The sequence below is a fragment of the Candoia aspera genome, chromosome 2 (genome assembly GCF_035149785.1).
Source record: "Candoia aspera isolate rCanAsp1 chromosome 2, rCanAsp1.hap2, whole genome shotgun sequence".
Classification (NCBI taxonomy): domain Eukaryota; kingdom Metazoa; phylum Chordata; class Lepidosauria; order Squamata; family Boidae; genus Candoia; species Candoia aspera.
This window is the reverse complement of record NC_086154.1, coordinates 132,382,469-132,501,419: the sequence shown is the minus strand read 5'-3', so window position 1 is coordinate 132,501,419 and position 118,951 is coordinate 132,382,469. Positions and strand designations below refer to the sequence as shown.

At 42.1% G+C, this 118,951-nt stretch overlaps 3 protein-coding genes, 1 long non-coding RNA gene and 2 other non-coding genes across 8 annotated transcripts; 1 reads left to right on the top strand and 5 right to left on the bottom strand.

Annotated features, from left to right (window-relative positions):
• Positions 1 to 9,236: 9,236 nt before the first annotated feature.
• BAZ2A (bromodomain adjacent to zinc finger domain 2A) lies at positions 9,237 to 76,290 on the bottom strand. 3 transcript variants are annotated; one of them, XM_063293646.1, is made up of 29 exons: positions 76,174 to 76,290; positions 43,935 to 44,072; positions 41,135 to 41,677; positions 40,208 to 40,372; positions 34,779 to 35,000; positions 33,288 to 33,485; positions 33,130 to 33,190; positions 32,897 to 33,005; positions 31,839 to 31,940; positions 31,130 to 31,340; positions 29,401 to 29,462; positions 28,651 to 28,731; positions 28,320 to 28,562; positions 26,906 to 27,160; positions 24,714 to 24,928; positions 23,818 to 23,892; positions 23,368 to 23,533; positions 22,829 to 22,888; positions 22,497 to 22,641; positions 21,284 to 21,864; positions 19,195 to 19,420; positions 18,487 to 18,642; positions 18,237 to 18,400; positions 17,155 to 17,438; positions 14,671 to 14,803; positions 14,147 to 14,293; positions 13,635 to 13,882; positions 13,274 to 13,417; positions 9,237 to 12,534 (listed from the first exon to the last, which is right to left on the bottom strand). In XM_063293646.1, the coding sequence occupies exons 2-29, from the start codon at positions 44,068 to 44,070 to the stop codon at positions 12,366 to 12,368; spliced, it is 5,301 nt and encodes a 1,766-aa protein (XP_063149716.1). In that variant the 5' UTR covers positions 44,071 to 44,072; positions 76,174 to 76,290; the 3' UTR covers positions 9,237 to 12,365. The 3 variants fall into 3 exon arrangements, with proteins under 3 accessions (XP_063149716.1, XP_063149717.1, XP_063149718.1); XM_063293647.1 differs by having other exon boundaries at positions 21,284 to 21,861; XM_063293648.1 differs by lacking the exon at positions 76,174 to 76,290 and adding an exon at positions 60,124 to 60,255.
• Positions 76,291 to 76,331: 41 nt separating this feature from the next.
• LOC134490539 (uncharacterized) lies at positions 76,332 to 77,568 on the top strand. Its single transcript, XR_010067218.1, has 2 exons — positions 76,332 to 76,422; positions 76,669 to 77,568. It is a non-coding gene; the product is annotated as an uncharacterized LOC134490539 (long non-coding RNA).
• Positions 77,569 to 94,994: 17,426 nt separating this feature from the next.
• ATP5F1B (ATP synthase F1 subunit beta) lies at positions 94,995 to 102,327 on the bottom strand. Its single transcript, XM_063293643.1, has 10 exons — positions 102,166 to 102,327; positions 100,117 to 100,299; positions 99,352 to 99,526; positions 98,756 to 98,877; positions 98,312 to 98,496; positions 97,678 to 97,836; positions 97,305 to 97,427; positions 96,847 to 97,059; positions 96,402 to 96,603; positions 94,995 to 95,219 (listed from the first exon to the last, which is right to left on the bottom strand). The coding sequence occupies exons 1-10, from the start codon at positions 102,296 to 102,298 to the stop codon at positions 95,122 to 95,124; spliced, it is 1,593 nt and encodes a 530-aa protein (XP_063149713.1). The 5' UTR covers positions 102,299 to 102,327; the 3' UTR covers positions 94,995 to 95,121.
• Positions 98,561 to 98,632, bottom strand: LOC134492660 (small nucleolar RNA SNORD59). The gene has a single exon (XR_010067515.1). It is a non-coding gene; the product is annotated as a small nucleolar RNA SNORD59 (small nucleolar RNA).
• On the bottom strand, positions 99,999 to 100,070 carry LOC134492659 (small nucleolar RNA SNORD59). The gene has a single exon (XR_010067514.1). It is a non-coding gene; the product is annotated as a small nucleolar RNA SNORD59 (small nucleolar RNA).
• A 1,978-nt stretch (positions 102,328 to 104,305) lies between the features above and the next one.
• On the bottom strand, positions 104,306 to 110,548 carry ATG101 (autophagy related 101). The gene is made up of 3 exons (XM_063293639.1): positions 110,282 to 110,548; positions 107,449 to 107,708; positions 104,306 to 105,474 (listed from the first exon to the last, which is right to left on the bottom strand). The coding sequence occupies exons 1-3, from the start codon at positions 110,373 to 110,375 to the stop codon at positions 105,070 to 105,072; spliced, it is 759 nt and encodes a 252-aa protein (XP_063149709.1). The 5' UTR covers positions 110,376 to 110,548; the 3' UTR covers positions 104,306 to 105,069.
• Between the last annotated feature and the right edge of the window lie 8,403 nt (positions 110,549 to 118,951).

The window sequence follows — 118,951 nt, the reverse complement described above, 5'->3', positions numbered from 1 at the left end:
ACAACTCAGCAAGATTTAGTTATGATTAAGAGAGCAATCCTTACTAAGAAGGAAATCTGAATGAATTCAGGAAATTGACTGTTAAGTAACAGCCCTGCTGAAACCTCAGATGCCCACATGCTCAGCGACTGGGCAAATGTTCAGGGGGGCTGGGGATGTGGGTGTGCAGATCTGCCCTCAATATTTCTGTCCCATCTCTAGTGCAACACTAATTTGACCCTCATTGAACTGGGGGATGCTCTTCTGTGCGCAGGAACGTATGTCTGCATCGAAAGCCGCCAACTGCTATGTAAAAATAGCTGCCAGATCAAGTGCTGCTTTGAAACGGAGAGTTCCTCCTTTCAACGTACTTTTCCTGATCTGGGCATCTGGCATTCAGCTGCTGCTGTGTACCTAGCATATCCTAAGCAAGTTCCAATCCAGAAAGAACATGGAACTTTCCTCAGTGTGTTGCAAACAGGCTACTTTCGTTGATTGTCCCATTGGCAGCATTTGTCCCAGTCCAGGGCATACAATTTGTGTATTAAAAAAACACAACTCTGTATCTCACGATGATGTGCAATGGATCTATAAATCTCTGTGGGGCAGGGGGGCAACACATGTGTGGCCTAGTCTATGCATATCCTGCTCACATAATCTTGAACCCATAGGATAGAGCATCGCAGCAGACCAGTTTGTCCAAACTGCAGTATTCATTTCAAAAGGAAGACAAATGGCCCCAAGACTTCCTGCCTTATTATCCAGCCCACTTCCCGCCCCCCCGAACTCTGAAAGTAGGTTCTTCCAAAGCGTTTATGGGTCTTCCTCTTTTAGAACCAGAGATTGGGCTGGCTCACGGTCAGTCATCTTGAATATGGAACAGGAGATGGCATTTGGCAGAACTAAAGTACAGGATATTGATTGGGGGGGGGTTGCAGGGAGGAATTTATCCAACTGATAGTTCTGTTTCTCAGGCGCTAGGCAGCCTGTGAGGATGAAGATGGCGCTGAACTATGAATAAAAATGGTCTCAGCCTTGTCTGCTAAACTGTGTCTCCCTGGGAATCCAAGTGGCCGTTCAGCATATTAGAAACAAAAGTAGACCTGAATCTACAGCAGAATTGCCTTCTAAGGTCCAGAGGTTCTTGTCTAAGGACACTGAGCCTGCTGTAGCAATGGTAAAAGGAGGTTGAGACCGAGCAGCAATGGCTGGTGTGTGGTGTGCACGCAGAGGTAGAGACTGCTAAGGTAAGACTGTAGAAAGGCTGAGAACAAAAAGCGTTTGGAGGAAGTCTGCTGTGTGTAAGGCTGAAGAAGAGCCAAAACTAGGGATAGGTGTATGTAAGAGTGAATGTAAGCTGGTAGAAGCCATGGGTACAGTCCAAACCACATGCTTTGCCCCTGCCAAGATTCCTTTTAAGCCTCAGCTCTCTTTTCATTCCTCTTCCCACACCCCTGCCTCGCAACCCTTTCATCCAAACTAGATATTAGGTTTGTGCAATGCTCTGGGTCTGGCTCCAGACAAGTCCTTTGGAGTGCACCAGTGCACAGACATAGCATCTATCTGCAACTCTTTAAAGCAGATGTGTTTTTATCCAGGAACCCCTGGCAGGTGTAGAGGGCAAGCATGTTATCCCAGGAAAAGATGCAGGGATTTAAAGAGTTGTGGACAGGTGCTCTTTGCACGCTCAGGTGCTCCAAAGCACCACGCAGCCTTACTGGACCTGTGCTTTGGGGCAGTAACCTTACTGTCCATTCCATAAACAGAAGCATGGTGGTGATGAGGCATGCTAGGCTCTTCTTGCACCCTCAGTTGGCTGCAGAGGGCACCTTGGATGGCAGTCTTCCTGCTCCATCCTCACCTCACTGGTGTCAGCTCAAAACTCACAGGAAGGTACCAGCTTCCTGACAGAGACCGCAAGTCAATCTGCAACTACAACTCAGCCCCCTGCCTGCAGGATAGGAAGATCCCTGTTACGATGCTTTGCTCTCTATAACCATCCCTTGCTTAACCCAGGATATGGAAGCCTGCATGCTTTGTGCAGGGACCAAACACAAGCAGCTGGGACCCTTGGAGCCCACACCTCTGAGCTGCTGTTTTTTTTATCGTGTGCCTTGATTTCCCCTGTCCCATTCTGACAGTGGGGGAAACCAGTCCCTGCACTTTATAAATGTCCAGTAGTTCAGCCTTTCTCTTCATCAGTTTCCAAGGAAAGGATGCTGTAGTCTTGTCCTTCCTTTCAACCTGGCTGCTGCTCCTTGTCCCAGCTCCTCCTAACCAGCCTTTCCCCACCACCACCACCCCACCACCCTGGAGGAGAAAGCAGCTGGCTGCCTCCAAGACCTAGTAGATGAGCCTCACATCTTTCATCCAGTGCTGATGTTTTGGAAAGCAAGCACCCTCATCCTGAACTCCCTCGCTGTACCATGAAACCCATTCTCCGTGGAAGTTGTTGGTGCTACCTGGGGGGTGGGGAGGCTGGGGAGAGAGAGGAAACCCAGTTCAGAACTTCCCTTCATTTTTATGCTCATCAATTCCAGTTTTTTGTCATTCTTAGCTACACATCTACCTCACTTGCAGTTCATTTGTATACCCAGAACCGGCAAACTGCACCTTCTCCAAGGGATACGTTCCCCACCTCATCCTTAAAAGAGAAAACCCTCTAGGCTCCTCTGCTTTTCTGAAGGGGGAGAGAGAAGAAAAATGTTGGTTTTAATGAAAGATTACCCCTGTGTTGCTGCTAATTAATACAGTTTATGTTAAATGTACTCGTTTTGCTTTGCTTTTCTAATTTTCCTTGTAAAATGTATTACTTTATTTAAAATGGAGCAGAAATGTTTTATCCCAAGGAAGCGAAGCATTTTTGCGGCTTAATTGTGAGAACCCAATGGGACAAGACCAGGAAGTTGCTTCCCCCCCTCCCCCCCCCCCCAGCTTTCTGGCACAGGCCTTGAGTTCCAGTGTTTTTTGGGGCTTCACTGCTTGCACTGGAGGCGATAAAAGGAGATCCCAGACTGACCATGGGCACCATCAGTTTTGTTTTGTTTTGTTTTTCAAAGGGAATGGTGATTACTATTTTCTTGCTAAAGCAAGACATTATCCAATTTGGGAACTAGCAAGGTATAGAAGAGGCTACTGTGTACTGTTCTCAGATTCTGTGTCCTCCTAAGAGTTTTAGCTAAATACAATACTCACAAGGGTTTGGTTTCAGTAACAGAAAGGGAAATCCTTGCCCCAAGTTACACCACACTTTCTAAACCAACAACACCCATTTCTATTGAGGAAAGCACCGGGAGCTAGAAAGAATGCAGACAACAGAAATCAAACCAGCCAGACCCTACTAACAAAACAAGCGGAAAGGCCACACATTTGAGCGAGGGCTTTCATAATCTGTAAAAATTGTACAAGGTGAGGAACAAATAATATGGCTTTTGGGGGGATAAGGGTGGGTAGGGATGTATTTAGTGCTACTGTACTGTTAAAACTTTTCCAAAGATCAGGCTCTGGTTCGTAGTAAAGTAGACATGCAGCTGGCTTCTTGGTTTGGCCCAGGATGCTGTTCTAGACCCCACCAAAAAGGATTACATGTTTGATACAAACATGCTGCCAATAAGAGCTGTGTAATGGCAGCCCATATAACCTGGGGAGCCTCTGTCCCTGAGAAATGTCAGCTTGTCACCCCCAAAACAAGCATACAAGCCAGCACAATCAGCAGAGATAATGGGGTTCAACCATTCCAAATAGACTTGTGGTTAACCAGGAATTGCACCAAGCCAGTCATCTTCCAGGACTCTTGGTGCTGTGATCTCCTGCTTCCATTTTTCCAGCACGCGTGGTTTTCTAGAGGCAGTCCCGTTAGCAGCTGTTTCTGGGACAGGCCAAAGGTAGGACAGAACAGGCAATGTTTTTTCTTCCAAACTTACCATGCGGGTGATGGATCTGAAACAGTTTGTGTGACTAAAAGAAAGAGTAATGAAATCAGAACAGCCCCCTCCCATTTTCTGACTAATGCTGTGGAATAAATTTGTATGGTTGTAGACTATTTAGTGTTCTTCCATAGTCTTCCCATCCCTAGCAGGAAGGGCCTGTGTGGATAAGCTTAAACTAGGATCTCTGATTCAATGCAACAAGGTTCAACCTACCCTGTCTTGAACAAATCTCTGGCTTGTCTGCACTTTCCTTTGGAGCAATATGCCCTTAACCTGAGGGTAGTGATGGTTGCACTGATGCCTTGCCCTATAGCAAATTGCCCTTAAAACAAATAGCAATAGGCATCCACCCTAAGCAACGTCCTTCTCATGCTGGATCAAGGCTACAAGAAGCTACAGGCTATTTCATGTGCTTCAGTGTATCTGTACTTTTTCATGACTTGGGAACAAGTTACCTAAATGTTTGCTTTTTTAAAAAAAACATGTCATGGATGTAAAAATGTATTTTGTTAAAACACATTTGGCAGTCGCCCAATTGAGGATGGAGCCTCATTTGCCTTTATCCCATTTCTTACTCAAGACCTTCAGAACTCCATTTTGAAGGTACTGGAATTCTCAAAGGCTTCCATTTGCCACAAACATGAAGAAAGTTCCTGCCCATCTCTCCATTCATTGTACTGACTAGTTTTATTTATATACTTAGGACTATTTGTACAGGTTTTCTTAATTGAGAAGTTTCTATTGTTTTATATCTTCCATGCTACATACCCCCAGGCCTGTTTCTCTCTCTCTCTCAACCCTGTACAACTGCCCCCTCTGTGAAGCTCTGACTGGTCTCATTTTGAACAAATTTTTGTTTTGAAATAAAAGATGGAAAAAAAAGCACCATGCCTTGATTGTTTCAAGATTCACTTTTAAGAGGGAATTTGCACCTGATGATCATCAAGATGTTTTAGTGGGATACTGGCCATTTGCAAATACTAGAGCAATTATCAAGATTTAATATGAATTATTTGTTAACAGCAGCTTCAGACTATGTTCGAGAAAATCCTTTTGCATCTGTGGAAGCTTGTCAGGAGCTTTCTGGGAACTGAAGAACAGGCCAGCTTCTGCCACAGCTTGTTCACTGCTGTGCTTCCATCTGGGCAGCCACGGAGTTACAGGAATAGCTAGCTAATTCTCCAGGCTAGAAAGCAGGAGACTGTGAGTTCTAGTCCTGCCTCAGGCACAAAGCCAGCTGGTGACCTTGGGCCAGTCCCTCTCTCGAGTCCTGGGAAGGAGGCAAGGGCAAACCACTTCGAAAATCTTGCCAAGAAAACTGCAGGGACTTGTCCAAGCAGTTGCCAGGAGTCAACACAGACTTGAAGGTGCACACACATGTACATTGTATTCACAAGGAAGCTGTACTTTTATGTGGCCAAGAAAAAAAGGCAGTGGTCCTTTGTAACTCAAGCTAGGCTGGATGATGCAAGACCAGTGCAAAAGGATGCAGGCTACCAAATGGGGCTCAGGGCCACCCTTTCTTTAAGTCAGGAGGCTAGCAAAAGCAGCCCGTTGCAGCAGAAGAGGTCTGAAGCAAAGAGCCAAAGGCAGGAGCTCACAGACCTGAGGAACTCTTCCCTCTGCTTGTGACCATCCCCAAGCTCAAAATTCCCATTCACTAGTAACACAAAATGTCACTGCTGCAGAGTAGACCATCGCTGTGTGAGAAATTAATTTCCAGCCAAATCAAAGCTTTATTAATGTAGTCTTCTTTATCTCAGAGCTATGAAAATCTAAGTGTGTCAAATTGTTTATGGTGTGGAGAACATGGAGAAGAAAACCTCATTATAGGAACATCTCAGGTGCTCAAGTTGTTCACTCGCGGTTCCAGGCCAAATGGAGGTAATTTGCCCAAGGCGAATTATAGACGTGGCTGTGCAGAGGAGTGTGGTAACTGCTACTTTCTTTTAAGGGGAAAGAAGAGCTATATTCTTGGAGCTCTTTTAGCAGCTATCAACTCTCTATTCAAAGTTAGCAGGCCATTAAGTATTCGCTGTGGGCTTCTAGTACAGAAGGTCTCTTCCTCTCACACCCTGCTGGCAACCCCCAAAGGTTTATTAGCCATTACTGGACATAAAACGGGACGGGGAGCTTGATCTGGGAGGGCTTTTCCTTATGACAAAAATAAGCCACTAACACTTTGTGGTGAAAATACCTTTCCCAGAGTAGAAGTGTGACAAAGTATGACCTTGGGGTAGGAAGAGTGTCTGGACTGCTCCACCTATGCCCTCTTCCCCTGATTAGAGGCAGAAATGATTAAATAACAGCAACAATGTTTAAAATGGTATACCTTGTAATAGGTTGCATAATCCAGCTATTCTTTGCCCTGAAAGGGCAGCTACTACAGGTAAAGGAAAATGGCCCACCAAAATTGAACATTATTTTGACAGAGAGAACTTTTGTCTTAGCAGAAGTTGATTAGGTTGGGGGAAGTCTGATAACAAAAAGAGGTGTTCTGGAGTAGCACTTCTCCCATACACAGGGCAAGGTTTCCACTTTTGGATCTGCTGGATTAGAAGCCAGGAGACGGTGAGTTCTAGTCCTGGCTGAGGCACGAAGCCAGTTGGGTGGCCTTGGCCAGTCCCTCTCTCTCAGCCCTGGGAAGCAGGCAAGAGCAAACAACTTCCACAAACATTTGTTCCTGCAATCACCGGTCAGGGGTTGACTTAATCGATTGTAATAATGGACACCATTTAAAAAAAACAAAAAATCCCAAAACGATGTACTTGCACCCTGAAAGCTGATCCACCAGCTGGGAAACAGTTGTGAGAAAAGGGCAATATTTGGCCATTTTAGTTTGACAAACATGATAAAAGCGTTTTTTAAACACCCTGTCCATTAAGTGGAATCCTTATGAGAATAAAAGGGCAAAAACAATAGCTAAAGATAGAGCCAGTGTCAGGTTCCAGCCCTGAACCTTTCCAACAATGGTTTTAGACTCCACCGATGTCCTATTTCAGACAGCTTTGCTTGTGACCTGCCTGGTGCTGGTTCTGCATGAAGAAGGCACCTGCATGGAACTCTTAAGTTCTACCTCAAGTCGTCGCTTATGGGAGCAGCAACGTACTTGTGAGAGCACGTCCACAAACACACAACTTGGGATTTTGCAAAGGTAGTGAGCTGTGTGCAGCCACTGGAAACACAGAGAACTTGGGATATGCTGCCGCTTTCGCCAATCTCAAAACTGCAGGTTTTATTTTGGGGGTGGGGAGGGGGCTTATTTCTAGCACCTATGACTGGCCACGAAAGATGAAGACAAAGTCTAATGAAATCAGAGAATCCAGAACAGGACTGGTTTTAAATGCTTAAAGAGAAAACTGTTTCTCTGCCTCTGAATTAAAGCTTACCTACACTTTACCTTCATACTCTTCCTCCTAGTCTTTTAAAGCAGTAGCAGTATACTAGTAGTAAATAGTGGCAACTGATCCCCAAACATTTAAAATTAGCAGAAGTTGCTCTTTAGACTGTTTTGTTCCAGTCACCTACAACATTATAATGAAGCGAAGGAAGGTTTAGGCTGCAGTTCTGATTGAGAGCAGGTGGGGAACTGCAGGCCCTGACATTGCCTCTAGACAGACTACTGAAAAAGGGCACAAATGTAGAAAATGAGAATTGTGATTCTTTACCCATTCATGCCACGATATGCAGAAGAAATGTGCTCCAAAGCCTAAGCCCTAAAATAGGATTAGGCTATGAAAAATGTTTTAAAATAGCTCTTGAACTCAAAACTTTCAGAATGCTTGTAGTCCATTTTGAATTCAAAACAATTCAAATTGAAACATTTGACACATCACTGATTCACACTTAGTGGCAGAGAAGCCTTTGCCCACCCCTCCCAAAACCAGGGAAAAAATGAAAAATCCTGAACCTGTCCTCATTCATCTATTCCGTATCCTTGCCTGCCCGCTGCACTCCACCCCCCCACCCAAAAAAACTGAGAGAGGTCCCTGCCCATGCCTGATTTGGGCAGCAAAATGTATTTAACCCAACCGATGCTTGCTAATCGCCAGTGTGCCTGGGAAGCTTCTTCATGACAAGCACACTGTAGGTATATTTCCCTCATCCACTGCTCAAAGAGGAGGAGGTGGAAGATCCGGCTGATCTTCTTTTCCACTCAAAGGCAGGAGAGAGAGAAGAAAAAACAGGTTACCTGCAAAGACTGAGCTTCTTTTGAGATGCACGAGCAAAAGACTAGTTTGAAACCAAAAACATTTCCTAGAATGAATTTTCGACTTTCTCTGGCCACTGAGATTTCACCAGGCATGGGCTATGAATGTATGTATCAAGCATTTGCTTCAGCATTAACAACTAAAACCTTTAACAAAAAAAAAATGCTGAAGCCTCGCCAGGACTGAAAACACACCCACTTGGCCCGGCTGTCTTTTTACAGGCACCAGGGCATGTTGTACAAGAGCAGAGGAGGAGAGGGACCAAGAGAATGCACCCCAGCAGGGACAATCACAGCGTCTGAAGCTCCTATGAGAAAAGACAACATTCTCAGGCATTTTCTTCTCTATCAAACATGGGTTGTTTTTGTTTATTCTTTGAAACTTGACAAGCACTCTAACATCTGTACTTGTGGAAACATCACAAGGGAACAAACAAGAATTCTAGACTTTTTTCTTCCTTTTAAACCTTATTAAAAATGAGGTTGGTCCTAAAAATATAGAAAGAAATCAATTTAAATTCACAAAAAACTGTACATTATCAAAAATTCACTAAAACAAACACATTTGGTTATTCATATAAAAAGTTTGATTTCCCCCCTCCCTTTCCTGCTGTTCAGAACATCTCACAGGATGATGGGTTGGTTGGTTCCTTTCCGATACCAAATTAAGATGAAAGGGGAAGAAAAAGCCAGTGGTTGAATGATAAGGCCGATTCTAGCTGCAATTGTTAAATTAAATTCAAAAATCCATGTAACTTTCAAAAAACAAGGTTTTATAAACTGATTGAAAAGACCTTATCCCTTAATGAAGATCAAGATTAGGTCAAACCTGGATTCATTCTTTTAGGAGTGTGAGGCTTTGAATCTAAAAATCTAATGTTTCTATAGCAAAAAAACCCAAACCCAAAACCACAAAACTCTAAGCTAAAAACCAGAAATTAACACTTCCAAACTCTAGAGTTCTCTCATGACCAAAAAACAAAACAAAACAAAACAAAACCCCCCCAAATGATCCAGAAAAAATATTACTAAAAAACCCACCAAAAGAAGTTTTGTTACAGCACGTTTAGATAAAATATAAATATTTATGCATAATATAAAGTCAGTTTCAAATAGACTTCAGCTCTACCTCTTTATTTTAAAAGCCAAAAAACAAAAATCCCCAAATTTAAAATAAAATAAAGATTGAGGTTATTTGATATAAAAAGGCTACGTTTTGTTGAAAACAACTGAGAAAGGAAGTGAGGCTGGGGTGGAGGAAGCACAGTAAGGGAGGTTTCCATCTCCAGGTTCTATCACCTGTGGTTACATTTTACTTACATCAGTGCTCTTGCAATTGGATTGGTTGACGCGGAGAGAGGAGAAAATACGCACACACGCGTGCACACACACACAGACACGCCCCCATGTCACTTCAGTGTAGCACAGGTGGATATCAGGGAGGAAAGCCATCTCCTGATAGGGCCCTGCCAGCCACGTATCTGCCCCAAGCGATACCCGTAATTATAATGGTTTGAGGAGCCAGGCTGGATATGAAAGCAGCAAGGGAGCGAAGGTTCCAGGGGGTGGCTTTCTGCGCCTCGGATCCACCAAAAGTGGCGGGAGAAAAATGGAAGAACCAGGTTGCTGCCTCTGAACAGTCCCATATACTGTATGGAGGGTGCACCAGAATAGGGGTTGCGGAATCACCATTTGAGAGCAGAAGCCAGCAAAGGACCAAAGAGCAGCCCCCTCGTCGTAGTGTGGCTGGCTATGAGATTCCCCAAGCCAGCAGCTCTTGGACAGAGCCCAGGCCAGCAGAACAGGTGCTCTGGCAACCGGTTCTCAGCAACGGTGTGAGGTGGGAGTTCCTGGATCATGTTCTGTCTTGGAATACAGGTTGCAAACAAGCATCAATGTGCCATCAAGGAATGACTGAGAGAGAGCTGCTATGCTGAGGCTGAAAAAGTTGGCCAATTTATCTTATCTTTTGCTTAATAAAAGTTCTCAGGGACACTTCTTGATTTTTCTTTAAAGCATCAACCAGCCAACTGGTGTATGCACCGGCATGCATGTGTGTATACACACACACACACACACACACACAGGCAGGTAAAGAGATGGAGCCTTTGTTGTGACCACTATCCATTTCTGGCTTCAGTAACAGACAAACAAGGGAGGGAATGACTTAAGAGGAGATTGGTTTCAACCACTACTTGAATCTGGCAAGCATCTAGCACCGGACACCCAGATGCACAGGAGCAAATGACAAACTGGTAGAAATGATATGCAGGAAAACTATTATGGTTAAATAAATCAAAAGTTTGCTTCCTCCTCTTAAAACATTCAACTAAGTTCAAATATAGAGTAGGTTAAAATATTCACGTGTGTTATGTGTATAAATTAAATACTATATAGAAAATGTAGACCAAAATGAAAGGAAACACGTATAAACAGGTCTGGATCTTTAAACTAGAGTCAGCTGTGGATATTACAGAAAGGTCTCTGGCTTAGCACTAGCTCCTCTATTTCAAAACGTTTGTGCCTCCTGTGTAAAGGTAGGAAGCAATAACTTGTATCCCGCATCATGAGATACAAAGATTTCTACTTTGCCTTCACTTGCCTCTAACATCCAAAGCTGCATTTAGACTGAATCGCACCAGCCTTGATAATCAAAGGAGGCTGCACTTTAGATCCCATGTATTAAAACACGGTCAGGAAATAACCTAACATGGAAGAGAAACAGTGACAATCCTCCATCATCTTGTTGAGGTCCAGATAGCTACTGAAGAATGAAAGGACTGTATTCCTTCCATTATAATGGAGACAATCCCACATCTTTCTCAGGAGGGAAGCAACCTTACAATAGATTATGGGAGTCACAGGCCAAGGCAGGAAACAAACAACCCTTCCACACATTCACAAAGATGTCAGATCAAGCTTTGTGGATGGTAGCTATCCCTGAGGAATAACACTGGGGCAGAATTGGATGGGGAGGGCTTCAAATAAGGCTGAGATCTCCTGTTATGACCTCCAGAAGCACTGGCATCAAGCATCCAAAAGCCAGTTTCCCCAAAGATGCAGACTGAAGCAGCCCAGTCTTTCAAGCCCGTGTACTTGGCCCTCATAGCCCAGTGAGTCATTCCAGCATATTACTCACTATCGGAGGGAAAATAAACTGTATGACCATTAGACAGAGGAACCTCCTCCAAGATACCATAGTGATTTCATTAACTGCCCCTGTGGAGAGATCAGGAGGAAGGGGGGAGTGAAAAGATTAGTCCAACTTTATCATTGTTTGCATGCCTTGAGAAAAAATATGATCCGGGCGACATTGCCTGCTTAATGGATAACTGCTCTGGATTATTCCCATTTTGTTCCGTTTTCTTAGAAATAAAATTTGGACTAACTCAGCTCTGACCAAGTGTGGGTAAATGTGACAGTTGATGGAAATTAATCTAACCAGGGAATATAACCCCACCCACCCCTGACTTTTCATACAGAGGCTTGTATTTGGACACCTCTCCACTGGAGGAGGACTTCTTGATTAAATGAAGGATGCCTGGCTAGAAGGATTGAGAACTTTCCAAGGGAGTGCACCTCGCATCCACAGGGGCAGAGCCCCTCAACATCCTTTCCCAATGCGCACACCAACTCTAAACTCTACTCTTGGGTTTTGAAAAGGAAATCTGGCTAGAAAAAAAAAAGCTGGCCACAGAAACGAAGGCTCTTTTGAAAGGGGAAAGCTGGGATGAGGCAGAGTTGGGAGGGGCAAAGGGAAGAGAAGCAGCATGTTTTAGTTTCATCAAGGTTGTCGTTCCCAGAGGCAGGAGTGATCTGCTGTTATACATTTCAATGAGAATCTAAAAAGGAGGAAAACTTAAATGTCCACATTACTGGCCATTAATGCATGGTACTGACACTGCACAGAAAAAAAGTGTTCTTACACATTCACTAAGAACTATTGCTATTATTAAATAGCCCCAGCTAAGGTGGGGATGTGGGTGGTTGTTTTTTTTTTTCCATTTTGAAAAAAGGAGAGAGAGATATATTTTATTTGGCTTATACAGTCAGAGTTTGTGTTGCTTGGAGTGAAGAGAATCAAGGCGTGATGTTAAATGCCAATCCAAGTCCAGTCATTGTGAAGGGGAAAAAATTAAATCAGCAGGTAGCAAGATGAGCTCCAGAAGAGACAAGTGTGCAGCCCAGGGTAAAAGGGGAGGCACTTTCCCCTTTGGCTCCTCGCACTTCTCCCCACTCTGCCAGCTTCATGGGTTTGTCTCACGTTTTCCCTGATAAAATTCCTCCCACCGGCTCTCAAAAAACTGGCGCATGGCCAGCCCTGCCTTGCCCACCTCCGACTCATCTTCATTAAAGGTCCGGCAGTTGTCGAACACCAGGGCGGCATCAGCAGCAAACTCCTCACAACGGCTGTATCTGCAGATCACAGAAAGCAGAGGCTGGAGTGAAAGTACAGCATTGAGACACACAGTACCTATATACAGAGAATCTTTTTCAATAGCTCCACCCTCCTCTTTTCATTTCTTCTCACAACTGCTGCCAATTTTGGGGCATGTCTTTCTAACACCGAGTTTAAAGTAGGCCATATATAATCATGTTCTTGCAATTCTTCAAAACCACCCCAGCCTCATATGCCTGTCTTCAAACAGGCACCCGAACGTTCTCTCCACAGCATCACCTCTTTCCAGAAGATCTGAAGTGGGCAGCTAACCCTCCCGCTCCCAAACCAGGAGGAATGAAAATCCCTGCCTCATCCTTACAGACAGCACCCCCAGCCACTTGGCATCATCTCATCTCCCCAGGCCAGCCCTCCATCCTCCAACAGTTACCCACCCCGAAATGGACAGGAAGCACAAGTCTTCTTTGGAGGAACCGCAGCCAATCATTTTCTAGGAATAAGCGAGCCAACCAGGTGGAATACTGCATGGGATCCCAGAAGGCACGCCCAAGCTCCAACCAGAACAAAACTATCACTTTATGATACATTCTCCTTACAGTCCCCTTGTGTAAACCAAAATAGTCAGTTACTGAATGGTCTCTTACTGTTAGCTGTACCTACTGGTAGAGAAAGAGAGGGAAGGAAAAGGCATGTCCCTTGGCTCTTCCAAATGCCTTGCGCTGGCTCAGTTATTTACGGGTCTGGCCCTGTACTCACCCGCCACGCAGCAGCCGGGCCCTCATGGTGGCAAAGTCCATGGGGCTCTTGATGATCTTCCGATAGCCAGGCACTAGCCGGGGGTTAACAGGCTCCAAGAAAGGCCAGGCAGCTTCGTGTGATTCCATCTCCATCAAGATGATCCTGACAAAGCAGAGCCAACACTGAGGGGCACTGAAGTGAAAAGTTCTGGCCAGAAGGGAGGAGTGTTATCTACCCTCTTTGAGCAGAGAAAATCTCTCTTTCCCCTATTAAATTCTGCCTATGCATACCAGAGCCCGTTCCTACATTTTCCCGCTCTCTCTGGGAAATGTCCCTTAAACGTCTCCCTGACCCTGCCTTGCAGAGGACAAACACCTACTCGCAGAAGGTCAGGTCAGCGCACTGGCCTCGGGTAGACACTCTTCTTCGTTTGGAGGGAGAGAGGCCTTCACCTGAGAATCGGGGGGATGTATTTGCCAGGATACTATGCTGTTGGGAGGTGGCAGCAGCAGCTGCCCGAGATCGAGGGCTGAGCTCTTCCTTCCCCGCAAAAGTCCCCAAAGTACCACTTTTCCGCTTCTTGCCCCGTCGTGGAGAGCCATACTCATCCTGATATTCCCCTTGCATCTGCATCATGAAAAAGTTGGGGAAGGGAGTGGGAGGAGAGAAACTACCATCAAGACCTGGACTAGGAATCTGTTTCAGCAGAGTTAATATGATCTGCTAGGAAGCATACCAGTGTCCTGACAGGTGAGCACCCCACCCCACCCCACCCCTTCTCCCCTAGAACACCAAGGCACTCAGTGGGAGCAAAAGAAATCCCCACCAAACCAGAAGTTAAAATCAGGCACTCAGGGAAAAGACAAAATATGTCTTATATGGAGGCAGCACCTGAGCGATGCAGAGAGAGCAGAACCAATCACCATCTGGCACCTCCGTCATCTTGGGACGATGGCAATAGAGATGGCAGCCACGATCACAGCTATCACATAGCAGCAGATTCTCATCATCATCCCCTTTTCGGCACACAAGGCAAGTCTGGAAAGCAGAGAAGACAAAAGTGGATAACCCCAAATCTCTTCAGGAGGTGAATACCATGCTCTAAGAGGATTTCCTATTCTCTTTCCCCAAAGTTGAGGTCCTTCTAGATAAAATTCATCCAGGCCAAATCTTTGCTTTAGACACACCTCCTCCGAACAGAGATACCATCCCATAGATCCAACAACTTTTCTCCCCCTTCCTGTTAGTATTGGCTTAGCCACGCACATGCCTAAAACCAAGCCAGAAGAAGAATCACTAACACTCTTTCCTGCACCAAGCATTTCACAGGTTACTTAACTGGCTCTAATATCTCCTTTAGACTTGCTTATGTTTCCTATCCTAACACCTCTCTCAGCCCAATGCCCCTTCCTCACCGCTCTGACAACTGATTTCTCCCATGCTATAGAGCGCTCCAGTTGGTAGATGCACAAAGAAACTTGGGCTGCGCTATGGCATCTTTCCAAAGTTTGGCGCCACATTCGCATCCGTGGTGTGATTTCATACGTACTGCAGAAGAAAAATAATTGTTAGATGAGGGAAATCAATTGCAATCAGCAGAATATATGATGAGTGAAGTGACATCAAAGAACCATCTTTGTGCAAAGTCAAAACTAGGAGATATACATCTTAATATTCACTTGTGTAGTAGACAGACACATGATAATTGGATTCAAGTTGCTAGAGGTTCAAATGGGCTGGAAGTCAGATGACCAAGAACGACAGAGACCTACAGCATGTCCTAGAAGTATAAATAATGGCACTTAGGAGCTTGGTACCAGGATGCCAATGAACCCAGTAGATGAAGTGGCAGTGGCAACCAAAGGGCTCAGGCCTCTTATGCTGTTAGAGGATTGGAAACCCCTGATGATGCCAACATCTAACTGGGTCCTGAGGAAACTGTGCTCAGAATCTGAACAGTAAGAATAACCAGATGAGAGGAGACGAACGAACCATTTTCTTCTGGACAGTCTTTGACTAAACTGTCTGCTTTGACCAAACTGTCTGCTCTCTGGAATAGAAACCCCCTGGAGATCTGTACAGCTCCCACCCCGCAGCTGTTCCACAAGTCTCTGGCTCTGCTCCCAGGCCTGAGAGTAAGGTGGCTGTCAAACCTCTGCTGGTTTTCTTTTGATGCACTGGGTTTTGTTCTGCACAGACATGTCTTTTTTCTTTTAGTGTTTTCTAGTTTTGGAGATGTAGGCTACCTAGAACTACTGGGAATAAGGTGGCCTCTAACCTAAATAACTAAATAATAAATAACCATCATAAAAAGCACCAAGCTGTAAGGTAACTTTATTGGGTGTGCTGAGTAAAACCTTGTCAGTGTGTGCCCAAATCAACAAAATGGTTTTCTCTAAAGCACCAAAGGCAACTGAAGTTGCTCCGTCAGTTCATTCATTTATACAGCTAAACGTTTTCAGAAGGGGCCCCCTAGATGCCACAACGTCCAAGGCAAGAGGAAGCCAAACGGGGGAAAGAAAATGGTTACACTGACATTTAGAGCAAGACCTAACAGGAAGCAAGGAGATTCAGCTACATCTCCAAAACAAGAATACTGCTGCTGCTAAGGTTGAGGAGGCACCAAGCAGGAAAACGAGGCTGTAATCCGAGGACAAGGCCGGCTCCCGTCAGGACTTGGCTCAGCTTCAGAGAGTTCCAAAAGCTCGGAGAGAGCGTGACTTCTGCTGCTTGAGGGCCACACTCCAAAAATGGGGGGCCTGAAGCTGTGGGGACTTAGGGAGTTGAGTTTTTAAGGAGCTAAACGGGAACCTTAAGCCTCTGCAAGGCTCAAAGCACCATTTTTTGCCTCTTAAATCTCCCCCCGGCGCCCCAGATGGTGAAAGAGGCCAAACCTTTTGGCCCCAGTATTCCTAGAAGGTCTCCCAGGGCTACTGAAAGGATGCTGGTGGGCTGCCCACGGCCGGAGCACGGTTTTTATAATCCTGCTCTGTCCGGACGCAGGATAGCGTGTGATCCACAGACCACGAAGGACCTCTAGATCAGAGCCCACCTTTTCCGGCCACTTAAAACCCCTTTACTTTACTTTTGGTTTCCCAAATCGTCCGCAATGCCTTAGCTCGTGTACGTGTGTCCTTTTAGTAAATGCTAGCCATTTGATGGACGCTGACACTTCCTGGCAAGTTTAAAATGTCATCAAATCAAATGCTACAGTCTACCGAATTACTTAACTGCAAGCATTATTCTCATACATTCAGCAGAAAGGCTCCGTTGTTCTCACCTGGTGCTACATACACTATATAAAGAGGCCTCAAAAACACAGAGCAAGAAAAACCTCCCTGCAGCTCGATGTCACCAAACTTTAGGTCTTTGTTCTTTTTAACCCAGAGAGACACACGCAAGACAATGAAGGTCTCAGATCTCACCACTCCACCTTCCTGTCTTTTTCATTTTTCTTCTTTTTATCCCCCTTTTTCCCCCTCTATGAGTTTGGAGATTGTAGGCCAAATGCTGCTTTTCTTTTTTGCAACAACGTTTTTGTGGCAAGAGTGTGTTGATAAGGGGAGGGCAAGCAAGCGTCAGAGGATGGATGGCAAACCACCTTAATTGGTTCAACCTCAGTAAACCAGGTTTTGTGCCCCTCTGTGGATTAACAGCAGTTTTGTCTTATCACATCCTACTACAGTCTTAAAACTGGCAACCGGCCTGGAAATCGATCAGATCATTTCTTTTCTAAAAAGTTCACATCCATGCTGTCTACAGAGATGTAAAAAAAACCCAGTCATCTGACTTCGGGATTCCTACGCCACTGCTTTATAACAACCAGGGATGTGACTCTGGTTCTTAGAATCATGGACACAAATTTGCCAATTCAGCCATCAATAAAAGAAGGCACTCACATTTCTGTGGTACTCTGCTCCAGGGAACTGGGGTTACTCAGCAAAGCTTTTTCTACTACCACCTCATGTGGGGGCCAGAGAGGTTCTCTGAGGTATCTCCGTTCCAGGTTCTGCTCCAGGTCTGCAAGACGGAGCACTGCAAGATCCAGAGGGTGGCTAGATTCACGCTGCAGGACAGGCCCCTCCCGCCTATTTTTTACAGTGATGTCTTCCAGGAGCTCTAGTTCATGTTCACAGTACTGCAAGTCTTTCCTAACAGAATCAGGATCTGGGCTCGTCCAGCCCTAGAGGAAAGGCAAAAGATCAAAACCAAAATGAAAAATGAAAAAAACTATTAAGAAGAAATGATTACAGCACACACTGTGAACTCTCAGAAGCAATTCGGAGCGTTTCTCCAAATAATGATTCAAACCAGTCCTTGCAACTACTCTCTGGTGTTTCAGACTATGCTGTTCCTCTCTGTCACTGCCCTTGGAAAGTTTCACTTCAAATAGTGATGATACTCATGGAGCAGAAGTTCAGAGTAAGATTTAGAAGGAGTTCCGGTATTTTAGAATGAAGAACACTTCCAAAATAAAGTCTACCTACCTAAACAAGAAAGCCTAAATTAGGATTACAGGGAAGCAGTGTTCATGCAACTGTAATTTGCCAGGGAAAGGTAATTACACCCAAAATACTTGCAGTCTAAAATCAACTAGTATTTTGCAGATTTATATAGCTGCACAGATACTAGTTCAGTGCACCAAGTCAAAGCCCACTGCAGAATCAAATGCCAACCTTCCTGACCCCAGCAAGCCAGCAGCCACTGAAGAAGAACAGTCTGCAACTGTCTATCAGGAGATTAACATCAGTAAGTTAAGAATGAAAATGTTGTTATATCCTATCTTGCTGTTTTAGATGGCCTAGATTATTTCTCTTAATATACTAGTCCGCTGTCTTCTAATCCTCAAAACTTAACTACATTTAGCATTTAATGATTACTTTCAGGTTGACCTTTGGGATCTAAGCCTCCTTCAACACACTGGTCAAAGTGCATACAATTATCAGCAGGAAGGCAGTCTCCATGGAATCTTGGCACTTACTCGGATCTGCAGATCAGCCATGAGCACCCGCTGCTCAAGCTCCTCCACCCACTGAAGCACTGACAGGTCTGTCTCAAAGGCACACTCAGACATGGACCATTGCACCAGGGCTTCTGGAGAGATAAGGTGGCTGGCAACCTCAGAATGAATCTGGAAGATGGGGTCTAGGTCGGAAGGGAATAAAAGTCAGTCAAAAAGATTAGACTTGTGCTAACGTAGGCACTGGCCCATGGAATGGGCCACTTCTTACCATTGGCAGCTCGGGCACACACATCCCGCAGGAAATCCTTGTGCTTGATAAGGTGCTTATGCAGGGCCTTTTCCCGGATGCCTCGTGGGTGTAGTACCTCCACCACAGCTTCCAGCTCCTCTGGATCCTGCAACCACCACCAGCCACTCTGCATCTCTGCGAGGGAGGAACAGAACAAATTCAGAGCCTGGAGCCTCCCCCCAAACACCAACTCCAATAGAAGAGCATATGTGCAGCTCAGGGTTGAACTGTGGAGTCCTTGGTACTCTGAGCTTGGTTTGCTTGCCGACGTTTCATTGCTCGACTAGGTAACATCATCAGTGCACACTGTTGATGTTACCTGGTCAGGTAATGTAACGTCGGCAAGCAAACCACCAAGCTCAGAGAGCACCAAGGACTCTACCACCAATTCCATCGAGCTGCTTGACGTCATGGCATATCCAGTCCAACCACAATTGAGCATACTGCCAAAATGTATACATATATATATATATTAAAAAGTGTGCTCCCCCTATCACCAAAAAGTTGCTTGTCCCTTAGTTGCAGAACGGGATACAACTTAGTTGTGGATCACCTGCTGATAATACTGAACACATTATGCAAGACATAAAACATTATTTCCTTTTGCTCTCTCTCTCTCTCTCTCTCTCATGCCCTCACAGAATCCACTACATGGACCAGGAACTCCAGATGTGTTTTGTCTCTTACCAGGAGGTATAGGCTGTGCTGTCAGCTGAGTCAAGTATTTCTGCTCAATCTGTTTGAAAAGCTTAGTGGGGGGGCGCCCCCGTCGCCTTGGCTGCCCTGAAGATTCAAGGGCCTTCTTGGAGATATCCTTGGCTCTGGAGCACGCGCTGTGGACCCTGGAGCTGGAATGCAGTGGAGTAGAGGACAGTGGTGGCAACACTGGGCTAGAGGTGGAGTAGCCATTCAGCTGTGGGAGGGAAAATTCAAAAAGCACTTGCATTGAACACTGCCACAAGAAGCACAACAATGCTTACAAAGTGGTATGGGAATTCAGGGAAAAAGCTCAGCTAGTGACCTCCATTAATGGGCCTCAATTTATACTCCTCCCACTGGAGATCAACACCAGGGAGGCACTGTTGAAAGACAAATGTTACTAAAACAAGAAAAGACATTATTTCAGATGGGGCAATGAGACCTGCAAGTGATGTTAAGTGGTGGCATCTCCAGCATGGCAGCTACCCAAATGACTAGGTGACTACCAGATCCTCGTTGTCTCCTGCTGCGTTCTTTCCCCTCCAGTAAGTGGGGAACCACTTCTCTGTTGATTCAAACAGATGGGAAAAGAAGCACAACTGCCAAAGAGTAGTAGGCCGAATGAGGCAAAGGAACCTTATCTAAGGCTCTGCCTAAGGAATCTTAGATAACTGGATCCAAGATCGAGGATGAGCTTCTTCCATCCTTCAAATATTCTTTCGCGGCAACCAGTCAATTTACTTAAATAGTACGATACAGAGAGGAGCATTTCAAGCATGTGGGTGGCTCACCACAGTCCCACAGCAGCCATTTTCAAACAATCACAGCATTAGAGAATTGAGAGAGAGCTAAGAGGACACCGAGCCCAACCCCTTGATCAATACAGGATCCTCTCTAGAGCATCTCTGACAGATAACCATCTAGCCCCTGTCTGAAGACCTCTGGAGAAAGAGCACTCACCACTTCACGTAGCAGCCTGTTCCCCTGGCTGACAGCTCACAGATTTCTTTCTCCTGATATTAGTCTGAACCTCCATCCGTGTAATTTTAACCCACTGGTCTTACCCTCTGGGGCAACAGAAAATAAGTCCTCTCCTTCTTCTGTTTAACAGTCCTTCAGATATTTTAAGACTGCTATCATCTCTCCCCCTCAATTATCTTGTCTGTAGGCTAAACATAGCCAGATCCTTTAAAGGTTCTCATAGGGCTTGGTTTCCAGGCCCTTTGCCATAAGGCAGCTCTCCTCTGAATTTGTTACTGTCCTTGTTGACCTGTGGTGTGCAGGACTGGACTCGGTACTCCACATGGGATCTGACCAAGGCAGAGTAGAACAACTATCTTCTGTTATCTGGACTCTCTGGTTCTGTTCATGTACCCCAAGATAGCGTTTGCCTTTTTAGCAGCTGCATCACACTGCTGGCTTATGTTCAACTTGTGGTCAACAAAGACACTCAGATCTCATTCACATGTATTACTGCCAAGCCAAGGCTCCCCCATCCTCTATTTGTGCCTTACATTTTTCCTACTCAATTTGTTCTTCTGACATCCTTTTTAAAAGCCAAATGTCTTCTTTGTTCCTCCGGTTCTATTTACATACTGATAAACAGAGTTGTGGGCAAGAGTTTCCTTCGTAATGCTGAATCTAAATCTCCCCAGTTCAAATTCTAATTGGTTGCTTCTCTGTGTCCATAGAGAATTACGCTATTCTCTATGAACATATCAAAAAGTTGTTTCCTTTTGATACCATATGCATCTGAATACAATGGAAGCCACTTTCTCATCAGTGGAGTTAGTGTTGTTTTCCAGAAACAAAACAGCTAAATCAGAAATAAAAATCCTCTCCCTGTCCTGACCCTGCATAGTCAAAAGCCACAGCTTTCATAAGGAAATGGACCTTACATGGTACGAATACATGATCTCTAAATCCAGAAAGAGGCAAGCCTTTGCCTCAGAAATAAGTAAGGCTTTATATCCAATTCCTTTACCTCCAAAGTAACAATTTCCTACTGCTGATTCATGCCAGGTTAAAAGTGGAGCTTGCATTTCCTAGTCAGGAGAAGCCTCTAGACAGCACTCACCTGCCGAGCTGAGGTCTTTGACTGGTCCCTGGTAGCTGGCTTGCAGAGCTGTGAAGTTCGAGAGGATTGCTCAGTGGAAGGAGCAAGTGAAGAGTCATTACATGGTGTCCTAGGCAGCAGATTGAACCAGGCCACTTGTGTTTCTGAGATACTTTCATCATCTGCTGTAGAGTCTGGCAGATCATCTGGGGGTAACTGATCCCCTTTGCCAGGGCTACTGTCTGGGGTGAGCACAGAGCTGTTAAACAATGAAGAGGCCTGCTGTGTCTGGCTGAGCCAAGATAGAAAGGCTGACTGACTGAGGTCATGCTGAGACTGGCCCAGGGACACGGGATCTTCCAAAAACCCATTGACAGACAAGGGTGTGGGCTCTGGCAACTTGGATTCCAGGTGCTCTGGTGGCGACATGCCTACATTGCCTCTCCATGGCCAACTCCATGATCTTGAAGTTGTGCAGTTCATATAATCAGGATCTGAGGGTGTGCCAGTGTTCTCTTTTTTGATTGACAGGGCTTCATGTTCTTCCTCTTTCAGAGCCTCTCCCTTTTCAAATGAATTCTTGGACACTGGGAGGGAGGCTGCTTAGGGAATAGCAAAACAGAGAAAGGTGGGTAAATTTCACCACTAGAGGGTGCTCAAACCTATTGAAGTGAAAGAAGCAACAGAATCTAGATGTCCCAGTGAAGCAACCACCAACAGTATCTATGCCACTGAAAGTACCCCCAGTCTCCAGGTACCACATTCATGTTGCAGGGTAGATACCAGAGGGTGATCTAGAAGGAAAGAAATGAGGCTAACAAAATATTAAGTACCCTCTTCTTCCCATCACAAAGCACCCTCTCACAAATCTGTTTTTGACTGAGGGCACATTGGTCTAATTGTATATACAACCAAAGTCCAGAGGGCAATTTGGTTCACAGATACTGTATTTCAGTGGTGGAGTTATTAAGGAAGGCATTGTAACACACTATTCTTTATTTCCTATTCTTTTGTCCTAAATGACAGACTGACTTGTTACACTTCTTTAAATTTGTCCTATTAGTTCTTATTTATTGCCAATGCAGCAATCCTGCTCCTTGTGGTCCCAGTAACGAAGGTGTATTGTATACTGAAAGACACCACTGAGAAACCAAATGAGGAGATCCAGAGAAACCTTTATTTCTTTATAAGCAAAGAAAGACCCACCCAGACCCGCCTTCTATGATCTGCATACCTTCTGAGGCTTCACAGCCTTCTATAAAGATCCCACCTAGATGGGGCAGGACCCAATACCGCCGTCGATACCGATCTTGCCCCAGTGATGATGCCCGTAACAACTGTGAGGAATGGAGCAGCTTCTTGCGAAAGAACATCTGGCGCTGCAGGAAAAATGAGAACACCAAGAGTGTAAAAAGGAAGGGTCATTGTGTTAAACTCCAATTACCAGAGAAAAGAGTGACACGTTTCCATCTATCACCTTCGTGAGAAGCCCAAGCATCCATTTCTACATCTAGCAGAAATTTCAGCTCTTCTCTTCTATTCATTTTTTCAACGACAAGCATTTACCTTGGAAAGCTTTTCAATTTGCCTCTCTAGCTCTGGCACACTGGAAATCAGACTCTCATTCTGTGGAAGGAGGAGACAAGTTAGAACCAGATTCCTGACTACCTCCCCAAACAAGTTTTGTTTTGGAAACACTGCACCTCCCAAATGTGAAACACCAACCCTTTTGCTTCTCTTTGGAGTTGGAGTGCTTCCCATTAAAAGTCCAAGAGGGAAGTATGACACCTGTAATTGTTGATGGATGTAACTCTTTAGGAAAATGCAAATTCCACTTAAAGACAAAGACGACGCAGAAAACCCCTCTAAGAACTTTAGAAAAGAACGTTATGGTGCTAACAACAGAACTCCTCAAACATCCTTGCTTAAAAAAAATGGAACAATAATTTTCATACCAGAAGTTGCAACATAAATGTAGGGTTCCAGTTATTCACTATTTGCCGTATTAAGAGACTAACCCAGTTCCATCCAAACCTGTCACTCATTACTGGAGCAAAGATTCAGGAGCACGCCATACTCGTTGACTTAGTTGTGCCAAAACCTACTTCAGGATCTCTCCGGGTTTTGCATGCTCTTCTTCTTTCCTCTTCTTCTATCTCTTTGTCCTCATTCTCCTCGAGGATGCGGGAGCTCCGTCGCCACTGTCCTTCCTCCAAACCGGTGATTTCTGATTCGGGACGCCCAGTCTTCTTAGCTAGGGCAATCTTTAATCTTCAATGCAACAACAGGAAGTGTAAAAAAAAGGGAACAGGGACGTATTGCCTTATTGTAAGATTCTTAGGTGACCTGAATAGTAAAGGGGAAGAACTAGAGAAAATGTTGTTATTCCTAAATCCCCTGGTAAATCAAAAGTGGTGGAATATAAATCAAGAAAAACTGCAAGAGTCCTATGATCACAGTAAGATTCAATCTACTGTGATTTTCCTCTTATAGTCACAGCATTCTCATAGACAGAATACTTCTACAGAAGGTCAAAATTAATTCCAGATACATACCTGCGTAATTTTCCCTCAATGATCCATTTATTTCTCCTATGGTTGGACATGCTCTCTAGAGTCTTGTCAATCTCACTGCCGGATTTAAAACAAAGCACATGTTAGGGGAGTGGGGAGAACACACATGGCAGAAAAATGACACTCCCTTCTTACCAACATCTGCGTGTAATGATCATTTCAAAAGACATCTGAACGTACAATCTGGTTTACAAGCAAGGAAATTCACCACTCCTTCCTTTAGAACAGATACCCCCAGCTTACACAGGAGTAACATGTTTTGGACCCTGTTCCCACCCCCTCTTCATCAATACTTTACCATTCTTTCCTAAGCTTGGGTATCAGGGGCAGCAATTCTACACTGGGAATACATTCTCTACCTGCCTCAAAAAAAGGCACTGCAAGTACCCTTGTAGGTTCTTCTGTGGACCGAGGCTGTATCCTGACGTACGGCAGCCAGGATTCTTATGGCTAGTACATATGTCTAAACATGAGATTGAAAAGCTGATGCCAAGGGCCACGTGTGCATGCCTCCTACCGCCCCCCACCCCCTGCAGTCTTGGAGTGTGGCCACCATGGAGATTTCTGTTGTTAACAAATTGTAATGTTTTAACCTAAGGTAAGATGGGAATTGTTACATTCAGGTATTGCAAGCCGGTGCTAGAGTCACACTCCAAAGCTGCCTTGGGAGATTGGATCCGAGGGGTTGCCCTGCCCTGCTTGGTTCCCTTGCATGCTTTCCTCTTCCATCTCATTCTAACAACAGAATTTTGAGACTTACACCCTATTCAGTCACATACCAATGTTAAAAGTTCAATGCCACACGTAAGATGACATCTAAATTACACCTCGCTATGAGAGATACAACTGCAGAAATCCCCTAACCTGGCACCACTTACTTGATGATTAGGGTGCTGCTGTTGAGCTCATTCACCAAGAAGGCTAGAATGGCAGCCTTTTTATCTGGGGGCAGCGCTTGGAAGGGTTTCGTTCTCAAGCTGTCACACAGGCTTTCATCCCCCCCATAGGCTATGAGGAAGCAGCGGAGGACCTCGGACACGGTGTCACGGTTCAGGCTTATTTCACTGAGTTTTTCACCTAGGATCTTCAAAGTCTGGCAAGCAAAAGCAAAAAGAATCTGATTTTCTTGTGAACACATGCATATTCCAATTCTCCCTATCAACAGCAGATAGAAATGAAGGACACTGAGTAAAAAGTGTTAAAAATAGTTATGGCTACTGTCATCTTTGCTGAGGAAGCAGGTTTTTGTGTGATAACCAAACAAGCTTTTAAAAATTCTGCAATCCATGTAACTTGTACTAGATTCCATTTTCTGCCATATTTGTAAAGTTAGGCAATGGTGAAAAGGGGGAAAAAAAGAGGTATTTAACCTGGATTTGGTGAACTCTGCAGCTACGTCATACTTTGTAGTGCAAAGTCTAGTATAGGATAAACAGAGTCCAACAGTCTGAAAATGCCAACTTTCACTTAAAAAAACAAAATCTAAAACCAACTGTTTTGGCTGCAGAGGCAGTTGGGAAAATATGTTGACTGCAGCTGGTAAAACCTCAAAGCCAGTGGTGGGGGTGAAATAAATTTCCAAGTGGTCGTAAAGGGAGTTGTATGTGCTGCATAGTTTCTCACTAAGTTGCTAGAAACATATCAAAAGTAAAATGGGCAAACAGTTATCCTCTGCACTATTCCTCTTCACAGCAGAAATGTTACTCTATCGCTTTTCTCTGCCGCTTTTAGCAGTGCCACAGCTCATCGTGGCAGACAAAATAGCTGTGATCAGATTAATAAGAAGGAATACAAAAACAACTTCCAGCACAGGCAGTCAAGCCTCCTGTTCCAGAATTCCCCTCATAAAGGCATCCATGTTTCACTCTGCAGCTTTGAAAACTAAAAACAGGTCCAGAAAACCTGACGGATGTCTCAGGAGTTCCCCTTGCAACAGAACTGAACCCATAAAGCAAGCCAGGCTCCCTGCAACTTTCTAGCTTCCCTTTATTGTAATCCAGAATTTACATTCCAAGCATATGCTCTCCACCATGAAAGGCAAAAGAGTCTGACAACTGTTTGAACACCAGCCAGGGACTTTTTAACACCAACACCTAAAACATGCCTTTTTTCTCTGTGTGTTGAACATTTTTTTAATTTTCTGCCCAAACCTGCCTATTGTGTTAGCTGGAAAAGGAAGCTTGAAACTCTGGGCTGCTGATAAGAAGAAAAACAGCACAATTGCTTGCCACACCTCCGCAGCCCTTTGTTAGCTCATTTCTTTAGTATGGCACCTACCAAGTATGTCTGTACGCCCACTAAGCTGTAGCTTAATAGTGGTTTACTGAACACACCACAGCTAGCTGGGTTCACATGTTATGCTGAACCATAAACCGTGCAAAGCCAGGTCATCCAATTCTGTCTTTTGTTATTAGCTTAGTCTGCCATAAAAACCAAATTATCAACACAAAAATATTCCCTGGACAGAGTGGGCTGCACTTATTTTGTAGGGCTGTGCAGCATTTTGGATTTGAAGAAAAAAAATGCTTTGGAGTGTGCAGAGGCACTCAGGGAGCAGCTGTAAGTCACTACATCTGTTCATGGGATTGTCTGGCTGCCCTCCACTGCCACAGCACAGATTGAGAAAAGGCCACTCAGTTCAAGGGCCTGGGCTATAATGGTGCTGCTATGTGCTCCAAAGCACTTTATTTTTGAAATAAAGCCTCAGCCAACCCTGTATGCATGCCGCATTTCCGCACTAGGGCAAGAACCACGAGGTGCAGCTTTCTCGCGCTCTTGGCTTGCCCTTAGTTCTAACTTTTAGGGCTTTGTATCTGCTTGGAGATCTGGCTGTAGTACTCTTAAGGCCTAAGGACTGGCTACACAAGATGCTCAGCACTTGAGTTATAGCTTCAGTTCCTTGCACAGTTCACTGCCCTGCCTGATGACAAATGAGTTTACATGATAAATAAAATTAGTTTTGCAGGATTATGCAAAATAAGAAAACTATGCAATGTGATTCCATTTTTCTTGATAAGGAATTTGGATTGCCTGAGGGCAGGGCATGCTGACAACACATACACAGTCCTACCTGACAGCATGAGGGAAGGCCAGGATCACACAACACCACTTTCACCAGCTTTACCAGGAGATCCAGCACTTCACCCAAACTATCTCCTACATTGAAGAGGCCTTCTTGGAGGGTACTCAAACTGGGAACTTCCCGGGCTACATCGAAGCCCAGCACCTTGCCATAGTTATGTAGGAATTCCACAATGGCTAAGCAATCTGAGAAGGCTTGGCTGGGCAAAACCAATCCAGGAATGCGAGAAAATTCTGGCAGGGGCTAGAGAAGATGGGGAAAAGGCAAAAATATTAATACAGCACAAAAGGGAAAGATGTGGCACAATACTCAGACTGTGCTATAAACCGACATAAGCGGTAATTCTGATTACTAGTTCCAGTGAGGTGGAGCTCAAGAGTATGTATATTCCTAATAACACCTGGAAGAATCAGAAATGCCATTCAGTGCCATCAGTCCAGATTCCTTCGTTCAGCAACATGCGTGAGAAGGATGCAAGCACTTAACAGTAGAAAGAGAGCCTACACAAGTTTATGCCATAGATGTATGATTTATAGCACAAGTATGAAACTTGGTGTGGAAAACCGGCATCTTGGAGTCTCTGGAGCTGGGTAGGATATAAAAGTAAGCAAACAAGTAAGACCAGCAAATAAATCCTGAGAATCTTGGAGGCCATTACATTGTATGATGAAGTCTGGACTGAAATCCTGCCTTCCCCCAACCCCAGACATTTTTTGGGTAATGCTAAGCAGAAAATGCTTAGAAGTAAAATGTGCTGTTATTCTCACTGAAGTCTCAATGAGAACTTTCATCCCAGTACTAGCTGACATGACATATTATCCTATGTGCATTGCACATTTTTTCCCACATAGTATCTGGGAAAATGTATTTGTGTCCTACGGTTGTGGCACCGTATACCATTAGCTGCTGTATGGAGAAGCCGATGACACCGTCAAAATTCCTAAGCTCCCTTAAATGCTAGAGGCAAAGGTGGGAGATGAATATGCAGCTGCAATTTAGTCATAACCCTCCAGTTTATGGAACAGGCAGTTATGTACAACTTCAGAAACACGGAAGGAGATGGTCAGGGCTCTATTATAGAAGGAGCTTCAACAATTAGTGCAGGTTAATCTTTCTATTACTATTTTTCTCCATTTTTCCTATACTCCCAAAACATTACATGTTTTCTAAGAACTGGAATCTTGACATAGACTACAAAATGCATTCGCAAATACTCTAAAGATTTAAAAAGTAAATCAAAAGAAGAAATATAATTATACGCGACACATTGACGAAGCATTCACATTCTTCTGGTGCAGGAATCCCTATGAACCTTCTTTACTGAAGAAGATCCCTTTGAAACAGAAGAATGAAACAGGGGCCAGGCCCCACAACAGGAATCTGGCCAAGCAGTTCACCATACCTGGTGGTCTCCTAAACACATATCCTCAGTGGGCTTTTTCATTTCCTCCAAAATCATCTGCTGCCGCTGCCGTTCTTCCTGACGGCGCTGAGCAAGGAGATTCTTATCAACCTTCCGGGGAACCTTCCCTGATGGTACCACTTTCTTTTCCTTGGGCTTCCCTTTTTCCTTCAGCTTCACTTTCTCCTTTGGCTTCTCTGGCTTGCTCTTTTCTGGCTTGCTCTTCTCCTTCTTGGCTTGGGGCTGGGGTGGAGAAGGTAACTCATTAGGCGTTATTCACAACCTGGCAACTGTCCTTCTCTTCAAGGAGCCCCTCAAAATCAGTATCTACCTTAGGCTTCTTTTTTGTTTCCTTAGCCTTGGCCTCCTTGGGCTTCAGTGGCTTGGTTTCCTGCTTCTGCTTATTTTGTACCTAGAGAGAAAAGCAAGCATGCAGAGAACAGGGAAAAAAACCAAGGAAAAAGCAATTGCTCCATTTTTACATACAACAGTGGTTCCCCAGACTTCTACAGCATGTATTCATCCATCAGATTTTGCCTGTCTCGCATTCTAACCGATGTTGTAAACCCCCAACATTCTGCTAACCAAGACAGGATTTACTTCACATTGCTTAGATTCACCAGGAAGTGAATTGCAGGATTTAGCATTTTAAGTACTTTGGTTTTAACAAATATCTCCTTCCTTTCCTCACAGCTGTAGAGAAACATTTGTAGAAATACTTGGGAATTCCTTCCTTCCTAATGTCCAAATTCAGGCAATTTGGGCTCTCAATTCTTTTGTACTATTCTAATCCTTTCATTACAACTGTTACCCCGTTACCCCCAATGCCTCATTCTTTTAAAATATGAAACATGTGAACATACATTCCAGTTTTGGATTTTCTGCTGTACAACATGGACTGTTTGTCAGACCTCTGCATATCTGCAGCCTTACTGGTAACCAAGAAAGAAGGTCTTACAATACTATCCCCAACCTGCCAGACCTCTGAATTCAGGAGCTGCCTTTTCTATCTCAAAAGCTGCCTACAGGGATGGCCCATCCTCCTTAAGCAGAATGCACAGCTTTTTCCTACTCTGTTTACCTTTTGTCTCATTTTCTTCTTGATCTTGGTCATCTTCAGCTTATCTTCATCACTCAGAACCTCTGGAAATACAAAAAAGGAGAATGAGATTAAACTAGCTCTACATTTGGTGTCTAACAATACCTTCATTCTTTATAGGAAGGTATCAGTTCTCCAAAAGACATTGGTGACATGGGCCGAAAGAAATATTCTCAGCATGAACGCAATACAATCTCTTTTGATAGCTAAAGTTTTGTTCCTTTCTCAAAGTTTAACTGTTTCAGCCATTTAACAAGCTTTCATGATCATGATAAATCTCTTTAATATATGCTCTATTATGAGGAATGAAGTATGCAAGAATATAAATAATCTAAGAGCACAAAATACTGAGCAAACTTCTCACAGGCCTGGCAGCAAATATGAATCTGGATGCTGCCCAGTTCCACACCTACTGCATAATCTTTTAGTATTGCTTAATAATAATAAAAAAAGTAATACCTCTTTTTGCTAGGAACCTCTCTGTGGATTATAAGGTCAGATCAAGTGCATAGACGAGATATAATGTACATATATAACACTGAGGATTTTAGCTCATTGTATAGTGAATAAAAAATTCTCCCTACTTGCCTCCATCTCTTATATATTCTGCACAGTGGCTTCACCACATGAAACTGGCAGCAAGCCCAAAGAGTCATAATTAAATCATTGTGGATAGATTGTTCTCCCCAACGACACCCAGGCAGAGCTGTACCTTTATTAGGAAGCATTCAGCATTCTTGATAGTGAGAGCATGTTACTGCTTATAATAATTACGGAGGCTGAGACACCCTGGATGCTTCAAGAGATATTGGGATGGCTTATCAGCTGGGTTACAAGTTTCTTGCAACTAAAGCAGAGGTAGGCTATCTCTAGCCCCAGGACAGCATGTGGCCTCTGAGCCCCTTCTGTGTGGCATCAGAACATCCTCTGCCCATATTTGCTGAATACCAGTAACATAGTTGCACACCATTTTGAGTCAGGAAGCACATGGAAATTGTAGTGTTAAACCCAAACAGGCTTAAATTAGTTTAAGAAATAAAGAACCCACACAAAACAAAATCTAGCCCAACCCAATTTGCATCACTGCCCCATCTACTATGGCCCTAAGGCTACCAAAAAATATTAACTGTGACCTGATTTAAAGCCACTTACAATAAGATAGGACTGATGGCGCCCATTTGTGTACTCCACAAGGATTCTATTTATATGTCTGATCCTAAATCTTTCAGCTTTTTAAATAACAAAACAAAACAAAATCCTAGCCCTCACTGCAGTGGAAGCATAAAGGAGAGCCAGGAAGAAGACGGTACCTGCAAGTATTTCCAGCTCTGAAAGGCACAGCTCTTATTTTCTGTGTAGCTACCTGCCCCTCCCCTCACATTCTTCAGTCATGTTCTCTTACCTATATATTCTTACTGCCCCTTGCTTATCCGTTCCTCTCTTCCTGCTGCCACACCGCTCCTTGACAAGAAATTCCAAATTTTGCAAAAACTCACACATCAGTTTCCAGAAAAGGCATGCAAATGAAAAATAAGCAGATTTGCATGCATCTTGTTGATTTGCATTATTTTTGAGAGCAAAAGTTGAATTTTCTTGCTGCACATAATGAACAGCCTTTTCTCCAGATACTGACAAACAACCACTGCCACAAACCAGAAATGTTTTCTTGTGAAAGCTACAAGCATGCAAAAAGGGCTGGTCCAGCTGGTACCTTGGGCTTCCAGCTTCTTCAAAATTCTGACATCCGTTTTGCTCAGCAGGTCAGGCACTTTCACTTTGGGAGGTCGGCCCCGTCCACGTTTCACCTTGGGCATTTCCTTAGCCTTGGCTTTCTCAGTATTCCGTGGGCGGCCACGCTTACCCGTGATGGCCTGGATACGCGAAGGGATTTCCTCGTGTGTCAATTTTACCCACTGCAGGCCCTGTGAAATGAAGAAAAGGAAGGATGCTGCAGATATTTTAGCCTACGCAGGTCAAGATCCCTTGTGCTGGCCATACTGGCTATCGCTTGATGGGAACTGAAGTCTACAATATCTGGAGGGCACAGGGCAGATCATCAGAATCCACAGAAACAAATCCTTCCATACACACCCATAACAGATACTTTTGTCTAGAAGTCAAAAACAGGTTTGGGGGAGGAGGGAGAGTAGACTAACAGTGTGCTGCAAAGTCACAGTTTACTAAGCTGTTATGCCACATACTTGGCTTCAAGAGATAGCTCTTCATGAGAATGTCCTCCCTCACTTAAAATATTGATACTAGGGCCCGTGTAGTTGCTCTGTTGTAAAACTTTGTTTGCACTTGGCCCCATGAGTGGATGCTGCGTTTTGCCAGCATAATCCTGGCAGAAGGACGGATGCTAAAAAATCAGAATATGCCAGTGACACCCGGCAAATGCCTACTCTTGCAGCAATACCTACCTCAGATGTATCTCGCTCTTCAAAGAAATCTCCCACTGGCATTCGGGGACTGAAGCTGAAGTGTTCACGGCGGACGCTCTGCCCAACATTTCTGCTCAGGTACTGGTAGGAGAATAAACCACCAAAATGAACATCAGTCAAGATCTTATATAGCACTTAGTTTCTTGTTAAGATGGAGGCTCTCTCTGAGGTGAACATGATATCGTTGGACCTACTGAAATACTCTGAATCAGTATCCAGAGAAGCATGAAAGCTAAACATGCATGCTGGATATCACCCGTTATAACTGATTAACAATCTTACATTATTCTTGGTGTCTTACAGGAAGAATTCAAAGAGGGCAAAGCAAATCTTATTCCTAGACCAATGCTCCAGGAAGGAACTACATTCATCTTCTGACAGAGATTATGATGAAGGCAGTTACATGATTAAAAAAAAAGGCAGAGGATGCTACAAGTTAGGTTTAAGTGTAATTGGAGTTTACAGTGGGGGAATGGAGGAGCCTTGGATAACAGGAGGCCACAGTCTGAAACCAAGGATCAAAGAAAAATAATAAAATGAATAGTGCTGAATCTTATACTATTTTGCTCTTAAGCAGAGCTTTCTATACTGCAAAAGTTCATTAACTGTTACTCCACATATCAGTCTGATGACAAGTGTATTATTCCTCAGGTCTAACTGGGAAATAAAAATCTTGTTAAAGGTGCCAGGTCAGGGAAGAAGTATCTGTAGGTGTACTTATTTGTCTCCTTTCTACGGTACTAGAGTTGCCTTTAGTTTTATCACTAAAACTAGAGACATGGTTATTACAGAAAGTGATCAAATGACTGAGGATCCATGGCAAGTAAGGCAATATGATAGAATGTCTCTTTGCTTTGGTAAAAGTGAAGAAAGGGGAACTTTGTCAGGGCCGGAAAAAAGCAACGTTACTCTCAGCAGACTAAATAAATGTTCAATAATCATTTTAAAACTGTGCTGCAGAATAGCACATAAAATGGAGAAGTCGCTAACAAAAAAAATCAGTCACCACTGCTTCCTGTCTAAGAAACTTTTTTTACCTTGATCACCTCTGGAAACTGCTTCATTCTCTTGCCACAGGGTCCATAGTACCAGGTTTCTCCCTGCCATCGGTTGCTCCCTTTCTTGATGCGCACCTCCCTTCGCCACCTGAGTACAAGAGTAACCTATCAAAGACTAGAAACCTGCATCCTCATTCAGCAGCATTACTTGCTATGCATGGACTAGCACCAAAAGCAAAATTCCTTCCTGCCAGGAAAATGGGACTACCTACCCGTGCTTCAAGGGGTAGTGCACCTCTTCTACTGTGGCTATTCTCCTTCTTGGAACATCACCTGATCAGAACAAATACCCATTACCAGTGCAATCAACTAAATTACCTTTAAAGGCAGCCAAAGTAATTTAGAGGCACGAAGAAAAGAGTTTACTTACTTTTGGCAGACACATTTAGGGCTGAAGCTTCTTTACTATCCCTGTCTATTGTGGATGTAGGATTGCCTGGAAAACTGCTCTTGACCGACTCTTCCAAAGAGGCATTTAGAGATTCTGGTTCAAGGGGTGCCTGTGAATCAAGAAACTCTGTGCCCTCTTGCCCTACTTCACTCACACCTGTCAGCTCCAGGCTGCTTTCTATAGCAAAAGAGAAGAGACAGATAAATAGAAAGGCGGAGAGGAGTGAACACATTTTAGGAAACTGAAAATAGTTCACTGAGCACTGAGGGAAGCAAGTCATGCCTTACTTCTACTGCTTTTCTAGTCACTTAGTGGAACACTACAAGCTGTTAAAAGCATGCATGCATGCATGCGTGTGTGTGTGTGTGTGTGTGTGTGTGTATAAGATTATAAGTAAAGGTAAAGGTTTCCCTTGACGTAAAGTCCAGTCGTGTCCGACTCTAGGGGCGGTGCTCATCTCCGTTTCAAAGCCTTGGAGCCGGCGTTGTCCATAGGACACTTCCGGGTCATGTGGCCAGCATGACTCATGGAACGCCGTTACCTTCCCGCCGAAGCGGTACCAATTAATCTACTCACATTTGCATGTTTTCGAACTGCTTGGTGTGCAGAAGCTGGGACGAGCAACGGGAGCTCACCCCGCCGCGCGGTTTCGAACCGCCGACCTTCCGATCGACAGCTCAGCGGTTTAACCCGCAGCGCCACCGCGTCTCTTTTATATAAGATTATATATATATATATATATATATATATATATATATATATATATATATATATATAAAAAATTATTGTAAACTGCCCAGAGTCCCTTTTTTGAGGGAGATGGGCGGTGACGAAATTTGAAATATACTATACTATACTATAAATCCCAAGTACTTAGCCTTATCATTTGGGATCTCTTTCAAGAATTTAAACCTTCACATGAGAATTACAATTATTATGTGAACAACATAGTCCTTCATAACTACTCAGGATTAATACACAGTATTCTATTCTACTCTACTCTAAATACTTTTAGAAGGATTGTCTACACTATCTAAAAAACATAAACTTCCAGCTGCATAAAATAGCTAATGAGGATTCAGTTAAACAATTGTATATGGTACTGCAATATATACCTTTCCAAAATTCTATAAAATTAAATTTGATTTCTCTCCTTTCTGATTAATTTAATCTGCAACCATACCAAAAGTTCATAATCAATCTGCACATCTTTTGCCAAGTTCTTTCTCAGTTATAGAGTTAAAATATTTTTCTCTGTCCCCAACATTTGCAAAATAATTGAGCCTGCCCTTCTCCAGATCTATGCAATTCTTTTATCGTTACTCAGAAGTGTGTACCTCTGGATCCCACAACTCCTTCTGCAAGCACTAAGCAAAAACTACTGTATTTGAAGACAGAGAACTGCTTGAAGAGGACAATCTTCACTAGCCACCAAACAGAGCAATTTCTTTATGCATGGGTCTTGCTCACCTTGCAAAACTGACCCTCCAAGAACAGGAGGCAAACTGGCACTTCCAAAAAGAGAGGTATCAGGCTGACTGTCATCTGCCAATAGGCTGAAGGAGTCAGAGGGGTTGAGAGAGGGGCTGCCAGGACAATCCAGGGCAGAAATGTCAGGAGGGTCCTCCAGTGGAGATTTGCCACTCACAAGTTCAGATGTATCCATTTCATACAGATCTCCGGTCCCTGGGTCTACAAACCATAAATTTGTAAAGTTCTTACCGCTATCCAACCTAGCAATTTTATCCTAACAATATGTCTTTGGATCTCTATCAATAGTTTAAATACTAAATATAAATTGTGCTCTTTACATTTCGCTGTACAATTAGACTGGTCCTTAGAAATGCTGTATTAAAGAAAGAATTTAAGGATATTTTAAAGAAATATCTTTGCTGTTTTAAAGAAAACAGACTGCAGCTTGCCCAAGACTACTCAGGGCTTAGCATCCTAACCATTTGTTACAATGGCTTCCAAATCCCAGCCATTGTACATCTTTTAAAAATCAATTTTAGGAAAGAAAAAAAGTTAGAGCCAGATAGAATAGTATGGAAGTTAGCCTGTTAATAGCAACATTGAGATGAAGTATTCACATTTACGTCTACCTCACTGTACTACAAGACATGTAAGCAGAGAGCAGAGTGGTTAAGATGCTGGACTAGGATCTAGGAGACCGGGAGTTCTAGTCCCGCCTCAGGCATGAAAGCCGGCTGAGTGACCTTGGGCCAGTCCCTCTCTCAGCCCAGCCCACCTCACAGGGTTGTTGTTGTGGGGAAAATAGAAAGCGGGAATATTATGTATGCCATCTTGAACTGAACAAAATAAAGGTAGGATATAAATCTAATAATGAATAAGCAGAATGTACTGCACGGGTGTCCACCTTTTCTAATCTACCTGAAGGAAAAGGCATACAAGTTGTTGGGTTGGAAGCCATATATCCACATACCCATTGATATACACACGCCCTTTTACTCACTCACTCAAAACACCAACACTCAAAACATTTCTTTCTCCCTTGTTCCTGTCCCCCTTTCTCCCATTGATCCCATGCAGATCACATGCAGCAAAACAAACAAACAAACAAACAGTAATTTAGTCCATACCAGTCACTTGATTAGGTAATCATGTTAATCAGAGAGATGGCCAGCAGGGAGGCTAGCTTCATGAATCTAATCAACTCACTTTTTATAGCTGAATATCATATGTAGGCCTTTGGCCACCAATTTAAAGCAATATGGATAGTTCCTCAGGCACCTATTGAATTAGCAGGTACATGAAACATGTGCTGTAGGGCTGAAATCAGAATTTCTCAGCTCAAGTGGCTTTGGCCATATGTATAAGGAAATCTTACATTAATTTAAAAATCAACACACCAGTTAGGTTTTTTTTCCCCAGTCCTTGGAGGAATTCTACAGAAAATATATATTGTAAGTTTACAATTTGGCTTACACATGAAAAGTTCTAAAAAAGACGAGAAGTAACTCTGTTTTCAAATTTGTAAATTGTGTATGAGAGAACAAATATGTTTTTAAACTTCTGATTTTTACAAGGCTATTGTTTGTAACGGAAGTAGATAAAGGAGTAATATTAAAAGCTGAAATATTTTGATTATCTCCAAAATGATATCAAGCAAGACTTTTGGGGAAGAAACAGCGAACTGAAGATGGCTCCACTGAGAGGGAAAGGGATGACTGCAGCGGAATGAAGGGCCGGCGAGTGGACCAGCTCTTTGAGATTCTTCTTCAGGATTCTTCTCCAGACAAGGAGGACTTGGGATCACCCACAAGTGCTCCAGACAGTTGCTCCTCATGAGGAGACCACAAGACAGTGGTCTCTGGTGGGTTTAGAGCTCTGGGAGACGAGGGAACGCCATCTTCGCCCAAACCGCGGTCGATGCCTTATGGACACAGGGTTCCCATATTTCCTTTTCTAACCACTTTTGGAGATTGCTTGTTAACTGCTTTTCAGCATTAGGAACCTTTGGAATGACAAGTTGTACAGCACTGGGTGAGTTTCCTTCAGTCCTTAGTGAAAGAAGTTTTAAATACAAGTTTAAAGACTTAAAAATATATATTTTGGAATAAACAGCAAAAGCGTGATTAGAACGTTGATTCTGGAAATTTAGAAACAGACTAAAGGTCCAGATGGATTTGAAGTAAGATTTTGAAATTAATTGTAAGAATCCTTCCCATGGGAAAATGCTGCTGTTCTGAATTCCTAAAATGATGATAGGATGGGACTTTGAAGGTTGGACCCTAGGGGGAACCAGAAGGAACTAAAGATTACAATTAAAGAACACTTACATTTGACTTACAAAATACTTCAACATTTTATGTATTAAGGATATTTGTGAACAATGAACCCAGAAGTTACTTTTAAGAGTGTCTGCCGTTATTGATAGACTGTCTTTAAAGAAGTTATGGAAGAGGAACAAGTTTTACCAGACAAGACTGAGACTGATCTGAAAGTGGATTTAAAAATGATAGGCTACAAGAATGATATAGAAAAAGATGCTACACTTGATATATAAATGAAACCGGCTGATATCTTAATAATATTAAATGGGACATACAAATAACAAACCGAAAGAGTGACCTGGATAACTTTCCCACATTGGATTTACAAAAGAGACTTACTAAAAGTTTTGAAGAATTTTGTGAGAAGGACCAAAGAAAAAAATGAAAAGAAATCAAGTTCTAGGACATTATTTGAAAGGATTAAAGATCGAGATTGTTAAAAGGAAAGAATTTAAAGCTCGTTTATTTAATCAAGGTTAAAACAGATATGTTATCTCTGGTAACCCTTAATGGACTTTTGCTGATCAGGACTGAATGATGAGATTTTAAGGATTTGTTTATGGCTAAGAGATGGGATATGGGAAAAAGAGATCATTTGTTGTATTTTAAGAGAAGGCGATAAGTATTAAAATTGTTTATACTTGTTGTGATGAAGGGGGAAGTCTCTCACACACACACACACACCCACACACACACATCCATCTTTTTGCACTTTTTCTTTTTTCTCTTTGTTCTTTTGACTCTATTAGTTTGTGTTAGTTTTTAAATTCTTTGTAAAACTTTTAATAACATTTATTTTATTTTCCTTACTATATTATTTTTTCTTTTTCTATTTTTCTTTGTATTTTTTTCTGCACTTTTTTTCTTTTCTTTTTCTTAGTTTGTATTAGTTCTTATCCTTTCAATTGCAATGTTCAATAAAATTATTATAAAAAGACAAAAGAGGGTTAGGGAGAGAGTTCAAACAATTATTTGGCCCTAATAGGTTTTTATAACAGATAAACTGTTTTAGCAGTTACTGGGAAAGAGATGGTTAGGATAGTGATTTTAATATGAGACAACACATGGTCACTGAAGTTTAGTGAGAAAAAGATGTAATGTTACAGCATACAGCAAATTTATATTTTATATATTTAAATTTTAAATATTTTTCTATATTTTATATTTCATGTTTATATTTTTATGATGTATTTGTTTTTATGTTTTTAATCTCTTGTTAATTTAAGTAAATTGTAAACCGTCCAGAGTCGCTTGCGAGATGGGCAGTGCAGAAATATGAGAAATAAATATGTTTACAGATCAGTGAAAGTAATTTTAGATTTTAGCCCAAAATGTATTTGCAGGTAATGAATGTATAAATACCAATCTTCTCAAGTTAGGAAAGAAAAACATAGCTAATAAATTCAGGTCAATTAAGGTAAAAGATATTTGATACAACAAGAGTGTATGTTGTGACTTCCCACATAGTTTTGCTTTCTTAAAGCTTGTCATGGTTCATAGATTATGCTGGTAATAATTTGATATAATTCATAGCATTACTGTCTATGTCTCAAACTTAAAATTTGGTGTTGGAGAAAAATAGTGCTTTTGAGAAGGAAGGATCATACAAACAGGAGTAACCAAACTATGTTTGGTTATACAATTGACTCTGCTTTTTCCTAGAATAGTGAAAGCATCAATAGGAACCATAGGCAAAACATTGGCTTAGAAAGGATGCATTACTAGAATTACAGTTAAGAAGTACAGGGCAAATCTGAGAGCATCCTGGCCCAGTAATCAGGACTCAGTATCAGAACTGAGGTCTGTTCTTTCACTCAAATCCATTCCTGGTTTCTCCCCCAAAGTTTGTTTCTGAACCCTGTTTTTTCAAGGAGGGAAGGGAGGTTTTGCTGTGTTAATTGGAAGTAAAAAAAAATCTTCGGTTGCGTTAATGAGTCACCTCTAATCCATGTGTTAAAACAATCTTTTTTCAGCCTTATGTGGAAGCCTGGAAAATTAAAAACATAACGCACTCACATTTTTGTGCATTCCAAAGCCCACTTCTGAATTGTTCTCAAAGCATGCAAAGCCTTAGTAATTCATGTAAATCAGTTATAGATTTACTAGTATGTCCTGATCTTCCCTACCCTGGTTTAGCAAGTCAAAAGGCAAGTTACTTAAAAGCAACTAGTGGAACTGGAGATTGTTTAGACATAAACTGTGGGCAGAAATCAGAACTATCTGTTCATCTTTTCTGTTCAGAATTTAGCTAGCTGCCTCCATCATGGTATCGCTCTCTTCCATGTTTATAATTAAATAAAACTGGGTTTTGAATCCATATGCATTGAACCAAGCCCCTGACATTATACAAAACGTAACTGAACAACAGATTCATGAAGGGGACCGTGCCTCTACTGCTAGTCAGCAGAATGTTTGCTTAAGCCTCTAGCCATGAATAGCAATAAGATAGGAAAGAGCAAACTAACTGGGTTGAAGGGGGGTTGTTTGTTTATTGTTTTGTATTTTGCTATCTAGGCCTCAATGTAAGTGTTTACATTTCCAAGAATAAAGCTGCTGGAGAAGCTGCACATCAATGACAATAGCGGTAGACATTTATATGGTAGCTGTGTCTAGGCGAGGTAAGGTTTTCTTTATTATCATTATTTATAAGGCTTTAAAAGAAACTTTGTCAACAGAACAGTTTCCACAAAGGTAGCCATGTTAATCATTTACAGCCATGTTAAAGTCACCAGGGTATTTTAGTCGCGCATCCTAAAGTTAATCCAGTTTACCACTGGATAACCTTTTACATCTCACAGCCCACTTCCCACCAGCAAAGTCCATGGAGTACTGCACTATTGGCAAAACATGAAATACCCCAATCTCTGCAAAAGAGCTCTTGCAGCCTGAATAGTAAAGGGAGGGAAATTTCAGCAAGCACAGCTTGTATAACGAACTACTTTTGCTGTACTTTTCTCATTTACTTAAGTACTTAAGATGTGGCAAACTTATATTTTTTCATATTTTTTTCCTCTGTAAGGACATCATATCTACGATTTGGAGAAAACCATCAGGTCAAGTCATACAGATACAAAAATGCGAAGATGCAAAATTCCACCCATTTACCTCTGTCTAGTGATTCAAAAGGCTCCAAAGAGTCTTCCAGAGGAGGAGGGATCCGAGAAGCATCTTCAAGGCAACTAGCCCCAGCATCGGGTTCCAAGACAGAGGCCTCTTGGCTAAGAGGCTCAACAACCGGAGAAGAACCATTGTAGCCACATATTTTCAACTCTACAGGGAATATTATTATTAAAAATGTCACACTGAACTTTCTAAATCATGTTTTTAGAAGTTATCTTTCACTTTAGGTCTTGACAAAGCCTTAAGAATAAGCAGAATCTCACAGCAAACACATTTAAATAGCACATTAGGCTAATCAAAGCACTTTTCATTCTTATCTCAGTAATTCCAACCCTATGGCTTTATCTGCCTGGAAAAGATATTTTATCATTATTCTACGGATACCATTCATGTCCATAGTACTTAACCAAACAACGTGAACAAAACTAGCAGATCCCTGTTCCAAGCAGTCTTCACAGTAACCTGCAATACAGATTTAAAAGAAGGCCACCATCCTTGGTAAACCTGAAAACCATGTAACCCAGCCAAACTAGGAGCATGTCAGGAAAAGCAACGTATTACAGTAATCGGACCATTGGTAGTCTGTAAGTAGGGCAAAGAAATGAGCATTGGGGTTAATATTGTGGAAAGACAATATGCCAGGATGGATATGCTACTACTACACTCCAGTGAAGGAGACACAGTCATTTATTTCTAGAAATATGCATAGAGAAATAACTAGGAACTGAAGAAGTTGACAGCTTAATAGTAAGCAAGACTTGTACAGTACCTACTCTTCCAGCCTAAGGTGGAATTAAGAAGGTAAGCTATCGTTGCCTTATGACAAATCCACATTTCAGCATGTCCTGAAATAAATATATTTCAACGGTAAGCCTTCTGAATAAAAATTCTGAGAACTATTTGTGATTATACCTGGCTGTGCATTCTCCAGCTCCATACTGCCCAACAATCTGGTGCCGTTTTCTGAAACTGTAGATGGTGGTTCTTTCACAGCCTCTTCGTTGCTTGGTTCATCCTGCTGTGGTGAGAAGTCCTGATTCCCTGAAGCAAGCATGGGAGAAGGCTGAGATGATGTGTAGAAGCTTGATGGGCCATTTTGTAGGATCTCAAAGTTCTGATCATCAGGGAATGAGTCGTAGAGCTCTGCTGAATCAAAATTTAATCCCATGGTCCCTGGGGTACCATTGGCCCAGAACTCTTGTCCACCATTTCCCCTCAGACTGGTGGTATGTCCAGGTGAGTTCTGCCGATTGTTCTCAAGGGTACCATTCAATGGATATTGGGAGAACAGTGGACCATCTTTGAGGTTGTTGCCATTGCCAGATGGATACTGGGAGTAATTCCAGAGATAGTCATATGGGTGATGGAGGTGAGAGTTGTTTGAGGATCGGGTCCCTGAAGTACTAGTGTGAGATACAGTAGATAAGCCATTAACATTCATGTCTCCATTTAAACCTGCCATGAGGAAAAGAAGAAAGAACAGAACAAATACTAGGAACAGTGACTGAGAGAAAGATTATCTTCATCTTTTAGGCCTGTCTTCTTTTTCAAATTAGAAACAGCAAAATGAGATAAGACACAATAAAGTTGAATAGTCTGCTCCACTGATACAAGACAGTGTTCCCACACATTTTCCAAAACCACATAGTTTTCTGGCCAACTCCATCCTTCTGTTTCTTCCACTACAGAGTTGCTTGAAGACATAAAAAATGCATGGATGCAATTGCCTTCTCATTCTCTTTCTTTTTACACTGCATTTTGAACCAAGAGTCACATCCATATTCCATGCACTTCTTCTGGCTCAATTCAGTTTCTGCTATAGGTATGCTTATTTATGCGATATACACCACAACAGGGAAAAAGCTTTCCCACCCCTATCACATAAGTGACAGTCAGAAAAGGTATTTTATCCTACTTTTATCTTGCACTAAAGTGTTAGGGGTGGAAGGTGTTACTGACAAAGAACTATAACATAACAAAGGATGTAGGCAAAGAGGAGAGTGATAAAGGCAAAGAGAAGGAAAAAAATGATTCTAAAATAATTTGGAAGGGGAAGAATAAACACATAGTTTTTATGTCACCTTCCAATTTCTAAAGGTTTGTCACATTCTATGTTATGTTTTGAGGATAACTATGAATAAGTCATTAATAAATATTTATTTATTAAGTGTCCTGCTGAATGTAGCCACACAGTATTGCTTCAGTATGGGAAAAGCTATGATCAAATTGTTCCTTCTTATGTTCTACCATTTTTTTCCTTGACAATTCATCCATAATCAGAATGGCTTCAAGGATTGGACTGATTTTTATAGTACTAGCATTATTGGGAGGACTTGAAAAATTATAAAGCTTATTAAATGAGGGGGGAAAGTCAAAATAAACAGGAGCTAAAAAGATGTTGCTAACTAAGTTGGAAAGGAAGAGCTTTGAGGAATGCCCAATTGACTCAAAGTTTGGCTCTGTCGTTAAAAATTAATGCCATTATCACCACCACACATTTATACCTATTGTAAGGTAATATGATGTTAAAGAGCCACACTCTAAACTGGCCAAACTTCTGTATAGAACTCCATGTTAATGGTAGGTGAGGTTAACCTAAGAGGGGGAGCATTTTCTCTCTAATGTACTTACTCTTTTCTCTCTGACAAATGCTCTCTTTAGCTCAGCCTTTCTCAACCTTTTAACCCTGGAGGAACCCTTGAAATATTTTTCAGGCCTCGGGGAACCCCTGCACATTCAGACTCAAATATAGGCCAGAAGTTACAAAATTATTATATTTGTTTCATACGTAGGCCTGTATGTGCGCGTTAGCAGTGTTCTTAAACTAAAAATAAAGAATGAAACTTACCTCTTTAATGTGAAGTTACCTGAATTTGAAATAATTTTTTAAATAAATCATGATCTCCCAGGACCTTTTGTGGGACCCTAGGGTTCCACGGAACTCTGGTTGAGAAACCCTGCTCTAGCTATTTTTCTATTCCCTTCCTCATGAAATAGATTAGGATAGACAGAGGTTTAAATTAGTTGTTTGAAGAAGGCTTTTAAATTTAGACTGATTGGTACAGGTTACCTACCCCTATTACAGAAAGAACTGCAAAATGTTGCATTCTTGTATACCGAGAACCTGTTATAGGTTTCACTTCTGATTAAAACGCTGCACGTCTAACCCACTTTTTAAAATAGTTTGGTACTGTTTACCTTCTAGCAACAAGGCAAAAAGATAGCAGCAGCATTTCCAAACCTCTCAGAACAAGGTGGTGAAATTTAACATGTGGTGAAGGAAAAGTACATTTCATTAACAATTCTAGGATTCCATTCCCAGCAAGCAGATTACCTTTAGATATTTATATTTTCAAAATAATGTAAAAAAAAAAATCTTATGATCAGATCTAGACCCTTTTCTCCCCTAGCGATCAAAAGGAAAGCTCAGATTTTTTGCGTCAATTCTGCTACCTCCATGGATGTAAGAATGCACAAAATCTTTCTTATTACTGAGTTATCCATCTCTATTAAGACCTCCTGAGACTCTACGAACCCCACATTTCACTGCCAAGTAATAATTCTACACATAGAGGAACATAAAGATCAGAATCAGAACCATGCACCAGAAAGGGAAGGGTTGGTAGCATTAGCCACAGGACCATGTACAATCAAGGCTCATGTCTATAATTAATATCACAACAGCAGTCCAGGTCCACGGGTCCTCACTCACTTTTGCTTTGCTGGGGGAAGTTCATAGGAGATCCATTTGTGTAGACATTATCCCCTGAGGAAGGAGCAGGTTTCAGTCCTGAGGCAGCAGGTGAAGAGGGAAGGCCAGTGAAATTAAAATGGTTGTTTGCCTCCATTTCTAAAACAAAAAGGTATTCAACAAAGAGTTAAAGGCAATACAGAGATGCATCCTAGTATCCTATGTCAGTATACTACACATACCACCCAGCTGGTGGATGTGAACAACAGTATGTTGGTTTACATGGTAAATTAGAGATTAGAAACCCTAGCTTGCATAGAACAACAGGGGCATGCCTGAAGTAAAACTGGGCTTTGGTAGTACTTTTGGCATATTTGCCCAAGTCTGCCGAAACTGACTGATACTGTACTTAAGAGTTAGCACACAATGCAGTATGCGGCACTGGTAACCTAATGTACACATCCTCTATCTTACTAAAAAACATTAGGTTGAAATCCCGATTGACAAAAACATGGACAGGAGAAGTCAGTATCTACGGGCCTGTCTGGGTGATGGAACACCTGGAATGAGTTTTAGGTAAGTTTTCTCTTCTTGTTTCAGGCCTTTAATATCTTTGGCTTATTATTTCTTACTGCTGTTCTGTGCTCTGAACAATGTTGCTTATCCCTGAAAGGGTATATATTTATGTACTATACGTACAAAGACACAGCTCTTCACAGGTAGGGCTGTATTTCCTTACATCATTTAAGTCACTCATTGGCCAAAAGCAACAGAAACATTACAATTATTCTATATAATTCTTTGTTCAAAATATTTCACAAACCCGTTCCCTAATCTTGCGGGAAATAAACCTGTAGTACCCATCAGCACCATTATTTTTATATTGTTGAAGGACAGAGGAAGAAAAGACTTGTCCCACAAGGGGGTCAGGGCAAAGATATATTTGAATATTTTAATGCTGATTTATTCTCAAATGCCAATGCTAATGTGTAATGCAAATAACTCCTAAGCAAGTTCTCTGAATATGACACTTGGGGACCAAACTTCTCTTTAAAATTGGTAAGAAACGATATTGCTAGATGGTTGAGATGGAGAGCTGCACCTATAGAATTCATCCCCTTTCACTATCTTACTGTATAGGCTGATTGATGTCTCTTTCTAAGCCTCACGTACCAGCATGAGACGACAAAATACGTAAAAAGTCCATACTGGATGACACAAGCTTTACCAAGCCTTCACCACTCCCATCTAGCGAATTACTTCTATTCCCAAGGGAAAGCAGATGAACTTTCACTGCAGCTCTAGGGGAAAAATCATATCCTGTTACTTAAAATACTTTCAATAGTTTCACTTTTCGGAGAAGCCAGATAAAGATGTAACAGAAGGCATCATCTCTTTTATATGTCCACTGGATCATGTCTCACGCATGCAGTTCTATTTGACTGATGTAGGATCTTTTTCCTCCTATATTTTAAGGGGAAAATGCTCAAGGAAGACTTCAACTAGTAAAGAAAGCAACACATGGCTGCAGTCCACTCTGACAATACAGGTAGTCCTTGGCTTGTGTCCATCCATTCAGTGACCGTTTGAGGTTACAGCAGCACTGAAAAAATGGGACTTATTACCAGTCCTCTAAGTTCCAGCCATTGCAGCATCCCCACGGTCATGTGATTGCAATCCAGCCACTCAGGTGCCCGGCTCACGATTACAATGTTGCAGCGAGCCACGTCACATGGTCACCATTTGCGACCTTCCCTGCTGGCTTCTCACAAGCAAAGTCACTGGGGAAGCTGGCAGGGAAGGTTGCAAGTCACCCCAGTGAGTTGGAGCCTGCTACAGATCCCAGGGACCTCATAGCATCCCCACCTCCGAAACTCCATAGCATGTGCCTGCCCTCCAGGTATCTGCCGGCCTTCCCAGGGCCTCTGCTGTCCCTCCTCTACTCCCTAGCGCTCCCCTGTGCTCCTTACCTGGGACGCCCACTTCTTCCTGCATTAACGACCCATGTGTCCTGGGGTTACAAGGGCAACCGGGCTGCTGGGATTGCAGCTCCTAAGTAATGTGGTCACATGACATTGTGCTTTACAACCTCATCACTTAGTGACAACAATCTCGGTCCCAGCTGCCATCGTAACCCAAGAACTACCTGTATATACATGCTTCATATTAGGTTTTAATAAATAAAGAATTATAATAGTCACATTTTACATTGAATTGAAACAGAAACTTTGATTAAGAAGTTTTATCACATACATTCAAAGCTGGGAACAAAATTCACACACAGACACAGTTCAGTTCACTGTATGCATTTTAAATCTTAAATCTTTAAATAATAATGCAATTAAAAAGTCTTGATCTGGTTTCTTGTTTCGAAAGACCTGCCTTCTCCTTGTTACAAAGGTGAAAAGTATCAGTCCCTCTTTACTTTCCATTTTCTCTCTCACACAACTTGCTGTCAAAGAATATGAGGCCAGTATTGGCTAATGTACAGGTAGTCCTCACTTACTGACCACAATTGGGACCAGCAACTCTGTTGCTAAGTGCCATGGTCACTAAGCGAAAAATCACATGACCACACCAGACTCACGTCATTTGCTTCCATTGTTAAGCTAATCACCGTGGCTGTTAGGCAAGACATCACATGACCACGACTTGCGATTTCACTTCCACGTTCTCTATTAATTCTGTTTCTTGGAAGCCGGTTATGAAGCTGGCAAATGGTGATCACATGACCACAGGACGCTGCAACCGTCGTAAATGCACGCCAGTTGCAAAGTGCCCAAATGGTGAACATGTGATCACAAGATGCTGTGACCACCATAAATGTGAGGATTGGTCGCAAAGCTGTTTTTTTTCCCTAACCGTCAGAACCACAAACAAGTTGCTAAACAAGACAGTTGGTAAGCAAGGACTACCTGTATCTGTAAAGTTAACTGTCAAGAACTAATTCTTTTTACATTACTATTTTGCGAGACAAAATAAACTATAACAAAAAATCAATAATGATACAGAATTAGAAAGAAAAACAGTTAAGAAATCCATTTTTTTTAAAGGGGGGAATACATACACACATGTAAACCTGAGGATAAATACAAACATTTTCAGTATTATTAAAACTGTTTTTGTACACATAATGATAATCTATTAGGAAATCTGAGTTACCAAATTTTACTGAATTTGTCTTTTATTCTAGAATTTTTTTGGCCAAGGCAATATCCCATACTTGTAAATACCACTGATCCAACGAAAGATGTATTTTAGTTTTTGTAGCAAGATTATTATATGACCAAAGATGGAAAGACTCTGAGATACCCACAATGGAAGAATGGTTGGTGAAGATGACAGAATTTGCTAAGATGGCAAAATTGACTTGTTTGATTAGAGAAAAGACAATAATTACATTTGTCAGTGACTGGAAACCCTTTATGGACTTTTTGCTAAAAATGGAAAAAAATGAATTTGTGATTTATGGATTTGATGATTAGAAGGGGTAAAATATGGAAAAAAGAGAGCCATGATATAACCTTAAAAAGAGATGATAAAATATATGGTAAATGCATTTATAACTGCTGTAAAGAAGATTAGAAGCCACTTCTTTAACTCAAAGAAAATGAACCTTTTCTTTCATTTCTTTTCTATTTACTTATCACTTTTCTTTTACTTTATTTTCTTTTTTCTTTAAATTTATATCGCTTTTACTTTGTAAAAAACTTCAATATTAAAAAAGAAAGATGTATTTTAATTTTCTAACATTTTATAATATCAATACATGTAGCTACTGAATCAATTTCTTTTAATGGGCTGACATTTGTATTAGGTAATAGACAAAGTAAACCAGCCTCAGAATTCATATAAAAGATTGTGGGTGATTTCCTTCAAAGATTAATTCTCAAGAACTTCAAGAATTTTAGTAATAAAATTTTTGCCTTGTCCTATGGCACAATAAGGATGGTTTATTGGAAAATCTCACTTCCTCTTCCTTAAAGAAGCACAGCTAGGAAAGGGCTATCCGCAGCTCCTTTAGACCTTAGTTCTGTCTGTATGATAATTCTATGAGGGTTTCCATGGTTTGTTTGGGTTTTTTACAGGACGGCTGTCTGATTAGCTGCTCCTAGAAGTAGACATTCAGCAAGCTCTAAACAAGCCACAAATAGCTACTGTATTCTCTAGGATCTGATAAGTACTTTGGGTATGTTTCCCAATACAGTGTAAGCTATTTTTATAGATTATAGATCATCTAGCCATGCTTAATGAGTTGAGAGTTACTGAAAAGGCTAGATAGTCCCAGAAAGCAAGACCAAACACAATCAGAAACAATGCATTTGGTGAGGGCCACAGCTATATTCTGAATTTAACAGCAACTTTAGAGCATGTTCTTCTACATATGTACTTCATTTAGGACATGTTCTTAATTCATTTTAGAATCTGAATAATCAAACTGTGGAAAAGAAACAAGTGGAATAAAAAGCAAATCGGAGTCCCATTTCTTGGTTGATTATTCAAATAACCTGAGAGTCCACTTTACCCTTCCTAAAGATAATTTTTTCAGGAAGCAGCTTTCAGTGGGTAGTGCTCTCAAGTATGAAGAGTATAATTAGAAAAAAGCTTGTGATGAATCATGGGAATATCTGCACATTTTCTAACTTGTAAAGAATGCACTCGATACTTCACAAATGTATCAGAAATATTCATAAATAACATATGCACAGAAGCCAAGATTATATATGTTAGTATTAGTTTACAATAACATGTTAATCAAAACAGTGTTTCTTCTCCTGAATCCTGCAGTGCACATAAGAGAATATACTTAATGTATTATTTTCTGATTTTATTAAAAGTATTTATACATTGCAGTTCTGTCACTAATACCTCTAAAGCACTGTTCTACAAAAATCAAAACAAATCAAGGAAGAACAAAAAATTACTCATTTTAAATTCTTTAGAGACAGTTAAAGACACTGCAGCAGGATACTTTTACTAGAAGTTTAAAATTCAGTAAGATGGAGCTGACTGAAATTTGGCAGAAATTCAGAAGTCTGAAAGTTAAAGGTTTAGCCACCACCAACCTAGCCTTGTCAAAGGACATCGTCCTATGAAGAATAATATAGTTTATGGCCTGATTAAGATTCAAATAGGAGAAAATGATCATTCAGATAACCAGATTATAAATTATTTAAGGTTGTAATGATAACATCCCCAAAAATATATCTGTTTTTACTAAAACCAGCTCTATTCCTAGCCATAAATTGTATTTGGGTCAGCAGATATGTACAAATGGTATATACATTGGAAAAATGCTGTTTATATTAATACTGTTGGTGCTTCAGGAAGCTGGGTTGACTTCTGGTGGGGACATGGCAGACTGAAAAGCTGTGCCTGTGAGCTCCATGGGCAGAACTGGCATCATGGCAGTTTTTTTCAGGCTCAGGCTGGTTTCTCCTGAAGCCCAGGAGCGTTTTTCCGGATCAAAGAAAAAGCTCAGAATTGACCCATTTGTCCTCTGGATGGCGAGTTGCAGCCAGGAGATCGTAAACAGCATTTGCGATCAACGGGTAAGACTTCCCTGGGCGGCTGGGACATCACCATTACCAAGCCATGCTACAGCCTTAAAGGGACATTAAGTCCAGCCACCCCATTTATTTATTTTTTTAAAGTATTTGTACCCTAAGAGAGGCTTTCTACATTAAGGAGAAACAATCTCTCTTGGTGCTTATTGTTATTTTTATGATTAATTTAAAAAAAAATTTTTTTTTAAGCTTTGGATTTTGGTTTCCATCCAGTACTAAGGAGGGCTGAAAGTATATTATCATCTCCCTGTTACTATTTTTCTGCTAATTTTGAAGATTTTAGCATTTTTCCTACACGTTGAATCTGGCTTTCTGAACTTTTACTTTCCTGCCGCTACTTTCTCTGGGGAACTGTCTGTTATCTTAACTCAGTTTGGAAATTTTCCGTTACCTTTCATTTTTGCCAGTTAAGTATCCAGGGGGCGCCATAATTTACTGCGTCAGACGTGGAGAATCTTAACCAGGCTCTCTCTGACTTCCGTGGAGACATGAAAGCAGATATTAAGATTATTTCTGATTCCTGCCAAGTTATTATGCAAGACACTCAGAGCATTGTGGAAAATATGTGGTCTAAAAGGTGCCATCAGGTTGGGGATGTTGTGGACGAAACTGAAGAATCTAACAGGGATGGAAATGTCTCTTCTAAGAGTGAGATTGGGGCTTCTGCTGAAATGCCCGATGAAATTAACAATGCTGAATAGTTGCAAGAGGTGTGAAATTGACTTTCTGATGGAATGTTATGGAAAACAAGGGGTTATTATGTATGGGAGGTTTTTAGAAGAGAAGTCTATGTTTGTGAGGGGAGCAACTGGGCTGTTTGATATTTTTTTTTAAGAAAATAGCTCTGTGTTTATTACAGGGATATGTAAACATTTTGGTCTATTTTGAAGTGGGTGGAGGGACTAAAAATATTTATCTGGATGGTCTTTTGGCTTTGGATGATTTTAGTTATCGTTAATGATTGAGATTAAGATTAAGGTTTTTTTAAAAAAAATTAATATTAATTCATGTTTCTTGTATTATCAATTATAATGGCTGATAATTTACATGCTTTTTTATTTTTGATCTTCATTATAGTAGACAGGAATGTATAGAATAGTAGTCGGAAGGGAATAATTAAGTAATTTTATTTTGGGGGCGGTTGATTAGATGATTTATACTTTTACTTCTTTAATATAAGGGGAGGGAGCAATGGTATTTAGTGATTTTTATAATGTGCTAGGGGGTGGACTTGTAGAAATAATGTGATTTTGGTGTAATATAGAGTAAGGGATTGATTATGGAAAATTGCTGTATATATCTTTGATGTTTAAAGTCGGAAGTCACTTCTTTTTGTAATCTATTTTTAAAAAATTCTCTTGTGTTTTCACACTTTTTTAGTTCTTTTTCTTTTTTGTAGTTTTTTTGTTTTTCTGTATCTTTTATCTTTTTCTGAAATTTAATAAAATTCTTTTTAAAAAAAGAACCTGGGTTCTTAATGCTGTGAGTTAAAAGGCATTTTGCAGCTATTCCAACGTTTTCTCCTTACAGGAGGAAAATTAATATTTTGTATTAAGGAAAAAAGATGAAAAAAGCAGTGGGAAAATGCAAGAAGACTGCAGTTGCCTCAACATCCCTAGGAATGGGGCAGGACACATGCTGAAAAAAAGTCTAAAACAGAAACACCTAATCAGAATCATCCTGGGGAGGTTCTATCTATGTAGACACTAAGAGTTGACACTGACTTGGTGGCACATAATCAATGAATGAGAAACAAGTCCCTTTTTTCTACATACAAAAAGTGGCAGATAAAATAAAGTTTAAATGATATGTGCAATATTAGTGCTGCACAGGATATGATTTCAGCTTTCAGATACAATTCCTTACATATATTGCCTTAATTACTCTTCTTTGCTGCTCTATTTACAAGCTATTTGTTAGAAAACAATGGTTTCACTCTATCTATGTGGTCGCACAGAGTTGAAAACAACTTGATGGCTCATCATCATCATCATCATCATCACCATCACCATATATTGGAAAGCCAGTATTTTTTAAAGAAACTGTCAGGGGCTGTTCTGGGGAGAGGGCATTCCTTAATGTGGGGGTCATCATAGAGAAGCCCCTACTTCTGACTTTTACCTCCTAATGTCACAGTGATTACCAGCAGAATTAACAGCAATTTCTCTCAGGATATTCTTACTGGATAGGTTGATTCTAGCAGCAGAAAGTGATACCACAGCACTAAGCTATGTAACTTTTATGATTCTCACAATCATTCTCTGTAATCTAGCAAATCATTTGTTAAAAGGCAGCCATGGGTGTCTTTCCTCTCCTGTTGTTTGCAACTCAACTTCTTTTTTTCAAGATAACAACAGTCAAATTCCCCAATGGAGCAGCTGAAAGCATCACATGAACTATTTTAATCATAAGCCCAGGATGCTAACAGAAAATGTAAGTATTGCTTGCTTGGTATGCAGATCTAATGGGCACCAAGATTACCTTAAGAGACAGCAGACAGGTTCCAGGCAGACAGTGGCCCCAGATGATTTCCACACACCGAGCATAAACTGGTTAGATATATGTTGGTGGCCATCGCTGGGAATGAACCAATACTAATTTGGAGGAAGCCACTGGACAGAACCAGGCAGACTGAAAGTTCAGAGACAGAGCAAAAAGGCCCTCATGACTGCAAGCTAGAAAGTAATATTGGGTTCCAATGCTGGCAAAACACATTTCTGCCATGTGTGGTTCAAAGGCAGACTATTCCATATTGTTTAACTTGCTTCAAGAATTTTAGGAGTAATAATAGGTGTTCAGTACACCACATTTCCCCCAAGACAGAGGAAACAGCAGCTATGGCCATCTGTTGTGGAAAAATTTATACCTCACCTTTTAATGTTCTTAAATGAAAGCTCTTGTACCACAAGGATGCTGTTGCCAGCAATAATGGAAACAGAATAAATATACTGTGACCCAAATATATCAAAATAAAAGAACAAAACAAAAGAATGTGGGGAGAAAGGCCCAAGTATTCTAGATTAAAATGATAAAGAAGATTCTTCTTGTTGCTGTATGATGACTGAAAACTATAGAAAAACATGGGATTCTCTCTTTAGGTATGTGCATTTCCTCTGGCAGGCAGGGTTCACACCCAATTCTAGAAGGTACCGAAAATCATCTGCACATAGAACATGAAAAAAAACAGTACTTTTAAGTGCCCTTACCCACAGGCACAATCTTATGAGTATTTCATACACTCATAAGTATATGAAGGAGGGAAAGTGATAAATGATTGAAAAGGGGGGAAAAAAACTTAAAGGGAAAAAACAAAACACGTACAGCATTTTAGAATATATTTTTTCTTGCCAACATGAAGTCAATTCATGTGACTGACCTGTTCAAAATAAATATTCCTTCACTAATACAATAAATCTTGCATCAAGGAGCTTTTTTCTGACAAACACACCCTTCTATTCCTGCAATGTCATGCCAAGCTCTACCACCTAAACTAGGAAGCTTCCGTAACTGCAAAGAAAAAGGGAAAAAGGCAGCAACTAGAAAGTACAGAGGAAATATCCTTCCCCATATCCCACACTCTCTGTCAGAAATCCTCCAAGATTCTATTAAGGGCATCCTATGCCACTTACTGTTTCCCCTTCAAAAAGCAATGGATCATATCCTGACAGTGTCCTGAGCCATAACATTGCTGTGAATATCTCTTTAAGGGCCAGGGTATCAGGAGGAAAAGCAACTGCTGCTCCAGCACAGAGACAAGCTGGGCTGGAACTGAGATGAAGGGAGGTGCTAGGAAAGCACTGTAATTAAAGGGGAAGGCAGAATGGCTTGCTAGGAAAAAAGCCAAGCAAAATGGTTGAATTAATTGTAGTCAACACAGGAAAAAAAGAGTTTAAAGAGGAGGGGTGTGGTTTGAACAGAAACCATATATACAATCAGATAATACTGAGCAGCTGATTAAGTCAAAGAGGCTTCATTTATCTCGAGACTATATTTCTTTTATGACACCCATAACAGTACATGTTTAAATATACAAGAAGAATAGTAGTAAAAGCTTGATAGTCTAGAGGGCTAAGGGATAACAACATATTTCTTTCACACAACACTTAACCCAGGTACAATTCTTTCCTTGTATAGAGCAATGGCATTTGCAAGTAACTTAGATGAGGCATAGTCTTGTCTAGTCATAGCTTTTTTCCACTCTTGATTACTCTTTAACAAATGAATTATGGAGTTTCATAAGAGGAATTGTGCCCAAAAGCTGGAGATTTCTTGACTTAAGTAGTCTGAATTTATTCTAAAGTGCTCAGTTCTGCTGGAAAATCCTACCCTCAGATTCACCTTGAAATGTTCTGCTTTCCTGTTCTACCAAAATTAGCATCTTCTTTAAAAAATGCATCACAGATTGCTCCTTGCTCCTGTTTGGAAGGCCCTGAAGACGTGGGCCTGGGGACCCCAGGCTGCTTCAGAGCCAATCAAGTGACTGGTATAAGTGCGCAGGGGAGGGTGTCTATTGTGTTTTTACGGTTTTTAATTCTGTAAGCCGCCCAGAGTCACCATGTGAGAGTTGGGTGGCCTTATAAATCTGTTAAATAAATAAATAAATAAAATGTTAATTTAGAACTACATTTTAAAGGACCTGTTTGGCCTTGCAAAAACCTAATGATCTTACCAGAGAACTAAAGCTATGAAATGCCCATCAATTCCATCTCTAACAAGTATTTGACATCAGGTTTCTACCCAGAAAATGTATGATGGACAATATTTTATTGAAGTTTTCCTTTTATGAAAAATGAGGAAGATCTCAGATATGTAGCAGGAAATCAGAACTTTCTAAAAAGTAATAATCAGCTATGGGCAATGCAAGGCAATTCATCACTAATGCAACATCCAGGATGAAAAAGTACAAAAAGAACATAAATTTTTTTAGACAGCAACTGTTCTCAGCCGCTATGAACTACTAAGTTCTTTATCTATTTAACTGGATCCTTTAAAAAAAATTCTCAAAAAGAACGTATTTTTTTGTTGACTAAATGGACCAAGGAGCAAGATTTTGAGCCCTATCTTTTTACTTTCCAAGGTTTGGGAAAGAATTTCCCAACTTGGGGGGTGCAGGAGGCTGTTCAACTCATGCAAGTTCAAAAGCTTAAGGCATCTAGTTTGTTTTTATTTTTCAGAAGTTTGAAGAAGAAACATGAGGATCCACTCTTTTAGATCTGATGCTAACCAATAGGGAAGAGCACACAGAAAAGGTAAAAAGCAGCGAAAACTTTGAGAGGAAGTAACCATGTCATCTTGGGGTTCAGAAAGACAAATTGGAATCATATATGCACATTTAGTCAATTTCAACAAGCTTAGAAAAGTACTAAATAGGATTTCATGGATAGAAGTCCTCAGGTGAAAAGGAGTGCAGGATGGTTGGGAACTTCTCAAAAAATAAAATATTGAAAGTACAGTCACACACCAATCTAATGAGTACTGTAAAAAAGATGGGAAATGGAAGGTGGGTGTAATAAGGAAGGTGTAGATCAGACAAAGATGGTGGGGAGAGGGGGAAGAACTATCTTAGAAGTCAGTATCAAGATTCATCTTGACGAGCTGAAACAGTAAGTAGAAGCCAGTAAGATGAACTTCAACAGGGACAAATGCAAAATCCTACATTGGATAGGAAAAATCAGAGGCATCAGTATAGGATGGCAGGGAACACCCATCTTGGTGGACTGCAAACTGAACATGAGCCAACAGTGTAATGCAGTTGCAAAAACACCAAATGCAATTCTAGGTTGCATCAACAGTTGGTCAGACTGTATCTAGAATATTGTGTTCAAATTTTAGGAAGAACACTGACAAACTGGAATATATCAAGAAGAGAACAACTAAAATAAGAGGATGCTTGGAAGGTAAACATATGAGAAACAGGTGGTATGTTTAGCCTGGAAAAACTACAAGACACAATAGTCATCTTCAATTATAAGAAGGCCTCTCATGTAGAAGACTGGACAGAATTGTTCGAAGTTCTTCAAGAAGACAAGAAACAATGGATCTAAATTACAAGGAAGGAGATTTTCATCAGACCTCAGGAAAAATTTCCTAACTGTAAGATCGTACAACAGTGGAAGAGATTGGAGATGGTGGATTCTTCTCCACTGGAGGTGTTTAAACAGAGGTTGCATGGCTACCAGTCAAGGATGCTGGAGCGCTGAATTCCTGCACTAGATAGGACAAAGGTTGGCAACCTTCTTCTGCATGGGAGCCAGAGGCCATGCTGCTCCCACTGTCATTTCTTCCTCTTCCTCACACTTGCTCTAACCAACACCAGGTGGGGGACTTGTTGCGCCACCAAGGCAGCTGGTGACACGGTCACCAAAATGGCCGTCTGAGGTGGTGAGCTCTCACAAGAGCAGCCAAATTGATAGCTGCTCTTTCTCTCTTTCTTGTGGGCCAGGGGGATGTATTTCTTTCTGGGACTATGAGCCAGCTGACTTCAGGTGGCGGCCACATCCGCCCATGAGCCATAGGTTGCCAACCCCTGGGACAGGGGATTGATGAGTAAGATAAATTCCAACTCGGATTATGATTTGAACTTCCTGCCCAAAATCACACCACTAAGCTACAAAAAAGGGGGTTAGATCACATGGGTCCTTCCATCTCTACTCCAAAATATGGGTTCAATTTAATTTTCAAGAAATGAAAAATAAGGAATCAAGGAGTTTCTTTCACTATAGCACATATAATTTGCCACTGTTAACAAAATAACCCTGTAAGTTTTTGCCTCACAAAACCAATTTCCAAGGCTTGGTGAAAACAAGTAACCACAAATGGTCTGCTAACAAGTATCTAGAAGAAAGCTGCTTATTCTAGGCCAGTATTTTCTCAACCAGTAGCATGCATACAATTGATGATAAACGGAAGTAATACAACTCCTTTCTGCAAGACTGTAATAAGCCAGGCAAGTGGCAAAGGAAAAAGAACTAAGCATCCTGGCCAACCCAAACTGAGAAGTTTGGGCTTAGGAGCCAAAACAAAGTAAAATAAAATAATTTTGTGCTGGCACTCATTTGGATTTTGGCTAGAGCTAAAGGAAGACTATTCCAACAGTAGCAACATTGCTTCTGTTAGCTCTCACTCATTAGTGCACAGTTATGATAGTACCATCAGCAGTATTACTGAATTTTTCACATCAAAACTTAAACATGTATATTTATGCTGGTCTATGACTATAATAAAGATTTGATTTGGTTAAACATGTATATATCCTTCTCAAGAAAGCAGGCTTTTTGTTTCTATCATGCTGGGACTCAGATTGATACAATGATTGGTGGGTTTTAAGATTCAAAAGAGTGAAACCCATTATGTCAGACGATTTATGACATGAAGAACTGTCCTATGTACAGGTGGTCCTTGCTTGGTCACAGTTGGGACTGGCGAGTCCGTTGGAAAGTGCTACGGTCACTAAGCAAAAAAATCACATGATTGCAACTGACTTACAACATCACTTCCCATCTGGTTGTTAAACAAAACATAATGTGACTGCAACTTACAATTTTACTTCCATTAACTCTGCTCCTCGCAAGCTGGTTGGGAAGTATATAAATGGTGATCACGTGACCATGGGACACTGCAATGGTCATAAATGCAAGGATTGGTTGCAAACCTTTTTCTTTATAGTGTTGTAACTTCAAGTGGTCACTAAGAGAGGCAGTCAGTAAGCAAGGACCTGTATTAAAGTTTGCCTTGAAATCCTTTAACAATACAAGTGAGATCAACAATATCCAAAAAAGAAAAGAAATTCTGTACTGATATTGGCTTTACCATTTATTTCTAAAGTGGTGTGTCTGGTAAAGAAACAATGTTGTTTCTTCAGAACCATACAAAATCTTTTCCCCTGGTATTTTTAAACTGAATTTATCAGAATAAGCTGCTATTTGTTATAATTATTATGAATTTTAATTTTTAGTAAAGCATGTTATCTCTTTAGCCCATGAAGGCAGGAATGTCTGCTCCAAAAGCTCCAACACATTTACCTCAAAGGTCCAGTTACACTCATAAAAAACTCCACAGGCATAAATCTGTTGATGATCCTACTGATGAGTAGGAGAGGCTTAATCTCTTGAAACTATTCCTCAGGCTGACAAAACCATTTTTTCCTTTGCTGAAAAATGAAAAAAAAAAATGCTGGAGGGAAAAAAGTGTTTTTTTCTCCAAACACTACCTGTCCTAACTGATATAACTCTTCCCATGCAAGACCATTTACATGCATTCATATATTCACAGCTACTCCTGGGATTTGTGCCTTGAAAAGCAGATGTAAAGTATTAAAATTGTAATAATAAATTTAAAAAATGATATGGTTTAGCTGCTACGAAGCACAAACTAGGTTGCCCTCTAACAGATATCAATGAAGGGTAAAGACTCCTTCAATTTGAGCTCAACTCCTGGTCATATTCATGTAGTTTTCTTGGTAGCAACATAACAATAGTTTGCTAATATCTTCACCTGGAATTATTTTTTGACTCTCTAGTCTAGCCTACAGCCCAGGTATTCCTTGAAAGTCCATCCAAATCCTAACCAGGCTTGACTCTGCTTAGCTTCTGAAATCAGACTAAGTCAAGGTCAGTCAGATGCTGCCACCTGCTGAGACATCAGTGAAAGGGCTTCAGTATCTCTTCATTTCAAATGTGAGTAAATTATATATTTAAAGTCTAAAAAGTATATTCTTTATTGAAAATAATGTCTGTGCAACTTCAAAGTACATTTATGCAAGGTTATCTTCCTCTGCCTTAAAAATGACTCAGAATAGGAAGCCATGAGAAAATATTTACGTGTGAGAAAAACATAGTAAGTAGTTAATCCTTTTAAATTTAATTTTACTACAAGCGTTAAAAAGTATTTGTCAATACTTGAAAGCATTGGTGTCTTTGAGCAAACCCATAGATATGGATCTCACTGTAGGATTTGCCATTTTGCTAGATTAAAAGATATGCATACAACTGTTTAGACCTCATGTAATGTTTTTAAAAGGTGATATCCGCAAACTGCAGGAATTTTATTTATTTATTTAATTACATTTGGCTGTGGGGGAACAGGGATAATCTAACCAAGGAGTTTAGGGAAAGCCATAACCTGAAACCATATTTGATTAAAAAGAACATTTCAAAAAGCAACAAACACAGCTGCCATTTCCAGGCCACTTCCTGCAAGGATGGGGGAGGGAGCAGAAGAGGAGGATTGTTTGCATCAAGGTTCAGCACACATGCTTCAGCAAGGGAAAACAACAGCTCTGAGCATTCATTCACCCCAGAGCCAGTTACGGTGTTTCACTATGCTTGCATCCCACCTCCGCACACACAAAAGGCTTTCAGCCTTAGCCATTATCTGCCTGAACTATTCTCTCTCTCAGACTTCTAAAACAGATATTTTTGCCTGTCCATGAATTTAAGAGGTTCCCATTAAATATCATCTCACATTATCTACATGCAAGACTATTTCTCACAGGCATCCTACGCCCATGGAAAAAGGAGATCCCCGGCATCAGAATGCACCTCCCCCACTAGGTATGCCAACGATGGTGCCAGAATCTCAAGCTCTGCTCCCGTCAAGAAAGCTAGGTTCTTTCTCATATGCCCAGCAAAAAAGCTCTTCTTGCCAGCACCAATCACACTCGAGTTAGCAACGGATGCCTATCAGCCAATACAGAAGCTCCGAGTCCTGTGTCTTGCTCTTTACCTGTCTCTCTTTTCCAAAGCCATTTTCTTCGCAAGCTGCCTCGCCAGGGGAGGATCCCTAAGAGGTAGTCAAGATTCCTCGGCTGGGTCACCTCCTGCCCCCACCTAAGAAACCCCGTCGGGTATGATATAAGGTGCTCTTCCCGCATCCCCAGGAGCCTAAATGGCCTCTCTCCCCGCCCTTGGAGACCCGCAGCCCTCTTCCTTTCTTTAAAAGCAGCGAAAGAACGGGGGTTCTTCGCTCGCGCCCAAAACTCTCCGTTCGAGGCCAACTATGGACCTCCCCCACAATCGTGCGGAACCCCCCAACTTTCTGAGGCTCTCCGCCCACAGACGAGGCTTCTGCGGTCGATAATGTTACTCTCCTCGCCTTTTCTCCACCATCTGGCCAGGCCTCCCTGCCGGCTTCCCACCATTCTCCGCCGCCGAGCCTGTCTCGCTCACCCAGCCGCTCTGCCCACCGTCCCCAAGAACCTCGCCTGCCCAGCGTCCCCCGTCGCCCTTTAACACCGGAGAAGCGCGGCCGCCCTTACTCCACCCCCCACCCCCACCCGGCTGGGCTTTCCCACGAAAACGCCTCGCACAGGCTCTTTCGCCAGGAGGGCGGCTCTCGCCCGGCCGCTCTCCTCCCCACCCCTGGGGGGACAGCCGCCAGGACTTCCCCTCCCGCCGGGGCCATTACGGCTCTCCCCTCACACTCCGATCCCCCGCGCCTTTCCTCACCGCCCGAGCGGGGCGAGGACAGGCCCGCTTCCCGGCAATCGCCAGACCCCTCGCCGCCTCCGCCGAAGTAGCGCTGCCGCCGCTCCTCCTCCTCCTCAGGGATCCGGGCTCAAACTTCCCTCCCACACTTCCCCTCAGAAAAAACGGGGCCGCGTCCCAGGCGCCCCGCGGCCTCCTGGAGGAGCTCTTCCCCCTCACCTGTGGGAGGTGTCACCCGGCTCCCCTCACATGGCCCGCCGAGGAGCGGGGTCGGGCCCTGCGGGGCAACCTGGCCGGGGCCGGCGAGCAGAAAGGGCCGCCGGCCGAGGCGAGCGCGGGCAGAGGCAGGCCGGAGCCAGGCCAGGCGGCCGCTGTCGTCGTCGTCGCCCTCGTCGTCGTCCCTGGCCAGGAAGCTGAGCCAGCCTGCGAAGGACCGAGAGAGCGCCGGGACGACGGTCGACGGCAGCCGCCACCGCCGCCGCCCGGTCCTAGCGCCCGGCCTCGCGAGTGCTGCTGAAGATGGAGTGGGAGGCGCGAGCGCCGCCACCGCCGCCAGAGGAGGCGCGCAGCCTAGAGGAAGAGCGAGTCGGTCCGAGATCGCCCTCCCCGTGCAAAAGCGAAGCTGCTGAGGCGGAGGAAGCTCTGCAAAGAGTACGAAGATAAGAAGGTATACTTCCTTCTGCGAGGAGGAGACGTGGGGATTGGGATTGCCGGTGGAGGTCAGTCTAAGGCTATGGAAGCTTGCGGGTTCAGCGCGTGCTCTGCATCCATACGTACGCTTCTCCCGTTAGGGCTGGGCTTGGGAAGGCCCCTGGTCTCAAACTCTGGACAGCCTTTGCCATGAAATACGACAGAGGATCAGTCTGAGGCAACCTCAGTTCATGTTCTGGATTTGGGAAGGGTGTTGTTTTGTGATTAAGTAAAGGAACCCTGAATACGGTTCTCCATTGCCTCATTTTATTTCACAACAGATAGATCAGGATGATAAATAGAAACTCGGTGAGCCACACAGTGGCTGAGGACCTAAACCAGCGCTTCCTTGGCCCAACATTGTGTCCTGCAAAACCTTCTTTCCCAACACTGCCAGGTTGTCAAAGGATAAGAGAGTAATGCATTTGCCTGCATGGACCATAAAGCTAGCTTAAATGTGAAGCATCTTGCGGGAAGTGTGGATGCATGTTCTTAAAAGCAGTTGCTTGGGAAATCAGGAAGGGCTTAATTTGAAACAGAGAAGCATGGTAGTTAGGAAGATGATAGATGCAAGTGAGTCTCACTATATGACAAGACACCAGTGTTTGATTTTATAGATGTGTGATTGTCATACAGTGAACTTGTATGGATGTAGGCTGATACAATAATGAACAGGAAAGGATAGCATAGAAGGCTTGTATTTATGGCACAGAGACATGCTAGAAAGGGTTTCCAGTGACCAAGCGTAGAATGGTGGCTATAAGACAATGGGCAACAGTCTGGCATAATGCTCACCACTGAAGAAAAATTCATTAAACAGAAAAAGAGAAAAGGCACACAAGATGGTGTGAGTACAAAGGGCAGGGGGACTGGCTCCTGGTCTGATCTATGACTATAACAAAGTAAGGACATGATGCCATCACAATGAAACAAATCCTTTATGGAAAACGTAGAGTGGTTCTTGGAGGTTAAGACTGTGTGGCCATGGACCTTTAGCTGCCATGTAGTCTGTTTTGGGGATCAGTATGGAGGCATGTATATTCCATTTAATATGGCATTTACTACTTATTTATTGATTTGATTTGTCAGAGAATATGGAACTGTAGTAACAGGAAGAACACAAGGAGTGTGGGTTTACACAGAGAGATACAAACTGGTGCTGCTGGGGAGCAAGCATCCTGGGAGAAAGGACCTAAATTTAACAGCAAGTCTCTGATGTGACCATTCTTAATCTATAAAGAATGTAAGGGGATGGTAAAGAATTAGGCAATTGCTGCCAATTCACCCTAGACACTATTCACTCTTGTGCTTCATCCTATGTTTAGTAATAGTGGAATATCCTCTGCTGCAATATCAGAGCTCTCTCTAGATGCCATAAAAGAAACAAAATTGTATACTTCTACTTTCTTAAAAACTAGGGTGGAAATCTGTGAAACTCTCCTCCCAATGTTACCGGGCTTTGTTGCCATACTGACAATGGGGACTTGGGAGTGCCCAAGGTTCATCTGCTGGTCAAGGGGGCAGAAAACCAGCAATTCTAAGTAGTCACTGCTGTAAACCTGTAGACGGCCAGTTCTGATATTTAGAAGTCGGTGGAATGTATGGCTCTCAGTCAGTCTTAATTATATTCTAACATCTGGTTTGTGTTTTTAGTAAATCTACCATAAGAACATAAGAGTATGGCTGGATTTAACCAAGTGTCCTTCCATTCCAGCAACAGCATCAAGCTATATGTTTTTTAGGACAATCTACCCATTGTTAGATTTCCAGTACCCAGAACTACCTATTTCAATCTATCTTTGATAATTCTAATCTCCTTTGAAAGCTATTGGCCCTCACTGGTTCATGCAGCAGCAAATTCCATATTAAGTATACAGTGAATGAAGAATCTTCTTAGCTCTGTGTGTATGCAATGCAACTGGCAATTGCTTGGACAAGTCCATGCAGTCTTCTTGATAACACTTTCAGAAGTGGTTTGCCATTGCCTTCTTTGTAGCACTGAGGAAGAGTGACTGGCTCAAAGTCACCCAGCTGGCTTCATGGCTAAGGCTAAGACTAAAATTTAGAGCTTCATGGTTTCTAGTCCAATGTCTTTAACCACTACACAGAACTGGCTCTCCTTCATAGCATTATTAAGAGGGAAATCTCTAAAAATAATTGTCTGGGTGTATGGAAGATATAGGTAGCTATGTTGGCCCATGAGCACCCAATCCAAAACCAGCAAGGGGGTAATAGCTATTTTTGGACCAGCTGAAGTGTCACAGTCATTCACAGTATTGTGGCATTTTTGTTGGTTCTAATAAGGCAAAAATAAGGGTGCCCTTCAGATGTTTAATACTGCAGCTCCTACAACCTTTTACAACTGGCCACATTGATCTGGACAGATGGGAGCTGAAATCCAAAACAAACTGGACATCAGGTTACCTCCTGCCATGGCAAAGATAAAGCTCTGTTATTTTTTAATAGCTAAGTGCAGCTGTGTTATTAAAAGTCAGCACAGAGTTGTCCACTTTGACTGGCAGCAATTTTCTGGCAGAACTTTTATTATGTGTTTACCATTGTATTTTCTACAAGAGATCAAACAGACCTTATGTGTAGCTGTGGCCCCTCTGTTACTTCATTAATGCAAGGTAGTATTCCTAAACCTGGTGCTTTTCAGATGTGCTGAACTAACTTGATAATGCCCAACTGGCATGGAGGGGAATTATGGGACGGATCCAGTCTTAGGAAGTCTTATGCAATACATTGCTGTACTTCACTTCTGCAATCTACAGTGTTTCTTCCTGGTGTACTGCTCTCTATTAATACTAGCAATACTTTCGTAATGATGGAAATGGAAAAATTGTAGCTGACAGCCATTTGCATTTTTCTCTCACTAACAGGAGGGGGGGAAATCAAAGTATGTCCCTTGCAGGCCCTTACTCTTCCAGCCACCTGGATTTCCTCATCCACAAATTCTCCTATATTTTTTAAAAAACAAATGAGGGAATTAAATTCTCTTTATAGAGACTTGGGTTCTAAAAATGTGAGACCTCTAATCCCGGTTTTGTGGATGTCCAGTTTACTTTATGGCATACCAATCCATAGCATTAAAACCATTCACAAGCTAGGAGGCTAGGAGCTACCATATTGGTTAGGACAGGGCTATACGGAAACACTTTTGACAAGCCCACACAGTGAGAGGCATGTATGTCGGACTACTGCAAGAGCAGCAGCTTCCTCATATAGATGCCCACTGCCAAGTTCAGCTTTCCCAGCTGCTTGTGGTGTGAGGAGACTGGAACTGCCACAGCTCACCCACTCCTCCTCTTCTGAGATGCAGAAGCTGAAGCCAACAATGCCCACAAAATACATCTCTTGTGGCTGCAGGAAAAAACTGAACCAGAGGGCGGAGGAAGGAATCAGAGGGCAGCTGGAGGACACAGGGAAAACACAAGTGTAAAAATCCCGCTGGCAAGGGGAACAGTGGAAGAAGCACACATGCTTGCATCCTGTCCTGGGAGTATAACAGGGAGAATCTAGAATCTATTGGTAGTGGGACCTAGATACTAAGGGACTGGGAGAAAATGAAACAGAACACATCTTCCTCAATAGCCACTTCCCTCCATTCTGTACTGAATCCAGCTGGTTGAGTCAGCAGCAAAACAACTCATTATTGTTATCTTCCCTCAGCTCAGCCTCCCACCTCATATGCTGAAAGCCACTTATTAATTAACCACTGTTAACAATTTAGCTACACTTTGCAGTTGGGGAAATAAAGGCACATGAAGCTCTACTCTCAAGTAAGTCAGAGGAGAATACATCAGGGCCAAGCAGCATTGCATGTTCCCTCTCATAGCATGTTTGCATTGGCTCTGCTGTCTCCCCTAAAAGCAACAATATGCTTTTAAAACCCTTCAAGCCTTTATGGCCCAAAAGCATACTTTCCCTCTGAAGAACCTGCCCATTCCCCATTGTCATGGAAGCCATCTCTGCCATTAGAAGCTTAAATACCCATCATATCATTGTAGCTTATGTCAGGTTTGTATCCAAAGATTTGATGTCAAAAAGGCAGGCAGGCTGGCCATCCTGAAGAGTACAACCACTACCTCAGCATTTAAAATAATATCACAGACTATCCATATACATAAATGTTCTGTTCCACAAAACATGGAAGAGTATAATTACTAAACTTATATTGTAACTATCAAAGCTGTCAGGATCATGATGCACTGGTAAAAACTTTAATAAAGCTATTGGCAACTTCACTTATGCTTCTGCAAAATAAATGGCTTGAGGCTTGTATGCTTAGAACTGCACTGAGACTGCTTGACAAGCAGTGGGATACAGCCCTGGATAGATAGGAAAGGAACAGCTAACATCCTGTTCCAATCAATATGTTAATTCCCTACACATTTTGCCCAAAATGCAGTACAAAAGAGTGTTGGTATGAAGCCCCATCATTTCCTCACAAGGCCTTCCATTTGCTGAATATGTAAGGAGAGGCTGAAGGACTTCGTGCTGTGGGAAAGGAAGCCTGCATGCAATTATTAGATGCATAGATTCCAAGACAATGCTGTGTATCACATCAGCTTTTAGATTTGAAATACTGATACATGATCAAATCTATTAAATGCATTTTTAACACATATATCCCCTAAATTCTTACAGTATACTTCCTAAGGACTTGATGGACAATTACAAATGAAGCTTCAGTTATAGTACATGAATTAGGCTTCTCAAAAATACTACACTATTGTCTGCTTACTAAAGACATGTATCAGGCCAGTGCAGAATATCTAATTACATAGAGTTCTAATGACTTTGCAGACTGGAAAACAAGAGACTTAAATCACTTTAGGAATGCTAGCCTAAACCAGAATCTGACCACTTCTACTCCATTGGGACAGGTATTGTAATCTATGATGAAAGCATGCTGGCTCATCTTCCAACCTGCAGCCAAGCCTGCTTTCAGCTATTTTCCAGTTTGTCCAGCATTTTCTGAGCCAGACTCTGCGGGAGTGCATCAGGCAAACCCATTAACCAAGAGCTGCAAGCTCTCAAATCCCAGTGAGTGGGTTTTCCCTGCCCTGTTTGCTGGAAGCAAAAGTAGGTTATAGTGTGTTGCAGCAACCTTTCTATGCACTCAGGCATAGGGTGGGGGACATAATGGATCTGAGAGGCTGTCTGACAAGGAAATATAAAGCCAACCCCCTGTTTAGATAGAAGTAAAATGGATGCTCATTTGCCAGCACTTTTTCTTGGGAAAATACTTGGTTCTTACAGGAATTGAATTCTATCTATTTGGGTTTTTTGTTTTTGTTTTGTTTTATAAGTTCAGGAAATCTGCCTAGGAACCATCCAGAAATAATAGAATCAAATAACTAAATAATTGCTTCACAACTGACAAACCACTACCCCCAGCACCCCCTTGTGTAGTATAAGAATACTTATCCTCCCATACAAACTTGATATAAACTGAGTTAATATATGTGAGAAACAGTGTTATGGTAAAGTTAGATCTGAATTCAAATTGTTACTCTGGTATGAAACCTACTGGGTAAGTTTGGACAAGTCAGATACAGTAGGATTTGGTCCACACTTTGCTAACATCCTGCCTTAACTATTATTTTTGGGCCTTTTGGCTGTAAATAAATAATTTGAATTTAATTTGAACTATTGCAACATGTATTATATAGATCTATCACTGAAATGTGCCTGGAAGTTGCAAAATGCAGCAACTAGGCTGCTCAAGGATGCAAGGTACAAGGATCATATGATGTCAGTACAGAAAGATCTACCCTGGTTGCCAGAAGATAACTGGGGACAAATTAAGGTATTCGTATTGACCTTTTAAAGCCCTAAAATGATGAGGGCAATTATCTGAAGGACTGCCATTCGCTTTTCAAATCTGTCCAGTCATCAGGATCTGCAGGAGAGGCCCTTTTGAAGATGTACTGCTGTCAAAGGCTTGTCTATATCACACATGGGAGAGGGCCTTCTTTAACATTGCTCCAAGGGTGCAGAATGTACCACATTTAAGGAGTTTTGTCTGGACCCTCTTTTTGTGTTTGGAAAATCTCTAAAGATGCATCTTTTAATCAGCCTCTTAACTGTTAATTGATTTTCAAACTACAGTAGTACTTAATCTTTTAATATTAATCTTTTGTATTTTTGCAAACTTGTTAATTTTCCTGAGTACTTGTCTGAACAGAAAAACATGGTATAAACTGAATTAATGGATAAATACATTCTTACTCTGACCTACCTTATAGGTTGTTAAGATGATGAAATGTACATTATGTTTGTTTGTTTGTTTAACTCAAAACCAAGATGCAATAGTGAGAAATTTGGATAATACATGGTGAATATCTCCTCCATGGTGATTTTATCCCTTTACTCTGCCTCCTTCATTTATCACTCCAGCCTCCATAGAGCTGCATCAAAGAACCCTAAATTTAGTTTTTATGCACATCTCTTTCACATAACACCATCAGGTTCACTGCATAATCTTTTTAATCAAATAAAATACTGAAGTGACATGGTCCCTGTGTAGAAAACACATGAGGTTTCAGATTCTGCCTTTATTTTTCATAGCAGAAAAGGAGAAAACAAAAGCAGGGGTTCAAGATGTATGTACCATAAAATACTAGTGGATCATGGCACAATATTGCTGTTGGCCAATAGGTTGTTCAAAACCCAAGACTTGTGCTCTTGGGAGTAGCAGCACCATTTGCAAATTCATTAAACATCTGAAAAGGGAAGTCAGCATCTATCAGCCTCTCCGTATGTCCTAGTACCTTACACAACTATAGGCTTTTTATCCATTCCAAATATACAGAGGTTTTTGTATATAGATTTTCCTTTGCAGATGCCCACACATCTGCTGCATAAACATTCAGGGTAGCAGCACGGTGGCAACCATAGAGACTGAGTAACAGCATGAATTCACAGTGCAATTCGATGAAAGGACCTATTGTGTTAAGTAGGAGACTTGAAGTGTGTGTGTGTGTGTGTGTCAGAGAGAGAGAGAGAGATGGAACCAACTTTTCAAAATAAAATATGAGACCAATTCCACGTAAGAGTGGAGATAGGGAGCCATTGTTCAGAATGATCCTTCCTCTCCTCTTCTCCTGCTACAATCACAAACTAAAATCTTTGCAGGGTACCAAGTTGAGAAATAAGGATCTTTGGAATTCCAAAGATCTGCATGAATAGGAACCCTGCCAGTGGATGAGTCTGCCTCTAGACAGGAGTGTCCTATAAATCCATTCACCAGCAATAGTCCCTGTCCTGTCAAAGAGTCGCAGAAGCTTCGATAAACAAAGGGTGAATAAAGCAAGGGTGTGGGAAACATCATCACAGTGACTGGACAAGACATGACAAGTTTCCTCTGGATGCTGAATGGGCAGAGGAGCTGATGCATCGTTTCTTTTTACAGTAATATACTTCAGAGAGAAGGCCTTCTCTGCAGATCACAAGCTGATGGAGATGCATCTCAAGGTAGAGCGATCTGAAGCAGTGACCTGGAATTCTGACTCTGCAGGAACCCGCTAGCCCTCTAGGGGTCCTTGCAGAACCTCAGGCTGTCATCATGAAATGCCCCCAAGACTGAACTGGGAAGTTAAGCTGGTGGCTCAGTTCGGGCCCCATTTCAGGCCTCCCCTTGACCAGCTGAGGTAAGCTGGTATGCCCTGGTTTTCTAAGCCTCAGTCCTCTTAGGCAAAACGGGGACAGTAATACTTGAACTCCCTGCAGAACAAGGATTACTAAAAGCACATACATGGAGGGCTTAGAATATAAAGTATTAATTAGCACGCCATTTCTTTTAAAACCAAAGATTCCCACAATTTTCAGAAAAGGAATCTATTGCTCATCTCTGTGTGTTTGAAGATATTTGTTTTCTGAAGGAAAAATGCCTCTTACAGAGTTTATCCTTCCCTGTGTGAAGAAGCTGAGTAGGTTTTTAGGCTCATTTAGCAGACAGGGAAAACTGCCTAGGACTAGCCCAGGCAAGGCCCCTACCACACTGACTGCAAACTGAAATGAACTCCTTGGTGCGTCAGGGCTGAAGGGAAAACAAAGGGGTCAAACGGACACAAAAAAGCAGCATTCTGGGATGCACTCCGAAGTTTGTGTTTCGGGGCGCGGGGGGCGGGGTGGACTCCTTCCGAGAGAGGCGTTGGATTTTGCTGCCGGCGGCAGGGAACTCCGCCAGCAGCCCCTGGCGCGTCCTTCATTCGCTCCGCAGTGACAACCCAAATGCCCTTCTCCAAGGGACACACGGCGGCTGCGATGCGATTTCCTACCTCGCCTCCCTAGAAGGCTCGAGATGCAGGCGGGCGGCGCGAGAAGGGACGCGCTTGGGAGAGGACTGAGAAGCAACTTCCTCGAGTCACGGCGAATAAACATCGGGGCGGGCAGCAGGCGTTCACTTGCGACGTGCTGCGCGCGCCCAGACAACACAGCACCCAGCGGCTTCTCGGGGTTGGGGGGGTGCGGCGATGGCTGCTCCCAGGAGGCCGGCTGGACGGGGCCGGGATTGGCTCTCTCAGGCAGCTGGGAAACTCCCCATCTCTCTCTCTCTCTCCTCCCCCCCCCCCCGCGCTCCATTTCGTTTGTCGCTCCCAAGATCTGTCGACGGCAGACACCCACCCACAAACAAGAAAACAAACCCAGAGGCCATTAGAGGCTGCGTGCGCTGCACGACGCTGCTGCAAGGTGCAGGCGGGCAAGCAAGGAGAGGCAGAGGGTTTAGGTTTTGCAAGCGAGTCCCTCCTCTCCTCCCAGCCGCCAAAGGCTTCCTTTTCCACCCAGCGAAGTAGTGGCAGAAGCGGGTGGGCGCCCGCGCTCCCTGCCCCCCTCCCTCCCGAGGCCTTTAGCCCAAACCACTCTCTCTCCGCCAGCATGTGAGTCACGCTCAGGGACTGACTAGCACAGAAGCCTTTCCCGCCCCGAGTGAGGCGGTCTGGTAATTATCCCCACTAGGAAGAACGGCACGAAGAAAGGGCGAGCCTGAATTCAGCATAACTGTCCTTCTGATAAAATTCCAGCCCAGCCCAGCCCAGCCTGCTGTTCTCCAGGTAACCTGGGACTATGTAGCAGCTAGAAGTCCCAGCCAGCCTGGCAAGCAGCAGCTGAGGGTGCTGAGTTCCCAACGGATTCAGAGGGTGCCCTATGTTGAGGAGGGCTGCACTGCATTTACAGAAATGAGATGAGGACTCGTCCTTGTACTGACCTCTGCACTCCAGCATATCTGTTAAGAATCTCTGAATGCAACGGAGCTGTTTTTTAAATGAAAACAAAAAGGAATAGGATGGCCTTATAAAAGCACACTGATCATATAAAGTGGAACGTCAGTTTGATGCAACCACAGACATATTGGTGCAAAAATCCCCCTACGTGCAGAGTGTGGGGAATGGTTAAGGGGCTGGTCTGGCACAGAAGCTCCCTGGATGACTTTCAGCCCAATCCAGCTCCCTGGATGACTTTCAGCCCAATCTACCTCACAGAATTGTTGTCATGGGGAAAAATGAGGAAGCCATGCCATGTCTGACATCTTGAGCTCCTCAAAAGTGGGACATAAAACTAACAGATAAGGAATCCACATCAAATGATTGCTAACTTTAGAGAATTGTAGAAAAATTCAGAAGGGACCTTGGACATCATATAGTTCAACCGCTACCCAGTGCAAGAATCCACTTCTACAGCATCCCCTATAGATGCCCATCCGGCCTGTTTAAATATTTCTAACAAAAAAGAGTCTACCACCATCAAAGGCACTCTGTTCCATAGCTGAACAGCTCCTACTGTTAAGAAATTCTTCCTGATGCTCAATAGAAATAGTGTAATACATGTATTAAATTTATATGCCGCCCAACTCCCAGTGACTATGTCCCTTGTCATTTAAATCCAGTGTTTGTCTTGTCTCCTGGAACAACACTGAACAAATCTACCTCGTCTTCTACATGGCAGCCCTTCAGGTACTTGAAGGCAGCTATCACGTCTCCCTGCAGAGTTCTCTTCTCTAGGCTAAATGTGTCCAACACTTCTGGCCATTCCTCCTAATTTTTTTCTTCCATGCCCAGAGGTAATTTCTTTCCTGAAATACGGTGCTCAGAACCAGCCAGAATTTTTAGATGCAATCTGATCAACAAAGAATAGGGAAGAATGTTGACTTCTCAAGTGTGACACTATATTTCTCTTGATGCCGTTTAGGATTGCTTTGCTTTTTTTTCCCAGCTCCATTACACAGTTGCCTCATCTTCATTTTGTGTTCAGCCAAGATGCTCAGATCCTTTTCACACATACATTGCTGCCCATCACAGACTCCTCCAGCCTAAATTCATGCCTATGATTTTTCTACCCAAATGAAGGAGTTTGCAATTGTCCTTGATGAAATTCATCTTGCTGGTTTCTACCCATTGTTCCAACTTGTCAAGATCTTCCTGAAGCTTGGTACTGTCCTCTAAAATGTTATCTATCCACTCATTTTGGTGTCAACCACAGATTTGATAATCATATTTTCTAGCCTTTAATCCAAGTCATTTATAAATATGTTGAACAGCAAAGGGCCTAGAACAGAGCCCTGTGATGTGCCACTCAACAATGCATCTAGCTTGATGCAGTGCTGCTGATGTACTTGGTACAACTGTTCAACCAGTCTGTATCCATCCAATGGTAGTATAATCCACCACATGTTTTCCCATCTTCGCCACTAGGATTTCATGGGAGACTTTTTCAACAAAAGGAGACTAAATCAGTTTTGAGTAACAGTTGTTAAAGAGTGGATAGAAAAGCTTTGGAATTTGGAGCAGTGAACTGTCAAACTTGGGTTAAGGTGGTCTCTCTCCAACAAATCACTTTTTCCTCCCATATCACATTCTGACCTTTGAAACTTATTGGGTCTTCCATCTAAGAAATCCTCACCTAATTTGTAAACTCCTATGTCACTACTTCAGGAGCAGCCCTAGATTCTGAAACAGACACACTTCCCAAACAAAATCCAAGGATGGCATAAATGTTTGATTTATCACTGTTTTCTGAATAAACAACAATTGGCTGGGTTTACACAACTGACAAAATCACAAAGGCTAGATTCACATAGCTCATCAAGTGATTATCAAACAAAACTATGGCCTAGGCCTTGTGTGAAGCCAAACATATTCTTTTTTTCCATGCCACTGAATCTACTGGCTAAGAATACTACAGGGATGGTCCTTCAGTAAGTCAGTGGAGAGGGAGGATACCGACTTTTGAATTCCCAAAAAGTTACAGGCGTTACTGGGACAGGCAAAATTGCACAAACCCTTATGCAGGCTTTTTTTGTGGCATTTTGTATAAAATCTATTTCAGACATTTATATCCTCTTTTTACAGTATTCAGGGCAATTTTGCAAGCAGTCATAATCAACGTGATATGCTTGCCTTCTCAGGAGAAGACATTATGTACTTTTTTGACATGAACTTGGATCTACAAAGATGCATTCTGTACATTAAATGGTCCAAAAAATGTGGGGTTTGCCTGAACAGAAAAAAACAATTGAATTATTATACTAATTTTTGACACAGAGTTTATTGAAAACCTATATGATAGATAGATAGAATTTTTTTTTCCGAAGTACTGTACTGGTAAATCTACTGTTCTTAAAAAACCACCAAGTAAATACTATAGTGGTTTGTAGAACATACTTAACTATACTGTTAAGTTTCGGCTTAGCAGGCTGTGTGAACCCAGACTAACGTTCTGAGTGTCTGAGATGAGAAGGTATATGCACAAAATAAGGTACTAAAAAATACTGGTCCACAAAAACAAGTTACCAACTCACCAGCCAGAGAGTTTTTATTAGTGCTCTGTAATATATCAGTGGCATAACAGAAATCTCTAGCCAAGAACTGCTTTGCTGCCCTGAAACCTGAAGGCTATTTCACCAGCCCTAAGCTACCAGAGAACTGATTACTTGTAGTTTAGGCATCCTAACATAGTGTTTTGCTATACACTGGTTAATAAACTATGGTTAAACAAATAACATCCCAACATGCGAATCCATTTATTTACTCAGCACAGGTGTCGTGCCAAATAATGGCTCGCACTAACCACAAAGCTGGTTTAGTTCTACTAGACTAATATTGTTGACCCAAATTCCTTCCAAGCTGAATGGGAGTCAAATCATAATTTGGTGCTACACATCAAGTGTTCCAGTGTTAAAAATGCAAATCATAGATTATTCTTCCAAATATACTGCCAAATCACATTTCTTTTTTTCCAAATCACAATTTCAGTCAGCTTGTCTATTTTCAACTTCCTTCTACTTAGCATTCTTGCATTTAGAGGTTAAGGCAGATCAAACTTACTGTTTAAAGCCTAAAAATGCTAAACTGCAAATATTACAATCCCAGTTAGCAAACCCAGTTCAAATTATAATTTCCAATGTTGATTTGCTGGCTGGTTACAATTCATTTCTGGTCAGATCATGCCAAACCCTGATTAAAATCTCCTTAGCAAGGAATGAGGTACAAAAATGTGCTGCCCTTGCTTTCTCGTCTTTAAACATAAAGAAATGCCTAATTTAGGGCACATTCTTTTCATAATTTGGATGTATTACATGCCTTACAAAATCTAAGAATTTGAAAAGGAAACCCCATTCTGAACAAAAATAACCTCCATAAGTTATTGCTTTATTTTCATTATTATTGTTGTTGTTCGTTTAAATTTATTGGCTGCCAACTCCAGTGGACTCCATTTTTATAATGGAGTTGAGGTTTTGGTTCAAAGAAGAGAATTGTTGCACTGCTTTTTTCTCTGCTGTGATTCTGTTAGGGCAGAGTTTCTCAACCAGGGTTCCCTGGAAGGAACCCCAGGGTTCCGTGAGAGGTCACTAGGGGTTCCCTGGGAGATCATGATTTATTTTAAAAATTATTTCAAATTCAGGAAACTTCACATTAAAGAGGTAAGTTTCATTCTTTATTTTTAGTTTAGGAACACCGTTAATGTATATATACAAGCCTACCCATGAAACAAATATAATACTTTTGTAACTTGTGGCCTATAGTTGAGCCTGAATGTGCAGGGTTCCCTGAGGCCTGAAAAGTATTTCAAGGGTTCCCTCCAGGGTCAAAAGGCTGAGAAAGGCTGGACTAGAACAACCAAACCCAGGAACATCTAATTCATAGTTCAAGTGATTAATTTTAGGAAGGCCTGTTTCTAACACTCTGAGTGCTGAATCAACAGCCTTGATCCGAAGAAAGAATTTATCAATCACTGACTGCCACACTGGTTTTTCAAACCAGGGTCCATGTACTATATAGCTTTCCTGTACTCAGACAATGCTAAGGCCAAGGTCACAAGATGATTTTCAGGGTCACACCTAAGATTTGAGGTGGGGGAGCATGTGGCCATCCTGGACAGGTTACTATGGACAGGAAAAGAAAGCATTCTGTTCTTATTGCATTCATTTCACCTAAGGACAAGGAGAGGAGCCTTGTGCGATTTCCTGCCCTATGGGCCAAAACTCAAACCCATCATGAAGGATTGTGCACATTTGCTGCTCTGACCAGGGTAGGCTAACACCTTGAGCTGAATCTGTAGCCATGCTATTTGCAGAAATCACAAACTAGCCAAGCATGTTTTAGCTCAGCATGTTGGGTAAGCCCAGCCCATGTTGTCAGTTTATAGTTCATTGTCTCACATGAATCCAGGGAACTGTGTTATTCTTAAGGCTGGTTAAGAATATAAGCAGTGCCCTGCTGGATCATACCCTTGGCCCATCTAGTCCAGTAGTCTATTCTCACAATGGCCAACCAACTGTATAAGGCAGTGTTTCTCAACCTTGGCAGCTTGAAGATGTGTGGACTTCAACTCCCAGAATTCTAGGAGTTGAAGTCCACAGATCTTCAAGCTGCCGAGGTTGAGAAACACTGACCTATAGAAACCCACTAGTCTCCCAGGAGATGGCCTTCAGAGACAGTCACACTGCTATGGATCCCCATGACTTTCATGAATTGATCCAACCCTTTTCTGAAGCCAGCTAAGCTGGTAGTCACGTTAACCAGGGATAGGCACATTATGTGAACACAACTGTGATTAAGTTGCATTTAATGATGTGGGCTACTTATTGGGCTATGCTGGTTTAACAAGTTACAGTTAACTGTATAAATGCATTGCACCAAAACACAAACAATTGTTTATAGATCCAACAGCTGAGTTTGCACAATGCAGTAAGACAAAATCAAACACAGCAGATGATGGCTTAATGTGATATGTTAACCTAGTAAGTGAATAGCAGCCTGCTCATGAATTTGGAGGTATGCTAAGAACCAAATAGACTAACTCAGGAAGACTGGGATTTGCCTGGGACCAAGGCACAAGGTCAACAGCAGAGGATTCTAGAGCAAGAGTGTTTAAAAAAAAAAAACCAAGACTAAGCAGCACCAGCTTCAGAAATGAGGACTTTTGCTGGTGCTTGAAACGAGATCTCCAGTCCAGCCTCATTCCCCTTCTTCCTATGAAGGTGAAGAAGCTGGCTGAGACAGTCTCACTAGCATACCCACCTCTTCCAGGATGAAAGGGTCCACTGAAAGGGCTTTTCATGAAGACTATGAAATCCAGGAGCTGCAAAGCAAATGCATTTATTCTGCAAACTCATTCACCTTCTGGATGGGATAGGGATGTGATCTCCTAATTTTACCTGGGAGGCAGCTGAGAGAGCAGGACATAGGGGAGAGACAGAGCACAGCCTCCCAGAACAGATTTTCACCCATATTTCCCCAGAGCTGAACGGCTGTTGTTACCAATATCCTCATTTTTTTATCCACAAACGCCACCCCTGTATTTTGGATGCCCAAATACGTTCAGGGGTCTGTTCAAGCTTTACTGAAGCATCTTATGCTCAACCTAATGTTCTTAACTGAGGACAGAGCTGGGCTTCCCATTTATAAGCAACTGTGGGTGAAGCCAATTCACGGTCAAAGGAAGTCCCGGAAAGGAAAACACCCAATGGATCTTACGATCCAGGATCGTAGGATCTTCAGGATCTTACGAGAATCGCTCAGGTATCCTATGCACTAGATAACACATCTCTCTAGGTGCTTCGTTTCATTCTGGGGACTTCCAGAAGCCAGGATAACTTCCTGTAAGCCGCTCACTAACCTTCCAATTTTAGACCTTTTTCCGGATCTAACAGGAATTTACGGTTTCTTAAGTGCCCTGATGGCTTGGGATTGGACTGCAAGAAGAAAAATGATCACTCTAGGAGAACTTGCTTCAGAGGGAGCCCCCCTCCGTTTGAATCCCCCTTCTGTAAAAGCGGGGAGGAGGTGTCGCCGCCGCCGCCAGGGCTCCCGGCTGGTTAAAACAATGTCATGGAAAACGGAAACCGCACCGAATCGTTCTGCCTTTGGGACCCAGGGGATTCCGAGCGGCGGCAGCAGCTGCCGCAGGCAGGGCATGAAGGACGAGAGAATAAGGCGGGGGAAAAGTGATGGTGAAGCAAGGACTCCCAAGCTCCGCCTGGATCGGATCCGATCAACTCGGTGGGATCGTCTGGGGTTCCCCCACGCTCCCCCCTCCGCCACACGTCCCGCACCTTCCATGCCCGCTTACCTGGCGGAGGAAGGCTCTCCGGAGGCAGAGGGGGTCCGGGGAGCCGGGCTGGAGGGCGGCGGCGGAGGATCCGACGGGGGTTCCCAGCCGTTTCCTCTCTTCCTTCCTCTCCGTCTCCGTCGGGGAGCAGGTGGCTGTTGAAGCCCTCGCGCTGATGTCACCAGGCTGCTGCTGCTGCTGCTGCTGCTGTCTCCTCCCCAGCCCCATGCAGGAGGCAGAGGCGAAGGCAGGACGATGAATTATTTAAAGGTGCAGGAGCCTTGCAGGCAAAGGCGAGGGAGATCGCAAAGGGGGGGACTCCGTTCCCCAGCCCACTTACCGCCCGCCTCCCGCTGTACCCAGAAATGGGGACACGGGAAGATCCCTCCGGCTGAGGAGCGAGTCGGGGTGGGGTGTGGGGGAGAAAGGATCCTTAGCAATAGGAATTCCACCCCCCGCCGCTTCTTCGTACTCCAGGAGGTCACTAATGGGTCGATGTCACGCGGTTGGTTGCAGGCGGACGCACCACCCTGGGTACCTTAATGCACCCTGGGGAACAAATAGCCGCGAGCAATTTTCCTACAGCCCTCGGACGAAGACGCCGGCCCTCCCTTCCTCCCTCACGCCCGGTCTCTGGGAAACCACGAAGGCTGCGAGCGTACACGGGATCATCCCCCTGGATAGAAGTAAATCCTACCGAAGTCAAGAGGATTTATTCCGAAGGAGGAAAAACGCTTTAGATCGGGCAGTATGAATTGTGCCTCACGGATGGGGAACAAATCACACGAACTGGAAGAAATGCCCTAGACCCTCCTGAGTCGGACCGAGGAACCTTGTCAACAAGCTTCTCCAAGCTCACGGTGTGAGCCCCTGAGTAGGACAAACATTAGCCCCACCCCGATTTCATAACAGCTCCAAAAAGGCCTGCATTCCTATAATAATGGCACTGCACAACCCCTACCCTAGAGAAAACACTGAATGGGTACTCACATTTAATTGCTCTGTAAGGGATGGGGGGGAGGCTTCAACGAGTATCCTGTTTCTTGCCATTACTGTACAGACTACATACATGTCAATCACCTGGTCAGTGAAGTTGCTTGCTTTCCCTTTTTCAACTAAAAGTTGCTTGTATTCATTGCTGTTATTTCTTAGCCACAGCCTTTAGTGAATACTGGAGTCCACCTGTGCAGCTAGGATTCTGTTGGTACTTTAGCATCAGATTTAGCCATGCTACCTGAAGTACTTCAAAATAAGGAATATTTTTTAAGAAGTTATTAAATTCTGTACTACCCCAGCACCATTGCCATTACTTTCCTCAGGGATGGGTTCCCCCCCCCCAAACTTCCTAGTTCCTAGTTTGTAATTTATACAGACAGCAGGTTAGATTAAATTTGCCTTTTTCACTTTTCTTTCTTTTTTTAAACCTGGGACAAATTCTATTCTTTATTGACTTGAAAAGGAACACTATGTTTTAAATCTAAATCAGAAAGTACAGAACAAGGGGCAAGTCTAGCTGAATCCTGGAAAGCCTTGGCAAGATTGGAGCCTTAAAAATAAGTTCTGTGGGGTCCCTGTCCTATATGTAAGTTGGGGCTGCCAAGCAAACGGGGGCCACCGTATCTGGGATGCAAAAATCCAGACAACCACTAGATCAGTGTTTCTCAATCTCAGCAAATTTAAGATGTGTGGACTTCAACTCCCAGAATTCCCCAGCCAGCATGGCTGGTGGTAGCAAAGAATTAGAGATTCTGTATCACTTTGCTGTCATCTGGTGGCTGTCCATATGTTTGCAACCTGGCCCTAAGCAAAGCATCTAAGATTGGTTTCACTGTTCATGTTAACTGTCTAAGGAGGGAACCTGTGGCAGAAGGAGGGCCTCCATCAAGTCAGTCCCAAAATAGATGACCCCAGAATAAACTGGCTTAAGCAAAATCAATGGTACCATCATAAGTTTAGGGGAAACAACAGAAAGAGTAGGTGGGTCCACAAATGTATGAGAGCTGGCTTACTACATACCTGAAGTAATAGAAGTGTTATCCAGTCAGTTAAATCCATAGTCTAGGAACACTGATTCTCAACCTTAGCAACTTTAAGATGCATGGAACTTAAACTCCCAGAATTCCCCAGCCAGCATGCTGGCTGGGGAATTCTGGAAGTTGAAGTCCAAGCATCTTAAAGCTGCTGAGGTTGAGAAACGCTGGTCTAGAATGATCTGACTGCATCACTAAAATGGAGGGCTAGCATACAAAAAATACAAAAACCTGGGCTATTGGGGTGACAAAAGCTAGATGAATGCACCCAAATTAGATGATGGCAGCAAAGATATACTCTTCACCCACTGCAGCCACCTAGTGTTCCTCCTGATTCTTGCTGCCCAGACCTGGGAGCCCTACAAAAGCTAGAAAAGACAAGTAGCTTCTGATGTACAGAGGCTGCTGGGGAGGGGAGACATCCAAGTTCCCATAGACTTGCCTTGGAATGTAGATATTCAAAGTACATTCTTAATCACCTACTTATTGAACAGTAACTCAAAGGTTTAGGAGCTGTTCCAAAGTTGAAATATTAAAAACCCTACCCACCGATGGTTTTACCATCTAAAACGATTTATTGTTCTGTTAAACAGACAATCAGTCTGCGGCATTTCGTAATCAAGATAGCCAACCACAGTTGGCCAATGGAGTGTTGGAGGAGGCTGGTTTTATATGCTGCTTGTTGAGGCAAGGTCTGATGTTGATCCTCTGCAGTTAGTCACTGGCAAAGGTAGCTCAAGGGACAAACTGAGTGTTTAATACGTAAAACCCCCAGTTTCTCTTCCTACAGCCAGACCTTTCCCTGTACTGGATTACCATCAGTGTGCTTAACTAGCGCTTTCCAGGCCAAATCAGGATCATTTGCCCTGTCAGACCACAGAGGAAGGGGAAACAAAATGGAGAGAAGAAGGCAGAAATGCAACAATTCCTTAATTTCTTTAAGCATGGTTAGTAGGCAGGTATGGGACAATAGCTTTGCAGCAAAGGATATGAACCTCATTCTCCAGATAAACATTCTTTAATCCTTCCTGCCCTGGTAACCTCCAGGTATTGAATCCCGGGGGAGTGAATGAGCTGGGAATGGTGGGAGCTATAGTCTAATGTACCTGGGGGGTAATAGGCAGGAGAAGACATCTCTATGTAACTCATCATGCCCTCATATCTGGTAAAGAGGGTTTGGTGGGGGGGAGGGTGTTGAAACTCCTCTTGTAGACATTAAATTTTTGAGGATATAAACATGGCCTCTTGGTAATATCTCTCATGTTACACTGTGGAACTTTTTTTATAATGATTTTATTGAACATTATGATTTAAAAGATAAAAACTAATACAAATTTTAAAAAATAAAATAAAGAGAAAAAATAGAAAGTGCAGAAAAGAAAAATAGCAAAGAAAGAAAAAAAATAAGACTATAGTAAAACAAAAAATATATAAAGAAATGACTTCCCCCTTCACCACAGTATATACTTTTTTAGTATCCTCTTTCTCTTAAAATGCAACAGATGACCCCCTCTTCCCACATCTCATCTCTTATCTATAAACAAATCCTTAAAGCCTTGTTGTTCAGTCCTGATCAGAAAAAGTCCAGTAAGGGTATTTTAACCTTGGTCAAATAAATCAACTTTAAATTTCTTCCTTTTACTTCTAACAGTCTTGATCTTTAATCACTTCAAATAATGTCCTAGAACTTGATTTTTCATTTTTTCTTTGTCCCGTCTCACAAAATTCTTCAAAGCTTTAACAAGTCTCTCTTGTAAATCCAATGTAGGAAAGTTATCCAGGTCACTCTTTCGGTTTGTTATTTGTATATCCCTTTTAATTATTAAGTCATCAGCCAGTTTCATTTGTACAGTATATCCAGTGTAGCATCTTTTTCCATAACATTCTTGTAGCCTGTCATTTGACTTCCAGGAAAGAAATGGTGAACTGAAGATGACCGTGGCGGAATGAATAGCTGCCGAGTGGACTGGCTCTTCGTAATTCCTCTCCATACAAGGAGAGGACTTGAGATTGCCCACAAGTGCTCCAGACAGTTGCTCCTTGGTCTTCAGGATTAGAGCTCTGGGAGACAAGGGAATAACCATCTTTGCTCAAACCCTGGTTGGTGCCTTTAAGGACACAGGTTTCATATACTTCCTTTTCTAATCACTTTTCAAAAAGGCTTGTTAACTGCTTTTCAGCTATTAGGAACCTTTTGATCAGCAGGTTTTACAGCACTGGGTGAGTTTCCTTCAATCCTTAGCAAAAAAAGTGTCAAATACAAGTTCAAGGACTTGAAAAAATAATAAACAACAAAAGGGTGATTAGAATGTTGATTTTGAAAAGTTACAAATGGACTAAGGGTCCAGATGGATTTGAAATAAGATTTTGAAATTAATTGTAAGAATCCTTCCCATGGGAAAATGCTGTGGTTTTGAATTCTTAAAAAAAACATGATAGGATGGGACTTTGAAGATTGGACACTAGAGGGAACCAGAAGGAACTAAAGATTACAATTAAAGGAGAAGAATACTTATATTTGACTCACTAATACAGAATAGAGCAAAATACTTTAACATTGGACAACATTTTTGAACAATGGACCCAGAAGTTAATTTTAAGAGTGTCTGCCCTTATAGATAGACTGTGTTTAAAATAAGTTATGGAACAGGAACAAGACTGAGACTGATCTGAAAATAAATTTCAAAAATGACATTGTGGAACTTCTTCTGATGGAGGCTCACTTGGGGTAACTTTTAAGCAGCTTATGTAGCAATTTAAATGCTAGCTAAATTGTAGTCCTTTGTTTATTTAACAGTAAGCCTTACAATGGGACTTACTTTTGTGTAGTCGTTCACAGAGTGTACCTATGGAATGTTTTTGCTTCTTTAAATATTGTTAGATTTGACTGTGGGTTGTTTTAATTCTAGTTTGGTTTGTTTAAACTATATATATACTACCTCATGTGCTGGCTTTTGTAAAGAATTGCAATGCACAAATGCTAAATATAAAATAAATGCTTAACATTCTTCTGACAACAAATTCAGAATTAAAACTAAGTTGTCAGTTTGGGCCTCATAAGTTACTTTGTAAAGAAATGAATATCATTAGGATGATAAAACCAGCAAATATAAAAACATGTTAAGCCTCTGAATGTGTGACAGATACCAGCTTATCTAGCAGCCACAGCTGTGAAAAAGGACTTGTATAATTAACCAAATTAATCAAACTGAACCCAAACTCTTTTTTCCCCCCTTTGCTTTTCCTTTTTTTGCTCTCCATACAGCCTCTGATTCTCATTTTTGCGGCTCTTGAAGCTGCCTCTTAACTACAATGGTTAAAAAGAGGAAAGTCAATTTCCTACCATTTCAAGAAATCAGATAGAATCTGGTAGCACCTTTTCTGGCTAACAAATTGTATTCAAAGACATAAGATTTTTTGAGCTGCAGTGTCAGATACAGTGAGCTGCATCAGATCTGATGAAGTAAGCTGTAATCTTTTAATAACATTTCTTTTAATAACATTTATTAGTCAGAAAAGGCACTACCAGGCTGATTTTTTGCTACCATAGACTAATGTGGCTCTTCTATGCCTACAGTGTCTACCACTTTGAGGCAACTAATGTATTCAAACTGTAGCCTAACTCCTAAAATAGACTTCAGTGTTTAAAATTTAGGAGAACCTCAAAAACATTCCTTCCCCAAATCCTGGCCTTGCTTTGATAGGTCATACATGGTCCTGCCTACTTTGCATAATTGCTCAGCCTCCTGCATCTCTTGGCACCTTCCCAAACATTATGGGTAGCACCTGTGGCCCAACATTGCTCAATCCTATGTCTAAATGAATTCTGAAGTGAAGGACTTCCTTTCATCTTCTGTGTCCATTCCAGAACAGGCTGCATTTTGGTGATGGACAATTCACAGTCTGTCATCCTCAGACAAGTTCTTTGATCCTTAGACAAGCTATCCCCCATCAAAAAGTTACTGAACCAGTGCTATCTAGGAAGCCTTACTTCCCAGGTCCTATCAAGTGAAGACAAGCTCCCAGTTACTCAGTGGTGAAGAAATGATACTGCACATGCTCAGATATACGCTTGGGTCCTGTATTAGTACTGTATATATTCTGTGCTGAGGCCTGTCCTAGAAAATAATCTTGAAATCTTGCATTATGTTAATCTTGAATTGAGCAATTCTTCCTTAGATGCTCAGCTGTTAGAAATAGGTTCGCCTGTACATGTTTTTTCTTCTGCTTTAAAGGGAATCAAGCCTGGTTGGAGATTTCACTTGAGGTAATGTAGCGTTCTCCTGGGGCAGGTAATTAGGTGCTTGGTGAGCATGTAATATTATACACTAATAAAGATTGAAATTGCCAGTTTGAGCAGAAATGGAAAAAAAGCTATGTCTCAGGAGGATAGCTGGGGCAATTGTTAAAACATCAGCCTGATTGCTGGAGGGCAGGTTGTAAAAGGCACTTAGGTGTGTTATCTTCGCTGGGCAATGCAGATTGTTGATATCAGTCAGGAAAGCTGTTCAGGTTTTGTAAAGTTGCAAAGAACAGATGCTGTCCCTTTCTGTCTTGATTTCTTCCTACACCAGCCACCTCCACGAGAATTCAGCTGTAGTCCTTTATTTTTCAAGGTGTAGTAAGGTGAAATGGCAATCATTCTATTTTCCCACTCTTCAGTCCCAACATGATCAACTAAATAATGGATTAGATAGGACAGGAAGTGATGGTGTGGTTCTGGTCTATAAGAATTTCATCTTATTGACTAGAAGCTCCATCCAACAGCCTGCAAATTTTCAGTGTTTGCTACCATCATTAGATGGCCAAGACATTGTAAGGATCCTGTTAATGTATTGTCCACTGCACCTGTTAGCTGTGGTGATTTCTAGCCTGGCATTGGACTACCCTAGGCTTCTTATGTTGAGGGATTTCAGTGGCCATGCAGAGGTTGCCAGTCAGGGGTGGCTCAAGGTTTGTGATGACTGTGATGACTATGGATTTTTCCCAAGTGGCATCTAATACAGCAAGACACCCACTGAATCTATGCCATTTGGTTGGTGTTAATGATCTGAGTGGAGCAGCTTTCTGAAAATCTTGTTGACAAAGTCAGTTTTAATCTGACAAGTGCTGCAGACCTCTGCAGGAATGTTGGAATGGTTATTCAGTCTAGGTTCCTGATGAATCTGGACAACCTGTAGAATAATGATATTGACTAGGTGACTTAATGCTATCAATCTGCTCATCATACCCCTTCAGTCAGAATTCGGCCAAGACACACTTACCAAACAATACCCTGTGGGTTTTTTGGTTTGCATTCACTTCTGCATACCTATGAATAGACTTAACTTTAACTGCATATTTAAAGCAACCCATTCTTTCTAAGCAGTTACTTATTAGTCACCATTTTAATTCACTCTTAGATCTCCAAATGGCTCAATCACCTTTTCTGTTCTCTCACTCATTCCCATCTATTCATGTAATCTAACAGAATATTTTCTCCTTGGATTACATTCATTTAGAATATTGTACATTCCCCCCCCCACAACTCATTCCTATTTAGTGGTTACTATTCACTGGAGCACAGCATGTGACTATCACCAACCTATGGATTCTTACTTTCATATACAATCACAACAAACTTGACAGACATTTTAGCTCTTTCATTCATAATTAAACCTACCATTCATTTCCCTAACTGTATTCATCAGCTTTCTTCAGCAAAGGATCGTTACCTTGTCGTGGTGCTGGAGCTTGAGCACCTCAATGATGCCATGAGCTAAACCGTGAAGGGCCACCCAAGACAGGAAGGTCATGACCGAGAGGTCAGACTAAATGCGATCCCTGGGGAAGGTAATGGCAACCCACCTCAGTATTCTTGCCGTGAAAACTAAATGGATCAGTACAACCAGAGATATGTCGGTATACCATCGGAAGATGAGACCCCCAGGTCGGAAGATGGTCAAAATGCTACTGGGGAGGAACAGAGGATGAGCTCAACTAGCCCCAGACGTGATGACGCAGCTAGCTCAAAGCCGAAAGGACGGCTAGCGGCTGACGGTGCTGGTGGTGAACGGCGAATCCGATATTCTAAGGATCAACACACTATCGGAACCTGGAATGTAAGATCTATGAGCCAGGGCAAATTGGATGTGGTTATTGGTGAGATGTCAAGATTAAAGATAGACATTCTGGGCGTCAGTGAACTGAAATGGACTGGAATGGGCCACTTCACATCAAATGACCACCAGATCTACTACTGCGGACAAGAGGACCACAGAAGAAATGGAGTAGCCTTCATAATTAATAGTAAAGTGGCTAAAGCAGTGCTTGGATACAACCCAAAAAACGACAGAATGATCTCAATTCGAATTCAGGGCAAGCCATCTAACATCACAGTGATCCAAATATACGCCCCAACCACAAATGCTGAAGAAGCTGAAGTAGAGCAGTTCTATGAGGATCTGCAGCACCTACTGGACAACACGCCTAAAAGAGATGTTATTTTCATCACAGGAGACTGGAATGCTAAGGTGGGCAGTCAAATGACACCTCGAATTACAGGTAAGTATGGCCTGGGAGAACAAAACGAAGCAGGACACAGGCTGATAGAATTTTGCCAAGACAATTCACTCTGCATAACAAACACTCTCTTCCAACAACCTAAGAGACGGCTTTATACATGGACTTCACCAGATGGACAACACCGAAATCAGATTGATTACATCCTTTGCAGCCAAAGGTGGCGGACATCTGTACAGTCGGTAAAAACAAGGCCTGGAGCTGACTGTAGTTCAGATCACGAACTTCTTCTTGCACAATTTAGGATCAGACTAAGGAGATTAGGGAAGACCCACAGATCAGCTAGATATGAGCTCACTAATATTCCTAATGAATATGCAGTGGAGGTGAAGAATAGATTTAAGGGACTGGACTTAGTAGATAGGGTCCCGGAAGAACTCTGGACAGAAGTTGGCAGCATTGTTCAGGAGGCGGCAACAAAATACATCCCAAAGAAAGAGAAAATCAAGAAGGCAAAATGGCTGTCTGCTGAGACACTAGAAGTAGCCCAAGAAAGAAGGAAAGCAAAAGGCAACAGTGATAGGGGGAGATATGCCCAATTAAATGCAAAATTCCAGAGGTTAGCCAGAAGAGATAAGGAATTATTTTTAAACAAGCAATGCGCGGAAGTGGAAGAAGACAATAGAATAGGAAGGACAAGAGACCTCTTCCAGAAAATTAGAAACATTGGAGGTAAATTCCAGGCAAAAATGGGTATGATCCAAAACAAAGATGGCAAGGACCTAACAGAAGAAGAAGAGATCAAGAAAAGGTGGCAAGAATATACAGAAAACCTGTATAGGAAGGATAACAATATCGGGGATAGCTTTGACAGTGTGGTCGGTGAGCTAGAGCCAGACATCCTGAAGAGTGAGGTTGAGTGGGCCTTAAGAAGCATTGCTAATAACAAGGCAACAGGAGACGACGGCATCCCAGCTGAACTGTTCAAAATCTTGCAAGATGATGCTGTCAAGGTAATGCATGCTATATGCCAGCAAATTTGGAAAGCACAAGAATGGCCATCAGACTGGAAAAAATCAACTTATATCCCCATACCAAAAAAGGGAAACACTAAAGAAGGTTCAAACTATCGAACAGTGGCACTCATTTCACATGCCAGTAAGGTAATGCTCAAGATCCTGCAAGGTAGACTTCAGCAGTTCATGGAGCGAGAATTGCCAGATGTACAAGCTGGGTTTAGAAAAGGCAGAGGAACTAGAGACCAAATTGCCAATATCCGCTGGATAATGGAAAAAGCCAGGGAGTTTCAGAAAAACATCTATTTCTGTTTTATTGACTATTCTAAAGCCTTTGACTGTGTGGACCATAACAAATTGTGGCAAGTTCTTAGTGGTATGGGGATACCAAGTCATCTTGTATGCCTCCTGAAGAATCTGTATAACGACCAAGTAGCAACAGTAAGAACAGACCACGGAACAACAGACTGGTTTAAGATTGGGAAAGGAGTACGGCAGGGCTGTATACTCTCACCCTACCTATTCAACTTGTATGCAGAACACATCATGCGACAAGCTGGCCTTGAGGAATCCAAGGCTGGAGTTAAAATCTCTGGAAGAAACATTAACAATCTCAGATATGCAGATGATACCACTTTGATGGCTGAAAGTGAAGAGGAACTGAGGAGCCTTATGATGAAGGTGAAAGAAGAAAGTGCAAAAGCTGGTTTGCAGCTAAACCTCAAAAAAACCAAGATTATGGCAACCAGCTTGATTGATAACTGGCAAATAGAGGGAGAAAATGTAGAAGCAGTGAAAGACTTTGTATTCCTAGGTGCAAAGATTACTGCAGATGCTGACTGCAGTCAGGAAATCAGAAGACGCTTAATCCTTGGAAGAAGAGCAATGACAAATCTTGATAAAATAGTTAAGAGCAGAGACATCACACTGACAACAAAGGCCCGCATAGTTAAAGCAATGGTGTTCCCTGTAGTAACATATGGCTGCGAGAGCTGGACCATAAGGAAGGCTGAGCGAAGGAAGATCGATGCTTTTGAACTGTGGTGTTGGAGGAAAATTCTGAGAGTGCCTTGGACTGCAGGAAGATCCAACCAGTCCATCCTCCAGGAAATAAAGCCAGACTGCTCACTTGAGGGAATGATATTAAAGGCAAAACTGAAATACTTTGGCCACATAATGAGAAGACAGGACACCCTGGAGAAGATGCTGATGCTAGGGAGAGTGGAAGGCAAAAGGAAGAGGGGCCAACCAAGGGCAAGATGGATGGATGATATTCTAGAGGTGACAGACTCGTCCCTGGGGGAGCTGGGGGTGTTGACGACCGACAGGAAGCTCTGGCGTGGGCTGGTCCATGAAGTCACGAAGAGTCGGAAGCGACTAAACGAATAAACAACAACAACAATTCATCAGCTTTACTCCACACAATCTGGCCATGTTCATTCAGATCAATGACATCCCTCCCTTTTCTCTTAGTTTCACAGACATTTCTGTTTTTCTTTTCTAATTTTATTTGTTAATACATGTTCTTTACCACTTAATCCTCTTACATTCCAAGCTACACTGTTCCATATGCTGTGATTGTCATCAGATGCACCCATCATGAACCATTACGGTTTTGATCAAGTGAGGCTTTCACATAACACTTTTTAGAAGGGACTGGTTGAGTTACCAGACTAAATCAATCTGTATCACAAGCAATATACCCTACTAACAGGGGGGTCAGTTTGGGCACATTTTGACTAGAATGCCACAAGTGCAAACCATGCTGTGTTTCCCCAGCATCCTTAAGTGGTATTATACAAGCTAGGATCACTGAACTAATAATTACGCTGCAGACAAATACATTGTTGCCCACAGCCCATTAATTAGGAGGCACATGCTGTGTACAGAAACATTCTCAGCATGCAAGTGTGGTTTGTGGTTTACTCTATACATGCCATGTGCTGAACACACTCAGGATTCAAGTGTAATTTGCTCAATAAACTATGGTTAAACAAATCATGAGTCAGGATGTTGCATTACAACAAATGCAATTTCCCAACATCCACATTAGTTTTTCATTTCTGATTTGAAGTACTATAAAAATGACTTTTTTTGGCCTGTGGAAATTATTGTGCATAAGTTCAGAAGCACATATTGGATACTCAGCAGAGATCCAGCTATAAAAATACTGAAGATTCCAGTTTTCATGTTGCTCTTCTTGTCTGAGAGAGAGATGCAGGCTAAAAACAGATAGATTTTGGAGGAAGGACAGTGCAAATTGAGTCATCTCCCCCCAACACACACACACCAATTGGGGCTACAGTAGGAAAAGAGGAATTAAAGTTGTCTCTTCTGATCCCTGTGCTCCTGATCTAGATCTCCCCTCCATATGTCCATACGCAGAGTTGCATTTTAAGGAGGAAAGGAAAAATATAGCTGCAAGTAACATCCATAATGTGTGATTTAACTCTTAGGCATGTGCCTTCTAAACCTTCGTATCAGAAGTACATTTTTAAGCCCGCAGATTCCTAATGAACCAAGAAAATGGGAGTTTCTTGCATCAGAAGTCTTCAAGTTTAATCATCCAGGAGTATCATCTTAATGGAGTGAAAAAAACTGGCTTTGGGATAAAGGGGAAATTAGATTTCTTCCTCTTCCACTGAGAAAGCAAAGGAGTGAAGTTCCATGGTCCTGCTTCCGATTAAGAAGGAAACTAGAGGGGGGGTGAAGCCACTGAGCACCTCTTTGCCCTCCATTATAATGGAAAGAAGCAAAACATGATGCCACCGTATTAGGAGCCAGGAAAAGAGAGCTGCAGAGAAAACAGCAACTCCCTTCTCTGTCCTGCACCTAGTAGTTCCGAAGGCATTGGTCAGAGGTACATATTGCCCTGATTGTCAGCCCTTCCATTATGTTGCTAGACTGTACTGCTCAGGGAACTTCAGCAGAGGAAAATCCCCAGGGAGAAAAGGCAATGGCCTGGACTGCTACCTAGGGCAATAAAAATAAAAGGAAGCATGCATCAGTTCTGACATGCTGCTCAGAGCTGGCATCCTTTTCATCTCCTCCTCCTCCTCCTCTCTGTCATTTCCCAACTGAGAAGGGGGAAAGCTAATTAGCAAAATACGCTTTCTCTTGTTCTTCTAGCGCTAGGCATAGAAGGTTTCAGAAACTGGAGGTGGAAGGCAAAAGAAAAAAGAAAAAGAAAAGGCAGAGTCGTTTTTTCTGTTCCTGCTGCATTGAAGACAGCGCACCCTGACCTCTCCCCACGGATGGGAATGACGCAGGCCTCCTCATCTTGCTAATTAAAGGGGAGTGGAGGCGGAACAGAACCACGTGGCACCCCACAGCTCTCTCTGTAATAAACCAGGATTTCACAGAGACCAAGCAGAGCTGCAGGTTGAGGGCTGCCCTGGCCGTTAGCTGCTACCCTAGCAACTCCCAAGGGAGAGGAGGAAGACCACCTTTTGAGCACTGCAGAAATTTTCCAAAGAACTGGAATGGAGCAAAATGGATTTCAACTAACAGGACTTGGCATGTGATGACCGGTGGCTGTATCAATATTGAGACAGCATGGAACAGCAATCCCACGGTCTTATATTTGCCCGCTGATTGTGTGTGTTTGCCTCACACAACCAGCCTATCCAGCACTCTCACATTAGCCACGTCAAAATTTGCGCCAATCAGGCCATTATGAGAAGGGCAGTAGCTTGCAATTACTTGCAGGGTGAACTAATCTGCCCTGCAGAGGAAGGCTAAATGAGGCTGGCATTTAGGCCGCTGTTTTAAACAAGATCAGAGCTATCTAGTGCAGTATTGCCTACTGTTAGGAGCAGTAGCTCTCCAGGGAGAGAGAGAGAGAATACATTTCTAAAATTGTACATTTAGAAGCTCATAGAATATTGCTTCCATCCTCTTTAATCATGCAAGAGTTTACGGTCACCCCATCAACTTCTATTGTGGTAGGTTCAGAGCAGACAAAAGGAAGCATTTCTTCAGAAGATGCATAATTTAATTGTGGCAATTTTCATTAAGTTAGCTTGCTTTCAAAAATTATTAGATAAATTGAAGAAATATGGGGCTCTCCACAGTTATAAATATCAATAAACAAATGGAATTTATCAGATCTGGATTATCAGATTCTGGAGACAACCCAGCGGAAGAGGACTGTCACATTCTTCCTGGCATTTGGATGCCTCATGGGAATAGATTTCTAGTAGGGTTACAAAAAATCAGAATGATCATAACTGGCAGTAAAGAGATACAAAAAACTCTAACACTTTGTTGATATCTAATGACCGTCCAGATTTTTGCAGTCTGTATATATAGTATGACCAGAGGTAGGTCATAGGCTCAGCTCCCAATCATGTAGAAGTCTCCAAATTAAAAGTCATACAATCTTTCTTTGTTGAAAAAAATAGAGACCTCTCTTCCTTCAAAGGAGTGTGAGCAGCCTATATGGCCTCAGACCCATTTTTGTAGCCTTCAAGGCACACCCAGATTCCCCCACCATTTGTTTTTTCACTAAAAAAACATCATTTAGCTGTATTTAAGCCTTCAGGATACTTAACACATCTATTTTGCATGTTAAAAAAAACCGGAAAAAGAAAAGAAAAATGGGGGAAGGGATATCTTTATCCCTGTTTACCTGAATAGCATCATCAGTTTACAATACTCATTCCATGTGGTCCTCAGAGACCTCTCTATGTAGGACTCCGACCAAAGCCAGAGTGAGGTCACAGGGATCATGACATCATTGCACATATAATGCAACTTTTATAATTGGTTTCATTTGGGTGATTACATCTCATTTTGGGGGAAGGAGGAAGGGAGAGAAAAAAAACCAGGTAGAGGGAAAGAGCAGGAAGGGGAGCTGGGGGAATGATGGGGAAATTGGGGAAAGAGAGGGATGGCAAAATGGGGTTCAAGGTGGTACTTTGCTGGGCATCCATCCTGGCACTGCCAGGATTTAGCAAGTAAATGGTTTTCATGCATGAAATTGCAGAAGCCTTCTTGTATGTACTAAGTTCTGCATTGTTACTATTTTTTTTCTGTTGCTTGGTTTCTGTTTTGAAAAAAAATGTAATTATGCTTTGACTTGTAAATGACTCGACAACTAACAACAACACCACAGTCATGTATTCCAAGGCTGATAAAAAGTGATGCTAAACCCTGTTTCACCAGCGGCGATAGTGATGCCGCCAGCAAGCTGGTCTTACTGCACTAAAACTCTGTAGGTACCTTGCTGGTGAATGATGCCAGTCCCAAGGGAAGAAGCAGGGGGGCTATAGGAGCCAGCCATGGGTGAGATTTGTCCTTGGGCCTCAGCATATGCTCCTCTAGTCTGAAGACATACCAGGGTGGTACTCTCTGGGTTTGGAAGTGATGTAAATAGTTTCTGTCTCAATGAAGTTGATGGGGGAGGGGGGATTGCTGCCCTACCTCCTACCCCACCCATGTGAAAATGATGGTATCGAATGTGGTATATCTCAAAGCCCTAAATAACAATGTGCCATCATGTGTATATCAAGGCCACCCAGGGAGAACACTAGTCAGGTATCCTGGGGGTGCATGTGGTCATACTTCAGACTCACAAAGTGAGGGGTGGTGATGCGGGAGACTCCAGAAAAAGGAACTTGGCAAGAAAAGGGAGCAGCCTGCCTTCAGTTTTCCCTCTTGAACTCCCAGGTGAATTTGCTTCCACTCCTGACAGTTACCCGTGGAGAGACTGGACCCCTCCTCCAGCATCCAAGATCCAGCTCTGTTTTCCCACTGCTGAGGGTGCCAGGAAGACTATCCCATATGCATAAGCAAAGAAAAGAGAGAGTCATTCTGCTCCAGGTAACTGCTTGGACTTTGCCTGCCTCTGCCTCCCCCACCTTTCCCTTCAGCAGTTGCTTTATTAAAACAGCATCTTGGCTGCTCCGCACCTTTCCCTTCAGCAGTTGCTTTATTTTATCTCCTCCTCCTTTTTTACTTAAAGAGCATGCAAATCAGATGCCAAGCATCCTTTCTACACAGGAAGATCACACATATGCAGGTGACAATCCTTTGCTCTGTTCTACTGGCCACTGCAGTGGCTGGTGAAACGAAGGAGGGGCATTTTTGCTTTACAAATCCACCAGGATGTCAGGGCAGAGTAAGCTATCTCCATCCATCCCACTCCATGCATTCAAAGGGAAGGCCATGCTCACTTATTGTTATCCTTTCCCCAGGGCGGGAGGCTGTGATGTATGGTTGACTCAGTTGTGGTTTACTCCCTTCACCCAATTGCTGGGCTTGACACAACACAGGACACTACCTGCTAACCATACAAGCTGAGTTGTCACAGCACAGAGGCATAAACTGGGCAGGCAGATTTTAGCTTGGTGTGTTGCCTGATTCCCAAACCCTATGGCCCTTTCCACCCAGCTTTTAAAGGGTTGCTACTCAAGGGTTGCTGCTCTTCATGGCTCGCTTTCTTATAGGTCAAGTCTCCTCTGAGTTCCCCTCCTGGTAACTTCATGCATGTATCTATGTAGTTTTCTCAACAGTATTGCAGTAGTACTTTGCTGTCTTTTTCAAGCCATCTTCTTTCAACTTCCCAGCCTAGATACAATACTGTAATCCCCTTCAGTAAACCCTGTAATTCCAAATATTAATCAGGTTGTATCCCACTTGGCTTTCTAGATCAGCCAAGGTCAGCTAGTTGATCTTGAATCATCATTCCAGGGGTAGAGAACTCGTAAGACCTCCACAGTGAAGTATGCCAAGTTATACTTCAACATTTACACATAACAATCCCCCTCTCCTGTTTTACCCCACATCTTGCTTCAAAGGGAACTACCAGGAACTCCCACCCATTATAACACCATTTTGGACATCCTTACTAGTAACTTGGTAGTTAATGTACTTTTCCCAGGCTCCTACATTCTTACGCCCCAGGCCAGGCAACATGCAACAGATAAAATTGATTTTGATATGGTGTAAACAACATAGCATGTCACCTGTCTTTACAATTGATATCCAGAGCTGAACAGCTCTCCTAAAGTGACTACTTGACATTCTGCAAAGTCTTTTTACCCTTCAGGTTCACCTGATTGTAAGACAGGACAATAGAGGTGCAGAGAGACTAGAATGTACAGAAAGAAAACTGGATCCTTTCTGGACTTAAGACCACTAGGTTGCAAAGGAAGCCATTAATGTGTACAAGCAGATTAAATTCTGCTGCTGGAGTATGTAAAATTGCAGGGAGATTAGAGTGGTTAAATCTGCTGGGCCAGTAGTGCCAAGTAGAATCCTATCATACATGAATTTCATGGGAAAGGGGTGGTCCAAAGGACTGGCTGACCCATATTGGAGTTAGGTTATTGATCTATGTCAATGTCCCATCCAGCTGATCCTAGTCAGGAAATTAGCTACTGCTGCAGTTAGATGCAAAGGTGACCATCATCATGTAAATTGCACACAGGTGATGTATGAAATATGTTAAGACTATCAGCAGGTCACAGGGGCATCAAATATATTTGAAAAGGTACTTCTACAGCAAGTATGAATGTTTTAAGATTAATTTTAGGATTAAGATCCTAGACTGAATGAAATAGACAATTCTACTTCCCCTGAACAGAATATGCCATGGTTCATACATTGCATGGTTTGTTTGGTTAACTAAAATTGACCAAGCACACAATACATCAAATCCCAGATAGATTGCACTATGGTGCAAGGCAGTTGTGAATATTGTCTAGATTTACTAGAAATCTCTCATCCTAAGGATATGAGGAGTATGATGCTGTTTTAATTGTTCCTAATGTTTATTATTTTACCATGGATCTTTTAATTCAGTGTCAATTCTAACTGCGGCAGGGTAGAAATGTAATAAATAAATGGCACATAACTATCAAGGCTCAGTTTTGCAGGACGCAAGCAACGATGCGTGCTAAGCCTTCTCAGCCTCAAGAGGAAACCCTGAAAAAGACTTTTCTTAACAAAAGTCTTACTTGCTTTACACTCGGTTATTAGAAATAACCTCTGCCAAATGGACTTGTTTTGTGTTTTTGAAATGGTGTCAGGAGAGTCTGTAACCCAACACTCCCAGACCTAAACAGAGCAATAAGCTTGAGAAATTGATACTAGAGCAATTACTGATCCCTTGAGCCTCATTTGATTAATCCCAATTACTTTCATTTCACAGCTACGGTAGGCACTGTTATCGATTTCTATTCTTTCTTAGAGCATCGAGGCGTAACCAGTTTAACATCTTTAAAATGAGTTTCTGATGACAAACTGTGCGTACAGGGCAGTCACATCAAGGTTAATGTGGCCTACTATATTTACAGCAGGCAAAGGAAAGAACTGCTGTCTCCCCCACCGCAAAAGGTAACTTTAATAGCCATGGCAGGTGGGAGAAAGAGAAACATCTCCATCTGTAGTGTGGAAGTCAGTTAACAAAATTCAGGAGGAAGTTGCTTAAGTAGATAAGTGAACTGGGTTCACACAATACGTTAAGCCAAAACCAAACAGGCAGTGTTGTGGCTTGGCACAAAGTTGTGGAAACGCCGGGGGTTTGAGTGTCAATGAATCTTAAAATCCCATTCTAGGATCAAGGTTTGGGAGTGCCTCAGCATTCTTTTAGTGGTGGTCTTTTCAAAGACTTGTGCAGCCAAAAATCTTCAAGTTGTATTCGCTCAACTGCATTACAGAAGCTGCTGCTTACTTGGCCAAGCCGGGGTGAAACTGCCTACCAAAAAACTGAAGAATTTTGGAATTTGTAGCAAACATGCCTATTCAGAGAGATCAAGGTTCAAATGTGCGCTATCTAGACCAGTGTTTCTCAACTGTGGCAGCTTGAAGATGTGGACTTCAACTCCCAGAATTCCCCAGCCAGCCATGCTGGAAGTTGAAGTCCACACATCTTCAAGCTGCCACAGTTGAGAAACACTGGTCTAGACTATTCAGAGGAATTTCTGGACTGCTCTCCGAGGAATCTGAGCCTGTACAAGTGGCTGGCTTCAGGCCAGCATATTAACTATGCTAATGTGCCTTATTTGGCAAATGCTTAAGGGAGGAGAAAGGAATTGGCAAAAGCCAGCACTGAACGATCTTTATGGTGTAGGAAGATTTTCTGCATCATCCAGTTTACATCAATTCTCTCTGTGGAATATTCTGGGCAATCACCACATTGGAATTAAAAAAAGTACAGCACTGTTTTCCAATATGGTCAGCAAGAAGAACTCCTTACTCTTGGTCAGCCACCCCAGCGTCAACAAATTCGGTCTGCTTCAAGCTACAGCACATGTGCTTCTCTTCCTGCTGCAACAGGACCATTAACAACTTCTATGATTGTACCAGATGGTTTATTGGAAACTTTTAAATATTTTGCAGAACTTCCCAGTTGTGAGGCGGGACAAGGTGAACTATTGGACATTTGAAAGCATACAGGTTTTGCCTCAGAGGTAGACTCATGAGTGTTCTTCAGCTAGCTTCTCAGCCTTGGCCACAGCTTCCTCAATGGGTCCCACCATATAGAAAGCTTGTTCTGGGAGGTGGTCATAGTCTCCTGCAAAGACAGATATAGTGTCAAAAACTGGGATCAACTAAATTGTTTAGAGCAGTGCTTCTCAACCTTGGGAACTTTAAACCAGCTGGAGAATTCTGGGAGTTGAAGTCCACACATCTTAAAAGTTCCCAAGGTTGAGAAACACTGGTTTAGAGGAAACAGCAGATCAAGACTAAATGCCTTTTATTGCCCATTCCATCACAGTCTAGATAAGAAACAGGAAGTGCACACCATGGTTCACCTATACAGGTAGTCCTCGCTTAGCGATAATTGGGACTGGAATTTCCGTTGCTAAGTGATGTGGTTGTAAAGCGCAATGTCAAGTGACTGCATCATTTAGCAATGGCAGTCCTGGCAGTCCCCACTGCCATCATTAAGTGAAGACCTTCTCACAACTCCTGCTGGCTCCCAACAAGCAAAGTCAATGGGGAAGCTGGCAGGAAGTCGCAAGTCCCAAGCAGCTTGCAAGCAGGCTGCTGGGTGGGCAGGTGGCTGCTGAGGCCTGGCATGAGCGTGGCAGGGCTGGGGGTGGTTGCTGCCAGGTGCAGGAGTGTGTGCCGGTGGCTGCCATAGCGCCACACTCAGACATGGACTAAGGACTGTGGGCAGGAGGGGTGCAGCAGGCACGCACGCACAGTACAGAGTATGAGTAGCCAGGATCCTCAGAGAAAAGGCAGCAGGAGTGACTTGTGACCTTCTCTGCTGGCTTCCCCGCTGACTTTGCTTGTGGGAAGCCGGCAGAGAAGGTTGCAAATGGCGATCATGTGACGCTGCCACCATCATAGGTGCAAGCTGGTTGCCAAGCACCCAGCTTACAATCACATGACTGCAGGGGTTCTGGGACAGCCAGAACTTCAAGGACTGGTCATAAGTATCACTCAGTACTGTCATAACTTCAAACAGTCACTGAATGAGTGGTTGTTAACTGAGGACTGCCTGTAATTATTTATTGCCCTATTACAGAAGGCTATTATTTTTCTGGGTTTCAATGGGAAAATGTCAAGTGGGCTGACCAACAGACAATTACTTGGAGAATATGCCTATGTTCACATCCTGAAAAGCGATTAGACTGCAGTGCAGCAGATGCTTTATGACTGGAATAGGGAAAACTATCAATGAGAAGAGGTGGCAAAAAGGCATCAAGCACCTTCAAGGACTATCAGCTTCTGTTGCCGTACATACCTGTCAGAATCTGTTGGAATCCTTTGATTGTTTCTTTCAGAGGCACCAGCTTGCCTGCATAGCCAGTAAAAACCTCAGCCACCTGGAAGGGCTGGGACAGAAATTTCTGGATCTTACGGGCACGTGCCACTGTCAGCTTATCCTCTTCGGATAATTCATCCATACCCAAAATAGCAATGATGTCCTGGAGGGACTTGTAGTCCTAGAGAGAGGAAGCCGGCAAGTGAGTTTAGACAGCAAGGGCACCGTGGAGTAGATCAAGCACATGCCATCCTCTCCATATTCTGCCTCTTCCAAGCAGTTCTGTAGCTGGCTTGCAATATCACCAAACAGTGACACTTGCTCTAAAAATGTGTTAATTTTCTACATACAAAATTTAAAGCATTCACTCATTCATAGGTTGGAACACTTTTCTTATTCCATGTTTTTCATGCTCCCCACTCACCTGCAAGATCTTTTGCACCCCACGGGCCACATCATAATGCTCCTGCCCCACAATATTAGGATCCATGATACGTGAAGTGGAGTCTAGAGGATCTACAGCTGGGTAAATGCCCAGTTCTGCAATCGCCCGAGACAGCACAGTGGTGGCATCTAAGTGGGCAAATGTGGTTGCAGGAGCTGGATCTGTCAAATCATCAGCTGGTACATAGATGGCCTTGGGAGAAAGAAAACGGCTTACTACATTAACATTCCAGGTGTATAGGCAGTTTTAATGCTAACCATTAGCAGCTTTATAAAGCTCTTTGTATAGGAGGGGAGCAATTGCATCAGATCCCACAGGGAATGGTGGGGATAAAAATAGAATTGCCTTCACTCCAGAAATGAAACCATAACATAGCACAAACTGAATTGGTAGACAATTTAAAGTTTGATTGGAGAAACACATTTACAGCAAATTACCTGCACAGAGGTGATAGATCCCTTCCTTGTTGTTGTGATCCTCTCCTGCATGGTACCCATATCAGTAGCTAGAGTAGGCTGGTAGCCTACGGCTGAGGGGATTCTACCCAGCAAGGCAGATACCTGGAAGAGAAGAACTGCTTAAAATCTTTTGTAGTCGACAAGGTCTCTTCTTTTACAGATACAGAAGTCTCAGACATCCCATCTATGCTTCCACTGCCCCCAATTTGGGCAGATCCCAATCTTAATACTGACCACAAACAACCCTGAGTGGATGAAAAACCAACCTGAAATCACTAGGGTGCATTTTTCAGAATTAAAATCCTACCATTAATCCATTCCATTTTGATCGACAAATTCGTTTGAAGCTTACTTCAGATCCAGCCTGTGTGAAACGGAAGATGTTGTCAATGAAGAGCAGCACGTCTTGACCCTCCTGGTCTCTGAAATATTCAGCGACAGTCAAGCCTGTCAAAGCAACTCTGGCACGAGCACCAGGTGGCTCATTCATCTGCCCATAAACGAGCGCGACCTGTTGGAGAGCATAGAAACTTGAAGTAACACAATATTAGTTATCTCACTTCATTAACATGCAGCTAAATGCTTCCAGCTTAATTACAATGAATTAGTGCTTATACATAGTAAGAAATATTCTGATTTCTTCCTATCTTACCAACTCTAATTTCTTTCTGAAACAAAATGTGGATTTGTTTCTAATAATTCCTCTTCCAGCCTATGTAATTCCTTCTTAGAGTGACTGTCTCATAATACCTGTATACTACATATTTTGTTCAAAATATTCCAGGTGCCGCAGGAATCCCTTCAGTCCTTGAACTTTCCTCTAGTACTGTCAACACGTGACCCAAGATCAAAATTTGAAATTCAGAACCGCATACCCTCAAGAATGATGGCCAATTTCTGGTGCTAGCAAGACAGCAGATTAAGTTAACCCATATTACACTTTTAGAGCCTAGGGCCATGGCTAAGAGCCTGATTAGTTTGCTCACCTTGGATGTGGTATCCTTCAAGTTGATGACACCAGACTCTATCATTTCATGGTACAAATCATTCCCTTCACGGGTTCTTTCTCCAACACCAGCAAATACTGAGTAGCCACCATGAGCTTTGGCAACATTGTTGATCAGCTCCATGATCAATACAGTCTTGCCTACACCAGCACCACCAAACAGACCTGAGGAAAAAAGCTGCTTCAGTACCAGAGAATGATTACGAGCTCCTCCACAATTTCCCATTTTCCATCTCAGAAGAGGAGCTGCTTCAGCAATCTCAGAAGAACGGAAGTCATGAGTTTTGCTCATCAGTGAAGGAAAGACACTAACACTGCACCAGGTGTACGTAAAACATTAAGACTGCTAATGATTTAAAATCCATGCTGTGGCAAGAAAGCTCCAGAAACTCAACTCCTCCCCATTCTACCCCACTTAACTTACCAATTTTACCACCCTTTGCATATGGGGCAAGGAGGTCCACAACCTTAATGCCAGTCACAAGGATTTCCTGTTCAACACTCATTTCCACAAACTCAGGTGCTTCAGCATGAATAGCAGCAAACCTGAAAAAGGTAATTGGTCATATGTTATCCTTTCCAAGGTTATTTATATTTATATATACACACACACTTCTCTGAACGCAGACATATTTTAGTGTCATTTCATATTACAGTGTTGGCATTTTTATTTTCTATTCCTTTTCTAATGGCCCCAGCATGGAATATACCTTGTCAGTAGCAACTAGACCCTAAGTCAGCATCTTCATTGAACCATCCACTATGACTCTTAGACCATTTTTCCTGGTTAGGTAGATAATTCAGATGACATGTATGTGCAAAATTAAGTTTTCTTGCCCCTTCAAAAGTTTGGGAAGTGGCATAGAAAGCAGTGTGTATAGGTGTTGTCTCTCCATTTCCATTTCACTGATGGGATTTTGCAGTTGAAATATTGTTCCTTAAGTGGAGAGGAATACCAACTAAACAAGGCCAACCAAATGATGAATGATGGTTGCCTCATTGTCTCAAATTCATGCTTACTGTTTGGTCGTTATTGGACCTCTTTCATCTATTGGCTCTCCAATCACATTCATGATTCTGCCAAGGGTTTCAGGTCCTACAGGAATTCTGATTGGTGCTCCAGAGTCCAAGACCTTTTGGCCTCTCACCAAACCTTCAGTACCATCCATAGCAATGGTACGAACAGTATTCTCACCTGCAACAGAAGAAACGTAATAGAAGATGCCCTTACCCTAAGACAATGCCTGAGCAACAGAAACAGATTCTGTAATTGGAAAAGTTATTTTATCCCATGGTAAAAACAAACACTAAAAGAATCCAAATAGCTTCTAGGGTAGTTGACAGGAGGTTGTTCATAGAAATGATGTGCCTTCTGTTATGTTCATAACTGATGATGCCAGCTCTAGAGGTATGCACAATTTATTGAGTCAAGAAATGTATTTTAACACAAATAATTTAGGCTGAAAAATTAACTGATATTGGATGCCAAGTCAGACAGGCAAAATTTTAAGTATTCTTTTGTCTTATCTGAGAGCTTCAGAGACAGACTGAGCCTTGAGACATAACAGGAGGCTCATCAAAGATTAGACTGGTCCACAATACCAATCAATATTTCTAGCCTACTTGGCCTCACGTCCAAAAGCTTCCTGATTAACAGATTTAAACTTCCTTTTCAGATCATAAATATGGCTTCATTATGTTCAGAAGAACGAAAGTCATTTTTACTGATCATCACAAGGAGCATTAATAGGATTAAAGTCAGGTTTATCAATCAATGACACTTACCTAAATGCTGAGCCACTTCTAGCACCAAGCGTGTATCTCTGCCTTGCACCTCAAGGGCATTGAGGATTGGTGGCAGGGCCTCATCGAACTGGACATCAACCACAGCACCAATGACTGCCACAATATGCCCACTGACAGCTCCAGTTTTAGCTGCAGGAGCTGTTTGTGCAGCATAGTTCTGGCCTAGAAAAGACAGCACAAACATAATCAGACAAATTAGATGCTTAATTACACAACACCTTCATATCCAAATGTGCAAAAAAAAAGTTTTAAGATTGAGACTCTCCTCTTTCCAAGATAACTTCAAAGAACTTCACTTTGTACCTTCATTTCCAACACTGCAACTGCTCAGAGTCGTTGGGAGGCATATACATTTTATAAATAATTCTGACATTGGCAATACGCAAAATCACTCAAAGCAGCAATCCAGTCTGAAATTAGATTTTTGTCAAATACTGAAGTTCCTTCACTCCCAGATAGAGAACTCTGGAGGAAAATGAGGCTCAGGATTTCCCTATGCTCTGAAGGGATCTTATTCTAACAATGCATTAGTGCCGAGCTTTTAAAGAAAAGCTTTAAAATAACTTTTGTTACGTCAGTGCAAAGGTTAAGAACTCCTGATCTTCCAAGGATTCTGAGACACCTCTACGAGCTATAGAAGACCATGCTTTTGCAGTGGTCATCCAGGAGACCAGTAATCATAAACACTCCCTTGAAGGAAACCTTTCCTTATCACAAATAGAATTCTCAAGGACCAATGATAAGTTCTGAAGAAATTCAAAATGCTGAGGCCCATATAGCTCCCCCTCACTAACTAACAACACATTACTGATAAAAAAAATCCCTTCCCCATAAAGTCTAGGTTGTACACACTCCCAGCCAGGTTAATAGTAAATGATACCTTATCTATCCACACTCATGCATGGAACCAATGATCAAGCATTGCTCGATTATGTGCCATCAAGTCGTTTTCAGCTCCTAGCCATCACACAGACAGATCAAACATTAGTTCTTGTAAAACGTTCCTGAATCCTGTCTACCCAATTTAAAACTGTTTCTAACTCGCCATACAAACTTCATGCCCAGATCTCAGAGAACTACTGGCAATCCCGTTTTATCTTCTTGGCCATTCTGCTGCGCTTTTCTTTCCGACGGTCCTCGCCCCTCTCTCGAGAAGAGGCAGCACCTTCGCTACGCTCTCCAATTAATGAACCCACAAATGAGGGGACGACGACCGTGTCCAGCATCTGAAAGAGCCCCGGACGCGTCGGCAATGCTTCTCCATGTCCGCCAAGGGCCGAAGGGCGCCATTTTTGTCCTCGGCAAAGTAGCAGCCAATTCCGTCGTCCCAGGCCGCCTTTTTCACTCTCCGGATGCGGCAGACGACATGTTCATCGTCCCCAGCTACCTTACGCGAAAGCAAAGTGCATCGCGACAGCTGTGAGGCCGGCACAACCGCAGCTGCACCAAGGCGCCTTCCCGCCCCTGCAGAAAGACCAGACCCGGAAAGATTGTTTCCCCGTATCGAGCGGGGTAGGCAAGACCTGAAGGACCAGATCGTCATGAAAAAAAAAACCGGCTACGTGGTCGCTAAAGGCGACACCTCATCAATGAGCGGGGTCGGCATCCGGGTTTCTGCAGAGTCAGAGGAAGGCGATGCAAGCAGCACGCCGTCCCATTATATACACCGAATCAAACCACGTTCTGGGTTCGCACCAGCTCATGTAGCCCTCTAGGCGAGACTAACACGTGGCCCTCTAGGCGAGACTAAGTCGTGAGAATCCAGCGGCAGGCTGCAACAGGCAAGCGGCCCGATGCAGGCCGGTAAGCAAGGACCCCGCTTCCCCTTCCTCGAGCGCAGCGCCGAGGAGAGACGTGGCAGCATTAGACGGGGAGGCAGCCTCTCTCCCGGACCCAGCGGCGCCCTCGGTGCGGATGCCTTTCTCGGGACTCCTCGGACCGGAACCATCCCCAGCCCGGGCCGGCTCCCACCACTAGGCCACAAGGTGACCCCGCCCTCGACCTCCCTCTTTTTCGCCCATCACTTACGGGCCTCAGCGGCAGCGGCAACAACGCCACCCCGAAGCTGCAGCAGATCCTGGAGGGGACTCGACGCGCCCCGCGCCCCCCTCAGCAAAAAAGCGGCCGAAGAGGCGCAGCAGCGACCCGCGAGCCCCAACATGGCGGCCACCAGCGAAGTGGAAGAGCAGCCCTAGCACAAGCCTTGATCGGCTCGCTTTATAAATTCTGACTTTGCCATTGGTCAGCAACGTTTGCCTTTCTAAAGTCTAATTGGAGCAGCTTCCTGTCACTCACTAGCTTGAGGCCTTGCTGATTGGAAAAGGCTTAACTTTCCCTGCGTCGCTCAGGCTTCAAAGGGCGGAGCTATAGCACATGCTTGAGCTCTCCAAATACGAAAATGCTCGTTTCCTGGGCATGGACTAGTCGCTTCACTAACGTCCTCTAGTATTGGCTAGGATCGATGCGTTTCAAAGAACTCCTGCCTATTAATTGGGCAAATTTTAAAAGCTACGCCTCTAGAGAGACGTTTACCAATGAATAGGAAAAAAGAGCGACTACAAAATTTAAAGGGGTAGTGTTCTTTCCTAGGTAGAAAGCTAAACACATGTCCTAGGTTTGTCCTTGTACTGTAAACTGAAAGCTTCGGCGCTTTGGTAGGTAGTAGAGGTGTACGGTGTCCGACCGTCATCTATGAAAATACTGCGAAACCTTAGATTGCAGTAAGAATTACTCGGATTAGATTTATATTTAACTGGAAAGCTATGATCTTGTGCAGAATTAACCATATTTAAACCCACTGATTTGAACTAATTATATAAAAGAGGGTTCTGACCTAAATTAAGTTAGGTCATTAAGTTTCCAGTGTAACTGTACAAAGGATTGCAATTTAAGAATATTAACTCTCCATAGAATCAGGGTAACATAATTCACAGGCATGCTTCTGAGTAAATACGTACAAACTGGGCAATGAACAGCTATAATCTATTTTTTTAAAAAATCCGTTCAATCATTTTCCAATTCTCAGAGACTCCCTGTACAAGACCCTGCAGTTTTCTTGGTAAGGCTTTTCAGCAGTGGTTTGCCCTTGCCTCCTTCCTAGGGCTGAGAGAGAGGGACTGGCCCAAGGTCACCCAGCTGGCTTCGTGCCCAAGGCGGGATTAGATCTCCCAGTCTCCTGGTTCCTAGCCTGGTGCCTTAACCTCTACCTGGAACTGGCTCTCGTAATCTCTATTTAGGACGAAGCAATCTAGGTGTTTAGGATTGGCCATATATTAGACTTTAACACTTTTCCATAAGATTAGACATATCAGGAATTCCTGTTTTAAAGATTGGAGGCACACTCTAATGCTATAGCAAAACGCGTAACATCTGCACTTTGTGATCAACTTAGAAGGACAAACCAGTGGACAAACCTGTCTTCCTTTCCACAGCGAAGCTGGTGTTTGGAGTTAGGTGATAATTTGGGGAATATTCCTTACACCTGTTAGCTGCTTTGCAGAACTGTAAGGGTCTCTTGTATTATATAATTGTCCACTTACTGGGTAGGTAGGGGATTAATATCTCACTAGAACTCGCTATTTCAATGGGCTAAATAACTAGGGATAGGTCTAATTAGGTGGTTTACTTTTTCAATGCATATTTCAGCCATGCTTGCTAGATTTGTCCTAAAAGGTGAACATAGTTTCCTAAACCCAGGAAACAAAGATTTAATCACAGCACTATTAATGCATTTTGTGCAAATGAGAAACAGGCTTCCATGATATATATTGTATATACCTGGATAAGCAAGGGGTTAACAGCTCACCTCATTGTAACAGTAAGTATATGTTAATTGGATTAGAATATCTCTCAATACATTCACAAGCCAAGTTTCTAGTGGCAAATAAATCTTGACACTCTTCCCAATTATCAGGAATCTCAGATTAGCATATCTGGTTTTCCATTTTTTGTGTGTCTCAATAAGAAAACTAGATTAAGCAATGGAGAATAGCTCTTCGCTTCTGCCAAAAGAATCTCAAAACCAAATCAGGAAGCAAATTAGTTGAAACAGATTTAAATGAATATCAACCAAAGTTGAACAAGCTGGAATAATTTAGACTTCTGTGGGTGTATGTTAGTTCAAAGCTACTTTGTACTGTAGAAAGTTATGATACAAAAGACAGGAATTTTCTTTTTATTCTCAGACTATTTTTATACATATAATATTACACTGGCAAAATATATACAAAACATGAATTTTCCTTTTCTAGAAATACAAGCTACAGATTTCAAACTCTACTGAAAAATAGGAAGGGTAGAATGGCTCCTTTTTTTGTAACTGTCACTCACAAAAAAGGAGGAAGGCTTGAGACCCTTACATACTCCCACCCTGACATCATGCACCTAGAAGCAAAAATGTCTTAACAGATTTAATTATTCCAAAGCCAAAGGGGAGCTAACAAGTAATCAGGAAGAAAGGTACCCTTTTTGCCAAGAAAAGTAACCTCAGCCTTGGCAGCCTTGTAGAAGATCTCAAAGTCAAGAAATCAGGGCATGTAGGCTACATATCAGGTTTACAGCTCATTGATAGCGCAAATGTTGCTATTATCCTATGGGTATTAGGTATTAGCAAAATACTTATGAAGCATGCATACCATCTTCTCCCACAGACACAGTGTAATTCATCTAATGGAACTTAGTTTAACAGAAAAGGACACTGAAGAGGACTCCTGGTTCCTATTCCCTATTGCAATTGAAAAAAGTTGGGACCTGGTGGACAAGCTAATTCCAGCTTTGACCTGTAATGGTTAGTGAATGAGAACAGGGTGTATGGATGTCAAGAATCCCAGAATTTCCAAGATTAATGGATGTGGTGCTCTGGGGCTAGGCGAGAGCAGAAAACCAGTGCTTGTGTTGCTTTCCAAAAATGTCTGGTCCATGAAATCCTGGACATCAGAGCGCCAGGGTGTCCTTGATGAGGCGACGCATGGTGGTAGTGACAGAGGTCCCAAGTGAGTCAGTGATTTGGTAGGAAATCTTGTACAAGTAAGGCTGGACATCCCTTAGCCCTGTATCAAAGACGTTATCCACCTCTGATTGGGTAGGCATCTTAGGCAGGTACTCGTGTCGGTTCATCACTTCTACAATGTTGATAATCTTTTCACAAAGTTTTTCACCCACCTTTTCACGACAGATCTGCCGTTCCTGCTCATTAGCCAGGCTCACTACATTTACTTTGACTGTCCAAACTTCCCAAGGGATGCACTCATCTGAGAAAGGCCATCGTGATTTCTTCTTCTGATAAAACTCCAGGGAAATTTGGCCCATCCCATCACTGCCTGAGTTTCGCAGTGCATCCTGGGGGGGGAAAAGCATTATTCCATGTTTCACAGGAATAATTTTCCAAATTAAGTACATTTATAGTGAATATTATGAGTATTTACTTAGAACAAAATTATGCCATGCTCAGTGAGGTTTACTCTTTCTGTAGAGAAGATATTCTAAAACTGAAGCCTCACTAATGAAAGAAACAATGTTCTTTGTCTTCACATGCCACCCTCTAATAAAAAGACCTGAAGAAGGGCCCTGATAGTAGATCTTAACACATGGGCATAGTTTCAAACATAGACTATTCTCTCAACATCTGTTTCTGGTATATTTTTACAAACACTACTATAATAATAACGGGTAGAGGCCGGACAGCTTTTATGCACATACAGAAGTGGCATCTGATATTGTTATCTAGGGGAGGTAACAAAGCAATTACCAATCCTAATGTACTGAAGAAAGGATGATAGAACCGTAACATTTGCTAGAACAATAGCCACTTTAGCCTGTTGCAGTATAAATAAAGCATCTTGTGGCACTTTAAAGATAACATATTTATTATGGCATAACCATTCATATATACCAAGAATTTCATCAGATGCATGCTGTGTAATATATTTACTTTCATGGCAGCAGAAGAGGAGGAAAAGGCTTGTTAACAGTGAAATGTATAAGATACAGCCAAGAATAATTGCCTTATAACAAGCCATTTACAAAATGATTGTTGAGCATAATATACTTTTGCAGTGGAAGGCTGTGAATAATAAATAGCATCCACAGAATTTTACCAATATGCACATTTTTCAAAAGGTAATAAGGGTACTCCTAACTTAATATTGAAACAGTGATCATGTTAATGCATATAATTTTCAAGTTCTTTCCTTTGTCTCTTGCAAATATTCCTTAAAGGCCAGAATGGCTGTACTCATGCAGGAGAGGAGAAAGCCTTTTATTCTGCAACTATTGTAAAATCTCTGGTTTGCCAAAATGAAGATACCATAATCAAGAAATGGAGCCTTGGATGGGATGCAGTACTATACATATTTATCCAGGAATAAGCCTCACTGAAAATAATGCAACTTATCATTTTGATTTATTTGATTTTAGGATATCTTAGCCCAAAAGAGATAAAATGCTATTAAATATATACAATGAGATAATGCCAATTTAAAAGCAGCAAACCATTCAGCAAACAAAAGATACAGAACACAAAGCATTTAGCAAACCTATTGGATTGTTTTGATCACTCATTTATAAGTCATAAAAGCAGTGGCATAAAACAGGGCCACTTTTTTAGAAGTTGCAGGAATCTGGTCTAAAAGAAGAAAAGATTTAAAAAACCCATTTGGTTTTTATAATCCTAGGTCTTTTAAAACTATGTTAATGATGCTATGATTTTTAACTTTTCAATTCCTGTTTTTTTCTATTACATTATCTTGCTGCTTTTGAATTTTTTTATTTTAATGAAAGTTTTAAATTTTCTAATTTTCACTGTGATTATAATTATAATTTTAATTGTAAATTGCTTTGAGATTTGTTTTAATGTGAAGTGGTGCAGAAGCATATTAAATACATAATAATAAACAAATGTAATAATTTAAATGAAGTAATTTAAATCATAAAGAGAATAAGTATTTAAATAAGATAATACGGAAGTAGAACTGTTTTCACAGCTTGCTAACTGATGTGTACTGATGGAGTCAAGAATACTTCCCTAAACAAGTTGTTCCATAATCTGGGTGCAAAGACTCTCTCTTTTATGAATACCTGTTGCCCAACAAATAGTAAAGGAATACAGCAAAGGAATAGAGTTCCTGGGCACTGATTTCAGAGATGTTCCAATCCCAGTCTGGTTTGGGCTTTGTAGATTAAAACCAACATCTTGAATTAATCCTGGAAACAGCTTGGTAACTATCTGGCATCTGTATTCTGGACCAAAGGACGATTATGAGCAAGCACCATGGGAGCACCATATCATTACAAAATAAGCACAGTAATCTTTACCTTAAATTCTCCAACTGCCTTTCTCAATGCACGATCAAGCTCCTCAGAAGAAACCCTGACATAGGTGAAATCAATGAAGTCACAATCAACATCTTGTGTGCCAACTGTCCCAATCGAGTAGGTTCCTTCTTTCTTGTAATGGAATTTCCCTGTGCTGCGATGAAGCAATATGGTGTGCAAAAGTGCCAGCATAGCTTCTTCAATCTGGCGACCCTCAACTGATATCTCCAGCACCTCTGAACGGCAGTTCATTGTGACTTCTGCAAAGGAAAAATAAGCAAGCAATCCTCAAAAAATGCTACATGAGCAGAATGGAAAGCTGTAGCCTCTGGAGACGATAGGTATGTCCAGATGGAAAGTGATGCAAGCAGTAGCATGCAAAATGTCTGGTTCCAAACTGTTTTAAGAATAGCATGAAACCTGCCATTTTGAGGATTTTGTAGTTGTTTTGAGTTGCATACTAAACAGCTGTCTTAAGCTTGAATCACTTCAGAAATGCTCAAAACTGTCCCATTCTGTGCTTAGGACAGCAGCTTTGAGCTCAAAATATGGTTTTGTAAATTTCAAGCTAGAAATAGTTCAAAATGAAATACTTTTCACACTACTAGATACATGCAACCACTATACACCTTCAGCACCTGTCATCTCAGGCTGCAGCAAATAACGGTGCATTTCTTTCTTCCAACATAGCAATAGCATTCTCATAAAGATTTCATGTCAAACATCAGTTTGCTCCCAACTCCCAACAGCTTTCAGACTGGCTTTAGAAACTCCTTGAACAAACTACCTCATTGTAAAAATTCCTGTGTTCAGATAGCAAAACATAGACGAGAGATTAAAGCACTTTCTACTTCCATAACAGTGTTTAAGAAAAAAATAGGTCCCCATTAGTGGTTTCTTGATTACAGGAATTCTGATATGCTAATAATATTTTCACTCTTACTCTGAAATAAAAGATGACAGGAGGCTGTAATCCCATGGACACTTATTTGGGAGTAAACATGAGTTCTACTGAGTTCAGTGAGATTAAGTTTTTAGTAAATCTTTCTTTATAGGAACAGTCTCTGTGTTTTCCATAGACTGAAGTCTACCTATTCACAAGAAAGAAAGACTAAAATGACATACTATTACATGCATTAAAAATATAAAGAACAATAAAATAAATATCTACAACGATAAAACAGGACTATTTTTTTCCATCATAGCATTCAATCTATTGTTTAAAAAGAACAACTAATCCTTGAGATAAAGAATAAGTGAAAATCTAAACCAAAGGAATGGCAATCCAGAGATGAACAGACATTTTATTAACTTCAGGGATTTTATTAACCTATTTAAATTACTTCCATGCAGAAGCCTAAGATAAGAAAATAGTCCATACCAGCCTTTCTCAACCTTTTTACTTTGGAGGAACCCTTAAAATTATTTTCAGATCTCAGAGTTCCTGCATAAAATGGCAAAAAATACAAAAACTTCAAAATACAATTCACCTCTAACTTACACAATCCACATTTTACAATGTTTACAACAATAGTAAAGTGGCAAACCAGCAGCTGAGTCACAGTGTAAAAATTCTCACAAGATGTATACTCATTCTTTGGGCCACAATTCTTGATGTCTTCAAATACTGTCTTGATGTCTTCCAAATATTGTAGTCAAGAACAAATGCGCCCTTGACATACAATTATCAGTCTGAAGTCATGTAAACAATCCTATGGATTTCTACTCAAAATATTGCAAGAGTAAGGCATGCTGAAACCATGTAAGCTAATGCAGTAACTCCTGAACAGCATCTCTAACAGCACGGCAATTACAAGGGACATTTTCTGAAGTATCTAGTATACATGAAACAGACTGCTCCTGTTGGTATTAACCTTAAGCTTTTAAAAAATATTTTTAAAGCAGCTTTTGACTGATTTACAAGAACAGCACATTTAAGCGTCTTATTTGAAAGGTTGTATGTATAAATTTAATCTAATTTCTTCAACACTCAAAATGGGTACTGGCTTAGGAACCCAACTGAGTCTTTCAAAACAAATGTGTGATTTTAGAAGGAGCAATAGTTATTGGAACTACAAAGTTCTTATAAAAATACTGACACTGAATAAATTACCGAGAAGCACTCTAAGGCAAATCAAAATCAGTTTTAAATTTTGCAGAAGTTTTAAAAATTGCTTTCTGAAAACTGAGACAGTCCAAGACAATAATGCTATAAAGGTTCAGTTTATTCCTCAAACTGATTTAACAGTTATTTTTCAACCGGTATTAACTCTTCAGAAACAAAAAAAAAGTAACACAGCCAAATTATAACAACCCAGCATCTTGTGTCATCAAGTGCAGGGGTTGAAACTGATCTCGGAAGAAAAAAGAATCCCATTATTTGCCAGGAAGTTTGGAAGATGCAATAGCCGTCAACCCAGCAGCACTATTAACATGAAAACCTGCACTTAAAGTCACACGTCTATCCAACAATAAAAGCATAGGCATCCTTTTGTCTATTATACATGAGGTAACTTTTATTTTTAATTATCTCTGAATGATCTGATTAGAATTTAAACCTACATAGCCCAGCACCTTCATCACTACACCACGCTGGCTTCTGAACCCCACCAGGGAAGAACATGTTTTGTTCCTAAGCACATCGCAGCCCTAAAGCCCCTGAGAGGGGTAAGCCTCTTGTGATTTCCGCAGTGCTGTGACCAAAACACTGCCAGGCTTTCCTCGGGGGAGGAGGCCCTTGGGTAACTAAGGCAACCGACTGGACAAGGGCTCGGGAGGTGGGGGGGATAAAGGGCAGAGGGCTCCCCAATGGGAATAACAGCTGGCAACTCACCTGTCCCAGCTACGGGTGCTTCCCTAGACAAGCAACTTAATCTTCGGATTAGCCCAACTAAGGAAGCATGGGAGAGAAGGATCTGAAAAATCATCCTCAAGAGCGAACCGAAGCTATTCTTCCTGCCACAATCCCTTCTGTACTCCCGTCCGTCGGGAGAAGCGTCCGAATTTCATTTACATGGGGTCTTTCCCCCTTTCCAGGCTTTTAAAACATAAATCCCCGATAGCCTTTCCCCTGCCGCTCTTGGTACCGTCCAAGAAAACAAACCACAGGCGGCGGACGAAATCATGAAGGGGCGACTTCCGGCTTTCTGAGAACCAGTTTCGCTCTTTGCTGCCCCCTACAAATTGAAGACGCGGTTGTAGGGCGCTGTAATGTTGAAAGCTTGGTGATCCTTTCTATTTTACTGGTTTAAAAAACATAAACCTGTTTTTATTTTATCGGTAAAAACGTGAGAAGCTGTACAGAAATGAGTAAGGGAAGACGGGAGTTTGTTATTTGTCTTTGTTTCATACCCCGCGAGACTGCGTAACAAGATGCATTTTCCCCCTCCCGTCCAGAAAATTTCAGACTAGCCACAAAAATATGTTTTTTAAATTGGCGGCGAAGTAGGGAGGGAAAAAAAGCTGCATCTGCGTGTTTCTTCTACAGTAACGAAGCCCGGTCGTCCTTTTGAGTCCGATCTCCCGGGACCGACTTATGCTACTCCCTGGCACAAGGTTTTGCATCTTTCCTACACCGTACCGTGATAGCTGCTGCTTCATACTGACCATTAAAAAGGCATTGTTTACTAACAGGACTCTGAGTTATGGCCACAGATTTAGTACGGCAGGCATACGGCGAATGAAATCAAATTATTTCTCGGAACAAAGGGTGACTCCGAGACTAACACCTTCACTCTTGTACTGCGGAGACAACAGCAAATTTGCTATAGCTTCACGTGCCTCGCTAGAGCAACATCATTTTAGTACCTAATTTGTATTGACGATACTGTGTGGGCCGCGGCTGCAAATGCGCATGCGCCTTCTCGCATCCTTCTGCGCAGGGCATAATACGTCATTCATGCGCGGGCTTCAATACCGGAAGAGGTAGGGAAAAGCGGAAGAGTAGGAGCGACGCGAAGCGGGAGTTCTGAAGTTGATGAGCGACGATCAGTGTGACGGAGAACTCTTTGCGTGATCGCGAACCCTTGGTGTTTGCGGTTAAAAACGGCAGCTGCCAAGTTATATCACTCTCCGCGACTCCTGTGCGTATTTCCCCTCGTTTGCCCTTCCCTCGTTTCTTTTTGCAGCAATGCTTTGCGAGATTTTCTTTGTGTCTCTTCTCTTTCCATCTTGGTTCATTTATTTCAAGATTTATAAGGTCGCCCAACTCAGTGTGACTCTGGGGCGGCGTACAACATAAGCACATAATAATGATCATAACAGCGAAGAGAATAATAACAATAAAAACTAACAATAAAAACTAACAACAGACAGCCAATATATAAAGACAAAATCTAAAATCTAAACCAATTTATTACAAATAAGGACCCAAAGTGCCTGCCAATGGTTGAGGTCCCCTTCTTTATACCCTACTGCAATATAAGGGGATTTTTTTCCCCTTAGGTAATTAGAGAGTGGAATTATTTTACTGATGGCACCTCTAATTTCCTCTTTCACGGAATATATTTCAGTAAAAACACTGAAAAGGTAAATGGCTCATGATGACAAACAGATTTTAAAATTGTCCCTACTGTTGACAGCTACAAATTAGTCCCTTGTCTCTGACTTTTATAAATACTTGATTAGCCATAGGGTTTCTTTATTTCTATTTGTCTGAATTGCTATGGAAGTGCTGAAAAATGCATCAGGAACTTCTATAGAGTATCACTTATTTTATTTCCCTTTTTGGCTACCCTTTTTTCAGACATGCAGGCAGTGTATATGATTCTCTTCATTCTACTTCAGGATGAGAAACAGTGGCTGATCTCACATAATACATTGCTTGTTTAAGTAAGGTTTACTGAATCAATCGTGCTTGGTTGGATGTACATAACATGCTAAACTGAAAACATGCCACCTTTTGGCAAAACCTGTTGTATATTCAGTATTATTGAGCTAAGGCCACAACTGAATTTAACCATTTGAGTTAATCCCAGAATTGTGCAGCTGTAATGACTGCCTTGTTTAAATTCATCCTCAGAATTTTTTTTTTAACTTCTAACTTTTGAGGGGAGGGATCTTTCCATGTTTGTAACTGCTTTTGCCAGTTTGGTTCCTAAGGGGTTGGATCTTGGCCCATAATAAGTAGGGAAATGTATGTTAAGAGAGAAATGCAAGGGGAATATAGGCTCCATTATATTATAAACAGATTAAGCTAGCAAAAATGCTTGCTGGTGACAATAAGATAATAGCAAGCTTGCTTCAATAAGAAAAAAAAACTGGCACAGGAAGCAAAAGAAAATGTTGATTTGTTCAGATCTACCAACTTTAACTTTCTGTATCTGGAATTTCCTATACCAGATAAAACTACACATACAACCCATAGAAAAAGCTAGTTAAATAAAATTGTTAGGACTTTCTGGTAAGCATTGTTTGGTCCTTAGGAATCCTCAAGGTACAAATCAATAATTATTTCTCTAGCAATGGCCACCCAAGCTGCTGATAACTAAGGCATAAATAAAGTGTTTTTCTCAAGCTGCTGTTTACTAACAACTGATACCGGCTTGCTTGTTGCTTATAGAAATGGGAGGTTCCATGTTGGCCTATGTATCTCTGCTGTAGAAGGAAAAGTGTTTTTGGTTGTTTTTGTTAAGCCTTATGATTCCCAGAGATGCATGGTTCCTTTTTCCTTGGTTTTATAGTTTTCTGTTTTAATTATAAGCTTCCCAGAGTCATCTGGAGTCAGGTGGTCTCTAAATCTAAATAAATAAATGCGGTTACTGTCTGCTGCCTTTCCATTCCAGGAAGAGGGCCTTCTCTGCCGTGGCCCCCACCCTTTGGAATAATTTTTGAAGGCCCCCACTCTTCCGGCCTTCAGAAAGGGAGTTAAGACTTGACTATGCCACCTCACGGGGTGAGAGGGTGGATAGTCGATCGTGGGGGTGATTGGTACCTTGATGTGGCCCTGGAAATGTTACTGTCTTGGATTTTATATTTTACACTATATATTCTTATATTTATATATATTTATATTTTGTAATGAATTTTTTATTCTTTTATTCACTTGTAAACAGCCCAGAGTCTTCGTAACATGAGATGGGTGGTGAAGAAATACAATAGATAGATAGATAGATAACATTCCCTTTGGTAATTTTTTTACCTAAGCTAAAAATTCTCAAACGCATCTTTGCTATCTTTGGTGATAGCGAAGTCTTCCAATGCTTTGATCTTTTTGTTCCATTTAGAACTGGAATATAAAAACCTACATAGTATTCTCTAGAGGTGTTTGTTGATTTTTTTCCCTATGAACATTTAAAATTTTCTGTCAGATGACAGAGATGATCAGAACATATCTGCGTGGGTGAATGATTTTTGTATGTGTGAGACTCCACCCCCAATAAAGTAAAAACACCCCTTTTAGAAGAATAGTTTGCAGAGGAGTGCATCGTTCTTTTATTGGATCCAGAGAAATTTAAGTTATTTGAGCACGTGTGTTCACTTTGTCAAGCAGTTTCATAATCAAATTCATAGTATAGTGCACGATAGTGAAGTGTATCTGATTCTGTATGGGATGGTGAGGAATGATTTTACCTCAGCATTGCTGAAGCATTGGTTACTTTTCTACATGAAGCCATACCAGACTTTGAGATCAGAGGTTAGAGTTTCTTTAGTAACAGTGCATAATGCTGGTAAAAGTATTTTTTTAAGGCTACATCAGCATGGTCTTCCTATTTATAGTGTTAACTATGGTTTATTCCCAAGGGAGGAACTCCAGTAATCAAGAAGATGGATAACCTCAGCCTTGATCTAAGGTAACTGACCGTGTGTCACTGCATATTCATTAAGTAGACCTGTATATGTAGCTCTGCAGTTGAACCAAGTAATGTCGATAGCGTCAAGTATTAATATGAACAAAAAGTAGAAGAATAAACAACCATCAGTTTCAAGAGTCCTTAAAAGACCTTGAATAATCAATTCTTATTCCGATGTGATCCCTGAGTTTGGTGAATATGATGAAATCTTATGAACTGTGAAGTGAACAGAAACTTTTGGAGACAAAGAAATAACTTGTAGCTGAGCTAAGCCATCCTGATTGGCTGTATGACTTCATGTTTTTGCTTGACATTATTCAGTACCTGTCAGAGTCAAGACCAAACTGCAAGACCTAAGTCAGCTTATTACTTCCCTAGTTGCTTTTCTTTTTTCATACATAAAATGTTTCAAAGCTAAAGTGGCAAATACAGTCTGGAAAAAGGCAGTATGGCACATTTTCATCCTATAGGGATGAGGGAATATATAAATTTTGTTTCAGAAATGTTATAAATTCAAGGCCTTAAGTCATGAAGGGTCAAGTCTGACTCAAAGGCAATATATTTATATTTGGTGAAGAACTGGAATTCCATTTTGCTGCATTGTTCAGTTTCAGTGTTGCCTACCTATATGGAAACTTTGTGTGTAAAGTCATAGAATTGGAAAACAACTCTGGATTTAGAACTAAACGCAAAAGTCCCCCTGTCTTGGAATTCTACAGGCTACATCTAGGTGCTGATGAATTTTCAAGCTTCAGAAGACTTCAGCCACTTTTTTCTCCGAAATATTATCTTGTACTGAATTACTTGCATGTTAAGTGGACAAGCATGAACTTGAAGAAATCAGTCAGGGTCATTAAGGAGGACAATTTAAGCTACCACACAGAGTAAATAAGTTGAATGTTTCATTTCTGGGTTACTCAGCCCTAATTTGCATCACAGTTCCTTGGGAATTGCTCTTCTTGAAATCAAAGACTTTGAACAGCCTTTCTCAACCTTTTGACCCTGGAGGAACCCTAGAAATATTTTTCAGGCCTCAGGGAACCCTGCACATTCAGGCTCAAATATAGGCCACAAGTTACAAAAGTATTATATTCGTTTCATGGGTAGGCTTGTATATATGCATTAACAATGTTCTTAAGCTAAAAATTAAGAATGAAAATTACCTCTTTAATATGAAGTTGCCTGAATTTGAAATAATTTTTTAAATAAATCTTGATCTCCCAGGGAACCCCTAGTGAACTCTTGCGGAACCCGAGGGCTCCAAGGAACCCTGGTTGAGAAAGCCTGACTTGGAGTAATAGCACACATTGGCTTTTTCTCAGAAATCACAGTAGGATGTACTCTGCAACTGTTTCAACAATCTGGTTGTCTTTGTTCGAGTTTTTAAAAGCTTGATTCTATGTATATTCAAATTTAATTATAGTAATTCAAAGGGGCATTTCTAACAGGCCAGTCATAACTATATCATAAATATCTAACTTCCTTCAGGAACCTAAATCTAATTTCTTAAAAGTGGCAGAGTTGACAATATGTACCTGAGTACGTTGGCTTGCGGTCTTTTACATGTTTATAGGGGAACAAGAGCATTCTAAACACTGGGAAGTAGTTGTGAGTAATCCTGTGTATGTTAGAAGCCAGACATTCAAGTTTCTGATTCTAACATGAATCCAGCCTGAGCAAAGCTTTGATAGCAACAGTGAACACGGGCTGATAGGCAGCCTGGACCCATGCATGATGTCAGAAAATTCTGCTTTGATGATAATGCTCTGAGTATAGTTCTATAAACCAAGACATAGAACACTTTTTAAAAAGTAGTGCCTTAGAGGAACTGTTCTCTATAGTCCCTTAACATCTAATGTTCCAAAACTAGAATTTGGAGTTTGCTATGTGAAGTACAGTATTGGAACTTCACAAAAATTGCTTGGTAATTAATGTCTAATAGTTGATACAATTTACATTTGGGAATCAGGTTTTTTTTTTTTTGCTATGTATACAGTGAATTCAAAGTGTTAATCATTTTTGACAGAATACTGTTTGAATTTTGTTTAAGAGTATCAGTCAGCAGTTGTAATACCAACTTTCTCCAGCCTGATGGACAATACAGTGAAATCGTTTTCATCAATCTGTATTAACTTCTACAGGTACAAGAAGTACAGCACAAAGGCGAACATTACTATTGTGGCCTTCAGATTTGGTGAGCCTCGAATTTGGGTTCTTTCTTGGGGCTGAGAGGATCTTAAGGAGTACCATATATTTTTGAAAATCTCTGAAACCCCCTCTCAAAACATACTAGGATTTTACACTTCTTGGATATGACCCTTGTCATGTCACAGAAAGCTTGGTGTAGTGCTGTGGTGAAAAGATAATATATTATAGGATTTGCTAACTTCATTGCAGTGAGGGTTGCACCACACATAAAGCCCAGTTATTTCCCAAACACTCAAAATGACTCCTGAAAAAGTAAGGACTATATCTTTTAGGTTTGTACTAATTGCCAGCTGACTGTGTTGCTGTGCATTGTTATTTAGGTCTAGCAAAGCATCCTTCTGAGATGAACATACTTATAATCTAGCATTCTGGAAATAAGACGGTGTTTGTGGTATTTTATATTAGGTATCTAAAAAGTCTAATACACTTTTTGTGTTCATTGCACTTGATTTATAATGACTACTATGAAAAGACCATTCACAGATCAAGCACGTTATTCATGACTGAAATATGGAAATAGAGCAATGATTGATCTTGTGTATGTGGTCTGATTAACGATCTCTCTGGCTTCCATATTTCATCAGCAACTGCCAGGTTTCCTCGCTGAACTAATATTCCTCAGTAAATACTGTATAAGTTTTTAGACATAAATGGTATCAGCCTGGATGTCCAGCTATTGGGCTTAATTTAAGGTTGAATAAGCTTCTAGTTACTTCTTTGAGGTTCACTAGAAAATAGAAAATAGTCCCTTATATGATAGTGTAGCTCATCTACTCTGCCTTAGGCCCAGCTCTGAACAGAAGGGTCAGCAGTGGCTAGAGGTAGTGCAAGAAGTACGGAATGATGTCCGTGTTTAAACCAGCGTGATCTACTCTTGTGAAAAGTGGAGCAAAATAAATGACTTTTATATTGGAACTGGTTATAACCATGAATTAGAGATGAGGAAAGTATGGAAACAGCATAGCCCATGGCAGATAAGTCTGCTTGTGTGGCCAGGGAGGTACAGCAAATTGACTGAAACCAAAAGGCGTATTTTGGGCGGCACAGCTGGTATGTGAGGGAACACCCCAAGGTAGGAGACTGACCAGAGCTCGTAGATTCTGCAGTTGCATTATTGCAAACAGGAAAACTAGAACAGCTTAGAATTTAGTATTTTGAGAACTGGAAATTCCTATTAAAAAGAAAAGCTTTTTTCAAGCCAGGGATGGGTATAACTATGCTTATATTCTTTAAAGTTGCAATATTTCTGCTACTGCAGGGATCAGACACTGCTGAACAGGATAGTTTCAAACTTCAAAAATCTGAACTTGTTGACTTTTTAAAAACATCATTGGTGTTGACTGTGTGGTGCAAGTTTTCCTTTACACACTTATTGCATTACTTCCTTTTTCTAGAAAATAATGCAGTCTCGCTATCCTCTGAAGAGATGGTCTCCAAAGTGGGGTGTATAAAGTAATTAATTTACTGTTTCAACGTGCTGAAGCCTGCAGACCGGTTCTCCAGGGGCACTTCCAGTGCATGCTCTGCAGCTCACGTTGGAAGCTGCTGGCCCTTTGTGAGGCTTTGCAGGAGGAAGGCTGGACCGAGAGCGAACAGAGGGCCTGCGGGCAGGCTCTGCCACGCTGGGCTCGCCTCCATCCCTTGCTGAAGCCTGCAGGCCGGGTTTCCAGGAGCACTTCCCGTGTGACCTGCAGAGCATGCACTGCGCCTCTGAGAAGCCCTCGTCCCTTTGCTTCCTCCAGTTCTGCAGCCACCCTGAACGGTGCCTCCCACACAGCCTCTACCTTCACCCAGGGAGCCGCTGCTGCCTCTTCTGCCTCGCCTGGCTGCAGCGAGTGCTGCACCTACCTGTCCTGTCCTGTCCTGTCCTGCTGCCTCCTCCTCAGCCAGGCCCAGCAAGCTCCTTTCAGCTGATGAGGCTCTGGCGCACTCACCATGCACATTCTAGGGCTGCCCCCTTGCCCAGTGCCTGGATCCCTGGCCAGCAGGAGAAGGAAGAAGATGGTGAAGTTCAGCTGGGGGCAGTGGCAGCAGGGGGCAGTGGGGTTATGTGGTGGAGTGCAGGGAAGCCAAAAGGGCAGAGATGGCGGGGGGGGGGAATAGGTGGGGGGGTTGAAGTGCACCTGTAGTAGTAAGTGCTGGTGGTCTGACAAGCACCCAAGTTTTGATCATGTGACTGCGGGAGTGCTGCAACGGTTGGAACTTCAAGGACCAGTCGTTACTACTGTTCATTCAGCGCCACTGTATCTTCAAACAGTTGCTGAACGAATGGTTGTTAAGTGAGGACTATCTGTAATCCTTTACATATTTACCTCAAAGTGAATCCCACAGAATCCATTGGAGCCTTCTGAGAAAACATATACAGAACTGCGCTGTTAACAAGGTCTATGGCATCAACTGACAGCCCGCTATCCTTTCCAAAGGTGAAATGTGGGGTCATGTGTTATTGATCCCCTTCCCTCCCCACTAGAGGTGCACACCCTTCTTGTCAGTTACTGCCTGAA

Excerpts from the sequence above, each read along its gene's own strand:
- BAZ2A (XM_063293646.1), bottom strand. The coding sequence starts at position 44,070 with ATGGAGGCAAACAACCATTTTAATTTCACTGGCCTTCCCTCTTCACCT. Across the intron at positions 40,373-41,134 it reads GCTGGAGAATGCACAGCCAG|AGTTGAAAATATGTGGCTAC; the intron begins GTATAATCACAA and ends TATTCCCTGTAG. Across the intron at positions 35,001-40,207 it reads TTTTGAATCACTAGACAGAG|ACCCAGGGACCGGAGATCTG; the intron begins GTAAATGGGTGG and ends TATGGTTTGTAG.
- ATP5F1B (XM_063293643.1), bottom strand. The coding sequence starts at position 102,298 with ATGTTGGGGCTCGCGGGTCGCTGCTGCGCCTCTTCGGCCGCTTTTTTG. Across the intron at positions 98,878-99,351 it reads GGTCCAATAACGACCAAACA|GTTTGCTGCTATTCATGCTG; the intron begins GTAAGCATGAAT and ends TACCTTTTTCAG. Across the intron at positions 98,497-98,755 it reads TGCAAAGGGTGGTAAAATTG|GTCTGTTTGGTGGTGCTGGT; the intron begins GTAAGTTAAGTG and ends TTTTTTCCTCAG.
- ATG101 (XM_063293639.1), bottom strand. The coding sequence starts at position 110,375 with ATGATTTTTCAGATCCTTCTCTCCCATGCTTCCTTAGTTGGGCTAATC. Across the intron at positions 107,709-110,281 it reads AGCACCCGTAGCTGGGACAG|AAGTCACAATGAACTGCCGT; the intron begins GTGAGTTGCCAG and ends TTTCCTTTGCAG. Across the intron at positions 105,475-107,448 it reads AGGCAGTTGGAGAATTTAAG|GATGCACTGCGAAACTCAGG; the intron begins GTAAAGATTACT and ends TTCCCCCCCCAG.